Source organism: Saccostrea echinata, unplaced genomic scaffold, assembly GCF_033153115.1.
Source record: "Saccostrea echinata isolate AGI-Se365-2 ecotype Australia unplaced genomic scaffold, CSIRO_AGI_Sech_v1 ptg000010l, whole genome shotgun sequence".
NCBI classification, from domain to species: Eukaryota; Metazoa; Mollusca; class Bivalvia; order Ostreida; family Ostreidae; genus Saccostrea; species Saccostrea echinata.
The window spans coordinates 14035681-14179859 of NW_026889759.1; the positions used below are offsets into that span (position 1 = coordinate 14035681).

Consider the following 144179-nt stretch of genomic DNA (forward strand, 5'->3'; position numbering starts at 1 on the left):
AAGGTGACTCGAACCCAGATTTAAAAAGAAAAAAAATGGAAAAAGGGGGGGTCCATACCCCAAGTGCCTGTGGTACTAACGTACAATAGCTGCGAAGGTTTGCATGAGTTACCTATGCAATTGAGTTGGAAAATCCTTTTGCAAGCTTCTTGGAGGGTGATATTCTAAATACACTGATTGAAAATTATATAACCAGGAAAGAAAAGCCAGAATACTATTAAAACTTGTAAACTGGGCATTTATATGAAAAAGAAGTTCGCGTATGAAAATATTGTCGCTATGCATTACCATTATGCATCCACCATCAACGCTTTATTCAATATCAGACTATATAATAAAACCATTGTGGACTTTTTCGGTAGGTGAAATTGTACTTTCATGTAAATAATTATACAATGTATGCAATCAAGTTTATTAGTCTAACAATCTGATTTGCAATTAGCATTAAATTTTAAAATTAAAATTATAAAAGTGAGATGTGCTGCAATATGAACATACATTGTATTTGGAAACAATAGAAAAAGGTAGAAATACAAATATTTTTCTTTTTTAAAAGTAACTTACCTACTTTGTATATTCCCATGCTTTTATAAAATAACGAAAAAAGCATAAAAACACAACACAGAGCTTTATCCATGTCTTCAGATGATTCAATGTCAAATCAAAGGTATTGAATACCGCTACTCACTAGGGACGCCCATTAGATAAAATACGTCAATATCATCAAATTCTACCTATATCATCATCGTTAAAATGCCAAAAATTGTAATTTTTAAAAAACAAAACCTCTATAAGTCATAATTAAAGAAACAATAGACTACGAGGGCTGTTCGGAAATTATTGAGACATTGCGTATATTCTTCTTTCTAAAGAACGTTTTTCGATGAAAATTTGCATATACGTTTGACAAACACTACGAATTAATAAAAGCAAGAAATATTTTTAAAATATTTTATTTCTTCTTTTCAATGGTATATAAATGTGTCAATGGCAGGGGTACCCGGCGCAGTCACGAAATCAGATATTGAAAATTTGTAACACCAACGTTAAAACTCCCAGTGGATCCATAGTGAGAGCGAAAATAATTCAAATTATGTATATAATTTTTCGATTTAATTTTGACTTCATCTTGTGCAAGTTTGCTAGAATTTCGATCAGAAAAACGGAGATCATTAAAAAATTTAAGCGCGGTATAGCAATCTGATACTGATAACGACGACAAAACGGATTTTGACGTCAAGGCGGAGCAGCGAGCATACCTAAAATTTTGTGTAGCGGTATTGAGAACTCTTGTCCAGACTAAACGACCTGCTAAAACAAAAACAATGCAATAAAAAATGTCTAAGGGTTTATTTTTTCATTGGTATATTTTTTCTCACAGATAATTCAACCAGAGTAGAAACAAATGCTCCGGACGACCATCAATTATTACGGACTAAATAACGTTGACCCGCGTTGCACAACTCGATACTGCATGATACCAAGTCAACCTGTATATGACACTTCGTGTATATTTTACACTGGGGTAACAACAGCACACGTTTTATTTTAATTTTTTTTTGTGAAGAATTGTTTAAGAATTGTAAGAGACAGTTTGAATTTTGGAATGTTATATGTAATGACAGAGAAAGTAGATTGAACGATTCCCGATCATTTCACAATGAGAAAATATCGGCTAACCAGGCGATAAAATGACGTAGCGATGCTGCTCCAGGTCAATAGACACAGCTTGTTTATAATTTCACCGGAACCTATTTAATTATCCTATAAATTAGAAATTTTGCACAATTGTTTTATTTGTTCTTTTTTTTTTATGAAATGTTGACGAGCTTTCATGAATTTATCTCTGTCCTTTGTGGAGTAAAAGTAATTGTCTCAATAATTTTCGAACAGCCCTCGTATTTTTTTATGTAACAACGTTTTGTTCTTTTTTTAAACTGCGAAGATGCTGCAAATAGCTACACCTTTTGACGATTTCATGAAATTTGCAATGAATAATTTATCTAAACTGCCTTTAAAAAATATTTAGAGGATATAGATTTCTCTATTTTCGAGGTAAATTGAAAACATTTAGAAATTGCTAAAGGGAAAAGAAAAAAATTCAAATGAATAGAATGTCAAACATTATTAAAAAGTAATGAAATACTAATCGATCATAAAATACATATTGTCATGTACATTGAAAAAGAATATATAAATATGTATATGTGCATCTTTACATTTCATGATAATTAAATGTCATATTACATTTCAGTCTTAATGTAATTGGTTCAGTGTTCATCCGTGCCTCAGCCATGCCATTTTATACTACTTTCAATCAATAAAACGATTTGAGATAATAAAATATTTATGATCTCCTTAGAGAACAGTTGATAAGATTGATGCGTACATTGGCTACAGAACAAAACAAAAATATATAATAAATAAATAACAATCTTTTTCCCGAGGTGTCCGTGTTTCTCGAAGATACGAGTATGATTTTTGTTTAAATAAAACGTTTAGAATTTATTTATTTATTTAATATTTATTTATTTGCTCTTATTGAGCATCGACTAAAGAGTCGATGGCGCGATGACACAATATGGGGACAATGCGGGGACAACCAAAAGCGGCGGATGGTTAAACAAAGGACTACCCTCCCATGGTAAACATGTTTAAAATATTTTTTTCCCTAGTTGTCGAAGTGACGTTTTTTCTGGCTTTTTCTATAAAAGCTAGCGAATAATCAAAATAGATCATATAGAGTTCCATAAATAATACAAGACTTAAATTAGCCTGATTCCGGCCTACCCATAATGCTACGTGCGTAGCATTATGGGTAGGCCGGAACCAGGCTAGACTTAAATGAAACATATTTATCTCCATGATCGATACATTTCAAACAATTATTCATGATTTATAATGTGATATACAAATGTAGCTGCACAATATCATTCAAAGTTTGATAAAACTCGGAGTTACAATGCATGCTGAACAAATATTTTCGATGCAAGTCAAACAGAAAGCTTATCCAACACAAGAACAATTTTCCAAATCTCATGAAGTTTTATTAACAATCAACCATAACAAGTGCTATTTCCTTGACATCTTGCGGTGACTGCACTTTGTTCCGCGTGTGTTTTCTGCCTTGAATCAGCAGAAGTTCTATGAGACAGCATGTGACTGAAATCAAAATAAATCCACTATACACTATAAATATTCCGCTTGTACTTTCAAACGTCAGTTCTGTGGCAGGAGAGGAGATATCACATTTATACTTTGGCCACCACTTGGACCTGTATTTATCCACTATTCCACCTTCAACCATTTTAAGCATGCTGCAAGGAAAGAAAGGATTTTTATTAACCATTTACTATATAAATGATTCTATTCTTCAAATTTTGATAAAAAATTGTGAAGAAGATTTTTAAAATTTAGAATTACATGTGTGTGAATTGTGTAAATTTGTCATTTTTTCTGAAGATTTAGTTTTACTGTCGAGATATTGTGCTGTGTCTATCTTTCTCTAAATCCTCTCCATTTGTTTTACTCTCATACTGTGTCAGAGGTCATCAATTACAAACACTGCATGCTTGTATAAGCAATTTGGATTTTTGACAATAAGAGCTAAAAAGTTTAATTTAGGATTCTTTAATATGTCCTTCCTGATATACTTTATTTTGACAAATAAAATATACAACATGACTATCTTTTGTCTGGGTACTTACCGACTCATACACTTGCTGCAAGGGCAGTGCAGGCCTACTGTCTGGAGGTTGAATGTTTTAACCGGGTTGTATCTCTACAGAACTAATTTCAGAGGTACTTACCTCACCAGGGTAATCTCTTCTACTAAGTGCGTCAGCTACCCAATTGCTTAAGATAGTCATGCTGTATATTTTATTTGTCAAAATAAAGTAAATCAGGAAGGACAAATATCAAAACCAAAAATATCGAATGGTCCTAGGTTTAGTCTTTTTTGTGGCAAGATTTATTGCAATCAGACTGAAACTTTTTATGGAGTAGTCTTTTGAAAGAATTTCATAGAAATCTCTATATTTATAGTAACCATGGCAAGATCATTCATCAAAATCAAAAACCGATGCAAAGACTTATGTATCACAGTGTAGTCTACTCGTGTGCCAAGTTATATTGAAATTAGACCAAAACTGTAAGAGGAGTAGAATTTTGAAGGTATTTCACAGAAATTTCTATTTTTAGTAACCATAACATATTATTCGAAATCAAAAACCGATACAAAGAATTATTTATTTGAGTTTGAAATTTCCTTGTGACAGTGTGCTAAGTAATATTGAAATCAGACCAAAACTGTAGGAAGAGTAGCATTTTGAAGGTATTTCACAAAAGTTTCTATTTTTAGTAACCCTGGCAACAACGCTCATCAAAATCAAAATCCGATGCTACAAATTATGTATCTTGGTGTAATTTTCTTGTGTGCGAATTTATATTGAATACAGACTTAAACAATAGGAGGAGTAGCATTTTGAAAGTACTGTATTTCATAGAAACCTCTACTTTTAGTAGCCATGGCAACACCGTTTATCAAAATAAAAAAACGATGCACAGAATTATGTTTTTAGTATAGTCTACTTGTATGTCAAGTTATATTGAAATCAGACCAAAATTGTAGAAAGAGTAGTATTTTGTAAAATTGTTAACAGACAGACGGACGGAGGATAGTCACCTTACTTTCAAGTAAGTTCTTGTGGTCTCTGACCAGTAGAGCTTAAAATGGAGACTTTGACTAACCAAATGACCTTAAGTCTTGGTCAAGATACATTAACTGTTACTATTAGTAAAACGCATCAAATATGAGCCTTACTTAATTATCAAATATAAACCTTCCATGTTTCTCCATTAAAATGTAACGAACAGGAAGAATTTGACGCTACCAATTTTTGTAACCCTGAACTTACTTTTCCCAAAAATCCTTTGTCTGGGTCATGACACATTTTCTCATCATAACATATTTTTATGCCGAGTCTGAAGACTCATGCTCACTTCTTTAATAAAAGTCATGAAGAAAGTTAATGTTGCTAACAAACAAGAACAAGATAAACAAATAAACAAAAAAACAAAAAACAAAAAAGCAGTAGACAAACCAAAAACAAAAGAACCCAAAACAAAACATAAATATGCTCTCCAACCTTCGCTAACTTGACAAAAAAAAGTTTGTGGTATACTGTCAAAAACATACTGATTATTAAAAGCTTCCTTGAATTCTGCATCCTTCCTGATAACGAACGATAACTCTGCTTTATGGAATGTCTCTTTGGCCACTTCTAGATGTTTACAATCTAACATGGCTTTATACTTGACTTCGGACTCGTCTGTTAGATAAGCATATTTTCCTTTGAGTATCATCTTGTACCCCTCTTCTGATTCTGTTATTTTCGGCATATCAGCCATCATATCCCATATTTTCTTGTACAGTCCTCCTTCAGCATTCTTAACCATAAAATACAAAGCAATGAATTCAATAACAACAAATGTTACCAACTGCATGTAATGTTATTTATTGTATGATTGAAAAAATACTACGTTATATTGACCTGCACATGATCTCAAAGGTCAATATAAGGAATTATTTATTCTACATTGGACCAAAAATAGATAGGGAAATTCCAAATTGATGAAAATAGTTTTGGAAAGTTATTTCACTTGCACCTGACATCCACTCATATGAACATGACATTAAGGCACAAAGATTCTTGGGTGAGAATCGGGGTGGGGGTGAGGGTTGCAGAAGGCCTGCCTCTCTCTCCACCTTTTGAGAATGTTAAGTTTTAAATTAAATTTTAAGGCTAAAAAATTTCAATGAAAGCCCCCCTTCCCTCAAAAAGTTTATGGACCTTTACAGCCCACCAAATAAAATTTTGATTTGGGAGAATTCTTTTCCTTTTTTATGTGTGTGTGTGTGGGGGGGGGGGGGGGGGAGTCAAAGATTTGTTTTCAGGTAAGTTGTCAATTTCTTTTTCCTTTTAATGCCCCCTTTTTCAATATCAATCCTATATATGTGATTGGCATTTATTTTTTCTACATTGCACCTAAACTAGAATTAAAAATTCCAATATAATGCACCTGCTTTTTTTAAGCCTGTTTCTCTCATTATGTTCGGCTAGTACTTCAGTAGATGTGAACAAGTAAGATGGCACGGATTGCTAAATGATGTGTGTCATTTAATAATTGAATCATATAATAAAACAATTATTGCTGTTTTTCGGTCAATATGATGATTTAGCCACCTTCGAAGTACAATATTCACGTCGCCCTTCGGGCTCGGTGAACATTGTACTCCTCAGGTGTCTAAATCATCGCATTTCCCTAAAAAAAATCAGCAATAATTGTATAATATGACATCCCAATGCAACGCCAATGTTCACATTCAGATTAACAGTTAAAGTACATGTACATTTACATTTAAAATAATTGTTAAACATTAACATTGAAATAATAAACAAATGACGAAAAGAAAGAATGCAGATACTTACAAAAACCTAGAGAATATCATTATTTCTAAATATCGAAAATAAATGAATTGAAAAAAAAAACATAGCTTTGTGTTCATTATGAATTAGGGAAAAAAAATCAGAATATAGTTAGGGCTGGGACCATACAACTTTTTCTATATCGATACGTATACGTATATTTGAGCCACGATACGATATGTATCATGATATGTTTAATTGGTTATAAAAAATTTTTTTGTATTGAAATGAAAAAAAAAATCTTCACAAATAAGAATAATTTATTCAAGTTGTATATCTGTTGTAAAACAAAATTAATTTACACAAGTGGTGTTATTTATTATGTATTTCATATTTATATTTATAGTTAGCATATTTATTCCATATATTAAACCCAAAATGTTAAGTAAACAAAGAAAAACATAAGTAAGATTTTTTTGGCGATATTTCGATATTTCTTCATACGTATCGATATGCGTTTCGTCCTCACACAGAATCGATATTATCGATGTCTCAATATATATTGTCCCAGCCCTAAATAAAGTGGATTTGTAGTATTGAATTACATGTACTAGTCATAAAGTACCTGAAATAATGCATAAAGATTTGTCCCGTCTTTGACTAACGGCTTGTACACTGTTTGTGATGAGAGTTGTTCTAAGTTTTTTACTGGTGCCTTGGCCAGGGATACTGTGAGGAAAGCGGCCAGGTTAGCTGTGTATAGAGACATCACTATAATTGTAAATATCCACCAGATTCCAAGAACAATTCTACCGGAGGCAGACTTTGGCGTGTTTTCTTCACCTGAAGAAAAGACATCCGTTACAAATACACACTATAAGCATTTTTGTGTAGAAAAAACTGCATGTTACCTGCTCACTGTAAATAACTACCTTGATGAAGAAACGTGGAAAATGCCAACCAGAAGCTTCTCAGAACACTCTCCTTTATCTCATCGAATGGACTAAGCTTTGCAATGAGAGACAGTACAACCCCAGCTACAAGTACTGCCACTCCAGAAGCAAGCCAAGAATAAGATCCAAGAGGACTAAACACTCGGAACATTTTTCCTGCTTCATCATCAACTTTTCTCATTATTATTCCGATTCCCTCCTCCTGGTAAGGATAGAGGAAGTCAACGACGGCTTTTCTTTCAACTGTTATTGTGATTCCACCCACTGCTATGTCAGCTTCCTGATATAACAATCATGAATATATATATATACATAGAGAGAGAGAGAGAGAGAGAGAGAGAGAGTAAGCATATTCAGATAAAATTGCGCAATTCTTATATAATGATGACATGAATCCATGATAACTTACGCCCCTCATGACCATTCCAACCATTCCTGTAGCATTCTTACCATCTTCTGTTGGGTTACCATAAAGACCATCCACGGAGTCTAGAAACTGGTACCTAACAAGTAAAATAGTCGTTTCTTTAAAAAAAGACAAGAATTTCTTTCTTTTTTTTAAATAAACTAAGTCTGGAGAATTTTAGCGAAAATAAAACATTTGATACAAACAGTGGATACCACTTCATACCGAAAATTGAATTCTTTTGAAAACTCGTCCAGAAGGTCGTAGGTGAACCCATAGAAGTGAAAACTTCCATTGCCTTCCTCTACTCTCATTTGAAATGGTTCACCCTGCAATAATAATTTGATTAAATTTACTGGTGCATATTGACAACTTTAAATGGACAACCTACAAAACCATCATATCAACAACAAATGCGCATTCTTACCACTACAGAGACAACCCTTAGCGTCCGGTTATCAAAGCCTTTAAACACGTTTCTGTACAGACTTTTGTCAGAGACAAGCAAACCGTTGCCTGGAGTATATACACCAACTTCTTGCAATGGCGTTCTTGAGTTTCTGACTGTACTGTAGACACGGAGTTCGGAAGTTCCACGAAAGTGGCCATCCTTTGACAATGACGAATTAACAGAGTCTACCTTTGTTCAAATAGAAAAACTGTTTATTTTTCATTGAACAGCTTCAAAATAATGAGCAATTAATCCGTCAAATTATAATTTAAAATCTCTTACTGAATTCAGGTACTGCAACAGGGCGCTGGCCAGTGATGCTGACTCGTTTGAATGGCAGGTTTCTTTGGTCAAATTTAACCCACGATGAAAAATTAATAGAGCCTCATAAAGTAAGTTATCTATTATCTGCTAAAAAGATATGAAAAAGAAAAATTAATTCCATTACATATTTCGATATGTTCTGTATTATTAGAAAAGATAATCTTGTAAAACATGTCGCACATATATGAATCATTCGTTTCTGAAAATTAATAAAACTGAAGAGTATGGTTTCTTTAATAATTATCTTCTAGCACATTACCGTTCGATTGTGTTTACGATGAGTGGTCACCACTAGGACATAACCATTATGTACCGGTTTGTACAGAGCACGGTCCCACAGATCATGAAGATCCAGGTTCAAAACCCAGAAATAGCTGTTATTGAACATCCCCAATGTCATCGCCTGAATACGACGCCAATTGTTATAGAGATACATGGATTATTTAAAAAAAAAAAGATTTCTGATCTATGAATACAAGTAGAATTTGAGAATATTAAGACACAGTGACTCATTTCTATAGCATTTAGAGATGCCAATATTTGTAAATCATATTTTTTTTATGAGATTCATTTCATTGTACAAATAAGCGGTCGATGTGCGATGCATAGAAATCCCTTACATAAGTGGTAGATAAACTTAATGAGAAACCCATCAACTGAAACGTACATCTGAATTATTAAACTAAGTTCGATTAATCTAATTGTCTGAAACAAATTTACTTTAATTGTCAGAAATAAGTCCGGTGTAGCGACGAGAAGTGACCCCCGTAAAATATTGACCATGGGGTCAAATTTCTACGTAGAAAAATGATCCTGGGTCAATATTCCACGACAAGTAGGGTCATTTTTCGACCGAAGAAAACCCTTCCAGGCCGGTAATTCTACGACTCCTCTCACGTTGAAAAATGACCCCCATAGAAATCTGACCCCCCTACTTTTTCACAATATTATATAACAAAAGTTACAAAACCTGTAAAAAAAAAAACATTTAGAAATGAGATATGATACGCATTAATTTTTCCCCAAGAAAATTTCAGCATACAAGTGGACGGGTGAGAAAAGAAAAAATATTTTGTTTTCTGGAGGTAAAAAAAATTGAGTCGGGCCATTTTAGCCAGTCCGTCGGGAGAAGGTTAACAAACATTTTTTTTTAAAGATGGTCTTGGCTTGTCTCCAAATCATGCACTGCCATTTTAGAATTTCTAACATGTTTTCTACCTCCTTCCTCAGTCCTTTTCATAATTCAAGGAGGAATGCCACACCAAAATTTTATTTAATAGATCTTTAAGACATCCCTTTTAAACTATGGTTGCAGCACTGAAAGACTGATATTAGCTCTTAATTATTTAATACGATTTTTGGGGTATTTTTCTGAGAAAATGAAAAAAAATGTTTCATTTGCAAAGATGCTTATTAAAAAAAATCAAATTTGTTGTAAATCGGAAAACTCTTTCACTCATGTACACAACCTTTCTTAGACCCCAATTAGAATAGGCTTCCTTGGATGTAATGTAGGCGATAGCAAAAAAATTAGCACTTAACTCTATTAGCTTCTAAAGATGCACTATACTTTGAAACTGGATGGGAACTATACATGAAAGAAGAAAAAATACTAGATTAACTACAATAACCAAGTTCCTGAATATCTAACTGATAAAATCCCAAATTTGCGTTGTAATTCATCATGTTACATTAAGAGAAATTCATATAACTATAACATACCTAAATGCAGATTGCAAACATGTATTTTCACCCCCCCCCCCCCTTGTTATTGACGAATTGAACTCATTACCTCTTATTGCAAGAAATTTTTCCTCATTATGTATCTTTAAAAGTCAATTTCTTACAATAAACCTATGCCACTCTCTTATTTCAGGTACGGGATTCGACGCTTAAATATATTACATACAAGGCTTCGACACAACTGTGTGTTTAATAGCGATCTTTTTCGATGTAATGTAATTTTGAGTCCCCTATGTTCTTGTGGAAGAGTGGAGGATACTCATCATTATTTCTTTTCATGCAAAAAATATACAGAGGCCAGAAAAGAATTTTTTGACTCATTTCTGCGAATGGGAAAATTACATACTGTTGATACTCACACTTTACTGTGGGGAGATGAAACATTAAACGATGTTGAAAATGAATACCTATTTTCCTTTGTACAAACATTTATTAAAAAGTCAGGTTGTTTTGGTTGATACAATTATTACTTTTTACGAATTCTATACAGCTTGTGTATCATACAAGAAATATACTAAATTGAATATTGTTCCACTGATTATTATGCTTTTCTGTATTTATTTATTTTAAGCTGAAACCCATAGATGTAAATATTTTTGGTATAATTTATATGTAGGGAAAGGGCGTATTATTTTTTTTTTTTAGAACTTTTGCCCAATCCCATTTGTAAAGTTAACAGACAATAAAATACGTTCAATTCAAAGATGTTTTATGTTTTAAAATTTACTATTAATAAATGCATAATATAAATGTGTAAAGAGAGGTTGGACAGACATTTTAATTTTTTAAATTGAAAATTATTTATGAATATAAAACACAAAATTTGTAAATATTTTTGTTCCTATGGATAAAATCTTCATAAAACTAGTCACAACTAGGGAGAGTATGTTAGTCAATCATATTTTAAAAAGAAATTGAAATGAAATAGCTAAAAGGGAAAATAATTATTTTAATATAGCTGTATTTGGATCAATCCCGATCAAAATGAAACTGATCCCGATCAAAATTAACACAAAATAAATAAAATAATAATTATCGTCCTCTTTATGTATTTACCTCTAAGAAATCTATTTGATCGTCAAGTTCAACTACCTTTTAATCCATATTACATCCAAACAAACTAGTATTCTTGTGAAAATGTTATCTATTTCCAATTATTACAAAATTCCGATTGGGATCAGTTTAAATTTCGATCGGGATTGGCCAAAATTAAAAAAAAAATTTCGAAAATTTGGCATTTTCATTTTAATTTCTTTTTAAAATATGATTGTCTAGCATATTTATTGTATTGTATCAGTGACTTTTGAATATATTATCCATAGGTTTCGAAAATATTCGCAAATACGGTGTTTTATTTTCATAAATAATTTTTTAGTAAAAAAAATTAAAATGTCCAGCTTGCTTTTGTTTATATATTTTATTAGATATTCATTTTCTGTATTTATTAATAGCAAATTTTTAACTCTAAAACATCTTATTTGCAAATAAAATCTTTCTTTTTTTCATTTTCTATGAAAAATTGGGGAAGAAATCACATAAAATAATTGAGAGCTAATATCGGCATTTTAATGCTGAAACCATAGTTTAAAGGGGAACTTCATGACAGACGTCTTAAAGATCTATGAAAAAAATGTGGCATTCATTCTTAAATTCTTCCTTCAGACTTAGATTAAATGCTTACTTCAAGTATTTTACAATTTATAAACTTTATCTCTATAATGTTATGTTCAGTACATGTAGATTGAGGATGGTTCCTATGCGCGACAGAGGCAACTTCGTTACATTTTTTAAGCCTACAATTTGCTTGACTTTCTTTTTTTTCTTTTTTGATTGAATCAGAATAGCTCTATTACTTAAGTGAATGATTTTAATTTCCCCAGAAGTTTTCACGGCTAGGACCTGTAATAAGGTGAACATTTACTCAAATTACGTTGATAGCCCAACGGTTAATCATTTAACACTGTCCATTCAAAACCGTTTAGTATTATACATGTAGAAATCTATGGTTAGCAGAGTAGAACCATGCAACAAGTAAAGATTATACATAGTTTTATTAAGAGTGCGTATTTGAACAAACACCAAACGAACGTTTATATGCAATAAGAAAATATGAAATTCCGGGTAATCGGTAGAACAACGAGTGAGTCATGATGCAAGTGCATTTTGGTTAACATTGAAAGCAACGACACGATGTCTGAACAAGATAAAAATTATGAAAATATAATAAACTGAAAGCTTACAAGGGAAAAGGATAGTGAATGTCAAACCCTTATTACATACTAGATCAAATAAAGGATATTTATAAACCTCCTCTCTGCATGCGGATAATTTAGGGCATTAGGCGCACATCTATTTTTCATAACGGTACAAAAAATAATATCCAACTTAGAATTCAAGCTGACATATGTTCCTTGCATGTTAGTAAGCATATAAATATTGTTTTCCAAGCATGTAAAATTAAATGCACAAACATATAACGCAATGAACAAATTGTGAACAGGGAAGAAGTATATTTATCGCCCTTATAATTTTAAATTACATTCATTTTTTTGCAAAAATAAATAAATTTGCCAATGCCAATTTAAAGTAAAAAGATCAAGAATAAACATTTTATAATTTCTTTTCTACTAACAGTAAGAATTTTGTCTTTATTCTGGAATAAGTTTTTTTCCATTAATTTTATTGTAAATAACTTAGAAACATCTATGTATTATGCATATATATTAGTTTTTTCCACAAGACCTAATATTAAATGAGTTAGACGGTCTAAACAAAAATAAAGAGAGAGGGAGATAGTGGGGAGAGAAAGATTGGAGAGAGTGTTGGGGGTAAGGCGAGGGAGAGTGAAGGTAGAGTGGGGTAAGAGAATAGGGGTACAGAGAGTGGAGATAGAGAGAGTGGGAGACGGGAGAGAAAGTGTGGAGGAGAGAGAGTTAACGGGAGAGAAAGTGTGGGGGAGGGAGAGTGTGGCGCAGACAGTGGGGGAAGAGTCGGGTGAGAGTGGGGGAGAGAGAGAGTGGGGATAGAAAGGGGGAGAGAAAGAGAGTAGAGAGAGAAAGTGGGGAGAGAGAGAAGGTAGGTAAAGAGAGAGGGTGGAGAGAGTGGGAGGCGAATGATAGAATAAATGAAATATCAGGAAAAATATCATTCAAACAGTTCAAATGTACTGGTATCTTTTTTTAATTATATCCCACGAACCACGGTATTCCATGGATGATTTCCCTATAGAGATTGTCCAATATCCGTGAAATAAAATGTGTAAGTCTTTAATAATAGACTAAATATGCTTACACAATATCCTTATTTACATTTTCTTCTAATAAAAAAGTTAAATGAATGTTAATCATCAAGCATATGATAATTTTTTTTTTCAGTTTTATGAATTCAGTTGAGTAAATGTGGAACTGTCAGTGTGGGACTGAGGAACACCTGATCAGGGTTATCCCCCCCCCCCCGATTTTAGTCTCCTTGGGAGTCTTAATCACTGTAAAATATATCATAACTAAATGTTATTATTATATACTAATGGGCTGTTTTGCCCAAAGTAATACTCTGAATAAACTATTATATTACTATACTCATCCACGCTATACTCGTGGACAAATGATAATATTCCAACACGTCAAATTAATCCAAATACATACAATCAAAAATTTTATAATGATTACTAGAACTGAAAGGTCATCAGGTTGTCAGTGTGTTTAAAAATCCATCAATATAACAATATACGGTTACATTATTTCCAATGAATCTAATTCTGAAGCAATTTGAAAATGTAAGAACAGTCGGGACTTGAACCCGTTAGGTCTATCTCTAATTCCAGGGATGTCATTATTGTTTTTTCTGTAAAAAGACTAAAAATGTATTAATTAACGGTTCATTTAGTACAGGTCGTGTTTATTATCATTATTATTTTTTGCTCCCAATGCTACCCAGAGGAATGCACTTGTAGTACTTTCATATTGCTCATAAAGGAGTTTGGGGGGATGGATGATGTAATCTCAGGTGCATTGATATCAAAATACAAATCATTATATTTATAATCAGGACTACTAGTATTCTATATCTGTGTGAGAAAACATAACAAATGAATGCATTTTTCTATGAAATGGTTAAAAAAAAAAATATTTTTTTCATCCTCATGTTTCTTGGGAACTGGACATAACAATTTTCCATGTAATAATGTATTTCACAGAAAATGGCTCCATCAGCCACGTTCCCTAAATCACTTGATTTAGTGTTTGGGCGGTGTGATACGAGGTTTACGATTTTTAAATTATCAATTAGCTGCAAATCCGTCATCATCAGGAGACTATTTGCACGTCTGATGTATAGACAATTTAATTAAAGAGGATTTGCCAGTGTTTTATTAATTTCCGCTTTATTTTCCGAAGTTTTGTTACAAAAACAAGGTGGAACTCTTTTTTAGTATCATTTCACTATCAGAGCTGTGTCTCTTTTTTTAATTATCAAGGGCATTTTGTATATTTTGATAAATTTAATTTTCACAATAACCTCTCTATGTGAGATTCAATTTAATGATGTTTGTCTAAATTATGACATGTTTCGCCCTTAATGAATCCTTTGAAAACTGAAGAATTTTTTACTGGATCGTGTTGGCAGATTTAATGTAGGTTTTAAAGCCAAGGATTCCATTTATGTCGAATCTGTTTGTACCGTGGTATCCAGGAAATGCATAATTTGCCTAGAATTTCGTCATGTGAATTTCAGTAATGGGTCATGAGCATTGCAGTTGGCTATAGCAAAAAGAGCATGGATCTCATTTTTATTTCCATGAAAAATCATCAAGGGCATTTTGTATATTTTGATAAATTTAATTTTCACAATAACCTCTCTATGTGAGATTCAATTTAATGTTGTTTGTCTAAATTATGACATGTTTCGCCCTTAATGAATCCTTTGAAAACTGAAGAATTTTTTACTGGATCGTGTTGGCAGATTTAATGTAGGTTTTAAAGCCAAGGATTCCATTTATGTCGAATCTGTTTGTACCGTGGTATCCAGGAAATGCATAATTTGCCTAGAATTTCGTCATGTGAATTTCAGTAATGGGTCATGAGCATTGCAGTTGGCTATAGCAAAAAGAGCATGGATCTCATTTTTATTTCCATGAAAAATCATAAAGCCTTCGTCAGTAATAGCGACCGTAAAGGTTATTTTTGTTTTTCCTGAAAATTTGTCTAAAATACGCGAACTGTAAGATCACTTATTTTCGTGGTCAACATTTCGTGGTTTGTGGAAAAAATACTGCTCCAAAGGGATTCATTTTCGTGGTTGGTAAACTCACATGATACTGTACTCAAAGTAGAGTTTAAAATTTCCCTATATGATCAATAAAGTCCTGCTCTAGCACCAGAACCCATGACTCAGAGGGCATGAATTTTTCAATTTCCACCATTTTCAAGATGGCTGCTGCTAAAACAAAATGGCGACATTTCTATACTGCTTGGACTCATGTACGATCAATTTACTGTAATATTTATAATATTTTGGCCGTTTTTGATATATTTTGGTTATAACCAAGCTTTTTTACAAGATATTTTGAACATCATATTTCAAAATAAAAGCCTAATGACGTTTTATAATTTAACGCAATTTAATTCTGCAATATTTCGTTTGTAAATTGTATATCAATCAAGAGTAATTTGCGTGCACTACGATGGCTGGAAGAATTTCCAAAACGACACTTTAAAACCTTAAAGGATGACATGAATACAAAGATATCCCTAGACAGCAATAACAGGGAGAAGGCAATGGGAAGGCATGGTGCATCTGCATTATGCATCTGAAGACGTGAATGCATAAGGCGTACTTCTTGCTGAATTTCGTGAAATAAATGCACTTGTTATCGTAGGCTTCATATTCCCACATATGAATATCTATTAATAAAGAAAATGGGAGTCGCCAGAAGGATTTATATTTTTAAAAAAAACTAGACCGATCTAGCCATGATTATTAAAAATAAAAAAGACCTCAGTTATGTAATAGTTAAACAAGAGCAGACATAAACTCATCTACTACTTGGCAAATTGAAAATAAGACTAGCAAACACGGAAAGAAAGGCCATAAGCGCATTGAGTAGAACCATAGAAGAATTCTAAATCCAACTAAAGAATCAAATCAAAGTCTAGATACCACAGAAGATATCGATAAATGAATGGGATACAGACAAAGACAATTCAAAAACAAAACTGTAGAGATCCTAGCAAAAAGGATGTCAAATAAAATGAAGAATTGGTGTCACTTAAAAATGGCAGGAAGCTATGGAAAAAGGATGCAACAAGAAGTCTGTGAACCAATGCTCACTAGTTATACTCCCGTTTTGATATGAATATAATAAAGTTATGCTCTTATGTAAATATATACAAGTTCAGTTAAAGAAATATTGTACTTCATATGATTTTCATTTTATTTAAGGTTCATCTTTTTATCACATTAAAGTTTACCCAGAAAGCCAATGTCCAAAGTAAAAAAAAACCATAAGAACCAAAGCATCTTGTTAGAAATGTATTGTATTCGTTTTTACATCATCATATGATATGTACTAACAATAGAAATCCATTTCACATTGTTCAAAAGGTTCTAGCACACACTTTTGGAACGGACAGACGCACGGACAAACAGGAAGCTGGCATCGAATTCGTACGAAAATGAATCCACCACATTGCCTGCTTATATAAAGAGTGTTAAAATTTCAGGTACATGTACCTGCGAAGAGTAGTTGCTGAGAAAAATCCGACGGAAATTTTATACGGACAGACAGACAGAGACACATAAGTATAACACATTCTATCCCCTCTTCTTCAGAGCAGGGGTATAAAAACATACATGTAATTGATTCCTTAATAAGCGGAAGAAAGAACTGATTTTCCAACTACATATACCAAAGAAGGGAGATCTAATCTCTTTAAAAAAAAAAAGAAAAAAAAAAGAAAGAAAGGAGAGAGAGATCTTGTGTAGCAAGCAAGATTCTAAACAGTGTTATTTGGAATAGAATTAAAGACACAATAGAAAGAATTAAAAGACAAGCGAACCAGATTTAGATTGATCAGAATCTGTACAGACCAAAAAGCTGCACTAAGCATTCCTAGTGTATGTAGAATGGCAATAATCACTATGCATCAAGTTCATCAATTTTGAAAAAAAAAGTGTTTGATATCATCAATAGAAAGAGTTTTATAGAAACTACTAAGACATTATGGAATTCCAGTTAAGATCGACATGAGAGGTCAAAATAAATCCTTAAAAGAATCTGACTTATAAACTCATTTATTGTATAATGACCAACAAACTCATAAACTCATTTATTGTACAATGGCCAACAATATTTCCTATTCAGGTATTAGATAACGAACCTACATGCCAAATTTGGAGCTTGTTTCACCGAGTGAAATATTTTTTTCAACTATCCGCTCCACTATAAAGTACCCTTGCTCAATACAACGACCATTCCGAATTTTTTCTATTCATGTGGAGACGTACATACCTCAGAGACGATCTCTAACGCCGTATGTTTGTCTGTGGTTACGTATATGACCTCCTTTAACCAACGTTGACCAGTGACAAGAGAAAGATTTATTTCAATTCCATCACGCAAGAAAACAGCTTTACTTGAAATATTGTGCACACTAAAGCGATTGACGAAGTCTTGAATGCAAACTTCACCTTTAATTGAAAAAAAGACATGACAATTGACTTCAGAAAATATGTATTACCTTGGTAATTAATTATGAAAGATGAGATAAGACTTACCAGTGAAGTCGTAAATGATATTAACTCGCCGCCACCTCATGTACAGTGCTATGTCGGTAAATAACGAATTTTGAATATGACAATTTGGAATTGCGGATAACAGGATACCCTCATTGATCTTTGGACAATGACCTTGGACAACATTAATCAGGGGGGTGTTTAGAACGTTTGCTACTTCTCTCACCACTGGAGTCAGGGAGTAGGAGGTAAAGGCTATCAGTCCAAGGATATCTTCTGCTGATATATTGTAAACTTTGAAAATAAAAAAAAGGTCATGTGCTTAAACTACAAAGTTTTATATAATTTTATTGTGTATCATCGAAGAATTTGGGACTAAGAACGCATTTCAGCACTAATATGGTATATGTAGAGAAATTTGGATCACGAAGGGATGCAAAAAGTTCCTTTCCAGCTGTTTCAGATTTATACTTTTACTGGTTCGAAAAGTAATTTTGAATTGATCAAAATCTGGAGACATGACAGCTGCACAAATATTTACAGTTCTTACAAATAGAAAGATATCCTCAGAACTTACCGCGGGCGACACGAGAAAAATCTATAAACTTCGAATTGTTACTATTCATCGCGCCAAAATTATAATTAACGTAAACAAAAACAAACTTATTTTAATACCACGCTCATTATAAGGCAATTCTGCCAACGACAAAAGATGGCATTATAGAAAGGTTGCACATAATACATATACATTGTGTCGCATTATAAGAAATAGGCGTAACGATTTACAAATACTAGTATCTACAGAAACAAGCAAATTCAAAGAATTGTGGTCCCCCGCATCTGGTGTCTTAGTGGTTGTGACGCAATTATTTATGGCATATTGTAAATGTCGTGTTTCGTCTATCATACAAAAAAATTACAGTAAATTTTTGAATTAATAAAATTTACGGCCAACATTTTGTTATTAAAACTATATCAAACTTCAACATCAAGGTCATGAGGTCAAATATCATAATAGAGTCTAAGAGGTTTTGTCACAAATAAAGCTTTTGAAAGCCGTGTCTCTTCTAGAGCAAAAGTTATTGCCAAAGTTAAAATTTTAAACAAGCAAATTGCAAGAATTGTGGTCGCCCGCTTCCGGTGTCTTGGTGGTTGGGGTGCCATTATTTATGGCATATTGTAATTGTCTTGTATGTGCGTCCTGTCTTGCCTGTGCATCATACAAAAAAGACATAAATTATTGAATTAATAATAGTTGTGGCTAATATAATAGCTTCTCAAAAGTACATCAAACTTCAAGATCAAGGTCATGAGGTCAAATATCATAATACAAGAATGGTCTTGTCACAAGAAATGCACATGTGAAAAATTATCGAAAACCAAAGTATACAATCAAAAGTTAGCAACACTGATAAAATGTTCGAAAATTAGGTCAAACCTGAAGGTTGAGGTCACGGGGTCCAAATATCATAGCACATTCTGAAACATTTTGACATAGGTAATGCAATTGTCAAATATGAACTCTTACCCGTTTGTCCCACAATGACAGGGTCTGAGCCATTCAAGTTATAACGTGTGTACTCTAGATCACAGGTTCCAGGTAAGTCATAACTGTCTGTTATGCTAAAGTTTGTCCAATCATCGGTTTGAAAAAGCACACCTATTAAAACATATTAGAAAAATATGAAATAAAAACAAATTATTTCCCCTCTTTCGCGAAAGCGAGGGGACATTAAATCTCTTTTGTATGTCAGTCTGTCACAAAAACTTTGGTCATAACTTTTGAATGAAAAAAGAAAGGGCTTTCATAATTTACATGTATATGAATTGTGACAAGACCTTTCCAAATATACTTTGACTTTTGACCTCGTGACCTTGACCTTTAAATTTGACCTAACTTTCAAAAATTTTAACACTGTTGATCACTTTTAGCGATAGAAGATGGGCGTTCATATTTGACAAGTGCATTACCTGTGACAAGACCTTTCCAAATGAACCATGATTTTTGACCCTGTAACCTTGACCTTGAAGTTTGACCATTTTTTTTAAAAAAATCAATATTGTTGTTCACTTTTGAAGGAGAGGAGCATTACTTGTGACAATACATTCTCAAATGTACTGTAATTTTTAGGCCCATGACCTTGACCTTAAAAATTGAAATAATTTTCAAAGAAATTAAAATTACTGATGATTTTCAAATGAGAAATGATAGGGCATTTATATTTGACATGTGCATTTATTTACCTGTGACAAGACCTTTCCAATTATGTACTATGGTTTTTAATTTCATGATTATGAAGTTCAAAAATTTTGACATCTATGATAACTTTTGAATGGGAGAAGATTATCTTTTATATTTGACTTGTGCATACCTGTTTCAGGACTTTCTAAATTTACTCTGGTTTTGACCTCGTGATCTTAACCCTAAATTTTGACCTACATTTTTTTTTATTGTTTACATTGGTAATAACTTTTGAAAGAAGAAAGAGGGCTTTCATGTTTTACATGTACATTACCTATGACAACACCTGAAGAAAAAACTATCATTTGTGACTTCATGACCTTGACTTAGAAGATTGACCTTCATGTACATATAAAAATTCTTAACTTTGGCCATTACTTTTGCTCCAGAAAAAAGAAAGAAAAAGCATAATTGTCAAAATTATATAAAAATCAGCAGTTGATTAATTGAAGAAGCTCACAAAAATGAAACTGAATTCACAGTTTTGTGAATATAGTTCAATATACCCATGTTATTTCTTCAAAGTTCATTATTGTAGTTGTTCATATTGTTTAGGGAAAATTATCAAATATTTCTTTCAGGAAATATGAATAAAAGCACCTATTATGCAATTTCTAAAATTTTGAAAATTGATGAACAAGTACATTTTATAATAATAATTAAAAAAAAAAATAGGTATCCAGGCATTTGGGGAAAAAAAAGCATGTTTTTTGTACTTATGCAGTATTCTAATTCTTCTGTTAACTTTGGTTGTTTAATTACAAGATATCACAGATCACTTCCAATTTCACTTCATGGTAATAAACGATGGTATCTGAGGCAACATTTAAGGAAATTCGATTTCGTTAAAACTGTTTTTCCCTACTTTTATTGGTGCAAATACCTCCCTTTTTTACGAGACCGTTTCTAGGACTTAAAAGAACTTGCATCATAGATGTATGAAATGAAAATTTTTGCTAGAAAAAAAAAAATTTTACCAATTGAAATAATAATTTAAAAAGTTATTGTTCCTGGCTAAGGAGCAGATATCCTTGAGGTTTTTAAATTATTTTTATAATGAACACACTATATATATCTAAACTGCTAGAAGAACAGTTTATGAATAGAAAACTAACTTCCAGAGTTTATAAAATACAGGATCCCGTCCACAAACACCTGCGAGTTTACAATGAAATAAACTTAGCTCTGTTTTAATGAAAGTATAGCACAAAACATAAATGAACGATCCTTTTTCCAAACTTACCAATTTTCCAGCTTGCCCGGCATATTCCTGCTAAAGCACACAATATTAAAAATGTCCCCTTCAACATGTTGAACGACCATTGTTTTCTGTTGAAGTTTACTAACTCAAAGTAGCTCTCTTATTAAATTTCATTACACGAATGTCGAAAATGAAAACTTTAGCCATAAATACATGTTTATCCCTATGCTGGTTCACCTGTTCATTTTTCAATATCTGTTGCAATCAGTGAGATTTGTTGAATGGACGATCAATAACTAGATTTTATCACATGGTTGACTTTCTAACAATGTCTGCGAATCATTCTGGATGTAAACCTCTGGGGATTAAGCTGTTTTGTAACATGCGAAACACGTACTCTCGGGATATCATCGTGCCAATAGTGTACAGTTTATTTTGAATTTCAAAAGTTAGTTTTTGCTAATTTAACCCGAACTTTCCACAGAAAGTTCGAGTATATTGTTGTTATCCACGCAGGCTCGTCCGCCTGTCGCTCTATCCTCTTCCTTATTCAGTAGCCAAATCATCTCTAAGAGTATGACTGATGGTGTCCTGTAGATGTGCAATAAAGTTTCGGAATTTTCATTTTCATTCTAAGATCCAATTGGGTGTCGAAATTTTTTTTTCTTTTACATTTTATCCAGTAGCCAAATCATCTTTCGGTATAGGATTAGTGATGTCTTGTTGAGAAATTTTGATAAGATATCGGAATTTTCATCCGAGTGTAATGCCGTGTACAGCCAATTGGTTACCGAAAATCATTTTTCTAAAAGAACTCATTTTACATTTTACACAGTAGTCAAAACATTTTTTGGAATATGATTGGCAGGTTTCTGTACTTGTGCGATTAAGTTTCGTAATATTGATTTTTTTTATCATGGAGGTCAATTGTAAGTCGAAAAACAACGGTTTTTCTACAAAACGTAGTTCGCAGAATTTCTCTTACATTTTACGCAGTAGCCTTTCATAATTTGGAACATGATTGTTGGTGTCCTTAGAGGTGAAATGGATTTTTCGGAATTTGTATTACAACCCAGGGGGCCAATTGGGGGTCGAAAATAACGTTTTTCTACAAAAAAGATGTGTTTGTGAAACACTGATGCCTCCGTATGGCTGCTCATGGCGAAGGTTAAAGTTTCTCAAATGCAATTCAAACTCCAAAGTCAAGGTCAAAAGATCAAATATGTTGGTACCCAAAGAAAGATATTGTCACAATGAACACCTGTGAATATGAAAGCCCTAACACCACCAACCGTTCAAAAGTTATGGCCAATGTTAAGGGTTTTCAAAAGAAGGTCAAACTCAGAGGTCATGGTTAAAGGGTCAAAATTGCTGGTACCCAAGGGAAGGTCTTGTCACAAAGAATACATCTGTGAAATATGAAAGCCGTAGCAGCAATTGTTCAAAAGTTATGGCCAAGGTCAAAGTTTTTCATAAGTAAGTCAAACTCCAAGGTCAAGGTCAAAAGGTTAGAATTGTTGAAACCCAAGGGAAGGTCTTGTCACAAGGAATACACATGTGAAATATGAAAGCCCTAGAACTAACCGTTCAAGGTTTAATTCAAGGAAAAAATATTTTAATGCCTTTCTCTCTAAACTTTTTATCTTTTCTTTCATACCGCTAACAATGTGACAGATAAGAAAATAAATATGACTGATCCTTTGCCTCATTACCTGTAATGGTGTTGATGCATACATTTAAAAAAAATGCAATATACTAAGAGAAATAATTCACTTAACGAAATGAGTATATAAAAATGCTTAACGAGGTTCGCTCCTGAACTTTTGAGCAAATTTTTATCTTAACCTATACATGTATTTCAAAAATTCTGCATAATGTTTTAATTCTTACAATAAATTTGGATTCTACAATGCCAATTTAACTATATTCAGTAAAAACTCCATGATTAAATTCCATACAAAAAGCATTAAGTGAAGAACTATATTTTGTGGCGGAAGGTTTTTTAGAAGAAAAAGATCATTTTTTCTCTTTCGAAGTATTTAAAGTATGCTAAGTTTGGATTCCTATTTTTACATGCAGTCTGCACACATAGTTATTTTGTGCAGTGGACTGTTTTAAATTGGTCCTAAATTATCTATTAAATAAACTGTCATGAATTCTATCATCAAATATGATAAATATAGCAAATATATTGTGAACATGAAGAAAAAATAGCCCTAATTTAAGCTTAAAATTAGTACTGTTTTAGTAATATCTAAAAATTAACATCACAGACCCCCACTTTTGATTTTCTTTTCTGAATATATAAAATACTTTTAACCATTCTTCTTAAATTCAGTAAAATGTCATTACTTTCAAATGATTTTTTTGCTTGTTAAATTTTTAATGCAATGTTTGAGTGCAAAAAGGTCAAATAATTGAACATGCGGAGTAATTTGAAAATTTCTTCGTTGTCACAAATTTTAATGTGTCTATTTAAGATGAAATAAGACTATTTTTGTCCCCATTATTTATTTGAACAAAAATTATTGGAGTAGAAACTTTAAAAATTGATTTATGTGTAAGACGTATTTACATGTACAGTGCAAAAAGGTCAAACTAAATGCTCTGTAGCGCCAAAAGAAGCGCATTGACCCCCATTTTTTTGTTTTGATTTTTAATAAAGCTATGTGTATAAGTTCTAGAAATATACTTGATAAAAAATTCTCATTTCTTTTGATGGCAGGATCCAACCTCCTTAAAACTTAGGGCGGAAACCTGTCCCTTGAAATACATTATCTGAAATATCTCGACGAAGTTACCATGTTCTTACAGTCTGAATAATCTTTTCGTTATCGGTGTTATGCTTGAAAATGTCTTTTTATTAGTTTATTTATATTTGCGCGCCACCGCATCGTCGCAAATCCACGGCCAAAATGTGCGATCCTCTCCCATTCTGGAGGAGATAGCTAAATGCGGACTCCGGACCGTGGCTTGAGACGATGGCGCCACCGCAGCTCCTCACTCACCACAACATTAAGAAAGATAACTCTAATGGTTGTTGACCTTTAACATGGAGAGCTTAACGCCCACGGATAACATTCCCTTACAGAAAATATTAGAGGCCAAAGAAAAAATTAGGGGGTCAGTCATACGATCACCGCTCATTCCTCTCAATAAAAATGTGCCTGGCAGAAAGGTAGAGTAAATTTATAATTATACGAGGGAAAAACTTATTGCAGCCCGGAGGACCGGGCTGCTCTATACATATAAGTTTAAGTGTTGGTATATGGGGATTGAGGTGGGAGAAGTTATTCAGAATTAAAGGTTTTCTAAACATTAAAAAGATTGTTAATCAGAATGTTCTTTCCCTTTATAAATTACGAGATACACAATATATTTACTTCCATAAAGAGAATCTGTAAAAATATATATGTTTTTCATATTTAATATATAAAGTTGCTTATCATTTACTATCGAAAAAACGACAGGTCCCTTTTTTTTAGAACATCGAATTTCACTTATCGCATAAAAAAGTACTTTACACAGCTCGTGTTTTATATTCTTAAGGTGAAAGACATTTTTGAAAATAGGTAATGCATGTGTCTGGTTTCAATTTATATTTTATGCAGCCAACATTTACTTGGGGAATTGATAAAGTTTAAAAGGATATCGTTTTTGTTCGATTTTCATCCGACTATAAGTTTTCAAAATAGTCTCGACTATCGTCTCCATCATTTAGACGCATGCCTTTTTCACACATATCGAACCGGTTTGATGATCAAGACTCATTTCCATTGTTTACTTTATTTATTTCCCGGGCGACAATTGATGGTTACATCAATGTTTTCTTGTTTATACTCTGTTACTTGTCAGAACGCACGAAAGTGAATTTCGAACTAACGGAAGAAGTGTAAATTTCGAACTAAGACGGACTCGTTTTTATTTTTTTCTGATCTTTTAAATGTTTTAAGAGAGAGAGAGAGAGAGACAGTACACAAAGCTTAAAATCAAAACATAGTGAATATGATAGAAAAATTGAGGACAGCATTTAAAGGATAGGCTGAATAAAAACTAACACTACATGTATACTTAATGTCATTCAATACATATTCCTCCGTGCTTACAAGATTAATTATTATTAATCACAAGTGTAGCCGTGCATTATTATTATTCTTAACAATATTTTATAAACAACTTCATGTTTTAATTAACTCTAAGCGACCGTAACAAGCAACAGCAGGAGGGGGGAGGGGAGGGGGCACCCCCTTTTTCTGAATATAGTTTTTTGCTGTAGTTTTAATCTGTAAATTTTCATTTAGATGCAGGTTGACCCACCGCTTTTTGTTGCTATAAGCTCAAGCACTGTCGAGATCCATCATTGAATAATAAAAACCAAAAAGTTTGAGAAATGTCCAACTTCACCCTTAGTTTTAGGGGTACTAGTAGGTCTGTTATCAGGTAACCGTAAGCCTTATGGTTACTTGCATTGTTGATGCATCTAGGGATGCACACAAAAACCTGAATCGGATGTGGATTTGATCTAAATTTTCTGAATACTACTAATTGAACAGATTAAGGATTTTTGAACAAGCCCATTTCCAAGTAACGGGAATGCCCTATGATGACCAAACTTTCATGATTGATGTATCTAAGGATGGGCACTGTTGGATATGTTTTGGATGCTGGATATCTGACCAAAACGGATAATTGAAAAAATCAAGTTTTTAGAGCAGCTCCATTCTAAAGGAATTATAAGCCTAACTGGACCTTTATTTTCTTAAATCATTGTTATAACCTATTTCTGTTTACAAAAACTAATAGTACAAATAAAAATTTCAATCAATCAGATATCGAAAGAAACGGTCAAACGTATCTGACATTGGACAGGCTTTGACGCCGTGTCGGTCCGATATAGATGACTGGATAGTTAAAACTCTCACAGAAGATCCATTCCCAAATAACCCCCACCGAGACCAAACTTGCATGGATGTTGGCATGTTGCATGTAGGGATGCACATTACCAAAACATTCATTTGGCGTGAGGATTTGTCATACCTATAGATAATATTCATTGAGGTCAGCCTCTTAACTTTCGATAACCTATGTTTTACTTACACAATTTTTTTTATCTCCCATGTTGAACAGATATACATTAAACTGGAAAACTTACAACCTATTGGATCCTTCAAAATCAGAGGTGCTGGAAACGCCCTAGCCAATTTATCTGAGGATGAACTGAAGGACGGCGTTTATACTGCAAGTGCTGGGAACTTTGCCCAAGGTCTTGCTTGGAATGCCAGGGAAAGAGGAGTACCTTGTAACGTCATAGTTCCCGATCACGCACCTGTGACGAAATTACAGGCAATTGAACGACTTGGAGGAACTATCTTAAAAGTGCCTTTTGACAAATGGTGGGAAATCATCGAAACTCACCACTACAAGGGAGTAAAAGGGAAATTCGTCCACCCTGTCTGCGATCCTGCAGTCATCGCAGGTAAGTATTTTACTCCTTTGTATATAAAAAAATATAATTATATCTTTCGTAATATCGTAATATTTTTGACAGGTAATGGGACCATAGGACTAGAAATTGTGGAGGATTTGCCGGAAGTCGACGTAGTCATTTGTCCCTATGGTGGAGGCGGTCTCATATCGGGGGTGGCATCTGCCGTCAAATCCCAAAGACCCAACGCACAAGTATTTGCATGCGAAGTTGACACAGCGTCCCCGCTGAAACTATCATTTGATATGGGGAAACCTTCAACTTGTGATTACAAAGCTAGTTTTGTAGATGGTATGGGTGGTAAATCGGTGCTAGAAGCAATGTGGCCACTCGTAAGCCATCTTGTGGATGATTCTTTGGTTGTGACACTACAGGAAGTTGCAAACGCTTTGAAGTTGCTTGTTGAAATGAATCATGTTGTCGCAGAAGGTGCTGGTGCTGCAACTGTGGCCGCAGCACTGTCTGAAAAGTTCGCCGCCAGACTTCGTGGAAACATAGTGTGCGTCATATCAGGCGGAAATATTGATACCAATAAATTAATGCAGGCATTGGACGGCAACATTCCACAATAATAAAGTAAAATGAGTTCCAATGGTCTTTTTTATGCCCCGCAATGAATAGTGTTTGTTATGTCCGTCTTTCATCCTTAATTCTGTCTGTCCGTCTGTTTTGTTCAATTTCAAAAAAGCTATTAAGATAATTTATCAAACTTTATATGCTGATACATATTGGTGAGAGCTATTCAAATGCATCATTTTTCACCCCCCCCCCTTTGACCTTGACCTCATTTCTTAGGAAATTTGCCTTTAGCTTACATTTAAGGAGGCAAATCAAGATATTTTATCAAAATTCATATGCCAGTACATTTTGGTAAATGCTACTAAACTGCATCAATGTATTCACTATTTGAAAAGAATTGACTTTTAGCAGAGAACAATTTCCCGGAAAAAGTCACTTTTAAAAATCAATGTTCATTAGTTGTTAACTAACGTATAAATGTTTATTTTTTCAAATTTGTATTTTGAACCTAAATTTTATTATTTACAACTTAAAAATTAACCTCCAAAGTTGGCCAAAACAGCATTTTGTCCGTTAATTAAAGCACAGATTTTTGCATGAATTGCCTAGAAGTCCTTCAGGGCAGGCCCGTCCCTAAATAAAAAAAATGATATTTTGATAGGTTGTGATGAAAGGAATAATTTAAGAAAGGACTTTTAGGGGCACCTCTGTCCTAGGGTTGAAATTCACCAAAAACCACAAAAAATAAGGAAACCTGTTTTTAAAAACCTAATTCGCATTTATACGTTCTATTTTCATAGCCAGAAATAGCTAGATCGTTAAAACAGCTGGGTATATACACCGAAGATACTTTTTGTCGTGGTTCGAATCCACCTAGTGCCACACTTTTATACTTTTAAATTCTTGTCTTTTCATAGTCTATTTTTTTATTGGGTCTTGTGTATTTTCTTTCAATTATCTATCTTTTATGCTGATTCATTCTTGATATAAAAGGCGCTAAAAAGAAAGCAAATCGTAAATTCCACTGTAACTAAAACACAGTCAAGCGGAACTATACACTTTCTTCAAGGGCTTTTTTTTTTATAATTTGTATACATTAATTGCATGTTTTATTATATCAAAGGAGATGTGTTGTAAAATAAACACACATCAAGAACAAGAGGCCCATGGGCCAGATCGCTCACCTGAGCATATTGGCTAGGCAAAAACACAAATCAGTTCAGTATTGAAAAGACTACAGGGGTGGGGGTGGGGGGCTTGAATTTTAAACAACCTGATGATGCTTCCATGTCAATATGACAAATGGCTTTGTTGTACTTGAGTTGATTTTAAAAAAAATTCCCCATATATTCCTTTGTAAAAATTTGATCCCCCATTGTGGCTCCTCCCTATCCCAGGGGTCATCATTTGAACAAACTCGAATCTACACTACCTGAGGATGCTTCCATATCAATATGACTAAACATAGCTTTTCTGTTCTTGAGAAGAAATATTTTTTCTATATGTTCTTATGTAAAACTTTCGATCCCCCAGTGGGCCCCATCCTACCCTCGGGGGTCATCATTTGAACAAAATTGAATTTACACTACCTGAGGATGCTTTCATATCAAAATGACTAAACATAATTTTCAGTTCTTGAGAAGAAGATATTTTCCTATATGTTACTATGTAAAATTTTCGACCCCCATTGTGGCCTGACCCTATCCCCGGGGGTCATCATTTTAACAAACTTGAATCTACACTACCTGAGGATGCTTCCATGTCAAAATGACTAATCAGCTTTGCAGTTCTTCAGTAGAAAATGTTTTCCTATATATTTCTATGTAAAACTTTGATCCTCTATTTTGGCCCCGCCCTACCCCCGGGGATCATGATTTGAAGAAAATAGAATCTACACTACCTGAGGATGCTTCCATATCAATATGACTCATCATGGCTTTGCTGTTCTTGAGAAGAAGATTTTTAAAGATTTTTCCTATATATTTCTATATAAAACTTTGATCCTCCATTGTGGCCCCGCCCTACCCCCGGGGGTCATGATTTGAAAAAACTTGAATCTACACTACCTGAGGATGCTTTCGTATAAATATGACTCATCATGGCTTTGTTGTTCTTGAGAAGAAGATTTTTTAAAGATTTTTCCTATATATGTCTATGTAAAACTTTGATCCTCCATTGTGGCCCCGCCCTACCCCCGGGGGTCATGATTTGAACAACTTGAATCTACACTACCTGAGGATGCTTCCATATAAATATGACTCATCATGGCTTTGCTGTTCTTGAGAAGATTTTTAAAGATTTTTCCTATATATTTCTATGTAAAACTTTGATCCTCTATTGTGGCCCCGCCCTACCCCCGGGGGTCATGATTTGAACAAACTTGAATCTACACTACCTGAGGATGCTTCCATATAAATATGACTCATCATGGTTTTGCTGTTCTTGAGAAGAAGATTTTTAAAGGTTTTTCCTATGTATTTATATGTAAAACTTTGATCCTCCATTGTGGCCTCACCCTACCCCCGGGTGTCATGATTTTAACGAACTTGAATCTACACTACCTGAGGATGCTTCCACATGAGTTTCATCTTTCCTGGCCCTGTGGTTCTTGAGAAGAAGATTTTTAAAAGATGCTATTAATTTTTCATTAATTCTTTATTATCTCCCCTTGAAAGAGGGCGTGGCCCTTCGTTTGCACAAACTTGAATCCCCTTTACCCAAGGATACTTTGTGTCAAGTTTGGTTGAAATTGGCCCAGTGGTTCTTGAGAAGAAGTAGAAAATGTTAAAAGTTTACAGACAGACGGACAGACGGACGCCGGACAAAAAAGTGCCTTTGGCTCAGGTGAGCTAAAAAATAAGAATACAGACATTAACATTATTTACAATGAAAAGTAAGGGAAAAATCAAATCGAATAACATTTTGAGATAACAAACTCAAAATGTGTTGACGATTTAATCATGCTTCATAATAAATGTCTATGGAAAGGTTCCGCTTTTCTCTACATACTGTAATAAAATGAAAACGAATTATTACATGTATATAGCCCAAAGTCGTTGACCGTAACGAAATTGACAAGCTTTTTGTAATGATTAAAACCAATCCCGGTCCTATAGGTCCAAGTTCCATTTATAATGAAGTGATCCTTTTTTTTCTTTCACCTTCACTTCATTCTCTTAAATTTGCGTTGAACTCAGTTTTAAAGAAAATGTTCATGATATTTTTTATCAAACTTTATATGCTGATACATATCAGTGAGAGATATTCAACTGTATCAAAATTTTGAAAGTGACCTTGTCTTTGACCTTTATCTTGCTATGTGTTAGCTCAATTTTAAAGAAATTATTCAAGATATTTTTTTCAAACTTTATATGCTGATAACATTGGTGAGAACTATTCCGCTGCTTCAAAATGTTATGACCTTGACCATCTCTATGACCTTGACTTCCTATTCTTAATTATGTGTTTACTCAATTTCAAAGAAACTATTCAAACTTTTTTATCTAGAGACATTTAATGATACATATTGGTGAGAACTATTCAACTGTGTCCAAAATGTATGACCTTGACCTTACTTTTCTTTATTTTGCATTTACATGTAGCTCAGTTTCAAAGAAAGACGTTAAACAACATACAAACAAACAAACAAATTATCTACCACATGCACTGATATATATTAATGACAACTTATCAATTGTGTCCAATCCTTTTTACCTCGTGATCGGAAGGTCGTGTGTTCGAATCACGGCCGCGACTGACCTAAGTCGATAAAAAACGGGAAGCAACTGCTCCTTTGCCAAGCGCTCGGCACTTTGAAGTGAAAGTTGCGGGTCTTTCGGATGAGACCTTAAAAACCGAGGCCCCGTGTCACGGTAGGCGTTGGCACGATAAAGAACCCTCATTGCTCAATGGCCTGAGTGCCGAGTAAGGTTTAAATTTCAATTTGAAACCCTTCACCGGTATATTATGACATCTCTATATGAGTGAAAAATTCTCGAACGGGACGTAAAACAACAATCAATCAATCTTTTTTACCTTGTCCTTCTGTTTGATCATTGACTTTACTATTTGCTGTGTTCAAAACTTAGTTTCAACGAAAATATTCAATATATTTTCATTGAACTTGATTCATTAATACAAACTGGTGAGAGCTATTCATATGGGTCATAATTTTCTTACCTTAACTTTCCCTGTGACCTTGACCTCACTATTCCTCACTTACCGTAATCATGACCAATGAAGCAAGGTACATTTCTTTTCATATTGCTTTACTTGCATGGGGCATTCAATTCAAATGGACACTTTCTAATTTTTATGCCCCCGTAATCGAAGATTCGGGGTATATAGTTTTTGCCCTGTCCGTCTGTCTTTCTGTTTTTCCGCAAAAACTTTAACCTTGCACATAACTTTTAATTGATGGAGCTATGGCTTTCGTATTTCACATGTGTATTCCTTGTGACAACAACTTTCTTTGGGTACCAATAAATTTGACCTTGACCTTGGAGTTTGACCCACTTTTACAAAAATTTACCCATCTTTAACCTTGGCCATAACTTTTGAACAGTTGATGCTAAGGCTTTCATATTTCACATGTGTATTCATCGTGACAAGACCTTTCCATGGGGTTAAATATTTTTGACCTGAGAGTTTGACCCACTTTTGAAAAAACTTTAACCTTTGCCATATCTTTTGAAGAGTTAGCACTACGTTTCCTAATTTCACAGGTGTACTCCTTGTGGCAAGTCCTTCTTTTGGATACCAAATATTTTGACCTTTGGACCTTGGAGTTTGACCTGCAATTTGAAAAACTTTAAATTTCGCCATAACTTTTGAACAGTTTGTGCAAAGGTCGTCTCTTGCGTACCACTATAATTTTGACTGTTTGACCTTGACCCTGGAGCTTGACCCACTTTTAGAAAATATTAACCTTGGCCATAACTTTTGAATGGTTGGTGCTTGGGCTTTCATATTTATCAGGTATATCCATTGACACAAGTACTTTCTTTGTGTAACAACATTCTTGATCTCTTGACCTTGGGAGTTTGACTTGCATTTTAGAAACTTTAACCTTCCCATAAGCTGCCATACGGGGGCATCAGTGTTTCACAAACACATCTTATTTTTTTTTTCTAAAAAGCATTTATTCAATAACTGCTACATGTAGTAAAATAACATATATTTGGCACTAATAGAGATTCTGGCATTGAGCAAAATACAATATGACAAAGTTAATTAAATTAAATTAAATAAAGAAATAATTTACTCTTCTTCTAATCAAAAAACAGTTATACATATATTATACAAATATAGCCCTTTCATGAGGTCAATCCATAGATATATCAACTTTACAGAAGTGCAAGGTCAATATGCTTTTCTGTGAAGTCGATATATCTCTGAATTGACCTCATGAAAGGGCTACATTTGATATATTATTTTCCACAAAGTTTCATTTGTTGAATGATTTTTTAAAGGAAGATTGTCAAATTGTAAAGAAAAAAAATATTATTAGAAAGTACCGGTCAATCTAAGTATTCACTGATTAACCACATTAACTGGAAAAGAATTTTGATTGGTTTGAATGACATACTACAGCAACTCACAATCATTTTTACAAGTAACAAAATTTTCCTAATCTATTATTAGAAAGTACAGGTCTATCCAAGTTTTTTATGTTTATATTTAGAAAGACCCGGTCTATCGCATTTCTATACTTTGACATTTGATATCAAACAAAGCAATGATAAAACTCAAAAATAAAATAGAATTAAAAGGTACATCAAAATAATCACTTGTCAATATAACTTTATGCCTTCTTCTTTAAATATGAAACAGAATAACTTTAATTTCTGCAGTAGCATAATCTATGATAGCATCACATCAGAAAATGTCAACAGAAATTGAAATATCATAACAAAGATTCGCATTGTAATGTATGAAATTTAGCACCTTCTACATTGTTATCTGTTGTGTGCAATTATAAACTGCACTTCTTCATCAAGGTTTACTAGAAATACTAGAAATTTATAAAAATTCAGTTATAAACTGTCCTGACAGTTTACAACTACTTCTTAGCAGAAACAGATCTATAATTCCTCCTGGTTATAGGAAGCAATGAACTTTATGTCGGCAGCACTATACATCAGTCGACAGAAGACAACCCATTCTTCTCATCTCCACTGTATATCATTTTACGATATTCTAAACTACTTGTGATTTAATCGTTGTGTATTCAAGTGTTGTGAACAACATGCTTGAAATATTTCCGGTCACTTGAGATCTCTGCTTCTGACTCTAGCTGTGCTAATTCCTGCATACAGAGAGAATGCCTGCGACGTATCTCCAACATAATATCATCATGCTCTTGGTAGAACTGGCGGAGCCCAAACTATCCAATGAAAACAATGGTTATATAATTATAAATTATATCTGTAATTAATTTTATTCATAAATTTTAAGTCAACATATACAGTCATGTTTTTTTTTCTTTAGGGTGTTAATTTCAGCATTTTTTTTACATGCTTAAACCAGTTTCAAATTCTTTGAAGAAATATAAATCACACCCCCTCTTTTTTTTTTGCTAGTACACTAGTATAATAAGATTCATTTCCTGTTAAATTGCATTATTTATCATGTATGATAATAATTTTATCATTGAATTTGTTTAATATATGTATTATTTTAATTTCATTTCTGATTCATGGAATATTTATAATATTAGCTTAAGAGAATGTCTTCTTTTTTAACTTTATATGCAGCAGTTATTACTTGTTAAATAAATATTTAATAAAAGAAATGCTACTTGCGTGTTTTTTAAAAATTGCTATGTTCTTTAACTTACTGTGTCTACTGGCACAGGAGAATTGAGAAGCCTAAAATTAGATAAAGAGAAATGAGTTATATCTTTCAATACTATGTTTGTCAGGAAAAACTCTCAATGAACATTTAATAAGCAAAGCATTTAAGTTAAGTTTATTGCTATTGAAAAAAAATGGAAAGATTCTCCTATACAAACCTTTCAGGGACCATTGCCATGGTATCTCTATAGGTCTGCCAGAACTTCTCAATCTCTGCTTGATATCTGACCATCATACAATCACTATCAAAGTTCCCAATACCTAGTAAGTGGAAAATTCAATTCAAAGAAAATGAAGCTGATTATATGGAATCTTCGAAACTTGAGAAGATACAGTTCACTTAGGAAGTGTAGCAAATGAATGAATGGTTATGTAAAATGCACCTTTCATTAAGTTTTCAAGATCTTCAATTTCTTTCCTTATAACTGCTGCTGTTCTAGTTTCAAACATTCTGTAAATAAGTTATATTATATTACTTTTTACTACATTGTGTTGCAATAGAAGTACAAAAAGACTAAAGCCCGTGAGGTAAAAATTTTCATTACATTCTAATGCCTTTATCATAATACAGAATAGCAAATCATTTAATATTTCAGCATTATATGATTTGCAGTCGGACCCAAAATAAAAATAAATAAATAAATAAAAATAAAAATAAGGTAGAAGTTAACTTAATTTTAACTTATGAATATTCCAATATTTATAGCAATTATTACCCATAATCATAACCATTTGATGTTGTTTCTGGTTTGGTGTGACTGCATGTCCATTCATCGACAAAATGTTTCTTTTTCTGAAAGGAGTATCAATATTAACCAATGTCTTCTGAGAAAGAGAGAGAGTGTGTAAAGTATGGGAGAAGAGTGTCAAAAAAATTGTGCACTAGATAGGAAACATACCCATGCTGGATGACTGTACTTTTTGTGAACCTGAAATTTAAACATGATATTTATGACAACAATTTAAAGAAAAGATGAAAGAATTTTATTTCATTAATTTAGCAGAAGAGGCTCAAGAGGAACTGTTTCAATATATCTTACAATGGGTGGTTTAACTTTTTCCTTGTATGGCAGATCTTCTTCAGCTGACATAGGAGCTGGGACAACAGGTAAATCCTTATAACTGTCAACACTTAGAGATGGAATAAACACCAAACATTTAGATGGATCAATTCCAAGTTCCTCCTTGGTGTAGCACTCGGACTTCCATGGCATTATGGCATCTAGCGTTTCTGGTGCACACCTGCACAAATCAAATAATGGTGACCTTTGAAAACCTTATGCAAGGGCAGATCTAGGATTTTTTTTTCAAGGTTGGCATCCATACCCACTCAAAAAAGAAAAGAAACTCTTACTCATAATTTTTTAATAAGCCACAAAAAAGGACTGTCCAAACACAAAAAAACCCCTATTTGTTTGGTGGGTGGGGTTGGGATGGAAGGCACTCTTTTGGACAAGTTATTCCCCTTGGGGGGTGTTCCAAGTTAGGTAATTTTTGAGTTACTTTACTATATAAATATAATAACTATGAAAATCTTGAAGGGGGGGGGGGACAGTAACCCCTATCCACTGGATTCACTATTGCAATGATTTTAAGAAAGAGACAATGTTTTTACCTATTTTTCTTTCCACCCTTGTGAACTGTGTTTGAAAAACTGTCATCAGCTAATTTGTAACATGTTCCCTGTTCAGAGCTATTTATCATATGAGTTTCTTCACCAAAGATCTGCTGATGTGTGGCTAAATTATAAACCACTGGTGATATATTTTCTGTTTTCACACGAGAACATTTTGCAGATGATGGTCTAATCTTTTCTTTCTCCTCTGTTGTAGTGGCTTTCTCTGCAATGGTCACATATTCTCTCAAATCAATCAAATTTCCTTCATTTTTAAATGAAAATGGTCTATCACTTTTGTGTACATATTTGGAAGTCTTTTTTTCCTGGAAATTATAAGATGGAAAAGGGGCATTATCTCCAACATCTATAACAGGAACTGGTTTTCCGCCATGTGGAACTAATTGTTTATCATGCTCCTCATAATGATGATTCAGTTTTTTGTTCTGTGTCTTACTCAGATGACTAGAATTTTCACAAAATTCACTGATACAGAAATTACTGTCAAGTTTCCAGTTTCCTTCTATTCTACTTTTCGCACTCTGTGCTCTGTTTGATTTTTTCGCTGAAGTTGGGGGACGATGAGAAATTAATTTTAATTCCTGGTCCTCAGTTTTCCTCTCTTGAACTGGGTGTTTTGAACTCTTTTGAAAAAGTTTGTTGGTCTGAGTATTTGGAAATAATTTACTCCGATTATGGAATTCTTTTACTGATGATTGTTGGGTTTTCATTCGATTTACTGTAATAATAAAACATAAGAAATTGTCATTGTTGGGTATCACATAATCAGAATTACGTTTCAGATAAGTTTTAAATAAACACTGATATTATGTTGATGATGACTGCACTGCACATTCTGTATCACACATTAAGCATTGTAATTTACAGATATATGTTAGTTAATGTCTCGTTGTACATATGTATAGTTAGGGTACTTGTTTCAAATTTAAGAAAGATTTTGTCATTAATCATATCCTATCAAACATAACATACTGACTTGTGATTTTAGTTCTTAATACTTTTTCTAATGTAATACTTTTTACCAGAGTCAAGTCATGTGAGTTTTTTAGGTTTCTTATATGACTCAGTCAGAACATTAAAAAAAAAAGTAAAATCTCACATATTTAATGGTATTAACTGGACCTGTCATTTCCAGATTAGTAAGGGATAGGTTATATAATTGAACCATGATAAAATGAAAAAAAAAAATCACAAAATCTCACAATTAACAGGATTCTCTATTTCCAGATTAGGAATGGGCATGTCGAATGTTTTAGTGGAAGCCATATTGTTTACATTGACCACCATTTAAAAAGGAATATGAAGTTTTTTCTTGATAGCAGTGGGGTTGTGGATATAAAGCTAGAAACTTCCACTTTTACAGAAAACAGTACTATCTCGATAGGGTAAAGATAAAAACATGAAGACCATTACGACAATACAATACATTTGGGTTGGAGAGTATTTATCTTAATCATTTAGACGTTTTACTAGAACGGGAAATGTATTCCTCTGTGAACACGTATTCAACATTGATCAAAATTAGTGGACAAGCAAGAATTTGCAAGTCAGCTGTTGCAGACGAATGTTGGCTGTAGATTTTAATTAAAGGATGTCAAAGTCTAAACTGATTGTAAGCTTCACCGATAATTTAGAGGTTTTTCTGTTGTATTCCATGAAATGTATCAGAAAATTCAGGTTAAATTGATTTCAAATTCTACCTCAAAATGCTGCCGGTTTGTTCACCTCAAAAATATACATGAACAATCAGAAAGGTTTAGTAAGGTTTATATTTATCTCATTTAATATACACCTAGTTGTAGACATGGTTTACCAGGTTTGTGTAATTTTTCTTGTGTTATTCCATAAACATACTAACTTTTCTCTACATAGTTGTAACTGTAAAGTATGAAAAAATAAGCAGTTTAGTTCTTTAAAGTTCCCTTTTCTATAGGATGTGTCATGATACAATTTGTTCCGCTTTCAATCTATATTATGCATTCAGGGGCTGACAAATATATTTTTGAGCATTTGCCTTAGGGAAACAACTAAAAAAATTCATTTGCTGTTCTTGTAATTTTACTTGTCATACCTAAATATACTTAGATGTGTAAACTAATAAACAAGATTAAGTAATTAATTTGGGTTTTTATTTCACCTCATGCCCTTATTCATGGTAGTACAAAAGCATATGTGCCAAACTTGTTTAACAAACAAATAATGATTTACAATGATGGCACATCCAGTGTAAAACATATTGCTGTTAACCTTCTCTGTATTTGGGAACTCCCTGAAAAATATACAGTGTGTAATATTTTTCTTGCTATAGTATTTAACTTGGGATCAAGTATCTTACCAATTCAAGTAGTTTTTTTTATGTTGAGCTTTTATTATGTACCTTAATTAACAAAGGTTTTGCATTTTCTCGTTTACTAATATATTGTGTTCATCTAACTCTCTGTAATTGAAGATTGTCAGGATACAGTCAGCAGAACATGGGACAAAGAGAATTGAAGCCAAGCCTTCAGAAATAGTGGCAGATTTCTTGAACAAGGTAGGTTTACAGATTTTGAATACTATCATCATACTTCATCAAAAGAGAAAATGAGTAAAATTTCTTATGCATAATTAAATAATCAAAGGAAATATATTCATGTACTGTATGGGGGAAATAACTCGAAGTGTAAATATTCACTACATTCACAGTCCATTTTTAATCTGAGAATATTAAAGTTATAAAATATTAAGCTTTGTTTTTAAAAAAAAAAAAAAAAAATTGAGTCGGCTACCAGCAGATAATATTACAGTCAAAGACATTCAGTACTTACAAGTGATACTTGTCCTTTATTTAATTTCCATGTTTTCCTTAAATGAAATTAGCATAGACTGACCTACGTTTATAGAAGAACAGTGACTTTATTTGTTTGATCAGTGAAAATGCAAGGGTTGTCACAGAGTCTCCGAAAACCAAATATTTCTATCAGTCATTCAGACTGTTGACTAAATGTGTTCTACCAGTCCAAAGCAAATTCCATCAGTCCAAATAAATTCTAGTATAATTCATGATGTAATTCAGAAGTTGTTTCACCTGAAAGTATACATCAATTCATAGGGGCTTGCTCCTGGCATGTAATTATTATTTATTTTAAAAAATCATATACATAATAATAAAACATCACGTGTTGTTTTAATATTACATATTTCATTTTTCTATTGGTTTTGCCAGTAGGACCGATGGTTTTCGGAAACTCTGTTGTCTGTTTTTATTATATACTCTATAAATAGTCCCTATATAATCTACACAAAAGCAAACAGTTCATAATAATACCTATTCACTGGAAGCCTGGGGTTGGATGGGGCCACAATAGATCAATTGTATAGGAAAAATTTTGAAAAATCTTCTAAAGCCATGATTAGTCAAAGAAATGTGGAAGCATCCTCGGTAAGTGTAGATTCAAATTTGTTCAAATCATTACAATATAATATTGCAAATAACTTATTTTATATGAATACAAACCGCTACCATGTCAGAAGTGAGATAAATGTGAAAATTACAACCCATGGAATTAGTCCCCCATACAGTATATTCATGTAGAGCTTTGAAATGAGAGTTATTGATTTTCATAACAGGTACAGGAGGAGTTTGGATTAGGTGATACTGGATGGGGTGTCTACAAGACGCGTGATAAGAAAGAATGGATTAGAACATCAAGGGCAAAAACTCTTGATACTTACAAAATTAAGTATGTATGCATATATTTCATAGTTTATTAGGGCCCAATGAAATGTTTAGAGCTATAAAATATTCCATGTTTTATATTAATTCCTTCAAGAGACACTCTGTTTTAAGTATATAGAAATTAAAAGATGCAATTTGAAATTAAAAAAAAATAAATCTGATTCAAAAGAAAATCATTAAACTGAGGATACATGGCATGGATGATATGCAGTAATCAAAAGCCTCCAATGTAATAAAAAAATGTAATATTTATATTTGTGCAAATGTGACCCATAGTAAATGAAACTTCTTTTTTTTTTTACAGACATGGAGACATGTTGTTTTTGCTCTCCTCAGACCGTAAACCGAGTAATGCCAGCTTAAACAGTATGAGTAGTGGGTCTGGGGCCTCAAACATCACAGGAGTTATGGGTTCTGTTAGTATATCTGGCTCCTCAGCATCCTCAGGCACCTCACAAACCGTAGTTGAAGATGAAGTAGATCAGCTTCTATACAAAGAAGATGGCAAAATTTACAGGAAGAGGAATGAACAGCTGTAAGAGAAACTTGTATTCATATTGTTTGAATGTACATCTCTATCAGTTCATGTTAATCTAAATGAGTGAATGCTTGCATTATGCTTTATTGTTGTGTTTTTGTTTTTTCAGATGTCGTCATGGACCTCAAGGAAAATGCCTGCACTGTGTTCCTTTAGAGGTCAGTTTAATTTCCTTGTAACATATTATCAAAATGAAAGATTGCAATTTGGTAAATGTGATTTTGTCAAAATATTCTGGGGGATGGTGGTGGTCCTTTAAGTTCTGTCAACACAGTCAGAGCATAGTGAAGAGCATGCTCTGAATAACATCAGTTTTTAAACTGAAGCAATCTACTAACAAATAAGTTGATGTTGCACAAATTTCAACAATCCCATCTAAATTAATCTTTCGCTAATTATAATGACCTTGTTCGTAATTTAAACAACCTATCACTGGGTCTTGTTTCATACCATTTGCTTGGTCATTGCTTTTGTACTAAATTTTACTAGTACTACAGAGTACTTTATCTACCTGATCAATACATAAGGCTCATGACAAGTGTGACTGGTTGGCAAGGGAGGTTTACTCCCCCTAGGCATCTGATCCCATCTCTGGTGTTTCCAGGGGTCCGTGTTTTTGCCCTGTTCATGATTTGTTTTGTGTACTGGATTTTTGAAATTGATCACTGTTCGTTATCTTCACCTTTTACGTGTACATCTAGAATGATGTTCTGCCATGTCCTTTTTTTAGCCCTATGACGAAGAATTCCTTAACAGCTGTGACCCTCCAATAAAATTTTTATCCTTTCATTCATACATCAGAAAATTGACAAGTGGTGTTGATAAGTAAGTACAGTAAATTTATCTGCCACTAACATATTTATGCAATAACATCAAACCATTTCAAATATAAAATATAAAAGATCTGTGAAAATTTACATGTAGATAAAAATATATAAAGTAATAGAAAAGTATATTCATTGATTTCAGAGGAAAGTTTGTGTCGTTGGAGAATCTGAGTTGTAAGATTAAGCCTGGTTGCAAAGAACATCCACCCTGGCCAGGAGGTATATGTACCAAGTGTCAACCTAATGCAGTAACACTTAACAGACAGGTCAGTGTACTGTGAAATCATATATTTTCGTGGGGTCAAATTTTCGAGGTTTGAAGAAAAATATTGGTTCGAGGGGATTTGATTTCGTGGTTGGGGAAGTGGTAAGAAGTTATGTACCGGTATATGAAATTTTACATTTGGTGGAGGACATGAATTCGTGGGTCTCTTCATACCTCGAAAACAACAAAAATTAAACCCCCGTGAAAATTAATGATTTTACTGAATATATTATATGCGTGTCTGTGTAGGTTTGGGATATCAAATCAAATTCAATTTGCAATTGTTATAATGCACTATAAGTATTAAAACATTGAAATTTTATTTGTAGTTATTATGTTATATAAAGTGTATTGAATGAAATTTTAATTGAACAATACATCTGGATTTAAGTTGAAATCTTAATAGTATTAACTTTAGTTTGAGCATTAAAATTCTTCAAAAATATGTAAAATATTCTTTCAGAGGTACAGACATGTAGATTATGTAATGTTTGAGAACGCCTCAATAGTTGACCGATTTTTAAACTATTGGAGAAGAACAGGAAGTCAGCGACTAGGAATTATGTATGGACGATATGAACCTCATAAAGATACTCCTCTGGGTATCAAAGCTACAGTATCTGCTATCTATGAACCCCCACAGGTAAACAAAGTTAATCCTGGAGAAAAACCATTTAGTGCGGAACAGAATTGTATTGTTTTCAGAGGGTTACCAAAGAAGTACTGTTCCTAAGTGATGTACAGTAAAATCATAGATTATTGTTTTTATTTTTTTAAAGAAATACTTTTAAAAAGTTCAAAAGTTAAATATTGCCTCAAATATGTTGAGTGAGTGTTTATATGCATTTGCATTTCATATCTGTCATTTACATTCTTAACCTAAATATACATGTAATTGGAAATCTAAAGTAAATTGGTATGAGTTAACTGTCTTCTATTTTGGACATTTGTATGTAGTTTTTTTTTTCATTTTTGTAGAAAAGTAGCAAAAATATGTTAGAGCTGTTGGAGGATCCTGTAGAAGAGCAGGTTAACAGAGTAGCTGATGCTCTCGGTATTCGTCCAGTGGGCTGGATATTTACAGATCTACTCGCTGAGGATCTAAACAAAGGCACTGTCAAACATTTCAGAGGAAACATTGTAAGTTTTATTTACATGATCATTATGGTGTATACTTTTGAAAAAGTTAACTATTAAAATTTAGATGATCTCTTGTCTAGTAAATTGTAATGGTGATTACAAGATGTACATGTATACAGTACCATATTACAGGTTATTTTAGCAACTGGTGAATTAAGCAATTTCATCCTAAAAACAGACATTTATTATTTTAGTGATTTGGGGAATAACATTATTCATTTTCTATGAAAATATTTCTGATTTAATAATTAGCAACATTTATTATTAGCTTTGTCAAGACCATCACTGATAATGCCAGAATTAGATGGTTGCTAAAAATCCCCATTTTAATTAATGTATTTTACCAAAAAGTTATATAATGGATGATGGTATAGTTTAATTAAGATATTGTATAAAGATACATGTACCGGTATATGATATGTAAACATGACAGAAATGTACACTGTAAAATATTGAAGCCATACATCTGAAAGAATGAAAAAAATTTGGACATTGAGTGTCATTATATGTTTATTGCAGTCCGGAGGACAGGGCTGCTCTATACATATAAGTTTAAGTGTTGGTATATGGGGATTGAGGTGGGAGAAGTTATTCAGAATTAAAGGTTTTCTAAACATTAAAAAGATTGTTAATCAGAATGTTCTTTCCCTTTATAAATTATGAGATACACAATATATTTACTTCCATAAAGTGAATCTGTAAAAATATATATGTTTTTCATATTTATTATATAAAGTTGCTTATCATTTACTATCGAAAAAACGACGGGTCCCTTTTTTTAGAACATCGAATTTTACTTATCGCATAAAAACGTACTTTACATAGTTGTGTTTTATATTCTTAAAGTGATAGACATTTTTGAAAATAGGTGATGCATGTGTCTGGTTTCAATTTATATTTTATGCAGCCAACATTTACTTGAGGAATTGATAAAGTTTAAAAGGATATCGTTTTTGTTCGATTTTCATCCGACTATAGGTTTTCAAAATATTCTTGACTATCGTCTCCATCATTTAGACGCATGCCTTTTTTACACATATCGAAGCGGTTTGATGATCAAGACTCATTTCCATTGTTTACTTTATTTATTTCCCGGGTGACAATTGATGGTTACATCAATGTTTTCTTCTTGTTGCTTGGTATGTGTAGTTGTAATTTTAATACAGAAGGCAGTGCTCTAATTCAGTAGATACAGTATATTTGTCAGTTGATCTTGAGTAGTTTGTGACTTATCAAAGAAGCCCTGTTTAGAATGGGAATTCATGAAAATAAAATTACTGTGGAATTCAGGAAGCAGAAAACAGATGAATGAGGTAGATGATGAATTATTATGAAAATGCAGGAAACCATGTAGTAAAAAGAAATAAAGGTGGATCTGTTATCTGTTTATTAGGTACAGAATGCTTTTTTAGCTCACCTGGATGAAGTTGAGATGAGCTTGTGCTATACTCTAGTAACTGCATTGGCATCCTGGTGTAAGTTTTTAGCCCAAGTCCATTTCCAAGTAACTACATGTACAAGTACATGTAACAACAAACTCAACCTGGATCAAACTTGCACACTACCAGACTTGTTTCAGATGCTGGATCTAATCAATATTCTCTGAATGAGTAACCATGTTAGGGTTTTTAGCTCACCTCAACAATTTGGGGGGAGCTTATGTACCCTTGGCTTTCCAGGTTAAAGTTTTTAGAACAATTTTCTTTCTAAGTAATTCTGTGCCCTATATTGATCCTAGTTGCAGTGATAATGCATCTAGTATGTTTCATTGTACCGTTCAGGTTTCGTGTTCATGTTGGATCTGACATACATTTTGCAGATGAGTGACAAGGTCAAAGTTTTTGGAGCAAATTCAAGTAATTATAAGCCTTATGGTGACTAAACTTACATCTTGGGATGCACACTACCAATTTTTCTTCGGATGCTGGATCTGACCTATATTTTCTAGATGAGTGACCAGGTTAAAGTTTTTGGAGTAGGTTAATTCTTACTCCTACAAGGAAGAGTCTCGGTTATTGTCCCTATGCTCTTTTTATACCTTGCCAAGTCAAAAGTATCTCACCATGGACTGTGAAAGCCCTGCAAGCTGGAGTAGTTCATTCTTAGGTAACAGTATGCCCTATGGTGAATAACCTTGCATTTATGATTCATCTAGGATCACACTACGAAACTTGCTTCGGTTGCTGGATCTGACCTATATTTTCCAGATGTGTGGTCAGGTCAAGAAATTGGAGCTGGTTCATTCCAAAGTAACTTAAAGCCCTATCTGGACCAAAGTTGCATGGATGATTCATATAGAAATATGACTTGCTTTGGATTCTGGATATTACCTACATTTTCTGGATGTATTATGATTGAAGTTCATTCCCAGGCTGGTATAAGCCCTGTGCTGACCAAATTGCATTGATGATGCATCTAGGAATGCTCTTTCCCTTTTTCTTAAATAACATTTGTCAAGGAGAACTTTGTAATCTTTGATTACTTGTGTTTTTAGGCAGAGATTCTAACCGAACAGATGTGTGGTTCATATTGTAGAATTCCTTTTTTCTGAGTGCCCAAGAATGCATCATGGCTGCTGATTTTCAAAATAAGTATACCAATCCGTGTAAACTCTCACCTGATGGACACTTTGGATCCAAGTTTGTAACAGTTGTAGTCACAGGTATGTATACAAATCACTGAGACAATATAAAGTAAGCCACTTGGAACTGTATACATTTTGTCATAGCTTGGTATGATTACAAAACAATGGACCTTTATAAAATCATGGCATCAAGATTTTAACTGTTTATGCAATATATGGGGGAGGAGAAGAAATTGAATATAGAGCATTTTATTTTTTTTTCACTGAAAGCACATTTCAATAATTTTTTGTATCACATTACCAAGTATGATTTTTTCTTCATAAATAATATAATATCAATTACTTTATCACAATTTGGATTTTTAATGAATTTTAGTGATTTACAAGGTCATCAAAGTTCATTGTCACTGTATCTTAATGCCTTTTATTTGATTTCTTGATTCATTTTTGATGGGAAAAATATCTAATTTACAAATATCATTTGAGTATGACAAAAAGTGCCATATATGGATATTAATTTTGAGGTCCTAGGTAAAGTGAAGATTAACCCCAGTATGCTTTAAATTTAAGCTAGAGACAGAATTCTTTAAAATTGTTTCTTATTGGAGCTCTGTTATGCAGATCCTTATAGTGTTCAGTCTGTCTATCTGTTTTGTTCAGAATATGTTTTCTATCCCTTTAATTCAATCTGGTTCAGACTTCACCCTTGGAGTGCTCGTGGGTAAAGAATGTGCAGTGACTTTGAACCAAGTTTGTTGGTCAGAGGTTAAGATCTTCGCAATTTTTTGTTGTGAGCTTATTCTCTCTCCTCTTTGTCTACTACAATTTATACTTCAATATTTACATTTCCAATGTCTTTGTCCGAGATAAAATTTCAAATAGTAAAAATACTTTATTTCTACATAAATCTACTGGTTCATCGAAAGGCATGGTGAAAAAAAATCACGTGCGGGGCGGGACAAATAGAGACAGAAGCGGGGCTTGTAGCACGTGAATTTGCAGAATCAAGAGCATGTAAATATAAGGAATAACTGTCAGATTTTTTGGTTTCATGACGATGATCAATCGATTGGCTTGTGTGATAATTTTATGCATAAACGCCTTCGGCGTTTCTGCAAATTATCACGCAAGCCAATCGATTGATCACATCATGAAACCAAAAAATTAGACAGTTATTCCTAAAATCAATGCATGCCAGTGAGTAAGGTGTGTGCATTAAGTTTCTAAGGCAAAGGTTAAGGTCAAAGTAGACCTCTAGGTAAAAAGGTCAGAATTCATGATCAAAGCAAAGCTTTGTGTAAAATCTTTGTCTCTGTCCTTAGACCACTGTGGATCATATTTCACCCGAAGAGTTCCCTTGGGTGAAGAGTATGCAGTGTTTGAACCAAGTGAAGGTCAAGACTTTTAGGTCACCTGAGTCACTCAGGTGATTTATTGCTATTTATTTTTGTCTGTTGTCTTGCATCTTCCGTCATGTGTTGTGCGTCTTGCATTAACATTTTCAACTTCTTCTCTGGAACCGCTGAACCAATTTCAACCAAATTTAGCATAGAACATGTATGAGAGAAAAAGGAACAAAAATTGTGAATTTCAAGGTCCCTGCCCCCCTTGAGGGATGGGGCTAAAAGCATCAAAATTAATTCAGTCTTTAAAAATCTACTTCTTTACTCCTGAACATCAGGCAGTTGAACTGTTGCCATGATTATAATAAGCATTGAAGCCTCTACCAAAATTATGAAATTCATGGCCCCAGGGTCAGGGGTTCTGGAGTTAGGGCAGTGCTCTGATGATCATATAGTGAAAATGCATAATTTTTTTTTTAATCTTCTTCTCTCCCACCCCCCCCCCCCATGTATATACAGCAGATAAACTACATGTAAGTGCATGGTTATGATGAGCAATAGTTGTGAAATTTGTGGCCCCAGCATTAGGGGTTGGGGGTTGGGAGGGGTGGTATTGATTATATAGTGAAAATTCTTTAAAAAATGTATTCTCTGGTGTTCTGGTGTTAGGGTAGGGCTCTATGGATTATATAGTGAAAATGCATTTATTCTTTGAAAATCTACTTCTCTTTTTTGGTATTATATTGTTTGTTTGTTGTTTAATGTCCCTCTTGAAAATTTTTCACTCATATGGAGACGTCATCACTTGTCGGTGGAGAGCTGCAAATTTTGACCTATACTCGGCACTTAGGGCCATTGAGCAGTGAGGGATCTTTTTCGTGCCAGCACTTACTGCAACACAGGACCCTGGTTTATACGGTCTCATCCGAAGGACCGGTCTCCACATCCCACAGTGGGATTCGAACCCGCGATGTAAGGATCAACTCCTTACTCTGTGACTCTAGAGCAGAAGCTCTAACCAATGCGCCACACGGGCGACAAATATTAAGCAGATGAACTAAGTGCATGGCTATGATGAACAAGGATGTTTCTTCCAAATGGTGAATTTCTTGGCCCCTGGTTAAGGGCTTCTGGAGTTAGGGCAGACTCTTTATATCAGATGGTGAAATGCATAAATTCTTTATATATCTTCTTTGCCCCTTGGTATTAAGCAGACAAACCAGTTGCATGGTAAGGATGAGCAAGGATGCCTCTTCCAAATTATGAAATTCATAGCCCCTGCATTAGGTGTTTTTTGTGTTAGGGTGGGAATATGTTGAATATACATAGTGAAAATGCACTATTTCTTTGAAAATCTTCTTCTCTGCCCCTGGGTATTTAGCAAACATACTAAATGCATGGATATGATGTGCAAGGTCGCTTCTTCCAAAATTATGAGTTTCTCGGCCCCTGTGTCTGGGGCTCAGGCTCCGGGGCCATAAAACTTTTGATCTCAGTCTCACTTTTCTACTATTAATTCCTTTGATAAAAGTGAGACTGAGATCAAAAGTAAGCTAGTCTAAGTTTTATGGCCCCGGAGTGTAAGGGCGAGGTCAATAGCCAATTGCCTGTTAGCCTTTTTCATGTGTCAGCTCTTTTACACTGTAAAATCTAGAACCAGTCTATGTCAATTAATCTTTCTACAGGGTACGGTATTGCCAAAAAAAAAAAGGTTGCAGTGACCACATTTTGGAATTTATGACTGTACATAGTCAAATTGTGTTTGGATTATATGTTACACAGCTTGAGATGTAGAATCATCAAATGTCAGTTAATGCTTCTTTAGAGAAGATGTGTTGCATCCCAAGAGTATTTAACTATGACCTCATTTTGAAATTAAGTAAAAATGTGTATGAATCATATCTTATGTTGTGTGGGATTTAGAATCATCAGCACTTAAGTTTGTATGGCATTATAAATATATCACGAAAAGAAAAAAATGAATATTAAAACTATGCTTCTAGGTGATTCCTCCAACCAGATCCATTTTGAGGGCTATCAGGTGTCAAACCAGTGTATGGCTTTGGTGAATGATGACTGTCTAATACCAACTAAGGATGCCCCAGAGCTGGGGTATATCAAAGAATCTACAGAAAAACAATATGTTCCAGATGTATTTTACAAGGTTTGCTCTCATTTTGTATTACTTCATTTTTAAAGAAAGATACCTGGGTATATGGAATAATGCTGGTGTTATAAAGGGTTTAAAGCATGTCCTCTATGAAACATGTCAGTCCTATGCCAGATAAAGTGAACAAAGCTTCTGGAATTTATAGAAATAGTAAAACAAAATTAATTTGCAAAGAATTAAATGCTCCATATGACTAGGTCAAGGACACTTATGGTAATGAGGTCACACAGTTGGCTAGACCATTGCCAGTGGAATACCTTCTGGTGGACATGCCAGCAGCTTTTCCACTTTCTGCTCAGTACACATTTAAAGCTCACCTGCACACAGAAGCCAAGATGTTTGCTGTGGAAAATAGACAGACAATTGGAGAAACACAGGTATTTATTCTCTGTTTCTAAATGTATTGTTTAAATTGTTTTTCCCCTGTAAATTTGAATAGGCATTTTTCATCATGCAGTAGAAAATATCATTCTTTAAAGAAAACATGGTATTAATACTTGAATCAGAGAAGTGGATAAGTTTGATCTTAGTTTTCAACCCATGTAAGCAAATTTTCTTTACTGTAAATGAGGATATTTATGTATGTTGTTAATTAGGAGAATTAGTGCCTGAATTGTGTATTTATTTTGTTAAAACTGAATAAAACATGCATAAAGGCATTGGTACATGGGGGAAATTTACACTATCTTTCTTATCAAATATTTAATGTAAATTACCCTAATATGTAAATTTTCACATTTATATATTTATATTTAATATATTCAGTTAACATCCAATTTTATAGTTTAAATACATTTGGGAAGCAGCAATACTGAAGCAAATTAACAAAGTGATTTGTTTTTTAAGGACTATACCTCCCTCTCTACCTATCTACAACAGTTTCCTCCAGACCGGTTCTTAGAAGCAGTGTCAGACTTCCATCTTCTTATTTTCCTTGCTACATCAGAGATGATTCCACTGAAGGTAAGTGTGATCTAATATTATGATTTAGATATTAAAGTTACAAGGAAAAAGGGAGCAAGAAGAATACAGACTGAAATTGAGGTTACCTAGGTTGTGAAGATTCCAGATTGTACAAGTCATAGCCTAGAAGCTTGAGGCATCAAAGGAGTCTAAATTTTTGTATTGCTTGGAATGTATAGACTTTTCCATATTTGTTAATTTATGCTTAATAAGAATGAAATCAAACTTTCCTGTAGGACACTTCAGCAGTGTTATTAGAGGCAGTGAAAGCAAATGATCTAGACAAAGCATTTCAATTCAAGAAGAGTCAAGAGTGGGCAACTGTGGAAGAAATCATGGCTGCTCATGGTAGGCTGGGTTTATTTTCCATATCAGAATGCATTCATTGTGTTTCATATATAATGTTTATGTTCTAGTTGATTAATACTTCTTTTGAAGTGCAAGTAAATTATACAATATGCTTAAAACTGTAAAACTGTCTTAGGAACAAATACATGTATGTCTTTAAAATATCATGTATTAAATAGTTAACAATGAAGTATAAAATTGCCATAATTTAAACCATATTGTAAATATATATGTTACAATATTCTGTATCTCATTCACATGTGCTTTATATATTTAGAATCCTCACCCAGGGTACACAGAGAGACCTCATATGTGGGTCCAGGAGCCTCTCCACTGCCCCCAATAGGATCTGGACCAGGGGCTGGATTATGGACCTGTGCCCATTGTACCTACCTTAATACACCAGAGAAAAATGCATGTGACATGTGCTCATTACCCAAGTGATTCAATAAGTGTCTCTTGTTTAGTATTGTATGGCAACAGTTTGAAGATGCAAGTCCTGCTAAATGCAAATCATTTCTAATAAAAATGGACAGTTTTCAATGTATTTATGTAAATCTGTTAATAAGATTTATTTTCTATTTGTATTTATTCTCAGGTAAGAAAACACATTTACAAACAAGGAAAATACATGATGTGTATTTATTAGTGGACATGTATTTATTTTTGCACATCTATTTTTGTAGGCTTAAAATTAAGACAAAAGACAAAAGGCTTCAATTCTAGTGCTTATACTTTTATTGCTTTTTCTTTTTATTTGATATGGAATAATATGTCAATAATATTAAAAAAATAGTCTATCTCCAGTGCATTTTTCATAATATTGATTTCTACAAAATAAATAAATTCTTATTCCAGGATATATGTATCATGAAAATAATAAAAATAGCAATTCCTGTGTTCTCAAAAACTATTAGCAGTCATTGAGGCAATCCAGTTCTACATTGAATAAATAAATGACATTTGGAAATTATTCATTGTTTAAATTAATTGATATTATGAGAAAGAAAACATTCTTTGTACATAAATGTAAATTATTGCTGTCTTGAAAGTGAAAGTAGTAGATTTGCATGTTATGAAAATGAACATCAAGTTGGTGCATTTTGTTAAACATTGATAGATGATTCAGAGTGGATATGAAGATGAAGTCAATAAATATTTCAATGGTTATAAATCTTTGCTTTTTTATTAGGTTTCACTTTTAAACATCCTTGGTTTATACTTGGTATTGATACCCACATCATGGAATACAATCCTGTAGAGAAGGAAAGATAATAATTTTATTGAAGACATTTTTTTTTCTTCAGTTTTGTCAAACCTATAAGTGTTCTTGAACTCTATGTAAAATTTGGTTTGATATCGTTTCTGCCCTATGTGAAGCACACTATTTCTGATCATTCTTATTAACCAATGTGAATATTTTTTTTATTTGCTAATTTGAGCGATTTTTGAATAATGCCCTGATATTTATATTTTGTAACTTGCATAATGTATCACGTATTTTATTCTGGAATTCTTTGTAGAGTCATACTTTATGGAAAATCATAAAAATGCGTGACTTTAATATTTTTTTTAATATACTGGGGTATTAATGCCATATTTCATACATGTCATAAAATAAGAATTACCGCTTACTGTCTATTCTTTTAATTGTTAAATATCTGGTTGGTTTCTTTGTGTGGGAGTTTTATCCCTGTCCAACTGCAAAACTCTCGGAATTTTTTATGCAGACCGGAAACTCTCCGGTCTCTTTCGTAGGGCTACAGTTCAGCAGATAAACCCTGCTTCCTTGAATGCTTTGTTTCCATCTTTTTACAAAGAACATTTATGTATGTACATAAGTGTTTACACGCAGCCAAAAAAGACGCATTTTATTTATTGTGTTCCCTTCTTCGAAATTTTGACCTTTAGAACGGGGTCTTTATTCATCTCAGTCTTTTACATGGTATACTGCTCTAAAACTTTAAAACCCAACAAATGATTTTTCTTTACATTTGTACTTTTTAATGGTTATTTAGCTGCAGTTTCAATTTTTTTATCGAAATATCGTCTAACTTGGAATTTCACTGTTATAAATCCATGCAGTCTTCTGTTGTACTTCTAGGAGAGGATTCTGACACAGGATCATAACACACCTTGGGAGAACACATACGAAAAGTTTAAAACCAAGTTTCCAGAGTTTCATCTTCGCTAGCCAAGGGTTTCTGATACGCTACTCTCCTCATAAACTTATGAGGAGAGTAGCGTATCAGAAACCCTTGGCTAGCGAAGATGCCAGAGTTTTAAGTCATATATACTTTCTTATAGCGTACTTGTATGGCCTTTGAGATGCATGTATCGCATTGTGTCAAGATTATGACATATTAAGTCATGAGCAATAATATATTAATTAAGGGTTTGGAACCCATGGTCCGGACACGTTTTTCCAACTTGCAAAACTTACTTCACAAATGATTACATATTCAAGATCACTCGGAATCTTCTTCCCAGGTCAAGGGATTCTGATCCGCTGCAAATAACGGATCAGAAACCTTTGACTTGGTAAGATACTCAGATTTTGCTATGGATTCGTACTAAGCTAACATAATATAATCATATTATTCTTGATCTTTCCAAGATTACATGGTTACTATATGGGATTTGATTTGTGTGTGTCGAGGTCGTTCTATTCCTATTTTCCAATATTTCAAGTTACTGGCCTCATATTTAAAGACAAGTCAACCGATTTCGAATAGCGGACAATTTCAAGTCTATCCAAGTCAATAATCCCTTCATTTCATGAATTATTGCTTATTTAGAATGCTGAATGATACAGGCTACATCTGATATATAATCACTCTGTTTCCCATCAAGCACAAATGCATGCTTGGAATGGACAATAATTAAATCATCTTAAGTTTAAAGGAGTTTTTCACTTAAAAAAAGCTCCGGCCTACTGCTTTGTTCTTCTGTAAAACCTATGCAGTCGAAGGCTGTTGAACCTAACACACTAAAATGTTTGCCAAATATTTTCTGGCGTAAAACAAAATTAATTGTTTTGGTAGCCACTGGGTCATGGAAACCTAAATCAAACAGCAGAGAATATTGATTTTGTAACATACTATTATCTTTCTGATCAAACTCCCCCAACACTTTCAGACTGAGGTTTTTTGTACAAAATTTTCCCAATTTAAATTTGTTTCTTAAGCCACTATGCAATATCTACCGTAATTCCTAGATATCACGAACTACAAAATCCCAACAATGTAACAGAATATAGAGCACTGATCCAAAGTCATTCTACTGTCAATTTCAGGATGCCATGTATTTTTACTTTCAAATTTTATGAATCTATATATGCAATTAAAGAAAAGCCTTTTCAAAAAAAAAGTTTTCTTTCTTTATTTTGAAATACAAAAGTTCTTTTTAAAACAACAACAAATTATGCATATTAACATGATGCGGACGACATTTTTCGTTTTGCGTCATCATTTACCGTGCTTTTACCATTACGGGTGACTTGTGTGCGACTCCTCTCAAGCCACCTGCCATTTGAAGTCGGGTCAGGAGTATTAGCGCATGTGTATGTGTACAACTGGTAACCGTTTCCACGAGATCTTCTCTTAACTACTTTATGTCGACCTCTGGAGTATCGTCCAACACAAGGACAAATCTGGAACAGTAAAGTCCTGAGGTCGTACTGTAAAGAAACGTAAATAAAAGTTAAAAGTAAAACCCCAGATTGGTTCATTAATAAAGTCATTGTGTATATAAAAAATAAAATCTTAACAAGTACTTTTTTGGCAGTTGAAATATTTTGCCTAAATTGTTATGTGCTATGTTAACAATTACTTTTTTCTTAAATCTGCCATTTGTTGTGTTTATAGTGCTTATATGGAAAGCAAAATGTCTCAAAGATAAGACATCTTAGTTTATAATTTCTTTGTAGTTCTCTAGTTCTTAAGCTCAATTTATGCAGTATTGACATATAAAGCCGTAAATAGTTGTGTGTGACTTTTTTATGGCATCTTATAACATTGCCTTTATATAGCATATGTTACATTGATCAAAAGGAACGTCATCTGTGTAAATTTTCTATTCTGCTAGACAGCCCCAAAGCTTCGTTTCTTTAAATACTTACTCTGAAGTTTTCATTCATAAAACTGTAAATGAGTGGATTCACAAAGGAATTAGACATAGCAAGCCAGTGAGCAACGAAGTAAATGTAGCCGAGGACTTTAATGAGATTGTCGTCTGCTTGTTTGTCCATGTTTGTCACCTCCATCACCAGGATAAAAGTATGAAGCGGAAGCCAGCACAGACCGAAGAACGTTACTATAGTGACCAGCATTTTTACTACCTGTAAAATAGGGAGAGAAGGTAAAACGTCGGTAACTTAAGGACGCTCATCATTCATACAACTATAAACATGGAGAAAATCAAAGTACTGATATAGTGCTGAAAAACGGAGTCAAATTAATTTAAAAGTACATGTACTTTACAACTCTTGTAGATTTCCAACTACCGACATGTAATATACTTGTGCAATATGAAAGCCCTACCTTTTCTCATTCCATTTTTATAACCAAGTTAAAGTAATGTTCAAATTTTTGAAAAGTAGGTCAAACTTCAAGGTCACGGGGTAAAAATCATAGCATATTTGGAAAGGTCTCGTCACAGATAACGTACACGTCAAACATAAAAGTCGTATCTCTTCTTAATCAATAGTTATGACCAATTTAAAATAATGTTAAATTTTTTGAAAAGTAGGTCAAACTGCAAGGTCTAGGTCACGGGGTCAAAAATCATAGTATATTTAGAAAGGTCTTGTCACAGGTATTGCACATGTGAAATCTGAAAGCCGTATCTCTTTTCAATCCAAAGGTATTTAGAGTTTTTGTGACAGACTGACAGACAGACTCACAGCCGAATGAGATTTAATGTCCAAAAGCGGGGTACAAAAAGTTTACAGAGTGAATTTGCTTTACAATACAATTTTTTCTTTGGTTGAAAGTAGTAAGCTATTTGTTATCTGTGATATTCTTGTTAAAGACAAAAGCAATATCGAGCTCCTGACGAATTGGTCTCCGCTGAGTAATAAACTGTACACCAGAATATAACCTTGTCAATCATAGCTTTATTCCGTAAAAGTGCATGATATATTTGTCAAAAATAAATCAATGTATTCATTTGAAACTTGAGAATATTTGTTTATCCACATTCGATTGTTCTGAAACAAAGTATTTGTACTTGTGTCTTCAATATCAGAATCTACTCTTACCGATATGTCGTCTTCTGATCAAGTATTTATTACATTTGCAAATCCAAACTTCTTAATTGAACCCTCTCTACATTTTAATTTGTTCAGTATATTCCTTTCCAGTTTTGTAAATACCCGAATTAAAGTTACCTATAAACTTGTACTTCACTCATGATTTGCTGATAAAAAATATTTATTTTTTTTATAACCTAAAAAAATAGATTTAGACATAATTACTACTGATTCAGCAATGTAAAATATCTTGTGCGAGAGAGAGAGAGAGAGAGAGAGAGAGAGAGAGAATTGATTGAATATTCTATTGCACACTCAGATGGAATATGAGCAATAAATTGTAGAATTGTGTGCTTAACAAGGCATTCATTCACATATCACGGGCGATATAAACGAATTAAAGGGAGGTAATTCAATCATTGGGGTTTATCAAATATTAAATGGTCGCCTTATCCTTCGCATAAATGCTTTGGAAAGTGTGTACAGGAATATGACTTACAACTGTTCCCATCCCTCTCGACAATGCCTTTTTGGCTTATCGACACTAACTTTCGGGGTTTTTGTGGGTTTTTTTTTTTTTTGGGGGGGGGGGGTTAGAGTCGGTTACATAAAAAAAATGAATATAGATGTGAACCATTTGCATATCCAGTTATATGTATAGATCTTTTTCATAAGTCAGTAAAACTACATTCACAACATGCTGTTTCGAAAGATGAAAAAATAAAAATGTCAGTGACCTTCGGTTATGAAATACATGTAATCGGACGTGCATTCTTATGCTTCACGCGTAATAGGCATCTGTTCAATAATTACAAGTTAGTTTTATCTTTAGTTTATTGGATGGTTCGGTAAATATATGCCAAATGCCCTTATATTCTGCATTCCAACTAAATTTCCTATGCATTTTTACTCGTCATAAATTTACATTTGAAGAATGAAAATGACTTTTTCAAACTGGCTGACAATAGAACTTCAAAGGGGAGCAAGCTTTTAACAACATAAACTGGTGCCAGATTGCATGAAACGATATCACCATCTATTTCACTGACAGACTTTTCTCTGCAAACTCTCTGTAGTCAATTTACTTTGATTATTACATATGTATAAAATCCGCTTTCTTTACAAAAATATAAAACGAATCTTAAATGTGAACGTAAGTAGGTAAACAGTTCAAACTAGTTCTTTTTAAGCATTCTGTAATATTCTGCAGCATACGTATACTTAAACGCAGCCACTAAAGTTTGCATGATGGAATATCAATTTCAATATCTGCTTTTGCAATTAACAGACGCAATAAAAAGAAAATCAAAAGAAAAATGGGTTGATAACTACTAGAAGCTTAGATACATGTGTGTGTACATGTACATGTTTTGATTAAAGTTGCTTTCTCGTTACAAATTAATTGCAAAGATAGATTTCAGAACACGAGATACCACCACCCCACCCATCGAAAATACAAGATAGTAGAATGTGGCTATTCATCGATCTATATCTTTCCCTTGTAGATTCAGGTTGTTGATTGCAGTCAAACAAGTTAATATATATAAATACAAAATCTTTAAATCGGCGTAAAATTCATACTACATGTACTAGAATTCTATAAACTTGAATTTAAATCTTATTAAGATTAAGTTTCGTCGCTCTCAAATGCAAGCATGTAAATAATCATGGTCGTTTCAGACATAATATATGATAGAAGAATGTTCTTAATCGCAAGACATCTCAGGAAAATTAAAAGAAATTGACCAAATTTTCTAAGAAGGAGGTTTACGGAAATCAAAGACGATGAATTATCGAATGCGAATTCATCATATACAGTGTATTATACACTATTTCGCTCATTAAAATGAAAATCTTTATGAAATAACTTCCTGATAGAAACATTTTAACTTAATGTATCATTCAAATTGAAAAAAAAATGAAATGCTGTGCAGATGCATATAGATACATGTATATAAGAAAATGATTCTGAAAACATATAAATCGCGGATTTGTAAAGTGCAAAACAAATACATATGGCATTTATGTATACATACATATGGGAGTCACTTGGGATTGTGGTTAAGGGAACATTCACTGAAAATTTCAAATCTCTGTCTCATGACCTAAAGACAGATCTGTAAAATCCATTTTAATGGATGGGGATGCATTTCTATTGAAATAATTCAATGTTGAAATTTTCTCACAAACGACAAAAAGGAGAGGGAATGAGATGAGAGACAAACACATAGATGCAAAAAAAATTACAATCGTAGCTTAACTTTTTGCTGGGACAAAAGAAAGGATGTTCTTTAATTGTCACCACAAAATTCCTCAACTAATTCAGAATTATATTTCATATACCTAGAATATTTGCTTCTTAAAATAAATAAAAACAGGTATATTTTAGAAACCATTTTGATTCAGTTTCAATATCTGCAAATTTGTTAACTTTCTATTTTAGATATTAGCACTTTCAGATAAAGGATAGTTGATTGAAAGTATTACTATGGTCATTATACACCTTACATGATGAAATAAATCTGGTTTTCATAGCATAAAACCTTCCTTTTCTCTAAACATAATTTCTAGATCAATTTTGACTCGAAGTCAAGGTCAGAATACCCCCCCCCCCCCCCTCCAACGAACAATTAGAAGAGACACCTTTAAATAGTGAAGCCCATTCTAAAGGGTCGAGGTTAAAAATGCAAGATAATTCAGATAGGCACATTTCAGGGCCCTGTACAGTCTGTCATACAGTTTTCTAGCTCCACCAGGGAAATACATGTACATGTATATCGATCGCATGTATTTGTAAATTATGTCTCCTATATAGCTAATGACTAGCTAAGTGATTATGTAATATTGATATACTATTATAATTGGTTATAAAAATAACGTACTTTATCTTTGAATATATAAACTATTCAAAAAATGCTGTTTATATTTGGATATAAATCCTGTTGGTTAACCAGCCTATTTTAATTATAAGATGACGATATTTTCGTGAAATAATTTATTGAGATGAAACAGACCGGAGATTCGACACGTATCGATAGTTAATTAAAAGTAGTATCAGATGTAAGCACGTCCCTATTTATGGAACGGTCATTTTCTCTCTGTCAGTGAATGGATTCTTCCATGGATCATTTCACGGGAAAAAATCAGGATCTCTCTCCACATGCAATTATCAGAAATTATATCAGTGCAAAATTATTCCAATTTAAAGTCTTCTCTGTTCTCTTCTCGCGTCTTGAGTAAAATCAGAAGAATCTTCAGAAACCTTTCAACACGTAAAAAAATATATCAGGTTATATATTCTTCAGCCTTATCATTTGTCGTACGTTAGAGATCTCATTTTTACAAGCGACGTTTTCTCGTTTTAGATTAAAGAGAAGAGGCAATTATAAACGAAAGGATCAAACTCATCAAACAAGTGGTCATAAGCCGCAACGCTAACATGGGGCAGATTATTCTAGATAGCGTTATGATCAACTAACACATATGTCATGGTTACAGCAATTTTAATTAATACATATACATACCTATATATACCTAATTGTCAATGACTTAACAGATTTAAGTCTGTACTGTAAGAAAATTTACATGTTAGCTGCATGTAAAATTTCTTCAAAATAACTCCCTAGGTGGAACGAATGCTTCACCTAGGAATGCATGTACAATGTACATGTATATACATGTATAGCAAACATATCTCGAGAGCAATAGAATGACAGTTAGGCAATACAAGGATATTTCAAGATTAGTTAGCGGAAACGATTAAAATGCAACAATGATTGCAAGAATTTACTTAAAAAAATGGTAAATTCTTAAGAATTTCTGATTAATCTAATCTAGCCTTGCCGAGTAAATCGCAAAAATAACACTTAACGAAACAGAAAGTAAACATCCTGCACTTCAGCACCAGCCCTAATGAGGAAAAAACACCCCTTTAAGTTTCAAAATTAACACATCATTAGGTTTAATTTAAACATGGCACAAAAGCGCGAGTTTTAATTAACCGTTAAAAGTTTTGGTTAAAAAACTTACGAATGTAAATGAAACATGAAGGCCTTGAGATATTTGTGATCCGTCTAGTTTGTTATTAACCAAACAGTACATACACTGTCGTTACGAAATGCTGATGATGAATTCTGCTACGGCGACTGAATACTCTGCTGCTAGTTGAAGAACTAGTACTTGGGTCTGGATTTCTCTTCACAGTAAAATCTCTGACAGAAAAGTAAAATATCCAAACTCATATCCAATTGGAGGGGGGGGGGGTCTAACTTTTTTGACAAGAAAAAATTGTCAGGGCAAGATTTGACTATATTACAAAAAATGGGGGGGGGGGGCATCGTTCATTCAATGAACATTTTCATATTAAATAAACAGTAATTAACAGTAAAACATTACGTTTGGAAAAAAGTAACTATCCCTCCACCCTCCCCGGGATACTACATGCCTGATTTAGCTACAACAAATCGTTGTCGTAAGAGTTTTGTGTTTTAGTATAAACAAAATGTATATAAAAAGTAATGAAATCGGATAAATCAGCCGGAAATAGCATTTTTTTAAAAAAAAAATCCAAACAACCAAGAGAGATGGACAGACGGAGGACACAATGCATAGGTTCATTTTGTTGTAGAGCTAGAAATGCAGGCAGATGTCTGGACGTATTTGAAATAATGGTGCTCGCCTTCTATCTCCATTGAAAATATGTTCCTATAAATCACGTCAAAATTAACCTGAATCTACATTTGAAGAGTTAAGTGAACGCCTCTGATTATATTTAATACTCTCAATGGGACATTAAGAAGTTGGAATTTAGAGAGAGAGAGAGAGAGAGAGAGAGAGAGAGAGAGAGAGAAGTTTTGACCTACGTTTCTTTTCTATTAGTGTACAACTTAAGACTCCCAAGATCAAATCTAAATTTATGTTAATCACCAATAAATGCCGGGATAAGTAAGTTAATCGATCTTAATTCAATCTAAATAAATTGAGATGCTTGAAATGAATTTGCAGCGTACTTTAAGACTTCTTGGAAGCCGGGTTGAACGGCAAAAACTATCATAGAATAAAAACAACGAGTTGAATTCTTTGAATGAAACTAAGAAAACTACTTTTATATCAGTATATTTTTAAAAAGGTATTACCTACATGGATAAAACAATTGAGATGTACATGTATGTATATTATAAATATTATGGGGGAAATCATGGAAAAAATGAAAAAATATATTTCTGTTAAACATATGCGTATTCGTACAAAAACATGATAACATTATGTAAAGGCATTTTCTGAACTTCAACTTTTCAGTAAACAATGATTTGAAGAAACGTAAAAAGCTTCTGGGAGAGATTTTTTTTATCAGTTGGTCAATTGAGGGCAAACAATTTTGTCATTGTTACCCTTTGGAAATAATTTTCTATTGAAAGAGTTTAAACTAAAAAAAAAAAAAAAGAATCAGAATGATGTACAATTCCCACACATATGCGAGTTTTGGTTGGAATTTAAAGGGGCCTGGGCACAGTTGCAAGGTTTACTTTTTAAATTTCTCTGTTTATTCAAAAATAAAACCAGTTAAATGAATTGAATTCACACTGAACTTACATGAAGTCTAAGAATTCAATGTCAACGACATTTTTTTTAAGATCAAGTCAAATATCTGTTTTTGTAAACAGAGCACGAGCTTCCGCGGGTTTGTTCCACAGGCACTTGGGGTATGGACCCCCCCTTTTTCCATTTTTTTTCTTTTTAAATCTGGGTTCGAGTCACCTTTTTCCTATTTTTGTATTCTAATATGCACTATATGTTATCAATAATGTAACTCTTTTGTTTCTATAAGCTGTTTTTAAATATATCGTTTTCGACTGATACATAAAAAGAGAGAAGGCTTGCAACTCTTTTCTCGTCGTCTGCCTCACCTCGCTTAAACTTCGCCTCAGAATTTATCTAAAGCATAAGAACACATGGAATATGCATACGTCAATAAATTTGTTACACTTTCTTCTTCCTCTTCATATTTCCATTTGATTTTTATGTGCCCCCGATTTTTAAATATTTCGATTAAATCACCCGCATTTAGGGTAAAATTTGTTGATGTGCACCAGCTGGGACGGAAGTGCAATAACGGTAACTCTAACTTTACAAATGTTCTGCATTTAAAAAAAAAAAAATCCAGGCTTTTTAATAATTATATTGTGAAATTTTGTTGTCTAGGTCGTATGTTAAAAATGTTAATCTTCATCCATAAGAATCTGCTAGTTACAGTTATCTTGTTATACACAGAACTTACCGTTACATGTAATATGAAGAGAAAATTCGGGATTTTTCCCTCTCGCATTTTATGTTCCGAATGACATTACACTTAATGATGACGTCCGAAAATACCGGACACTTCCGTCCCAGCTGGTGCACATCAACAAATTTTACCCTAAATGAGGGTGATTTAATCGAAATATTTACAAATCGGGGGCACATAAAAATCAAATGGAAATATGAAAAGGAAGAGGAAAGTGTAACAAATTTATTGACGTATGCATATTCCATGTGTTCTTATGCTTTAGATAAATAATCAGGCGAAGTTTAAGCGAGGTGAGGCAGACGACGAGGAAAGAGTTGCAAGCCTTCTCTCTCTTTATGTATCAGTCGAAAACGATATATTTAAAAACAGCTTACAGAAACAAAAGAGTTACATTATTGATAACATAAAGTGCATATTAGAATACAAAAATAGGAAAAAGGTGACTCGAACCCAGATTTAAAAAGAAAAAAAAAATGGAAAAAAGGGGGGGGGGTCCATACCCCAAGTGCCTGTGGTTTGTTCGATTTGTTAAACTTTGCGCACATCACTTGAGCACGGACTGACAATACAGGTGATTTATTTTTGCTTTCTCGCATTTCTAGATTATACTTTTAATATTTTCATTGATAGACAACAAAGTTTCTACTTTTCTGAAGTGTTACACTGTAGGGATAAAGATTACATACGTATAGGTGTCAATCAAACGCGTCCCGAAATTCGTACTTTTAATAATTTCCAGATAAAAGAAGTTTCTTGACACGCTTTTATTATATTTATTATATTATATTTTATTAAATTTATGTGTGAAATGCTAAAGCAACATATAAGTGATGATATTATACAAATAATTGAGAAAATATTAACTTTAAATCTGTGTCCCAGCCCCTTTAAGATCTTATAAAAATTAAAGTGCTCTGACTCTTATCTAGCATTGGTTAGGAATTCTCAGATTCTGCATGAAAATCGTTTGCGTAGAGCGTTTGCGGTGACTTTTACAAATCAGTCCTTATGCAAGGAGTTGCAACCTTGTTTTTTTTCGTTCGTAACAGCCACACAAAATAGGGTCCACTACGTTATCTGTCTACAAAGGGTTTTCATCACAGTTTCACTCGACAATTAAATCTAATTTACCACTGTTTACGCAACATGCAATATCAGATTAAAATTGAGATTGCTTTTGCCGAGACTATAATTATGTCAATCGATGGCAAATAAAATGTTTTCAAAGGTTAATATGGCTTTATTTTACCTGTAGGAAGAACAGTAGGCAGACTTCACTATCGATAGAGAATCGCCGTATTAACAATGTCTCAATTTTATCGCTTGCATCTATGACGTCATATCGTTGAAATGCAAATCCTTCTGAATTAATGTATTTCCTACCGAATCTAGATTTAAGCTACCAACAATAGATTAAAAAACTTTATATTGCTTCAAATGACAAACACCTCTTTTTAATCATATAACCACTCCACATCTAATTTTACTAACTATTCCTTTATAAAGAAGCATTTTGATTGTACTTTTCGTGTATCTGAATTGATTTTTTTTTTTTCACATTTTTAAAATCATTTAAGCTTTTATTTCTAATTTATTTGATTTTTTTAGAAATACTTTACCATAATAAAGTCCTTGAACTCGATCATCAACTTTTTTCAACAGAAAAACTACTCATTCAAACTTTTCATTTGGTAATGCCAGGTTGAATTATACCGGAATCCAAACTGTACAAAAGAGTTTGCAGATTTTTTGTTTCCAGGGGAATTACATTGCTTTTGACATCTTCTCTGTATTATTGAAGTCAATATAATTACATTTTTTTCATAAAAGAAAATAAATGTGAAGAAAGAAATTTGTTACCGAGGTATTTCAGCATATCATCTCGATCTTATCCGCCTCGAGCTCGCATTCAGTATAAACTTTGTATTACAACAATTCTTATGTTTAATTTACAGCTATCATTTTTTGGTTATTAAGCGCAGTGATTAGTTACACTTTTACCGCAAACAAATTTGTTTCTTAATTTACGATGCTTTAATCTTGACATTGTCTACTGGACATATGTTTGTCAGACTATGATGTTGTACTTTGAGTTGTAGAGCATTACCTCTTTGTCAAACCCTACACGGTCACCTTCACTTAGTTACAAGAAACTCGTCAGAGGCCACAAGTAAAATAATAATTTGATGTGCAAGTTAAATATACAAGAAATGAAATTGCCTTCAACGGAAGCCTATTTAGTATGGAAGGGAATTACCGCCAAAAGTCTATTTATCTTGCTTTTATTCTTATTCTACCTACTTCTTTATTCTTTGTTATTATTGTAACTATATGTCACTTTATTATTTTCATATTCGTCTTTATTACATTTCACTTTGAACTTTTTTTCATTCCACTAATGGAATGGAATGGTGTTTAGAAACAAACTTGCATTTTCATCATCTTTATTACAGGTATGCTGTACATTAGATATACCATATACTTAATTTGTAAACAAGATCAAAGTAGACAAGATTTGCTAAGAAATGCTAGCATACGGGGTGCATACATGTACGTCACATATTCATTTAAATTAGTCTAGAAAAGCATTTCTGTTACAAAATTTAGAGATTCGGTAAGCGAACTCTCACAGTATTTATAGGATAGTTGTGTCTTTCTGGTATATTTTCTATTTATCAATAAAAATCTGCGTAATACAATTTTTTCTTATTAAGAAGAAAACATTTCAAAAACATTTACATTAATGTTCTTTACTCTTGGTTTTTTTTTTTGAATATATTTTTTCACGTCCATTTGAGTATAACTGTAAAACTAAAATTTGTAATTTACATTTGTAAATATGCATAATCTTAAAAGACAATCATTTTTTTTACACTAAATAAAGATCAGTCAATAATAAGACTAAAGGGAATTTTAAAATTTATTCCAGAAAAATTCCTGAAAAAATACATGTAGGCCTAATTTATCGGTATTTTTTGCAAGGAATTTATGATTGTATTACTAGGGTACTGCCTATTGTTATCTCAATTGTTTTTTATCCGTAGTATCGGAGTACATCTACCCAACATGAAAGAGTTAATTATTCAAGATTGACGTCACAACTAGTGATGTGATCGTTGAAATGTCAAAGTCTGCCCGCCCCATGGTGCCAACCCCGACGCCCAAGTCACGTGTAAACCGACGACAATAAAATCGTTGTATGACAGAGAGGATAATGATAGTCTATGCAATCTAAAAAAAAAACCCAACATATTCCTCGAGGGTTACGTTAGAGAAGAATACGATTTTTGAAGAAGAATAAATCTTTTCCGTTCAGACTACAGCAAATTGCTCATTATATAGAATCAAGTCAATCATCTCTCTCTTTTTTTCATGCCGTAGTTCCTAACATTCGACCTAGCTTTTGCATTTTTTTTTTAGCCATTATCATAAAGTACATGTATCAATTCACCCTAGAGGTAGATTATATTTGAACTTTATTTTTATTCTTTACTTAATTTCATTGATATATCTTTGCATCTATTTAGTTCAATGAATTTGGACAACACTTTTAGGCTCAAAGAGGCAAACACCATCGATAAAGAAAATTCTAATGAAAGAAAACGGAAAAGGGTCACTGACGACTAAAAAAAATCTTTGATAAATAACTAAATATTCTATACACATGTATTTCGTTGTTGTGTTCCATAATATTAGCAAACTGACAGAAGTAAGTATTAAATTACATTGGTCGTGTCCTGTCTATAAAGCGACCTTTACAAAAACGGGAGAAAAAAATAATTCACATGTCTTGTGTATCCAACTAGTGTATTTCAGTTAATTTAATTTCTATATTTGCAAATGGCATATGATGGGAAACTGACGACTAGATTAACAGAAATGCAGATAAAATCCCAAGTGAAATTCACAAGACACTGTGGGCATGTTGATTTCACTAGTCATTCATCATCACTGGAAAATCTACATAAGCTCAATCAATTAGTTAACTGTAAAGCTTTGTTGAAGCGACAGAGAGACAGACAGGCAAACAAACATGATTAATTACAATCCTTAAATCCTCTCCTATCACATGGATGTGTTCAATATATAACTTTTGGTATATACAAAACTTAACAGAAATACTGAATAATCAGAACTTCTAGAAATGATTGGAAATGACCGTAATAACCCACTAATGGAATGCATTCTATCCAATTTCTATTCCCAAATGGATTATTTTTAGCTTCTTCCTAGTGAGGAACACTTATGGAACAGAATAGGACTAAAGCATTGTCAGATGACCTTAATATATACTTTTTTCATTGGACATTTCTTTTTGAAAATTATTATTAAAAAAGTAGATTGCTTTGTTTAAAGTAAATGTTAAAACATCAGCTTTTATTTAAATAGCTTACATCGATTGATTTCAATCAATGGTTTATTCTAAAAAATCTAACTGTGAACGATATAATCAAATACCAAGAAACTTTGTGTTTCTTGAATTATATTTGATGGTTATCTTAAATTTGCCTCAACGCTTAATATTTCGAGGATTAGGGACATTTTCATGTATAAACATCAAACATATACAACCTTCAAATAGGTTAAGAAAAGTCAATTCCTCATAGATGCAGTACGTAAGTTTTCAATTGACAATAGTGCTCGTCTTTTAGAAAAAGGTCACAACCAAAATTTATTTTGCAGTCTTATTTCAATCTTAACGATGGTTTGAACATAAATGTATAAATGAAAATAAATTAAATCAAGCATATAATTTTACACTCCCCCCAAGTCAGAGGGTTCTAGAACCAGTCCATATTATTTGTGATATCTAGCTGGAAGTTCTTTTGTAAATCTTAGCCCTCTATTTCAAACTCGATGTTTTTTTGAAAACTACCACGAAGCGCTCTTGTCAGATTAATTTGAATTTCTTCTGAATCGTTAAATAACCTGTACCCCTGTCACACTAGAACAGTCACAAGATGCCATTTTGGAACTCGTGAGTCCCCTCGTAGCACTTAAGTATCTTTTGGAAATGCCAGGTTTGCTTTACTAACTTTATCAACATTTGCCGGTTGTTTGGTTGGTTGCTGTTTGTCTCCTCGAATGTTGGAACGCAACCATTTGCCGGTGGAAACCTACACTCGACACTTAGGGTAAGTCAATTTCGTGGCAGTATGTACTGCGACACGGGACCTTGATTTATACATTCCTCATCTTTAGGATCTGTTTTCACGTCCCGCAGTAAGATTACAACCCGTGACTCAAGAACTAGAAGCTTTAACCACTACGCACGCGGACAACTATACACTGTTACTTATTAGGTTTGTTACCGACTTTCTATAGGAATTTATTTTTCCTCGGATTGGAATGTCGCATTTTTATTGGTTTAAACGTGACACGTGGCTGCCAGCTATATTTCTATGCCCGGCAGGTGAGAATTAATATCTGGCAATATGGCCGACGTGTTGGGTTAACATTTCGATATTAAAAATAATTTATTACGGAAACCACTTTCGAAATGTTAACCCAACGCAAATACACTCGTAATCCAATCCGAAATTCCTCCAGATATTATTCCTTTGAAATCTGAGGGTTTTCAAAATTGTATATATTTTTTAATTTATTTTTTGGGCACGCCCATCACTATGTTTCTCCTTTTAAAGACTATACTAACATAAGATACATCAAAACCAATGTTCAAGAAAGAATAAGATAAGAATAGGAACCTTTTTGGTAAACTTTATGCACTTGGTTTTCCGCATTTTTATTCTAAACGCTTGCAGATATTGAGCTGATTTTTGGTATGTGAGTGTATCTTGATGAGTTACAGATCAAGTTTGCATTTCGTTCCGCTTCATTGATTTTTGACGGAATTATGGCATTTTCAATTTTTAACGGGAACCAGATTACGCTTGCCGGTAGGGGACTAATATTGCTAGAATGCTTGTTTTAAAAAAATCTGAAATCTACAATCCATCAAAAAGCAGGTTAGTGTTAGAAAAATTTAACCTTTCCTCACCAAACTTTCTGTCAGATTTTTCAGTGACCCCTTGCAGTTTTTACAGCTTTTCTTAATCACGTCCTCTTAAAATAGGTATAGCATTTTTAGTACCCAGTCTATGGAAATTGATTCTGAAGTTTAAAAAACTGAAAAGCTTGGTTGATGTTGAAAAGTCTTTTCTGTATCAATTTTGTAAATAAATGAATGAATAAATAAATGAAATAACCACTTTATATACTCAATATTCTAGTTGAATGGGCAGACATAAAACATTCAGGTTAACCAAATAAAAATATGTTTTGAACAAATAATATCCTTTAAACAAAAATAATTTTAACGATTGGATCTTGTATATTATATGTAGAGCGAGCTGTCCGTTATAAGCGCCCATTGTTTTTTTCAGAGTGATATGTACTATTTGATGTACTATTTAATATGAACATAATTTACATGAAAAGCCTATTTAAAAAAGATGATGAACATCAAATATTTAAAAGTTTTGCCATTTAAGCAAACGACCGATTTGGTATCTACTATTTGGCCCCAAGAATATAAATATCCGATATTTCGATATCAGCGGATCCCTAATTTTTAAGAAAATAATAATATTAAAAAAAAATAACGTTCGTAAGAGTTATCTTTGGAATCGGTTATGAATAATGTAAATGTAAAATTTGCGTTTTATTTATTGGTGAACCTAAGATTAATTGCATTAATATATCTTGGAGCAAGAAATGGGTGACTTATTGACAAGTATGATAAAGGTCAATCATTGTTAGGGGCCCAGTGATACCAAGATATCTGATATTTATGTTCTTGGAACCAAGCAATAGAGACCTAATATCTACAAAATTGGTGTTGTAATCTAATACAACAATGGTATAAAATGCATTAGAAATATAATTGCCATGTTTAGTGGATCTTATCTTGGATGAACGATGTCTTTTATTGTTAAAGCATCTTCACGTGATTTGGAATACATGGTTACAAAGTGAAGAAGTTTCACACGTCGAAACCGCTCGTCCTTTAAATTGTCAACTATTTTAGTTTCCTGTGCACATTTGTTTCTAAAGAACGACACTACTACCTTCAAGCTATATGTTTGGGCACATAAATTTTTGTAATGACTTAATTTTCTGTGCTTATTTCCTCATCAGTTGTATTTCGTTGAATTTCAGTTTGTTTTCTAAGAACGAAATGAGGAAATTATCCTCCAAACACGTCAGAAATCGTCGTGGCATTTTCTTCAAAATGACAACACATTATTTTCAAGAAGTTTTAATCAACCTTTGCAATTTCTAAGACGATCTCTTGAACTACTTGGATGATGATTAAATGCAAAACATAATTGTTCCTAGAGAATGTGATGTACATAACTTTGAAGTTAATGAAAAAGCAATTCGCTGCTGTATAGTAAGAATATAGAGCAAAGGAGAAGTAGTGCAGAATCAAACATTTGCCATTCTTCTATTAATTTATCGTATGGTTTGTTAGGATGTACATTATTTCAACTACTTGTGTTCTTGACAGTTAAACCTAGTGACATTTCATTAACCTTTCCAGAAGGGTGAACGCATGTTTGACGTAAGCGGAAGAATTTGTACGCACTGGCAAATCATTAACTGATATTAATCTGTCTTTAAATCTGTCAAGGATTAAGAACATCGTTCAATGCTGGAACTTCGGCATTTTATTCATTTCTACTTTTCAGATATCATGTGTAAAATCGGGCTAACCCGTTGTTTTATCATATTTCGGGAATGTTGTTAATTATTACTAGTATGTTAGATCTAGAAGGGGGGTCCGAACCCATCCCTCTGGGATTTTCAGAATAATTAAATTTCTATGTGAAGAAACTAAAAAATGACCCCCCCCCCCCCGAAATACAGACCCCCGTAAAATAGTTAGGAGAATCATTTATACGAAGGAAATTGACTTTGGAAAGTGACGTCGTAACACTACTCCCCCCCCCCCCCCCCCCCCCCCCCGGCAACGAAATTGATTTTTTAAGGTTTAGTCAAGACGTCTAGGGTTTTTTCTGTTCTCAAAAAATCTTCGAGTCTTTGTTTTCCGGTTTTTGTTTGAGTAAATTTGCGACCCCACCCTCCAGGGAAAAAATTCTGGATCCTGTATCAGCGCGCATGTCAGGTTAAATAACAAGTGAGCTAATCTTAATGATTGTCTCGTTATATATAATACACAAGCATACAGACCGAGGCGGCCGTCAGAGACGACATGCCTATGGAACAAGACTATTCATATCACAATATGTTATGCAAGTAAAAGTAAATTAGTATCACCTGTATATATGGACCTTGGAGGATGTAATGTGAGTGTTAACAATAACATATCTCATTATTCATTTGCAAAATATTTTCAATATAAACTGTACATGGTTATTCACCAGACAAATTCCATACGTACCTTTTTTACAATGTGCAAATTACCAGTACTATGTGATTAAAACAACTTAAAATTTTCATAGAGGTAACACAGTCTCCAAAATACTTGTATATCACACAGGCACTCTGTATATAGTACCCCTATATTATAAAATCAACTGTTGATTTCGTACAGTGTAGTTTAGGGATATTACTGAGTTGGACGGGGAGCGCCAAATTAGGGTAGCACAAGAGATAAGTTATTTTTTCCTTTAATTTTTTTCCAAAGTAAAACAAGAACTTGAACCTAATATATTGCAATATCGATGATTTTTGTAGAGATATTAAAATCTTATTATCGTGCATTTATTTCTAAGATTAAACCATTATATAAATACTGCATGTAGTTGAAGGTAACATTGAAAATTTTCACCCCAAGAAAACCATTGTCAACCGAGGCCCAGCCAATAGTTTTCGATAGGTGAAAATTTCAATACTATCATATTATACTGAATGTTTTTTACAAACAAATAAAGATGAAGCTCGCGCGCATAAATTCCGCACAGTCATTTTTTTCTTTGGAATATCACCCGTCGTCAAGCAATGTTGACTGCTGCTATGTTCTATCGCTCTGAAGGACCTGGTTTCATCATTCAGAGGGAAACAGTGTTTTTAAACAAATGTTTCTCGAAGAATCAAATTCAAGTAATTTACATGAAAGTATATTTTCAAATATCGCCCTTCAACTAAGAACGAACTAAAGCTATTTGATTTAACAACGAAGAACAGTAACGTTAGAACAGTAGCGTTAGTTTTTATTTTATTTTTTTTTTTAAGTTATTTTGGCATTTTTTTGTGACATTAAATACCCTCGAGTCACAGAATGAATCTCGCGAAATATTTTTTGTTATGCACACTAACAACCAGTGTTTCAACAAAATCCCTTTTGAATAAGCAAAGGAAAGACAGAGCCGTGTATTATCATATTTAAGTGATAATTTACAAGGGCAGATCCAGAATTTTTTCCAGGGGTAAGGGTCCATACCCACAAAAAAGTTTTTGGAACAAACAAACTAAACCAACCAACCAAAATGCCCAAACACGAAATATCTATTTTTCGTAAAGGGGAAGGGGGGGGGGGGCACAGTCTTATCTCGTGGACAAGCCGCCTCTCATTCATGTAATTTACTCTTCTTATCAACTTATATTTATGAGGGGTCCATGTTTTTGAGGGAGGGTTTTCACAAGTAATTCTTATTTACTTAACTTACTATAAATTTAAAGAAACAAAAATAGTTATGGGGTGGTCTAGACCCGACTGATCCACATCCTCCGCTGGATCCGCCTTTAATCTAAAAACGAAAACTTGATAGCAAAATAATTCAATAGTGCATTAAACGATCATTGTCTTTAAAATCTTCATTTGAAGACTGTACGAGGACTGTTCGGAAATTATTGAGACATTTCCTTTAACTCTATAAAAGAAAGAGATCAATACATGAAAATTCGCCAAGATTTTATCAAGAACAAATAAAACGAAAGTGCAAAATTTCTAGACAACAGCATTGTTAGAAAAGTCCTGGGGAGGTCATTAATTTACATATATCTACTGAGGTGGAGCACGCCTCGGAGATTTTTAGGACGTCATTTTGACGTTATATTGCGTTAATGTTTCATTAATTCAATCGAGAACAAAATTAAATATTAAATGAAAGAGAATTACAAAACGTAAATTTTACACACACCCAATGCATAAAAACATTATTAATAGCCACACTTTGAAAGATCACAAGAGCTTAGCAGAAAAAAAGATCTTGATCAAATTTTGTTCAAATTTTAATGATTCCTAAAGCGTTTGAATAAAAATATGGTGAAATTTACAATTCACTTACCTTCTTTTTAGACTTAATTTGGTATGAATCCCTTTGGGCGTCTGCATTTCCAGGGGTTTTACGTTTCCAAAGAATACAACCAACAATGGAATAGGTAATGGTCAAAATTAAAAGTGGGATCACGTAAGTCAACATTAGCACGAGAACAGAATAGGCGATCCGTAATCCGTCGTCCGGCCATTCTTCATCACATCTTATACTTCCGTTTTTGTTAGTTGTTTCACACACTTTTAACTGGACAGCACTCAAGGACACAGCGTATATCCATATGCACAAAATAATAATTTTGTATCGGGATGTTGCATTGTGGGATTTCAAAGGGGAGACAATTGCATGAAAACGGTCGATGCCAACTACCATATTGGTTGAGACACTAGCGGAAACGGAGACAGTTTGCAAAAACACAACTATAGGGCACATAGGGACCGAAAACACCCAAGTACCCAAAAGCTCGTGGGTGAAAGTAAATGGGATACAAAAGATAGCCATAATTAAGTCCGAAAACGCTAAATTCAATAAGAAAGGTCGTATATCTGTTTTTGACCGTTTACCTTTGGTAAAAACAATAATTGTTGTTATATTACCGATAATAGCCAATAACGTCGTCATAGAATAGAGAATGATAAATACAATCCCTACTTCCAAGGGCCATGCAAATGGATGGTAGGGGTTGACGGGACTAAGAAAACGATTTTCAGAAAGATACTCAGAGTTTGTTAAGTTTCGTCCACTAGAGTTGCCGGCTGCTCTCAAAACCGAAGATGTCGTCCAAAGATATAGGGAATCGTTGGCAGGCATAACTTTGTCCCTTGATAACATTTTCCCGACAGAATCAGCGCTCATGGTCAAGTTACTAAGTTCAAATAGGTAACTCCATGGTTACTTGTTGAGGTCCAGTTAACAACTGCAATACGTATCGGTCTCTGGCAACCATTCCTCTTACTGATATATAGTCTGTTATCTGTAATAACAAAATAACATAACGCATAAATTGGGGAAAAAATTTGCCGAAACTTGTTTTGAAAAACTATCTTGATTACTATTGTCAAAACTATCAAATGTCTGCTTTTAAAATCACTATTAATTATTCAGTTCTTCTCAGGCAACCAGTATCTTTAAATTCTGCAATTGAGTCAGCAAAGAAAAAATCCAAATGATACAATTGATCGTTTCCAAGTCAAATACAATGCAAATGAATATAAATTAGCGAACAACTGATCATTAAACCAAATATTTGATTTTTTCCCCATTGCTACTCAGTATTAAGTATTACAGTCTGCTTAGAGGAGAGGTAATTGGGCAAACAGCGAACTCACTAACATTACTCTTGTATCCCTTCCTAATTTGATATGTATTACCATTTTATTATTTGCATACTTTAAAAATAAATTTAAATCAAAATTCGATATTCCATGTATAATTTTTAATTAAGTAGTCTGATTCTTTAAATTATTTAAATGGGATATTCGTAAAAAATACCTTATTTCTCGGGTGCTGAAAAATGAAGCGAGCACTTTGCAGTGACTTCCTCCCCAGATCATAGAAACTAGAACTCCAAACGATTCATGTTCTACCATTAGATACAAGAAAAGTTGACTTACAGAAGCGCGGAACTCCTGGAATCAATGTCAGTGAGCACGCGTTCGCTACATAGAGAAAGAGCCAAGCTAAAAGTAGAGTTATCCGGTAAAATGCTTTTGACAGCGATGTACCGTTATATACATATGTCTAACGTAGATTCCGTCCGTCAAGTCTGGTATACAATATTTATGACTAGTTCTTATATACGAAATAAAACATAAAGCATTTCATTTAAATATAAAATGCCATTTTTCTACCTCAAGCAGAGGTATTACATTGAATTGTGTGCCTTACATTTTACTGTAAAGTGCAAATACGTTGGAGGGATATTATGAAGTTTCTGCATTGTGTAAGGTTACAGTGTAAAGCAGTGTCTTCTAATTGCATAATAATGATTTTTTTTCTAGAATATTACTGAAATTATTTTCTTCTAGAATTTTTACCCTTCTTTTGAACTGGGGCGTCTTACGGTAATGGTTTCATCAATTTCTGGCACAAGAAGTGTCAGCAGAAATCTATAGCACAGAGTTACAAGAAGAGAGTAGTTCTACTTTTCATAAACAAGATCAAAAGATTAAATAATAAAAACAGATTTTTTTAAAGATGTAAAATTAATCATAAGAAAGAAATTAAAATACAATGAATTTTCTGCTCCTTTTTGTGTTTCATGATCATATACTTCGTCATGTTTAAGAAACATGACATATAGCGGTGTTGATTAGAGTTGTCAAAAGTTAGTTATTTCTCTAATCTGCTAATACCAAAATTTGCTTTTTCATGTATTGAAAGGGTTTTTACCGGTAGGTTGAGATTATTTGTTATCTCCATATGTTAGAGCCTCTATTTTGTTGTTACAAACACGAGTATGATCTTGAACAAAACCTGGCTGCCAGGCCTCAGTCATTCAGCTTAAGACATTTATTACGTCACGAGATGGAGTTCAATTGTGGGATCTTCTCCAAGGACAGAACAAAAACCCTCTGAGCATCTGTGGAGGAAATTATCTTTTTTGTGTTGATTAGGTAATTAGTTAATTACAGGTGGATGATCACTTGTTCGAAGATGTTGAAATACGGAAAATTCGTTAGGTAAATGACCTATGAAATAGATATTGAAGAAATGTTCATTATTCCTTTAATACATGTAATTTACATTCATTTCGTTTCGTTTCAATAGAAATCCAGAGAAAGACTGAAAATAGGACTTGGAACAAACTTTGCTGTTGTTACCGATCAATTGAATTTTAGATTAGTTCAATGCAATTTAATCACTCTACTTTTTATTTCAGTATATCAATACCTGTTAACACACATTGTGTTAACTAACTTGGACTATTTGAAGGTTCTTAAAATGGTTGGTGCTATTCTTGGTGAGTTTTGCCGCTATTATCGCGGTGTCTCTTATCGCATATAAGTTGTCACTGATTTTTCGTTTGAAATGCTAAATTCGATCAACTCCGTCATGACCACGAAGATTATAGGATTATCATTATTTATTTAATCATCTAACCCTAATCAACTCGTTTTGGTGTGCGTGTGTTCTTTAATTATCGATATTAGATACATTAGCTGGTTTTTGAGACATTTCACCGAATACTATTTACATGATTATCTAGCTCAGGGTGTTTATTTATCAAAACGATATAAAATACTTGTTGAAAAAATACATTGGAAAATTTTTATATGCTTAAGCTTAGTGTCATTTATAACTGTCGTATTCTAACACACAATATCACGCTCTCGTTTTTACTTAATGCACTTTCACAGCTACACTCTTGTTGAAATTAAATAGATACATGTATGTCATTTTCTCCCAAAATACTGCGAGCGGTGTAAATGATAAAAAAGCCCCTCATCAAAATAACACGAGTCAAACAGCAACATAACCAAGATGTCAGTATTAACATGAATTCCATGTTAAATGGACAAATGCACAAAATTTTGTCCTGTCTGCATATTATTGAGATAAACAAGAAGTGAATTTCTGCAAAATTGTCTAAAACGAAGCACTGCAAGTGATGCAAACGAAAAGAGAATGTTCCTCATCGAAATAACGAACATTAAAAAAAACATCTAACCTAAAGAAGACGTTAGTTTTTGGTAGAATGGACAAATGCACTTAATTTTATCCTGATTTTAACACTCACCGCTTTTTCCACAATGAAATTCCAGTAAGTTTGCTGGTCAAGTTTACTCACTGCAGAGGAAAGGATAAAGGATTTAATCTGAATATTCATGACTTTTCCCACTGAAATTCCACCTTTTTCAAAACTTCTAATGATTGTAATACAGGTAGGAAGTAAAAGGACCTGTTAGTGAAATCTGCTTTGGGAATATCCTAAGGGTGTTTTCTGGATTGTCAAATCTGCTGTCCCATACATTTATCATTACGTCTCTAGCTACAGTAATTCCATGTTTTATTAAGTGAAGGAACATTACAGGTATTATCTCACAGCAATTTCAGTATATTTCTCTTTTCTGGGCCAAATAAATCTAAATGAAAACCCTGCCCAGCTCCTGCAATTTGTCACCGATTGTGTTATATTTTTCAGAGTCTTTTCAACCAAAGTGAAAAAAACACACTTGTCAATTAGGAGACGTTACTGAAGTCAAAATGTCTTGGGAATATGTTTCATTCTCGTTTTACTGCATTTTTTTCCCTCAAAGGTCTTTATTGCATTTCAATTAAACAAAAAACAAAACCAAAACCAAAAAAAAAAAAAAAAAAAAAAAACCCAGATATTTGATAACTTGACTAATTACTAAAAGTGTGAAGAAAGTGAAGTTTAATGAATATGACCTTGATATATATATATATATATATATATATATATATATATATATATATATATATATATATATATATATATATATATATATTCGCTAAATTCTGACTAACATGCTATTGATTAAACATTCTTGACCAAGAAATCAAAATCTTTAGAATGTATACAAAATAACAACACCTACCTCGTCCATATCTTACAAAGTAACAAACATTTAGCTCTTTAAAGTAGGAGTTCGTTGCAAAGAATGGAATGTAGAAAGGGCAGAATATCTTTATAATAATTACAAGCCTCTTTCTGCTTTTCCTCTCAAGTTCTCATTAAAGCCACGTGCTCAAGAATAAAATGAGAATAAAGAAATATGCGGCTTTCCCCCTATCCACCAGCTGGGCAAGGCGGTCATTTGCCCTTGTAGCATACCTGTTTCCTAATTATGGCTCTTATTATCACTCAATATAACTTTGGTTTTGATTTATGCTTAGTGACATTAAAATCGATGCGAATGATAATCATTTTAAAATTGTTTCGGTATCGTAATGAATGAAAAAGAATGAAAAGGAAATGACACCAGTCAAAGTTTTTATAATTATCGAATATGTTTGCTTTATGAGAGACTTTTTAAAAAGGAGATTTTCTTTAAATAAACTTTTATTTCCAATTATAAATGAATTATTGAAAATGAAAATATATGTCCGTCGCACTTTTGATTTAAATCGTTCACAAGTATGAAATCATTTACCTGAATTTTCCCTTTTGTTTTTGTTTATGCAATTAAATTTAAGGTACCAGATTCTTTTTTTTTTTTTTCAAAAAAATTGTTACATTGTGAATTCCATTTCATAAGGACTTGTATAGAAGAAAATTATTTGTCATTTCAACTGGTTCTTAGTAATGATAGTAGTTTGTTTGTACAGTGGAAAGAATAAAAATGTAAATACTTACTATATAATATATTTTCAAATGTTTGCTTGATTATATTGTTTTGTCTTGACAATGAATATACATTTTTTTTTATTATCTTAACAAATTTGTAACTTTTTTCCACAAATTTTCGGTCTACAAATTAAGCTTTACATATGTAATTTAAGAAATTAAAGAGTTGAACCCTTGGCTTTCAATAATTGTACAGACTCGCGCCATCTAGCGTAAATTCAGATAATGACTTTTTTGTGCGCCATCTAGGATCAATTCAGTTATTGACTCTTTGTTTTGCATCGGTGATCGTTATTTTTTACGGAGTCTCTCGATTTTGCAATTGAGTCTGTTGGTTTTATTTTAAGCTGCTTGTATTGCCTGTTAATATGTTTTTTTTTTGTTTTGTTTTTGTTTTGTTTTGTTTTTTTTTGGACAAATTAATTGTTCTTTTTGCATAAACTCTTTTTTTTTTACCCATAATGCCGTCCATAAATGAACCTCCTTGTTAATTTAACAGTCATGGTATCTTATTTTTGCAAAAGTAGATATCTTACAATTTGGTACACTGCTTTTTACATTTTCCTTTAATAGAAATAATTATAGAATTTCAATAATTAGCTAAATGTTTAACTAATGGTACAAGACATACCATGAATGTATCCAGTGGTACTCACATTCTGAGTAATAAGTACTCGAAAGTAAACAAGTAGGCTGAACATTTTTATGAAAAATCTCACCTGATGAAAAATGTTTAAAGTTCAAATTAATTTTAGTTAATTAATCTCCTTATCGAGGAACAAAGGTAGATGAAAGTAAAGATTTCGACCTTGAAATAACACTACATGCTGAAATATTATCTATAGTTTACCACATAATAATTGTGAACTTGATTTTTCATGCTTTTCAGTAGTTCTGTAAATAATGAAATAACTGTCTTTTGCTTTGAACATTATAAACAATGTACTTTAATTATTTTAGATTAGAACTTTATAAATCAGCAAAGCGAGTGCATCCAAATTACCCCCCCCCCCCCCCCATGAAATAAATAAATGAAAAATTTTACTGAATTGAAGATGATTTTCATCTTAAATATACTCCACAAAAGATATCGTCACATTCTATCAATATGCATCAGAAATAACATTAGGTCCAACCCAAAACGGGGAACGGAGAGGAAAGAAACCAATGTTAGCGAAAATGTTCCGTTGAAGAGAAAAACCAGTATTCCTTTGAATGGAAGTTATCGGGATGTGTAATACTGTGGCCTTCGTAATGGCACAGGATTAGGTCAATCACCTAATAAACGAATTAACTAGTGTATGAGTTAAACATATCGGTATTTCACTTAAAAATCTACAAATAATACAAATCTGTAAACAGGGCAACAGATACGGACCCCCGGAAATTTCAGAGGTGGGATCAGGAACCTAGGAGGAGTAAACGTCCCTTGTCGACCGGTCACACCCGCCGTTAGCCCTATGTATTGATCAGCTGGACGGAATTTTAGTACAAAAATAAAGGCCTAACAATCGATATGAAACACGTCAGCCAAAATACGACCCAATGATAGGTTATACAATTACATAGAATGAAGAACTCCAGCATTTTTTAAATATCAACCACAGATACTTGTTTGTAGAATCAGCGTGATTTTTTTAACAAAGTAATTTTGTTGATGACCAATCACAAGATATGAACATATCCGAGTTCGATTTATATTGAAGAAGCAGTTGTCTGTGATATTAAAACTCTTAGTTTATCGTGAGGAATGGTTGTATAAAGTGTAAAAAAAAAAAAAAAACCGTAAGTTTTTATGCTACTGTACTGACTTTTGAAAAAAAAAGATAATTTAAATTTTCTAAAAATTCTTTGGAGTTTTTGAGAATCCACATCTGATTTACACCACTTCTAGAATATGCTGTAGCAGAGTAGGTCTGAAGTTTCTTCCTTACAGCATATATATTTTTTGAGGAGTAAAGACAGGGGCTTGGTAAAGCATTTGCTGGACCTGGCAATGTATCGTTGTTTGTAAGGATTTTTATGAAGGTTAGGAATCCAGTACAAGTAGGATAGATGGAACTCACCTACTTTGACTGGAAAGTTTAGATTATTAAAAACTAAAATTTGATTTTTCATCCTTCGAAAATGAATTGTAGTATAAGTTGGATTCCCAGACAGATTCAAAAGTCAAAACACCAAGTTCTTCTTAGATACAGTCATAATAATGAGCATGAGAAATAAAGACGATATTGTTACAAGCCTTGTCTCCTGGGACTATAACATACATGTATATTGTTCATGTAGTCTTTCCAATTCTTGTATTACCTCCGATTTAGTGAAGGATAGTATAAGGTGCGCATATTGCTTTTTAACTTTCTAACACGATTCTTTAATATATTTCTAAAAGCTCCCGTTCCGACAAAGTATTTAGTTCTTCCTCTTCAAATTTATCCCAACGTCTAGCATAATATTCGACAGAATTCATATTAGAAATGAAGTTCTGTTGCCAATTAAAAGATCAGGGCACAGTATATCTAGGACCTTTAAAGATGATTGCTTGTAGGTCGTTATTTTCAACTACATGTATATAGTACTGTAACAACATATTTGAGAAGTGGTGTTAATCAAATGTGGATACTTAAAAACTCCAATGAACATTTAGAAAATTTGAAATCACGAAATTTTACCAAAATCAGTAGCATCAAAATGTGTGACTTTTCAACACTTCATACAACCATTCCGCACGATAAATAAAGTTCAGGCTTTTTGATATCATAGACAGCTGCTTTTCTAATAAAAAAAAAAGTAACTCGTAAATTTACATATCTTGTCATTGGTCATCAACAAAATTATTTTAAAAAAACATTCTGATTGTACACAAGTACTCCGAAGTTAATATTGATACAAAGATGCTTGAGTTTCTGATTGACAGTATCTGTAAATGTATGTTTTGGACATCAAGTCTTCCTGTTGGAATTCCCATGGGTAATAATTGCACCCAGTTATTAACAGACCTATTTTGTATTCATATGAAGTTTTTGATGGAGCAGAATTTAATCAAATCTTCTGCATGAAAAGAATAAATCTCTTGCTGTGGCCTTCAATTCGACATTTAGAAATACCGGCGATGTTTTATCAATTAACAATATTTATTTTCATTCCTACATGTACGTTGATTTAAAATATCCATTTGAACTGGAAATGAAAGACAACATGAGTTTGACACCTCTGTTACAGATTTGGATATCTAGAAAAGGCCCATAATGACAAACTAACAACAAAACTTTATGATATTCGTGATGAGTTCGACTTTTCTATCGTCAATTTTCTTTATATATGTTGCAATACACAATTATCACCTGCATAGTTGATTCAATACGCAAAAATGTTTTATATTTGAGAATTTCTAAAACGAGGCAGGCTATTGACATATTAGTTGATGATACAATGATATCAACAGTCTCGTACGCGTTGAAGTCAACTATTCGCAAATTCTATGGTATGTACAATGAACTTGTTAGCTAACACAACTACCGTTCGAATTTTTCATACAAACTGTTAGGCCATTATTTTCACACTGAATTATGCCTGATCATGACAAGGAGCACACGGCGGATGTGACAGTCAACAGGGGATGTACTCCTCCATGGCACCTGATCCCACCTCTGTTGTTTTAAGAGATCCGTGTTTACTCTGCCCCCGATTTGTTTTGTTCCAATGGACCTTTGAGTTTGATTACTGTTCGTCATCTTTCATTTGTATGGATTAAAGAGACATATTGACTGCATATAATGTTTAATGCCTTCTAGGACCTATAAGTATCTGCTTGGTAAATGAAGAAAGTAAAAACCGTTATAACTTACGTAACAGTTTCCGGTACACCCTTTAAGCTAATATAACATGTACAAGACTGTATATGTATGAATTTAGTATAAAATGCTGCCTTTTTCACATAAGAAAATTCATAACAAAACACCGATTGCGTTCAATATTTTTTTTTCTTTACAAGATCTACTCGCATTACTTTGATTTCATTTCGTCAGTTGATTTACATCTTCCTCTTGTGCATGCAAGGGTCAATGTCTTGCTTTCATAAAAATCCTTTTCGTTCTTGAGCAAAACAAAATCTATTTTATGACCACAAACTTGATCGGATAAACTCCTTGAGTCAAATGTAAGCTCTAAATGATTACCAAGAATTTTATACCATAATCCTGACCTTTGATCTATAACATCTCATTTTACAATATAAAGGCCGAAGGGCTCATATTCCTCGTGCGCCAGATTTGCCTACAAGTTATATCCAGGAGTATTCAGATGTTTAATATGAATTAAGTTTTCTCTTTAATATTATCCTTAAAACTCTATTCTTTTCTCAAGTAGAATAAATTCAAGATGTTAGATATTTAAAATTTCTTTTCATATTAATAATAAAACTCTAATTGGAAGACAAAAGAAGACATACACACATCCCTCACCAAATTCAGAAACAAAAATTCTTATATTAAAGCAAAATCACCAAGATAAAACAATTCAGAATTTTTATTTTTCATATAATCAGCATCAGAATGGTAACACTTAGATTCATTTTAACAGTAAATGTCATATTTGATAATGTCGCAAAGTTATCACGACTAATAATGCATATACAGCAAGCATGTCGAACTCACAGGAAACAACATACAAAAAACATGTTAAAGAACAAGAGAGGATAATAACCGGATATCCAATGAAAATTTTTAAATATTGAGATCACGTGAATATCCTCCATTAATCTCAACGCAAGGAGTAGAGATGATGCATTATCAATTACAAATATGATTGGGGAAGCATCATGTTAAACCTACATAAAAAGTCACTATGCAGTTGGAAGTTACTTAGACAAAAGACTTTCAAAATTACTTTTCAAAAAAAGTAAGAATATGCAGACACAATTGGACAAGTTGGGTAAAATGAGCTTATCCAGTTACTGTATCAATGATAGTACATGTATTCATCATATATTTTCACTCTTTTGAATTACATGCACTACATGTAAGTATTACCCTCATATGAATATTTTTTTTTCATTTTAAACCAATACACCTAGAAAAGATTATAAAGATATCAAAAAATATGTTTTTTAGAGAGACAGAGAAAATTCAAGAACTAATGAGAAAAACTTTCTGTACATTTGACTACAGAATAAAGTTACAGGTCCCAAGAGATGTGGACTGAACTAGCTGTAATGGACGCTCGGTAGACATCCAATCCTTGTCCATCAACTACTTGTGCAAATCAATGAATGTTGTAAAGGGGCAAAAAGTTTCTTTGTCAAAGATAGATATTTATTTTCTTTCTTGGTCGGAATGCATCAGTGTGTCATTTTATATATCTTGGTATTGGTATTCTAGTTTGAATCAGAATAAGAATTAAGTTCTCAAATGTGTTTAAAATATGTTCATGTTAATGAAAAAGGACAAAGGTCCAATTTAAAAAAAATACATAGTAGTTTATAAAAAGGGGGCAAATGATGTTAAAGAACCGATTTAGCTATAATTTTATTTTGATAGAGCTCTGTTTATGGACAAGATTTTTTAGCATGCGATCAGCAGCGGATAACGATAATATCACGAAAAACAAAGCAATATAATATTACATCCTTTAAACCACTCATATGTACATCAACTGCCGGTTAATGAACCTTCTCTGATTTACAAGCTTCTCTTATCAAACCCAGATGACTCAAAACATGTGATACTTGTATCTATCCAATATTAGAAAAATTTCCGGGAAAACTGAACATGTTCAGTGCGGGTAGATCCTCAGAATACCACTACGCCACAGCTTGGAACGGTTGCTTTAAGGCAACATCTTCGTCTTCACTTTCCAATGAATTTGAGAAAACAGCCGTTCGGCACTCTAACAATAAAGCTATATTTTCTCCGTCATTTTGAACACCACTCTCAGGACTAGATTCACACTGTTGCACGGTACACCTTTCTAGTGTCATATCATTCCGGGATGCCGGTGTTAAGTACGGATTTCCGGATCCGGTATCGTCTTTACCAGATATATTAAATGCTTTTCTTTCCGTGGAATTTTTACCATCTCGTCTGTTTTCTAAGATATATGTTTTAGATTTAAATGAAGATAAATTCTAACTTTTCTTTAATTGACAGAATGACATGGAAATAAAGAATAAAGTAATTACCATTTGAATCTGGACATCTATCAAAAAGATCTGTATCAACATTTTCGAATCCTCCAGTAAGCTCTAAGTATTCCTTCAATTGAAATAAAACGGGGCAGCTCATTAAGTAAATCTCATGCAGACTAGCTTTTTTTAAAATGATTTTTTCTTTTTTTTCCTTTCTTTCTTTCTTTTTTTTTTTTAAAATAAAGTAAAAAATCTTACAGTTCTTTGTTGGAGCATTCCGTCAAAAATGGCAGTTAAATTGGAAAACACAGGTCGCTCAGTTGGGTCTGCTTTCCAACATTTCTGCATTACTGCATACCTAAAATATTTGATTAAAGAATTATTTTCTTTTGATTAAGAATAAATTGCTTTAAAATCACAAACTAGAGTTAGTGAGAGAAGTTAGAATAGTTAGTCAATATGCGACATTGTTACATGTAAACTTTCAATAAAATAATAAAATACACCATTAAACATAGGAATTACGGGAAGTCGGTATCCCTTCTACAAAGATATACCCAAACATTCAAGCAACATAACATGTGTTTTTACTTGAAATCAAGCTCACAGAAAGCGAATTCAAGTTTTATAACAGGACCATGCAATATTAATGCATCCATTTCTGAATCAAATTTAAGATTTAGTACAAGAAGTCGGAATATCTAAGAATATGATTTTTTTTTTGTGTTGGCCCAGGGGTACATGTAATTTTAGAACAAACTATGCTTGCTAAGAGGGGCACATGTACTTTGTTAATAAAAAACTTTGTTCGATGAGACTTTTAAGTCTTTGATTTATAAATATTCAAATTTAGTCAATTTTAACAAAAGATACAGTACCTTTCTCTTTATCGTTTAGCCTCACTCATGTATACATATCTTTGCACTACAAGTACTAGTCATACAATATATAAATTCCTCATGCAAATACTTGGGAGAAATGAGTAAAATTTTTGTTACTGAAATATATTTTTAGATCGAAAAAATGCTTTAAAAATATTTCTATCTCCAAAAAATTGGTTGATAATGTCAGATAAGTGCACTCTTGATCTATTTAGACAGTATTGAGGGCGATAATGATCTGGCTAAAAAGAAAGCTAATAGGGACAGGATCTCTAACAAATGCTCATTGTTCTTCAGATAATGGGTCATACACTTATCTTTAACAATCGTTAGCCTAATATCTCAAAAGGACTCCATTAAGCAAGAAGGAATATATTCCTGATATTTGTATATGTCACTTGATTTCACAATAATATTTATATAGGGAGTTAATAATCAAATTTGTTTCTGTTTTGACAACGATTATATTTTTGCGGTGCTAGAAAAAAAATATAAGCAATTAATTTCTTAAAAATGCAATTTAAACGTGGAACAAACCATAGTAATAAACGAGAAAGGACACTTCAGGTTAATTTCTGCGCAAATTAGAGCTTAAATATAAGCGTAAGCATCACGGAAACATTTGCAGTCATTATATAATGCATAGACTTAAATTTAAACGTGTGTAAGAGATATACCTGTAATATGACACCAAGAATTCTGTCCTCATAATAGTTTTTGGACATAAAATTAATTTTAAAAGAGTATTTTGGTTGCATTTTTACGTAATATTTATAGTTGTGATAAAATCAAAAATAGGCACATAATGCATCATTTTATCAATTGTTGTATTTCTGTTTGGTCGCTCCATTTACAAGTACTTAACAGGTGAAACTAACGTCTTTACAACTCACAGTTCATCAGAGCATCCCTCCGGCCGATCCATCCTATAGCCTGCTATCAGTAGGTTATACAGTCTCTCTGGTGGAACACCGGGATAAGGTGGGGCCCCTGAAAACGGCAGGTTTTTCTCTGATACTTTCGCATAACTATATACCATTTTACATACGTTATAAATACATGTTTTATGTTTATAGCTTATTCAACCGCAATATAAATACCTAATGTGACAATTTCCCACAACACTATGCCAAATGACCATCTGAAAATAGAATATATTGGATTCTCATTCATTAAAAGCTAAGGCCATTCCAAGTTTTTTCTCCGTTTAGCGTCCACCCATCTTTTAAAAACCCACCTACCTATTCGCAAAAAACACACAAACCAAAAAATAAAACACGGACTTCACAGTAATAAAGATGACATCATTCAAAGAATTTGATTTCATGAATCTATTTTTCTCATAGAAATATCTTTTGTTTTGTAAAATCAAGGTATTAAATGCTTGAAATATACATAATATGACATACTAGAGAGAAATATTTAAAGAACTTGACAAATTTCCGAGATTTTGACCAAAATAATCAATTTTAGGACTCCTGATTTTGTATGTTTTTTCTTAAATGGGGTGCCTAAAACCAAGGTGCACGCGGACGCTAAACATAGAAAAAACTTGGAATGGCCTAATATATACAAACACAGAAATAGGTTTTTCTACAGAGTCACAATAGCTGACATTTCTGCTACAGCTAGGAGCAAAACATATCAATTCCTTCAATATCAAGTTGACCGTTAAAAGGAATATAAGTAAGGGAGAAAAAATCCTCAATATTTTAACTTTCATTTTTTTCAAAGTGAAATATACTCTACAGAAATCAAATATATATTGGATTACTTACACGTCGCTCTGTGTGGTATATATTTGGGCATACAAAGATTCAGGGGCCAGCCATTTAACAGGTATCCTTCCCTGTATGACAGATATAAGAGTTATCATTCTTGTAACTGCTTCCTTCTCCGAACTATTGATTTAAAACACCAAGTGTGCAAAGGCACTTATAAAGACAACACTGGCGATCGAAATGACTTTATCCATTAACTGATATTTTTTCATTAATGGTTGTAATACTAGGTTATTCATCAATTTCTGCATATCTTTAATTTTATCAACTACTTCGAGAAGGCCCCTAGCTGTCTATTAAATTTTTTTTGTGCACTCCTGGAAGGTTAATATCCAAAGTTAATAAGATACCATAGACATTAATGTTGTGAATTTGCAAGTACAGATCAACAACAAGACTTTTACTGGCTTTTGGTAGAGCATTTAGTTATTTACCGAACAAAGTATTTCTAATTTTAGAGGCTTCATGTACTAATTGCTAGTAAAAAAGCTACGTACATGTTACTAAGATACGTACACATTGCAATCCCAATTTGTTTTGAATTATGTGTGTGGAGGTAAATTTTTAAATACACAATAATTATCTTCCATATTGTAAATTTTGTATTTCCTTCCATACAGTAAATTAAAATTTACAGCAGGATACTTCATTTTTCCAATTTTCCAAGAAAGATTGTGACTTGGTATACCAGGTCAGCCTTTGGATTTTATGAAGGTTTTAGTTCAGTTTCTAAGAGATGGATACTCTACAATGTAATGCATGCATAAACTGTATTTAATTGTAGTTTCTCGTCTGATGTTTTGTTTTGTTTTGTTTTTTTTGGCGGGGGGTGGGGGTGGATTAGGTTGGGTTGTATGGTTGTTTTGCTATGTTGTTCTAATTGTTTGATTTGTTTTTTGCAGAGAATACCAGTGACTTTAAGGTTAATATTAAGCAAATGAAATATTTTTCATGTTCTTATAATTTGAATTAAAAAAAATTGAATTTAAAAATTTATTCTTGTCGTAATATGACTACATGTATCAAAAAACTGAAAAAGAAAGAAGGTAACTATTAGTATAAATTTTAGCAGAATGAATTTTCTAGGTTTGCAAAAAAATCTATTTTATCTTACTCACTTTACTTCTTTTGAGATAGGTATCGGCTTCATACACATCTCTAGTAAGACCAAAATCAGAGATTTTCAATACTTTCCCGGTACCAACCAAGACGTTCCTTGCAGCTAAATCCCGATGTACAAGCTTCAATGAGAAAAATGTAAGGTTCATAAAAAACACATGGATAAAAGTAAGAAATATTAAGAATTTAAGAAACAATCAAGGAAGTCATGAACTAGGTATGCTTATCCTGAGGGGTAAATTTTCTTCAGATTGGTCTTTGATAAGAATTTTATTTATATTTTATGCGTTTGTGCCTGTGTTTTTCCGTATTACCTAATTCAACAAAATGAAAGTGACAACTATCGTCTGCTACCTTGATCTCACTGAGATATTGCATTCCTTTTGAGATCTGCCAAGCAAACGACAAAAGATCTCTGATATTCAATAATTCCGGCTCTGTGGAATCCCCGCTCTCTGACTGGAACCGGAAGTATCGTCTGCTCCTATGATTTATGTAACCGTTCTCCTCCAACCTTGAGTTCCTGAGATACTGAAGAAGTGAACCGTGTTCACAGTACTCGACTATCACGTAGAATGGACCTGTTGTATAAAATGAGTAAAGTGAACCTTAATTTGCTTCCTCTATTCACTATGCCATAATTTGTAATGGGTGTGTATATAGTATATCAAAGACCTAACAGTGAAATATTACAACCGAATAAGTAGTTTTAAATGTTATGTTTTGGATTTCAGGATGAAAAACTTTAAATGTGCTTTGAAATTTTAGAAAACGTAAAATATTAATTTCTTTATCTAAGAATCTATGATATCAGATTCATAATAATTACTGTGATTGTAACAAATCAGCAACTTATTTTGAGCATCTGAAAAATCTTTTCAGGTCCTTCTAATTGAGATGAAGAGAGAAATAACTCGAATTGAGTACCGTTTCTGGTGCAGGCGCCCAGTAGTTTTATGACATTAGGGTGGTCGATGTCCTTCAAAAGATTGTATTCTGACAATAAATCCTGTAGCTCACCATTGGAATCGCAATCTGGATGAAAGTTTTTAGTCATGAAACGTCACGATGGCAAATAGAGGGAAAACAAATTAAAGCTTCTTCTTTCACTCCAAGAAATAAATTAAAAACAACAAAATATTTTAAAATATGATATCAGATTATTCGTCTTTTCTTAATGATTGACATAGTAAACTTAACCAAATAAAACCTTTAATATGTTGTTAATGGACTGCTGTATTTCTCAGCGTTATTGTCTGGTCCTTACTTTTCAGCATCTTGACAGCTACACATTTATAGTCTTCACGACCATCCATTCCATAAGCTTTAGCCTTGACAACACGTCCAAACTCTCCTTCCCCCACGGTCTCGTCTAGTATTAATTTATCACGAGGAAATTCCCATTTATGATCTTCACCAGCCTGAAGATACAGTAAAGAACATTATGTCGCTCCTGTGAGTAACATTTAATAAATAAGTCCAAGAATGAGACGATCTGGATAATGTTAACTATTGCAATGCGAGGCAAGTAGTTCATTTGTATGCTCAGTTGACGGTTTTTCAATGCCTCAAGAGTAAGATCTTAACTGTTGTGGTGGAGAATTTCCTCCTAGGTATTCAATAATTCCCTTTTTCTTTATAACAAAACTGGTATTCTATATTCCCTCAAGATAGTTTCTCAGCATTTTGTGAAAGATCATTTCGAAGTTTTGTTTGCTAGCAATTTGTACCGCATAACAAGTTTTCCCTGATACAAACAATTTATCGTATTAATTTTATAAACCAATGCAAAAACATGAAAATGTTTTTAAAAAATTCAAAGTAGCATTATTTTATATACCTGGAATTGAATAGATATTAGATCTATTTGTCATGTTATCAATAAGAATTTGTGGTCATTTTTAATGTTTAAAATTACTCTTGTTCTTGAAACTGACTTTAAAAAGATTTCCTTTTCAGTATTAGATTAATATTGAAATCTATGTAAAACAATAATTAAAAAAAAAAAAAACGTCGGCTTTTCACTGCACCGAAGGAATAGTAAATTCGATGCACTAAAAGCAAACTTATTTACAAACTTAACAACTATGCAATAAGAAATGAGATAGAACACATGTTCTCAACGATAAATTTCTCCTCGCATTGAATGTGTTGGCACAGCTTCATCTGGAACTTGCTGCAGAGTAAACTTCATTTGAAGAAAGTCTAGAGTTATCTTGCTCCAGTGTATCTTATGGCTGATCAAGACAATATGGATTTCTACATTTTGGAAAGATAACCATTTACAAGCAAACCAGAGACCAAGACCACTGTTTTGTTTTAAACCAACTGAAAGATCAACAGAAATCAGTAGTCATCTACGACAAGGAAAACCAATGGTGCCCTCGACTATCACAAGCCGAAACATTATTAAAGAGGCAACTTTGCAGGGAATGCAACTAAGTGAAAGTTAAGTATTAGCAGTAGTAGAGCTGCTTGTCTAGTACAATCATGAAACCATCTGAGACTTTTCAAAGCTGAGTGGGCATGCTACGAGACTCTTATGACACAGAAAGATTGGCAAACAAGGTAAGCATTGCAGATCATAATCCCACTGAACAAATTTTGGATTTGAGTATAAAGAACGCCACATCTATTCCTTTGCGAAGTAATATCCAAGAAAAATAAAGCTCTGTGCAAAAAGTGTGGCAAGTAATCAAGGAATTATCCAAAGTTTGAATAATTTGGCATTGCTTAGTAGTTGCAAGGAGGTGGTCATACTTTCAACAAATGATCATGTGATAATTGGTTAGGAGGTATGAGAGTCTTTCCTTTAAAAGCATGCGAGATATTTTAACTGCAATTTATGTTACTTCTGAATAATACATGATCTTTGAATAAAGGCCTATGAAAACTTTTCATTTTTTAACTTTAAGAAATATCTAATGAACAGATTTAAGTATTGAATGTACTATTTCTGTAAACATTCTAAATTTCTTTTTTATGAACCTCTACTTAGCATGCAGTTAACGACTTGACAAAGATTTTTTTTTCCAATGTGCATAATCATCAAGGTTTATCTGGTTTATCTAACTTATTATCAATATTTATTTAAAATAAGAATTAATGACAAAATAAATTGATTTATTCAGCATAAATCGGTTGTAAACGTGAAAGACTTTTAGTCGTCTTTGAGAACCTTTAATCCTGCTGGAAGGTTGAGGAGACACATACTATGCACTGCTTCTAAATAATCACAGTTTTCCGTTATGCAACGAATAATTTCAAAAGGTACTTGGGTCTGACAAACTAAAAATGGATATATCTAATCGATTTATGGCTCCTCGTACCTAATCTCTGTATTTTAATTTGTCACAGCGAAGTTATTGTAGAGGTTAATCAATGATTATTAATATTTTGTTATAGAAAATTCTATTCTAACACTCTTCAGATACTTATTTTGAGTCCTTGTTTGAAATCTGAGGCAAAACTATTCATTTTTTGCGATAATATCCGAAGGAGAAAATCGTTCCCGTAACACAAGTGCCTTTTACTTCTCAAAAGTAAAGTATTCCTTAACAACTTTTAAATATAGAAGTATTGACAAGTTTTGATTAATGTACCAGGACTTTGGGGACACGAAGGTCATGTTCTTTGTGTTTTCAAGATTAAATGGGAAATACAATAATAATTATATATGTGGCGAAACTGGCTTGCTTTATTATGTACCCACATTTTATATGTCTAATGTTGTAGAACTTGAATCTCTGCTTTGTACTTAAACTTCAAAGCAATGTAACCTTCAAACTCGTCCTACGTGAAAGTGAGCAGGTACAAAGATGATTCTTTATAATTAATATTTGATTTCACTTCGTTGATAGAAAATGATCAGTTTCTAGATCTAAATGATATCAACATACATGACACGTACTCCCCATCCCCCTTTGCTATCCATATGACATGACACTTTTCTTTTTTTTTTATATTCAAATAAAAAAATACTGAGCTGGTAAACATTTATACGATACCGTCACAAAACAAACATTTTTTTGACGGAATGTTTATTTTATTTCCCCATATCGGCGATATTTTTCAAAAGTAAGGTCGTCTTAAATACTAATTAATCAATGGAAACATTGTTTCAAAAATAAGATTTTATAGATTTAATTTTGTGTCGTTAATATTTTTGATCAATGAAATAGAAACCCCACAAAATTATCACGATCTTTACCAAATCCCACAATAATCACATAAAGTCGTATGTTTGTCAGCCAATGTTGTAGAAATTAAGTTTCGAGGCATATTCATCGTTAATCGAGCGTTAACCAAACTATTGATTCACTAATAACTAATCTTGCTACATTGACGCGGCTTTTATCATAAAAGATATAAATTTCCATACCTAAGCTTTTTTTATTTACAAATGTGCAAATATGAAATAAAAAAATCGGTCAAATGACTACCCAAGGCACAACACATACCGTGCTATAATCTGGTGATCGTTTTGGGGACCATTGCGGAGATGTATGGGGAATCCGATAATCCTCGTGATATTCTGAAGGGACACCGGAAATTGATACAGTACTGCCCACGTGTTTCAAAGGTTGACCCTTTTGACAATGAATCCGCCTCAGCCGCCATGTTAGAACTATGACGCAGACGATGGCGCCCACACAACCTGTGACGGCCGCTATGGTGGTGCGGCAGTGCCAGTCACACCCTATACCCGAGTCCCTCCGTGACTGTGCTGTGGAAGATGAGACTACAAAAAATGCTATCTTTTATAGCTCACCTGAGCCGAAGGCTCAGGTGAGCTTTTCTGATCAAAGAGTGCCCGGCGTCCGTCTGTCGTCTGTAAACTTTTCACATTTTCGACTTCTTTTCAAGAGCCACTGGGCCAATTTCAACCAAACTTGCCTAAACCATCTTTGGGTGACGAAAATTTATGTTTTTTCACAGGAAGTGCCATGCCCTCTTTCAAGGGGAGATAATTAAGAGTTCGTGAAAATTTGGTGGCATCTTTTAAAAATCTTCTCAAGAACCACTAAGCAAGAATTAAAATTCTTCTGTTTAAGAACAGCAAAGCCATGATTAGTAATAATAATATGGAAGCATCCTGAGTTAGTGCAAATTTAAGTTTGTCCCCACCCCCCTATTCAATACCGAACTCCTAGCCAGTGTGCTCAGGTGAACAATATGGCCCTTGGGCCTCTTCTTTTATATTGGGAGACGCACATTCACTGAAAGTGAATGACCGAACTTGACACTGGAATTATTTTTTGATATTATATGGAATAATTAGGTTTACTGTTATTCTTATTGTTTGACTGATACCTTTTGGTGTAAAAGGATAGTCTGAGAATTCTTGTCGCCATGTTGTAGTTTCAATGTTATTTTTTCTAACTGGTCGTTTCTCCTCGACTTTTAACGTTATATGGGAAGTTGGAATGAACTTCTGAAATGAGGATGGTCTAAAACATGAGCACTCTCCGGCGTAGTTACACCAACAAGGACTGGTTCCGGAGTCAATGCCCCGAGGGGGAGAGTAGTCCGTGTTAAGAGCCCCCTCTCCTCGTATCGTCGATGCTGTAATAGGTTGAATTTGAAATCTTAGAATTTTTTGTTCTCTGTTTTCATATTTGGAATTACTTCATTGATAAAACATAATAATATATTACCTATCAATGAGTTACTTTGTTTCTTTTTAGTATCCCCATTTGTCGCCCCCCCCCCCCTAAAATGACCCCCCCCCCTTGAAAAGCACTAAAAGTAATGTCATAAAATTTATTAAAAGTTTCTAACTAACTAGGTGTGGAAAAAAATTCTGAATATCCAGAGCTGTTAAACATTTAGATGTAATTAATCTTACTAGTACAGTCTTGTGGACAAATGAGAATATCTAGAGCTTCTCTATCATCACACATATGGTCTGTACACGTTTGTAGATCCGATACACAAGTAGAAAACTTCCGAGAATAACTTCTCTCGTCTCCAGATCGCCAGCGACATCTTCCATCCACAGAACCAAGGCCGCAACCCGAGTTACACGACATCTCATCCATGTAACTTGCACATGTTACATCTGGAATGATACAGTTTTACATTTAACCAGAAGTCTCTAACGAGACTGAAGCTCTACTGATGTGTACTCGGTAGACCTTAGTATAGTGTTCGTTTACCAAGTCTTAATGACATTGGAACAAAACTGTAGAGGAGTTGCGTTTTGAAAGAATTTCATAGAAATTTCTAATTTTAGTAACCATAGTAACATCGTTGTCAAAAAATAAAAATTAATGTATCTTATCTGTTATGCGATATCTTAACCGCGGTATCTTGGTACAGTGTACTTGTGTACCAAGTCCTATTGAAATTGGACCAAAACTGTATGAAGAGTATCGTTTTAAAAGAAAGTTCTATTTTTAGTAACCATGGGAACACCAATTGTCGAAATAAAAAATATCGATAATCAGAATTACGTTTCTGAATAGTGTACTTGTGTATCAAGTCTTATTGAAATTGGACCAAAACTGTAAGTATAGCGTTTTGAATGAATTTCACAGAAATTTCTTTTTTTAGTTACCATGGCAACATCGTTTGCCGAAATCAAAATCTGATATATAAAAAAATGTTTCTTAGTATGTACCTGTGTATATCAACTTATTTAAGTTAGACCAAAACTGTAGAAGGAGTAACGTTTTGAAAAACATTGATTACGGGCTGACAGACGGACGGGCGAAGACACTTTACTATCTTATAAACACTTTCGGTCTTTGACCAGTAGAGCTTATAAAATTGTGAAATCCAACTCTCTTAATCATAAAGCTAAGATTGAATGCCAAATTTAGATTAGATATACTAAACTGAGCAAATTCATTAGCAACATGCGTTCAGTATTCTGAAATTGGCAACAAAAGATTTATATATCCTAATTTGATACATATTTTTATTCTATTACAAAGTTGTCGAATTGGAAATGAATAAAAATCCTAGAAAGGAATATCATTTAAAATTGCAAATAAATGTCGAATGTTCATTGAAAACATCAACAGAAACACTTACTACATAAATTGTCGTCTACATGATGGAGGGGGCCTTCTATATTCACCACTAGCGTGATAGTATGTGCATGATTAATCGTCAAGTTTACTTGGGAGTTTAATTTACGTAATAACGTAACGTCATCTACATAAACTATCCCGGAAGAAAACGTGACGTGAAAAGCACGACTAGAATCTCGAGATAAAGCAAAAGCGTCCTTCTCATCATTCGGGAAATCATATACCTGCAAATATAGCAAAATTATAAATGTAATTATAGCAGCTACATGTTCAAGTGTTACTTTTAATGTGTTTTATAACCTACACGTGTATAGGTCCCATCCTATCCCGAAGGCCATGATTTGAACAATTTACAATCTACACTATCTCAGGAAGCATTCACGTGCATGTTCACCTTTTCTGATCCAGCGGTTCTAGAGAACAAGATTTTTAAAGATTTTTCCCATATATCTCAATGAAAGACTTTGATTTCCTATCGTGATCCCACCCTAACATGGGGACATAATTTGATTCATTTACAATCTACATTACCTCAGGAAGCTTCCAAATAAGTTTCATCTTTTTTGTCCAGAGGTTATTGAGAAAATCTTTCCAATACGTATATTTCAAGGTAAAACTTTGATTCCCCAATGTGGCCCCACCCTACCCCAAAGGCCATAATTTGTACAATGCAACCTACACTAGCTCAGGAAGCTTTCACATAAGCTTCATCATTTCTGGTCCAGTGGTTCTTGAGAAGATTTTTAAAGATTTTTCCTATACACTTAAATTTTAAATTTGATTCCCTATTCTGGTCCCACTCTACCCCCCAGGGGTGGGGAGGGGGCATGCCTTGAACAATTTATAATCTACATTACCTCAAAAAGCTTTCATATAAGTTTCATCTTTTCTAGCCCAGTGGTTTTTGAGAAGATTTTTTAACGAACCCATACCACCCAATTTTGCTTATCTTGATTGCCTTATCTTTGGATGGGGGAGGGGAAATGATGCTCAGATGAGCTAAAAAAAATAATAAAAGGAAGAAAGAGTTTTTAGGTACTTGTTTTGCGTCAGCCAAATTAAAAAAAAGTCCAACAGTAACAAAAAGAATCAAACTAAAATGAATAAAGAGGTTTTATGGTTCAGAAATACGATGATATACCCAAACACACATGTATTCAGCGCTCTATAACCGAAAATAAAATTAATTTTTAAAGAAAGAGTTTACACAGTTTTGTCCATTTCCCAATCCTTATTGAATTTATACAATAAAATCTGTTCAATTAAAACTCTCGAGGTATATTATTCATATTTAAACGAACGATTTGACTATCTTTTTAACAATAACAATTTGTGTTCAAAACAATTTTTGAAAAAAGTAAAATATCTTGTTAAATATTACTTGATGAAAATTATATTTGCTTTTCTAAATTTCTTTGGGGCTTCATAAAGCTTTTTGCACAATGGAGCAGAACAGAAATTATAACTCTGGTTCATTGATAAAAGACACGAATTTGCCAAGAAATACATGTAGCCCCAAAGTATTTGTTTCTATTAAACATACCTCTATCACAATTATTTCAAGTTTTATACATGGCTAGTATAAGTACTTGGTCTGTATTGGAATTACCTTTGCATATCTAGAGGCCATTCTCGAAATCCTGGTGTAAAAGATGACGGTCGACTCCTTCATTGTTTTTCGAGATTTCTCCGATGGAATAATAATGGTGAGAATTGCCTAAAAATAAAATAATGTTTCTTTTATTCATTCTACGATTAACTTGTTAAATTATGTAAATTAGCTAGTCTAAGGTGACATAAGATTTTAACTTGTGCTGATGTTATCAAAATACTCTGTTCCATCAACTTCTCAATTTTTTTTTCAAATATAATAATCACTTGAAATTTCATTCTCAGCATTAGTACTGATTAACAAGAGTTTTCGGCTGAAGAAATTTTGATCTACATCTTTAAACGTGTTTCAAGTTAATTGAATATCAAGATATGATAATCTTTCCAATAAAGAAAGTTAAACGTATCTCCTTATTCAAGTAAATATCTTTCCAACAGAAAGATAACCTTTTTCCTATAAATATATGCCCCCTTTTCAAAACTAGATTTTTTTTCCACAAGGAAAATCCTTTGAGGGAAATGTTTTCACCAAATTACATTAAAAGAGATACTTTTCAGTAATAAACAGATATGTCCATATGTATTTTACCAAATTATATTTCTAGAGCAAACAAGATGTGTTTGTGAAACACTGATGCCCCCGTATGGCAGCTTATGGTGAAGGTTAAAGTTTCTCAAATGCAAGTCAAACTCCAGGTCAAGAGATCAAAAATGTTGGTACCCAAAGAAAGGTCTTGTCTCAAAGAAATACACTTGTGAAATATGAAAGCCCTAGCACCAACTGTTGAAAAGTTATGGCGAAGGTTAGTTTTTTTAAAAGTAAGTAAAACGTCAAAGTCAAGGTCAAATGGTGCCCAAGGGAAGGTCTTGTCACAAGTGATACACATTTTCATGAAATGTGAAAGCCCTAGAACCAAACGTTCAAATGTTATGGCCAAGGTTAAAGTTTTTCCAAAGTAGGTCTAACTCCAAGGTCAAAGGGTCAAAGTTGTTGGTATCCAAAGGAAGGTCTTGTCACAAGGAATGCACATGTGAAGTATGAAAGCCCTAGCACCAACTGTTTAAAAGTTATGGTCAAGATTAAGGGTTTTTTTTTCAAAAGTAGGTCAATTTCAAGAGTCAAGGTCATAGGGTCAAAGATGTTAGTATCCAAGGAAGGTCTTGTCACAAGGAATATACATGTGAATTATGAAAACCCTAGCTCTAACTTTTAAAAAGTTATGGCCAAGGTTAAAGTTTTTTTTTCAAAATAAAAGTAGGTCAAACTCTAAGGTTAAGGTCAAAAGGTCAAAGTTGTTGGTATCCAAGCAAAGGTCTTTTCAAAAGGCATACACATGTGAAGTACGAAAGCCGTAGCTCTAACTGTTCAAAAGTTAAGGCCAAGGTTACAGTTTATTTAGAAGTAGATCAAACTCCAAGGTCAAGGTTAAAGGGTCAAAGTTGTTGGTATTCAAAGAAAGGTCTTATCACAATAAATAAACATGTACAGTTTGAAAGCCCAAGCACCAATTGTTCAAAAGTTATGGCTAAGGTTAAAGTCTCATAAAACTTTGCAAAAGTGGGTGAAACTCCAAGGTCAAGGTCAAAAGATCAAATATGATGTGGTAGTTAAGAAAGGTATTATCACAAGGAATACACAAGTGAAATATGAAAGCCATGGCTCCAACCAATCAAAAGTTATGGGCAAGGTTAAAATTTTTCAAAATTAAAGTAGGTGAAACTCCAAGGTCAAAAAGTCAAAGTTGTTGGTATCCAAAGGAATATCTTGTCACTAGAAATACACATGTGAAGTATGAAAGCAATGGCACCAACTGGTCAAAAGTTATGGCCAAGGTTAAAGTTTTTCAAAAGTAGGTCAAACTCCAAGGTCAATGGGTCAAAGGTGTTGATATCCAAAGAAAGATCTTTTCACAAGGATTACACATGTGAAGTTTGAAAGCACAAGCACCAACTGTTCAAATGTTATGGCCAAGGTTAAAGTCTCATAAAATTTTGCAAAAGTGGGTCAAACTCCAGTCAAGGTCAAATATAATGGTACCCAAAGAAAGGTCTTGTCACAAGAAATACACATGTGAAATATGAAAGCCATAGCTCCAGCCAATCAAAAGTTATGGGCAAGGTTAAAGTTTTTGCGGACAAACAGACAGACAGACAGCTGACAGACAGACAGACAACTAGACAGACGGACGGACAGGGCAAAAACTATATGTCCCGAATCTTCGATTACGGGGGCATAAAAAGTAATCTTTTCTTTAAGAAATTCTCTTTGCAAAAGAGACATCTTTTTTGAGTCTATGAGAGATATTTCCTTTGTGGTAGATATCTCTCACTTTGATAGTGTGGGATATCTCTTTTCACATTAAAGATGTTTCTACATAGAAAGAAAATTTATCTTGTTAAGAAAAGGATATCTCTTTCAGTAACACAGATATCTCCTTTAATAAAAAAAATATATTTCATTTGTATTGAGAAATCTCATGATTATAGACATATCTCTTTATCATAAAGTAAGAACTATCACAGAGAGATATAATGTTATCATGGAGGGATTTCTTCGTAAAAAAGATATGATAATTTCTTTAAAATGGTGAAAGGGGCTTGTAATGTATAAATGAGAGGGTCGCTTAAGTTTCTTAGATATTAGATATTAGATACTTAGAGTGTGTGAAGTCCTTGTTTCTCAGCATAATTTCATATTTTTCATCTTTTGTGTCTTATAACACTGAAGAAATAAACATTTTAATGGGCTTAAAAATATTAAGCAATCTTTGGATATAAGAGACACCCAGTTACAAAATGAATTGACATGATTGGTGGAGCAGAGATTTATATTGACCTAGTTTCTTCCAGTGTAGAACAGTTTCTGTGTTAGAGCTACTTTTTCTGGCATGCAAAATGTTAAATCTCTAATAAGATCTCTAATACCAGGTAAGTCTGATTGCTTATCATATACTAGTAAAGTATGCAGCAATATCATGTATGGAAAAATCCATCTCTCTACAGAAAAAAAAACTGAAACACTCTTGCCATAAAGGTTGCAATTCTAGAGAGAGGTCAACAAATTCTGAGAGAGAAAAGGAGCTAATGTCGATCACATACTTTCTCCATGAACCAAGAAATGAATAAAGGAGAAAAAAAGAGCTATGTTAACAAAAACCCTGTCAGAGCATTCAGTACTCCTTGTTCCTTCAGAACCTACGTTAGAAAATACATGTATAGCTCATGTTGTTGGAACTCTTATTCTGTTTTGATGAGTGATAGTTATAATGAGCGACTGGAGACATCTTTTAATGAGACTTCTCCGTGAATTAGCTGCGAATATGTAACTCGTTGGTCCGAAAAATTGGGTTGAACGATCAGAGAACTTGCCGTGACACACCTTGAAAAAAGTGTATATTTATTGCGCACGAAAAAACTGCGCTGTTGAACTCCAATTTATTACTAACCATGTGTTCCTAACATACTAGTATTCTTTTACTACTATTTCCACAACAAAACTTCATATACAAGCCTTTTGCGAAGCTCGTAAGACCTGATTGTCTGGCAGTATTAATAGTTGAAAATTTTGTTGGTCTCAATTTCAAGCCCAGGAGAGCTATTAACAATGGTTTAAGGGAATGTTTTGGAAGTAGTAAAAGAATATGTTAGGATCACACGGTTGGTAATGTTTTGAGATAACACTTAAACATACTGAGAAATAAACCGAGAAACAGCACACTTTTGTCCGCAATAAATACTAGTACCGGGTATACACTTTTTTCAATGGGTGGCACTCTAGCTTTCTGGTCGTTACATCCCAACATTTTTTTTTCAGACCAACAAGCTACAGATCTGCAGCTATCCATGAACTGGGAATCAGAACTTTAGAGTTCAATCGTTCAGCTGCGCGACTAGTCGGGTCTTACAAAAAATGTGTTGGGTATAGTGACTTTTCCACGCCAGATTTCTTTGCACAACCAAATCATAGGTCTAGACATCCCTAATCACGATCAATCCATCAATTACTATCAAAATCAGCTTCCATCTTCCAATTATTCTCTGTTAATATTAGTTCTGTAAAACTCTCTCTCTCAGTAGACTAATTTTAAAGTTTTATTCGTTCAGACAAAACCAGAGAAAAAAAAAAACAAGTAAAATGTATTCAGAAATGGGAACTCCGTAGTAATGGAAGATAGAATATAAAAAGTGCTGCTAAAATATAACCAAAATTTATTTTTCACACTTTAGTCCGTCATTTCCACCTTACATGCAAGTTATTGAAATCTCAAAATGCAGAGGCATATGGTAACTAACTGGACACGAGAGTCGTGTTTTGTGGGAACAATCCATTTGGAGCCTTCCTTTCTGTTTTCCGCCCATCCGTTGTCACCGATGATATATTCCAGACTTACACAAGTCAGCCATTAAACTCGTGTTATCTGCTTCTCTCGAATCCATTATTTGTCACGCAATGCAATAAATTTCAAGAGTTCCTCAGTTTGTATCGAGTATCGTTTGACAATCTGCTCAGATACCAATATTTTCTTTAACTTGAATATTATTAGTTATTAGTGTAAAGATCTAAACCATTATGAAGTTATATACACTGTATTTAAAATTCTCTTATCGTCCAGGTGATTAAGTTGTCGGGATATTGATTTTCTAATTTAATTTCATTAACTGACAACTTACCCCGTTGTTGTTAGAGTCTGGCAAGTTTATCATGGCAGGATCGCTCACTTGAACTTTACAAAAATGGTCAGTGCCTGCGTTGAAATTTTCTGGGCGTGTGATGTTCACCTCTAGTAAAATACAAAATATATTTCAGAACAATTGTTCCTTGTTTCTTTGGAACTAACTTGTAGCATAGCTTTAATTTTTTTTCCTGTAAAGCAATATCAGCAGCAACATTGGAGTCGGAAATTTTTGTGTCAATATTGTAATTAACTATTTCAATGACAGAAAAGAAGAACGTTTATAAACTTCTATTGTTAATATTTGTGATGGAAGAACTATTTATAAGCTTCGATTGAAGCAAAATTTCATTATTGTCATCCTGTACAATACTGATTTCTTAAATAATACTATACATTCCATTGTACAGAAATATTTCTTCTGAAAAAAAAAAAAAAACACTTTATTTTAGTCTAATTGATCATAAAGGTTTAAATTACATACAGATTTATCATAACAGCACATTTTAACAGCAAAATAAATTTTTTAAAAAAATGCAGCTCAAATTGCTTTAACAGATTGATAAACAAATGATATCACAATTTTCAACCAAAAACAATCCGAAAAAAATTTTTAAAAAAGGAGGCTGTAAGAAGATTTTTTTTTTATGTAGAAATAGCAAACCCCAATCTTAGTTGGTTTATAAATAACAATAGAAATTTAAACCATGACAAATCTATATAAATATAGGAATTTCAATTTCAATTTCAAGAGGAATAAAAAGAGAAATAAAGCTACAGTTCTTATCAAAAAAAAAAAAAAAAAAAATGTTATTGATTATCTTTCTGCACTAGAAACATAAGAAACTTCAAACCAAAAAAATATTAAAATCTAACTCGATATTTTTTTCTATTAGGAATAAGGTTTTTGTACTTCTAATGATAATGGTCTATGAACTTGTACATAACGTTATACATAAACATCAGTCGGATATATAACAGAAACAAGAAAGGATTCAACACATATTCAGTTTTTATAGTCTATCTCCTTGCAAACGGGAATCATTTTTTGCTATTAAACCCGATTATTTGAAATTTAAATCATGTCAGGGCCGTTCTTGTTACAGGTACATAATCTTGCAAGAATGCAAAGGAAATGGCGCCGTGTGCATTATGGCATATATAAAAAGAATATGAATAAAAAAATATAGTATTTCTATGTTCTCATTTGATCAACTATAGCAGGGTTCACCAAGTGATTTTCCAATAAGTTTCAGAGACATACAAAAGGTTTGTTGACCCCGAAATTTCCAAAGATGAAAATTGTCAACGCATCACCTTTAGTGTTTGAAACTCTGGGGGTATAAAATATCCCCTCACGTCGTTTTGTTTGCAGCCAGGGATTACTCAACGTTGTGGACAACAGAATTTATAGAAATGTTCTTTTTGATGATTTAAGTTCGAAAATTAAGTTATATATATGGGTAACTAGCGAAGAGGCAACATTAGTTATTCCACAATTTACATGAATATACATATTTCAAATTGAGCATAGAATGCCTTGGAGAGAGTGGTGGACCTTTTATGTAGCATTACATACAAAAATAATTAAAAAAAAATAATTAATACCAGTCTAAATCTGAAAAAAAAATAATAAAACATAAATTCTGTTTGAAAAGCAGTTTTGGGAAGAAAAAAATGTTGTGTTTAAAAAATTAAATTTCCGGCCCAAAATAAGGCTCTCCTACGGAAATGAAAATTCCTAAACCTTACTGCACATCTCCAGGACATCTACCAATCATATTTAGAAAGATGATTTGGCTACTGGAGTTCTGGGAACATGAATTGTGTAGAAAACATTTTTTCGGCCCATAATTGGCTTACAGGTTAATGGTTTAAAGAACTACGCACGCTAACTCTCGATTCCCGCCTACATTTTACACCCATTTAATTCAATACTAATGGAAATTTAGCCATAAAATCTTTGTTGAATGCAAAGAAGAGTTCAATGGTAATTGGTAGATAATTTTAATACCAGTGTTTAAAGTTAATTACTCTTAATTCCAACTTTTTTATAACGGGGGTAGACAATGTTTTCCATTAAAAGCGGGCTTTAAACCATCACCAGATTTTAAAATATTCTTGGATATAGATAAATGTTCCTTAAATCTTTTCTTATGTTTAATACATATAAAATTAAAACATATATGATTAATAAAATACTGTTTTAGTTGTAAACCATTTTGAAATTGGTGGGAAAAAATGCGCATTTTTGCCGTTTTTTGTCTGTAAACATATGCCCCCCATAACCCCCCCCCCCCCCCCCGTGAAACAAAATCTTTGGTATGAATTAGTTGAATAACAATTCTTTATACCCGTAAAAAGGAAATATTTTTCGTTTTTCATTGATTTCTATAGTGAAAATCACAAGTTTTACCAAAATAATAGTGTTATCTCTTTTTGAGTTATGTTTTGTGAAAATCCATATAAATATCTACCTGTATATGAATATGAAAAATTATTCAAATATGTTAACTTTTGAAAATTGACTTGGAGGTAGGCGGCAGAACAATACTATCGTTCGCAGTTCTTCCGAAACCTCTCATTGCATATTTGCAGGACACCACCAATCGTATTCAAACAATGATTTGTCCACTGTGAAAAATGTACATGGTTTTTGTAGTAAAAGTCGTTTATCGACCCCAATTGCTCTTAGGATGAAAATAAACATTCTGAAACCTTAATACACAACTACAGGACACCGCAACCATACATGTATTCCAAAAGCTGCGTTAAATGTAAGAACAGTTTTGGGATCATATTATTTGTAGAAAAAGGTCGTCTTTCGACCCCCAATTGGCCCCCAGGGTAAAAATGAATATTCTGAATCTTATTACACATATTCCATTTATTTGGTTAGTTATTCATAACTTCATAATATGGTATGAGAGAGCAAACTTAAAGAAAACCAAAGACGAAGGACACATATTGCATCTTTATATTTGCATAAAGAGTAGTAAAAATTAAGTATGATTTCGTGATTTTTTTTAATTTTCAATTTGTAAAAAATGTTTTAAAGATTTTTCTGATACTCTTTCACATTGATTTTCTTCATAACTTTTTTATAACTTTATTTCTTAAATGTTGTTTTTAATTGGCGTGTGTCAATTAGATTGCACAGATAGAGACGAGATTGAAAGTCGTTGGTTGTTCTTCAGATTGTTTCCTTTAACTCTACGATTAGCATCGTTGCCAGTTTAGAAGAGAAATAGATCACATGTAATTACTTTCAGTGTGACAATTTTAGAACATTGTTTGCTTGATGAAGAGGTAAAAAAGAGATTTTCAGAGTATACGACCTTCGAGCATATCCAGAAACTTCTTAGAAGCAAGCAAAGCATGTGCAGTTGGGGTTATCTTTTGCTTGATTATTAATTCAATATTACATAACTATCATGTTTGACATTGAACAAAGCGAATGAATGAAGGAAATCCACATGACAGGAAGCAAAGCCCGTGTCAATGTACAAGGGGTTCACCGGAAGTGTGCTTAACAATAGTACACAATACAACACGGAAATGTTAAGGTATCGCATTAACAACACGCCAGTAATATGCATATCGTAACACTTTAATAAAAGAGAACGTGTTTTGAAAATGTGTGAAGTAGATTGATTGCGATTAAATTGAATATCAAGGTCTAATGTCTGTTTCAGATGACATTATCGAGTGGCTTCAATGTGTTTTATTTGTTGATCACGTATAAAATACCCTTAAATACCCCTGGTTAGGAGACACTACTTACTTAATCTACAGACGGTATGTGCGCAGTTGCAAACGCTGTCGTCTGGTTGGCGTTTAACCTCAAAACATTGAACCGGAAGTGGATGGCAGTATTCCTGGCCTACCAAGACACTGATATCATGTTTTGAAAAATCCTTAGTGTCTTTATCTACGACCACCTCCACGACGTCTTTCTATGAAGAAAAGTAGAGAAGATATTTCTTAATAGTTTATTAATTTTACATTTACTAATTTCAGTAGAAGGTAGGCAAAATATGTAATTTATAGGCATTTTAATTTGATTATTGACGTCTTACACGTGCGCCATTTTCTTAATTTGATACAACTTATAGATAAAAAGATTCTCTTTTATTTATTCATTCATTTGTGTGTGTCTTTGAAAATTGCTTGGTGAAAATGCCAAAAACAGAAAGCTTATCTCAATTAGATGTACTATATGTCATGTGTGTCTATTGGAGTATATCAATTTCAGAAATTTCAACTCCTTTCTGCTTTTGAAATAAAACAAATAGTGAAATACGATAACTAAAACTTTTAGACCTACAAGATAATTAAAATTGGTTTTGTAAGATTTGCTGGTTCATTTATTTTAATGCAAATCAGTCGACCAACGAACATTTCATAAAATTTAAAAAAAAAAAAAAAAAAAAAAAAAAAAAAAAAAAAAAACCTAAATACTTTTTAAATTTAATTTTGCAAAATAGAACTATGACGATAAGAAAATAAATTACTAATGCATGGTTTACATTTTACCATAATTCATCAATATCTTGGTTCATGGCCTTGATAAGTACAGACTTTATGAATAACTAAAATATTGTTTAACATATCACCAGTTCATATGAGTATTTTGGTCTCGAATAAATCTAATACTATCGTGTTTTGAAAACCAATTTTATTTTTTTTAAGCCCAAGGCAGCAATTGTAGTATACAGTGTACATATATATTTAAGTTTTTATTTAATGTTATCCGATCAATTCCAAGGTCCATTTCTTAATAATGAGTGCAGGCATTTAAGCTAAGTGTTTGTAATTTAATCTTAAAATTAATTAAAGTTTTAATTAGAAACAAGATGTGTTTGTGAAACACTGATGCCCCCGTATGGCAACTTATAGCGAAGGTTAAACTTTCTCAAATGCAAATCAAATATGTTGGTACCCAATGTAAGTTCTTGTCCCGAGGAATATACCTGTGAAATATGAAAGCCCTAGCAGCAACCATTTAAAAGATATGTAAAAGGTAAAAATTTTTCAAAGGTATGTCAAACATAAAGGTCAAGGTCAAATGGTCAAAATTAATGGTGCCCAAGAAAAGGCCTTCTCACAAGAAATACACATGTGAAATATGAAAGCCCTAGCACCAACCGTTCAAAAGTTATGCCCAAGGTTAAAGTTTTTCAAATGTAGGTAAAACTCCAAGGTCAAGGTCAAAAGATCAAAGTTGTTGGCTTCCAAAGGAAGGTCTTGTCACAAGGATTACATATGTGAAGTATGAAAGCCCTAGCACCAACCGTTCAAAAGTTATGGCCAAGGTTAAAGTTTTTCAAATGTAGGTCAAACTCCTAGGTCAAGGTCAAAGGGTCAAAGTAGTTGGTATCCAAAGGAAGGACTTGTCACAAGGATTACACATGTGAAGTATCAAAGTCCTAGCATCAACTGTTCAAAAGTTATGGCCAAGGTTAAAGTTGGGTAAAATTTTGTAAAACTGGGTCAAACTCCAATGTCAAGGCCAAATATGATGGTACCCAAAGAAAGGTCTTGTCACAAGGAATACACGTGTGAAATATGAAAGCCATAGCTCCAACCAATCAAAAGTAATGGGCAATGTTAAAGTTTTTGCGGACCAAAAGATAGACAGACAGACAGACAGACAGGGCAAAAATTATATACCCCCGAATCTTCGATACGGGGGCATAAAAATGATAAAATAAGTAGAAAATGGTTATTTTTTTATGCTCATTTATCATCTGAACAGTTTGACGCAATATAGAATCTACCAAATTTCAAAACGATAAGATAAATATTTAAGAACTGACAACCCAAGGACAGGTGGCCTGCGACAACACCCGAGTTTTAGATGAAATGGTCACTATGTCAACAATCCTGACATTTTTAATGACTTTGTGATGTAGTGAGAGAGAGAGAGAGAGAGAAACGGACTTTGGAAAAGGGGTCAGGTTCAATGTATTAAGGTCCACAGTCCTTCATGACTCACATAAATTTTTGGTTTAACGTTATGACCTAGCAAAAGAAATCTAATCGATTGTAATAAAATACACAAAATTTCAACATACTAGTACTTAACAGGGCAAAAAACTGACAACAGAATGACATAAGAAGTGAGCTCTAAGTGTTGTTCTGCTTCGCAGGCGACACAAAAATAAACAATTATTATATGTCTAAATGTTAAACTTATTACATCACTTCCGGCGTTTATTTCCTTCGTCATGGTGTCATGAAACATTGGTGGGTTGTCGTTCACATCTGACACATGCAGACGAATCCTACCAAGAATAACAAAGTTTAGATTTCTTTGAACGAAATTAATGTCACACTTTACATCTTCGACTGAGATCAGGTTGGAATCGTGTTCTCTGTCCAACTCGCGAGTCAAACGCATCTCTGAGGAGACTTCGTCAACGGTTAATACATCTGAATCTGTTTTAAAAAATAAAAGATTAAACATTAACTTAATCATAGGTGTATATAAATCTCAAATCTATGCAAAGAAGATTGAATTGATATAATTGAAGCTTAGATGCATCATAGAAGCACAGGGAGAATACCGGGGAAAATAAATGGCTGTTACTATTCATTTTTACTTTCGCACTTGATTGTCACATCAAAATACTCATGAGGAATCTTAATTACATTTACTAATCAATATCTCAAGCGCCGGTTTATTTATTTCATTCAAAGTCACTTGAAGTACACGCTTTATCACAGCCACTTGATTAAATCAGTCGCCTCACCTAAATTGGAAACCTACCAACATAGTACGTTCTTTGTAATACAATTCCAGATATATTTTTAAGACAGTTCGATAGATGTCCCACAATGTTGTTTTTGTTTTTCTCTTCAATATATAAATCGATGGTCTCTGATTGAAAACAAAGTTTTTTGGCAGTTCTCTGTAGTTGAGTTCTGTCTGCAGATAATAGGTTTTGGAAATCACAGATTCCGTCATCAGCTACGTTGACGTTGACGTCGGCGCGTTCCAGACTGGATCCCAAGCCACATTCTGCACGTACAGTAAAACGGAAGTCACCCCTTCCTATCAATGAATGGGTAGAAAATATATAAAGGTTAAGATACTGACATTAAGTAGTCTTTTTGAAAATTATGAAACAAGCGTGAAGACCTTGTTATAAGGCATTACTTTTATTTTCTTCCAATATATAAATAAAAATGTGAAACAAACATACACAGAATATATAATTTTTGTCATAAAAGGACAGATTTGCAGATTAGATTAGTTGGGGAAAATGTGCAACGTAAATTTCATATTTCCTTTTTTCTTTTTTATATAAGAATTTATGAGTTAAAAAAAGTAGTTAACATTTTCTGACATTAATTTTAATGTGATACAGTATGTAAGTTACTCTTTTATTTTTTACTTCGAAGGAGAAAAAGTATTTGATAAACATTTCTTTTTTAGCCAAATTCTTATACTTCTGACTATTGGAAAATTCTTAAGATCGGATCTAATGGGAAAAGGGTAAAAAAAAAACTCAATGAAAATGCAGTTTGGCAATGTCATCAACTCTAGTTTTACGTGCATGGAGCCAAAACAAAGTACAATATACATGTAACTGTGTAACCATGGCACAGCGGTATTTAGAGAATTTAAAACCTGTTTCAAGTTAAACAAAAGCAAGTAGTTCAGCATTTTCGCCCATTCGTTAGTACTGTGTGATGATTCAATCGTGCTCTTAAGAATAAAAATTCTCATGAAATCTTTTTCCCCCAAACATGCTCGTGTAATACTCTAGGTACTTTAAGACATATTTTATTTTATCAAATAAGATCTGCTACATGACTATTTTGGGACTCACTTATATATATAATTCATTTTCATTAATGTTATTTTTCTATCAAAGTTCATTTGTATTTTTGTAGAAGTCGTTTATACACCATAACTGTCAGTCTTACGAAGAACAAGAAATTAGATAATCTCGATATCGACCATCGGCTTTTGTTACAACCCCACCTTAATTCAACATTGTGACTTATATCATCATTAAAAGCAGCCATATTCAATATCATTGGCATAGGTAATAATGCCAGCTATTTGATGCCCACAGGGAAATTACTTAGCCAGTGGTCCATTCGGCGTAATTCGTCACACTGGACAAAGTTCTAGAAATTCTGTATCATGTACTTTGTCTACCATTGGTTGTCAATGTGCCAAGTAGCTGCGTAAAAAGTATATAGAATCTTATACTCGAGCATTAAAAATTCATGACTTGAAGTGAAATGGATGATTTTTTTTCACATTTCCTACAGGGGTTTTGTAACAATCGTTATATCAGCAAATAGTTCAATTCCGTACTATCATCTTTATCAATTTTCATTGAAAATTTCCTTTACAATTAGAACTGTCAGATTTATAATTAATTCTGTACCTTCACTGAGAGCTTAAATGATTTACTAGTAATTGTATTTTTATCAACTGAATATTAAGAACTGGAAACTTTGGTAATTATAATAGTTAAACATAGTACATGTACCAGTATTTATATTAATAAAAGAACATCAAGGATAGGAAACTTAAGTAATAGTTAAACATAGTACATGCACCAGTATTTACATTAAGAATTGGACACTTTAGGAATAGTTTTGAACACATGTTTTCTCCTACTTTCCAATATTTGTAAATTGGCAATTATGCTCTGCTTTCTTTCAGGCTTATCAACAAACAGTGAAATTTAGGGATTTCATAATGTCTTTCAATTTAATACTCATGATATCAACAATTAAATCACAATACGACACAATGTATGTTAAAAAGTCATGGTTTACTTATTGCTTTTTATTTATCCATAAAATCTATACCTTTGCTTGAGGATCTGGTTCGAATCCAACCTGTGTTATCTATTCGTACTATGTTAGACACGTCACTCACGCCATAAATGCTGTATCGCAGGTAACCATGTTTACAGTCTGGGGATGACGTAACGTTTGGCCGGGCTATAACCTGTCCAACGACAAAATTTGCTGGACTAAACGTGTAGGACTGCTGGGGAAAATACACAGCACTGATACCTGTAAAATATATAGTAAAATGTTTTGATGAAGCAATCAACATAAGAATAAACAAAAGTGAGCTCAGCAGGAACAAGTTGACATCATAAAATAAGATGTACATGCACATGTATGTCGATTTATAATTAATTAAACACGACGGCATATTTCATGGAGTGCGTTGGGAGGGTTGATCCAAAAGGCCACCGCTGATATAAAAACTTTAATAATCGAATGTTATCAACAAAATTTTACATACTAATACCCTTTTTATTTCGATTTTGGCTAAAAATTTCATTTAGTTATATAAAATACTTTTTAAAGATAAACACAATGTTAGGTTTTGTTTCTCGCCGCACGGCACGGATGATGACGTCGTTTTGACGTTACTTTTCGGCACTCATCTTCTGTTCACCCGCAAATCTTTAATCTTCTCACATGCTTCTTCTAAATAATCTATACTGCCATTTTGCTATAAAACATCTTGATTTGAGTTGTAGAATAAAAAGTATTTGAATTTGTCCAAATGTTATTTCTTGATACATTCCTTTTGCGTAGATCTTATGTATTGTTAGATTCATACTACGGATTGAAGAGTAAGCGACGATAAAGTTTGACTGATCGTCCACTCATTTTTTTCTTCCTCAGTTGAAATTTGAAAAGTTTGATAACCTGACTTAACGCCAGACGACGTCAAATTTAGTACTAATAAGGAAATTCATTAACATTATAGAAATACAAAAGTTGCATGAAATACCAATGTTAATGGATGTACAGATTTTAGGAAGAAGAAAGTGCGTGCATGGGGATGAGTCTTTTAGTTACTTCCTCTTAAATCTGACGCTAAGTTAGATCTACATGTAAACAAAGCGAATTCAGTGTGGATAATTCAGATATTTTTTTTATGAAAAATTTAAAACTAGACCTACATAACACAAGTTGGGAGTGTACATGAAATAAAACGTATGAGAGATTTAATAGATTTATGGATGAAATGAAAATGAATGCCAAAAAGAAACTTCATAGCGACTTCTTGCCGTGCGGCGATACATGAGTCCTAAAATTTCCTTTATTTTAATATTTTAAAAATGAAATTTTAAGGCAAAAGTTAAAATAAATGGTGGTATTAGTATATACAATTTTGTTGATAACTTTCGATTATGAAAGGTTTTATAGGAGTTGTAACATTAGTTCTGGATCAACCCTCGTACCCATCCAGGCATGAAGCGTTGTAGTTCATGTACAGATGAGTGCCAAAAGTGAAGATAATTTTATTTTTTCTCTATATATTTCATTGAAAACAAGATTTTGTAAAATCACTGGAATAACAACATTTATTGACAGATTTTGTCACAATTTTTTTTTGATGATCCAAGAAATTGTTATGTTTGATAAAAACAATACTTTTTATCTGATTAGCATTGATATTTTAAAAATATTGTAATTAAAGTGTGACATGGAAATTTAAGTCATATACGCACAATAAATTATATAGTCAACATTGAATTTTAGAACTGACGTAAATGATGAACTATCTTAATCTAAAAGTTAAATATGTAATGATCTTTTAGAAAAAGATTACTACACATTTTCTGGTTTAAGTACTGAAATACATAATGAAATTGGACAAAAATTGACCATTTGCCAGCGATTTAACGATATGTGGTTTTCAATAAAATAAATAGAAAAGAAATAAAATTATCTCAACTTTTGGCACAGATCTGTACCTCACGAATTCTCAAAAATTAAATTCTTATAATATTTTACATTATTTTTCTGATGACTCCCCACAAATTTATGTCATTTTTGCAACAAACAGTTTGCACTATAGTTTTGACGTCAAGTACGGTATTATGGAGATATTATGCTTATCCAGGGTAGTTCATGAGAAATTCAACAGTTTTCTAATTTGCAGAGAATCTTAAGGAAAATATTTGGAAATGTAAATATAATTTAATGGCAGGTATTACATTCCGCGGAATTCCATGCATATAATGTCTAGTCATCCAAGTAGGTGAGCTGCCAAAAATATTGCCATAAGTTTGTTATCCTCACTTCTAAAGTAAGTAGCAGAATAATTTTTTTCTTAAATATGTGATTTTTACAACTGCTTGTACTGACGGAGAAAAGAGAAGAAAATTGTCATAGGCTAATATAACCACAATGTGTATATACAGAAAGACAGACAGACAAACTTGATCAGAAAAACTTCTAGAGGCTTTGCCTTAGGAGAGCTTAAAAGCAGTCTTCGAATTTTATATATCTTAAAATATTTTATTTGTCGCATAAAGCAATCGAAAAATCGTTGAAAAAGATGCCTTCAAAGCAGCTGAAAACGTGATTCAATTGAAATTCATTCATGGTAGAGTGATAACATTTTTAAATTTTTTTGTAAAAGTACTTGCAACTGTTCATCAACTCTAAGTTTCTCTCTGTCTCTCTCTTAACGATCTTTACTAATGAACTGTAATGCTCTTTTATTGAAGAAATTATCAATAAAATAGGAAATTAATTTGGGTTTCAGGTATGTTGATATATTTTGTAAATTAGCGCCATCCCTTTGTATCTCTATCTAATTATAAATCAAAGTCATTTACATTTACTGCACTGTTTGACAAAGATCAGGAAATGTGAACTCTATTTCTTGCTTTTTTACCTTAATTTCTAAATCAGATAAAACAAACAGCTGATTAAAGAAAAAGACATCATCATGCATCAAGGACATCCAACAAAGCACACGTTTTTTTTTTTTTGATTTTTTTATTCATTGATAGTGAAGGATTATGGCTTGTGAAAAATACTGCCAGACGAAAAACACTTTTTTCTGTCTTTAGTTTTTAAGAGTTTGTGTCATCGTTAAATAATATTTATCAGGATTTAATTCAAGCAGAATTTACTAAATAATTAGTTTAATATTCTTTTCATTGCAGTTTGCTATATAACGAACAAAAAACCTCATTCAACAAGCTTCTTATATTTTCCATTTATGTGCTTAGCTGGAAATTACATCATTTCTCACACCCGGCCCAAAGGACCTATATAAGTCACTTTTATATAATTTGCACATACGACGTTGATTTTATTAATTAGAAATTTTTGGTACAGTTCCGACAGTTTTAAAGGCATCAGATATTTCATCAGAAGATTGCCTTGAAAATTTTCAAATCAAATACAAAAATGTGAGAAGATTGCGTCATCTTCTGATTTTGTCATGTTATGAAATCTACAAAATCCTTTTTTGTGGAAGAAGTCTATTCTTCTGTTTTTAATTAAGGTAGAAATCATTTCTATCTTTGTCACAAAAGTGGCAAATTCTGTCCTTTGCTTTGCAACGTCCAGTTTCGATTCGAAGCGGCAAAAAAAAAAAAAAAAAAAAAAAAAAAAAAAGGAAAGAAAACAAAACATTGACATCATTAATGGACAGACTTAGTAAGTCCATATTCATGTACTGCTCCAGCCCAAACTTGTTCTTGATAAGACGGTAAGGTTGGAGTTTTGAAACAATTTGTAAAAATGCAAGTCTAGAAGCCAATGTGTTTTAACTTTCTGACAGAAAATTTTGAGTTGAATATTGACTGATTTGTATAGATAGGCAGGATCCAGAATCGCAACAGGTTAATCGGGTATCATTGAAAGAACGGCATCAATAACTGCATTTTCTTTGGATTGCAAGCAATGGTGTGAAACGGTGTACTAGTACCCAAAAAATGTACCTTAGACCCGAGAATGCCTCATCTCTCCATTATTGAAAATTTGTAGTCTCCCAAAGTCCATTGCACAAGTAGAGAATACGAACAACATAGTTAAGGTATACTGGTAACGGTATATGCTATGCAATTAAGGTAACCAGATGGTTCTCCACGTCGACCGTCATAAGCAAACATATGCAAAGGTAAAAGTCTCTAAATTTCTATTCTGTGATTTCTTAATTCCAAAAATATTTCTTGAACACGATTTTTTTTTATTCTTGAAATTAAAAAAAAAGAGAACAAACATATACATTCTAAATAAAATGATTAGATGTACCTTTTCTCCTAAAATTTCTATTGTACATAAAGTGGAGCAACTTTTCTTCTGTATGTATCAAGATAAAAGTAGATGAATGTTATCAAAGGAAAGGTAACAGGGTATAAATAGAATTAGACTAAACCGTATGCGTAAACACACATGCAATATCCGTATATAAACGGTTAATACTGATAAAATAATTAGGCGTAGCTTTTCCAGCTCTCAGATTCTACTAATTCAGGGAGATAAAAATTTTCATCTACCTTTTTTTACTACATGTTTGTATATCTTTAAAGTCTAAATAAGCTGAGTTTACGTCGGTCCCTTTTATGTTATTAAGGTAGATCTAACGCCTTTACATATTCCATTCAGTCTCTTTACTCCCCACGCTTTAGTATATCAAACTTTTTCTGATATTCGATATAAAGGAAATAATCGGTATACAAATGACAAGAATACATTGAAAGGTATCAAGGTATTTGAAATTTTGAACCTGTATCCTGACCTTACCGAAAAACGAGAATCTTATTAACAAGGAAACACAGAAGTAGTCCTAATCAGATCCGAGGACTTAGTCTAAAGTTTAATACATTTTTGAAAGTACGAGGGTTGTTCGAAAAGTTCGTGGACGATGTCAATCTTTGTTATACTACTTCAAAGAAATTTAAAATAAGCACATTATCATGTGTAAAAATATTTGTTTTGTTGATCTGTGAAATTTCATTCCATTCGATTTGATAGAAATTAATTTACTTCATTTTAAAATCAACATGTTTTGTAACCACGGCGCACACTTAAGGTCAAGATCTAGTAAATGACTTTAGACTGTCTTTTTGTTGCTAGATCCATTATGACGTCATAATTGTTTTAAGCTTAATTTTTCCCGTACTTTACGGCTATAAAAGAATTGTGTAGCAAATGAAGGATTTTCAATGTATTCAATTTGAAATCATGTCAAAAGTAACCCCGATATCTATATTCAATTTAATATCATTTTAAAATAGAGGTTAAGAAGAAATGAAAAACCGTTTTCTGAGAAACTGTAGGCAATATTGATACATTTCTTTTATCTGAGATGGAAAAAACTCCTAAATTTATACCTGACTTTCTTCTTTTTTCATTAAAAATTACAGTTTAAAATATGTTTTTTCGTCTAGTTTATCAAAAAATTATGTCCGGAAACACCCTATTTTTGCAAGCCATATTTGTAAAGGATCATTAAAAGAACTCATTTCTCAAATTTGAAAAATTTGTAGGCATCTTTCATTTACTAGATCTTGACCTTAAAAGCAATGTAACGTCAAAAACATAGCGTCAAGAGTTTCTTAAAAATTCTATCCCTATACATTCACACAGTATAGTCCAATACCCACGCATTAAAAACCTTTTTCAATCACTTGACATTTATTTTTCTAACAATTGTTCTCATTTTGTAATTTCCTTTGTTAATGTTTAATTTCTTTTACCACTTAACTGTGCTTTCACAAGATCAGCAACTCTGAAGCGCCTACGTCTTTCCATGACGTCCCAACTTTTAAAAGTTTTCGTTCAAATTTTTACAGTTAAACCGTTTCTTCACAGATTGTCCTCGTCCGGTACAGAGTCTCTGTCACTCAAATACCGCCTCTACCATTTACACACACATGCACTACTCGCTTGTGGCGTATTTTCCGATTCCTCCAACATTTTACCGTTTATTCAGGATTTTCCCCGAGTATAACACAAAACTGCATCGTTATCTGCTGCTCCCTGACGTTCTACAACGTCATCGTTTTTGTCGTTTTCAATGAGGACTACCTATCTTCTTAAATTGATTTCTTTTTACCGAAGCAAAATATTAAGCCATAATTTGGAATACGAATCGATGTAACAGTTCTCAATTTAACCGTCTAGGATTTTTTCGTTTTTGCTCCATTTTACAGAGAAGATGACTACAGACATTATTTAGTGTATTGTTTGTAAATTACTAAAGTATGACCTGCGCCGCGATCCGATTTTTGCAGTTTTTAATTATGGATAAGTTTTAAATAAATCATGATATTTTTGAAAAATTTTAATACAAATCATTTAAATTCATTGTTAAAATATTTCTACCAAATTTGGATAACATATGACGTTAAATAAAAAAGATATGACAGAAGTCCATGAACTTTCCGAACAACCCTCGTATGATTGTGTGTTGTATTTTATTTGGAAAAGTGTAGATAAATTAATCTTCTTAAGATTTTTTATGCTTTGATAATGGATTCCTGCAAGTGATTTTAACACTTCAATACTTCGTATGATCTAGTCATAATTTAACAAACTTGCATGTATAATATTTGAAAGTATCTTCACCCTTTTCCCACAAATTGTTACCTTTTTTTCTTGCAGAAAAGTATTTATAATTTTGGTTCTCTTCTGATTGGTGATATTTTCATTCTGTTCTACGTAGGAGTGCTTCCTTTAAAGTTATTTTTGTGCCTGTGGCTTCTGACAAAAAAAAATCCAAGACCAACCCTTTAAGTCCTCTACTTTAAACATACGTGATTTCAAACTTGATTCGTCAGTTCTTGTCTACTAAATTCTTGTCTACTATAAATGGAATGCAATCTAACAACTCGAAATATTATGAAAGAAATGTGTAAGGTTTATCCGATTGTATTTCAGTTAATCCTATTTTGCGACTTGCCTTTCAAAAAATTAATAACAGATCTTAATACCATAAATTTAAATAAAAAGTCGTGTGCACGCATTATCATATTCATTAAATCAGCGCTAATACTTCTATTTTCAAAAAGTAATTGCAATTATTGTAAAAAGAACTACAGATCAATGTAAAATTTGGACTCTGTGCTCCACACCTTTGGCTCCTTTGGAAAACGTTAATCGTTCCTTTATTGTTGGAAGCCCATATCACAACTTAAGAAATAGGACTTTATTGTTCAGTAATTGAAAAATCGAAGAAATTTATTGCTTTTTTAACCGAGCTTTCTTCGTAAAAGAATAGAAAAGAACATGATGGGTTTTTTCCCCAATATCAGTCCGATTTATAACGCTCAGATAACATTTTTCCCTTTAGAAATCTTACATTGATAAAGTGAGATTATCTGGAATTTTCTATGTTTTTTATGCTTGTTAATTTCGATTTTCAGTCTAAGATATTGCAGGAATATAATTTACAATCTCCACCTCTTCTAATGCGTTTATCATCATCCTGCGAGGAAACGTACATGTAATTTGGGTTGTTAATTTCATACTGTAATTTGCTCTTTTGCACATTTCCTGCCATTTGTTATTCATTTTGTCTCTTTATTTCCATGGTTACATGAGGTGAGATGATGTTTATAGATGATCAGTTAATTTCTGACAGGAAGTTTGATAACTCGTCATTAGCTTATTACAAAGACAAGGTTTTGAATTCAAGAAAGCACACTCCCTCGTTCTATTCATTCGTACTGGTATTTTAAAACGAAAGAAAAATATTTCATTTTTGTGTAAATTACTGTCGAATTTCTATCTTTCTTTTCTTGTATTTTTTCCTAGCATAATTTTAACACTTGTAAATTAGGAAATGTCGGTTTAAAATGTTAAGGAAATATTTTTTTTCCCCTGAATATTTTAATTTTATGACTGATAATCCATTTCTCAATCAGAAATATTTTTATATGAAGCACTGCTCCTAAGACTTTTTTTAAAAAATGAATTTATCACATTTCTGACTGAAGGGGTCTTAATTAGATGCATAATATTTGTTAATTTTTAAAATCAAGATTAGGTACTAGTTTTACGTAGTATAAATTCAAATTATTGATTTCTCCACACGAACAGTTCCATTACATTTTTTGACGATAGCAAAGTTGGACTTATTTTAACATTTCCAAGTCGTTTTATTTACTCAGAATGGTTACAAAAGAAACAAATAAGTATGACATGATTTTTCAGTGCACAGAAATACAATCTTTGGCCAATGCTGTCAAGGAAAACTAGTCATTTTTTCAAGAGATCAGCCGAATGTGAACTCCTCCAAATCCATTCCGAACGTGCATTGCATTGACGACAGGCAACGGGGAATCCCTTTCCGAAGTGGTGGCTATTTTCGGAAACCCCCGTACACTCTGAATTTGGTATAGTGTCAATACGAATTGGAGAAAGAAAAGAAAGTTTGAAAAAAAAATACTTCCCTGATTGAACCTACATTAGTTTGAAGGCCAAATATTTATCATAGTCCGTATCACAGAACCAGGGATATCACTTTAGATTCGATCAATGGATCATTCTTTTCTCCAACTTTCTTCTATAGGAAACCGTCGATTTCAACTAGTATATTGACAGGCATCACATTAAAAGTCTACGGGGATTAAACATTCCGAAAATGACCGCCACCTTGGAAAGGTATCCATCATTATTCGTGGTTTTTCTTGCTTGCCGTCTATAACGTAATGACGGAATGAACGTCACATTCGGATAATCACTGGTAGTAACGACAATTCTATCTCGCGCTTGTCAGTTATCGGCAATGGCTGAATTTTACATTATGAATTTCTGTAGTCATACGTGTTTGTTTCAAGTTGTATGTATCCAAAGTGGCTAAAACTGGTTTGGAAATGTTTAATGATATATTCTTTGAAAACAAGTTTAAAAAATTATAATTGATATCGTTTAAATTGTGGTGGAAGCGCTCGTGTGGGACAAACTATATGTACGAGGGTTGATCCAAAAGCAATGTGACAACTCCTATAAAATCTTTTATAATCGAATATAATCAACACAATTTTAGTGACTAATAACCCTATTTATTTTGATTTTTACCTTTAAATTTCATTTAGCTATTTAAATCACTTTTTAAAATATTAAGATAATCAAGGCCTCAGGTTTTGTCTATTGCTGCACAGCAAGAATATTGCCGACGTCCTTATGACGTTACTTTTCGGCACCCATTTTCAGTTTACCCGCAAATCTTTTTATCGTCACACTGTCACATGCTTACTTTTTTTTAAAAATAATTTTTACTGCCATTTTGCTATAAATCGTCTTGTTTGGGTTGTATTTTCAAACTTACTTGAAATTTGAAGTGCATATGAAATAAAACGTATAAGTGAGGTATTTAAAAGGTATCTGTATGAACTGAAAATGAGTGCCAAAGAGAAACGTCATAACGACGTCGATTTATTCTTGCCGTACGGCGATAGACGAGATCTAACGTTGTACATGTATTTATTTTAATATTTTAAAAAGTATTGCACATTTCTGAATGAAATTTTGAGGCAAAAGTCAAAGTAGATGGAGGTATTTATATAACAAATTTTTGACAAGTTTCTATTATTAAAGATTACGTAGGAGTTGTAACATTACTTTTGGATGAACCCTCGTACAATATGATGACGTAGTTGTCGTGCGGCAATTTTTGACCGGTTGTTCATGAATATCAAAAAATGATTTTTCGATAATTTGGTACTGGTAAACTAAGACATGTAGACTTCTGCGAGAAGCGCTGACTTTTACAATCGACGGATTACTTTTACAAAAGGACACTATATGGAAGCTCTTTTGTGATATAAATGCTTAGCTGAACAGTTAATTAAAAGGTCTGAATAGGTCGTTTCAAAGCACATATTACGTTGTATAGGAAGGGAACTGCAACCACCCTATCCTCAGTCCCCTCCTTCTCCATCTTGACTAGCTCCTACCAAGTTTTCCTTTCGGCATGTTTTTTCTTCCGTATTTGATTCCTTCAAAAATGAGATTGAAAGGAGAAACTATCCCTCACAAATAACGTATTTTGTTGCTATTCTGCCTCAAATCACCTCTTGCGTTGGTTGTATACCGGTGAATCATGTTAAAGAGGGCCTCTAACATCATACCTAAAACCACTATTAATATTTTCTTATTTATCATCAATTCTGTACCTACGCACAAAACCAGGTTAAAATGTCAAAGTAAGCCGTCGACTGTAAAGCAAAAGTCAGTGCTTCTCGCAAAAGCCCAGTACTAGCATACTTTCTTCAAGTAATACCTCCGTTTGAATTTCTGTTTACTTTCTCATTATCAAAAAGAAAGAGGAAAAGTTTTGAGTAAAAAGTCAACTAGACTTGTCAAAGAAGAAGTTCCTAAATAGCATGCGACCACTATACTGATTTTATCATGGTCATATTAGAAAGAAGCGTTTTTCTTTCTTGAAGGTTACTGTAAATCGATGACTCATTGTATCCGTATCTCTAAATTTTTAAGTTGAATTTAGAAATCATCACCGAATATACAACTACCAAGATCGTATGTGGTGACCTCCGTCTCGTACTAACTTCTCGACTTGCGCACACGTGACAAAACTTTGTGTGCTGATCGGCCACTTGCTTTCTTTAAATTCATTGCTCCCAGTATTATAAAAAATAAAATATATTTGTTTTTATACACTTTGTTACATGTATATATGGAATCGTTTTTCTCTTCATTTGTGCGTAATATCTTTATTCAGAAGCAAAAAGATTCATAGACTTCAAAGCCCTTTAATTCATGCGTGTTCAGGAATTTTTCAATGTTAATAGCTCACTGGAAATGACAATTTTCATTTGAAACATTTATATCTAAGAAACTAGTGTCTACGGTTAATGAAAATCATTCGTTTGATTTATTTTTTGTTCAGTCAGTTTGTGGTAGTCGGGACTTGTTTGTGGGATCTCGTTTGACTTTTTTCTTTTCAATAACTGTTTAGATCCAACAATTTTCCCCTCTTATCAAAAGGACTTCTTTTTTGTAGGTTTGATAATTTTTCCATATAAGTGGCATTAAACAATAGCATGGGATCGGCGCTGATATCTTCGATCACAAGAGACCGATAACCATATGCCGCAAAACATCAAGAAGTAAAAATGTCCTGCGATTATGATATTCCTCAGAAGATTTCCAATGAATGTAATATACGCGTCCAAAGGGCACATATAAACTTACAGCCTTATTGCAGGTGCATTAATTCTTAAGGTGCAATTGCTGAAAATATAAGCGGTATCACTATGAAAGTCGCACAGATTCACTTTGCACTTCTGGTTTTCCGGTACGACACCGTCCTTTCTATTCCTAGGTTAGAAGACGACAATTATTACCGCTAGCTTTTAATTCTTTGAAGTGAGTATGTTTGGACATCATTACTGATGACACTTGATCATAGTTAGATCTGGAATGGTTGTTCTATCAAATAAAAGAAAGGTTGGCCAAAGTACAAATTCATAGAGATCAATGGTTTTAAGTGCATTAAAGGTTTGCACAATGTTGCTTGAATAATCATTAGATAGAAAACATATTCGTTTACAGATGGTGGGTAATTCAATTCAATTCAAAATTCAGAAGCACACGAGTCATCTTTTGCTTACAAGGCTGTACAAGAAAGGATGCATTGTATTTTAATAGGTTTTTACTGAAAATCCAAAAATCATATTGTTGATGATTTTCTTGTACATGTATCAATTTTTACAGAAATTCATTGCATTTCTCATATAAAGTACAATTTACTGGGGAAATCAAAAGAGACGCACTGCAATATTACTTCTTACGAATCCTTTGAACCCATGTATATTGATATAAACATGGGATACAATTACATAATTGTACTGGAGGGGGATATTTTGTGTTGCATATACCCACAGATGAGAGGGTGAATAAACACAGAATTTAAGATTTTTTTCTCAGCAACCCATAAACAACACTCACTGAATCTTCGGTGAAATAGTATCATACGAGTAATCTTTTTTAAACAGAAGTATTATTTTCTTGAGAACATATTTTTTTTTTATAAACAGGTTGATTAAAAAAAATGCTAGAAACGTTAAAACAGTTTCGAATTACAATTTCTGAATCTCTGTGATACCTTATATATCAGTAATGCCAAGACCTACAAATCTTACTCACAAAAGAGTTAATATTTAAATTTCATGCACTTGTTCCTAAATTACTGAGTAATCAAAATTATTCTCGGTTAAGTGTTAACCTATCATTGTGCTCCTAGATTTCATTTTAGATGTTGCATGGAGACAAGTTGTCAGATCTCACAAAGGGGGCGCCTGTCATCTGGAAGTAAGCAATAGCCGGTGCCCGGGGACAGACAAGGTTTGAACTAGATAGGTAATAAAAATAAACAAAAATAAGAAGCAGTACTTTTTCCTTTTAGTTTTGCATGAAAAAGGTGAATATAATGATTACATATATTGCATTTTTTTCCATCCATCAGCAGATACTTTGCATAGCAAATTTCGTTTACTAGACTTTTTTTCTTTATTATAACATGTCAGATTCCTTTAGACTTTCACAATAGATTTGTTTGCAACGTCATCTCCGATTTTTTTAAATAGATGTTCATTGTTTTGAAAATATTTATAAAATGTTGTTAACAGATATGAATTCCGCTGTTACAATGCGGCCCTGTGTTGCACACACATGTCAAGGAGGTTTAAATAATGTTGACTATAATGTAGACCGGTATTTATGAAAATATCGGTTTTTAAAGATGTCAAGGACTAGAGAGACTGAGGGTTAAATAATGTAGATTAGAATGTGTTTATGCTACGGTGACGGAAAATATGGTAAAAATACACAATATTATCAAGACACAATTAATTACAAGAAAGAAAAACACATGGTTCTTCTTAGTCTTTATTTAAGTTTTATGCATTTAACATTTGCTTGAATATCAACAAAATCTTCGTAGGACCTCCATTCTGCAACGAAGTTCCAACACGTATGGAGCGTAGGTTCAGAGTAATTCAGTGAAGCAGTCCGATGTTCGAGATTAAGTAATTAACACTTGTGAAACATATTTGAGCACAATTTGAAAGTTTGCACTGTTTCTACGTCTTAATTTGATTAATTGCTTAATTTCTTCTATCTGTGCTAATATTTTAAGCAAATATGCAGCGAATGTGCGACTATGACGTCAGTATCTACAGAACTGTAATTGTCATTGCATGTTGGCCTTCTATTTTTGCATTGGAAATTGTTCAGATTCCATAATCGCAGTCTCAACTGAATAAAACGAATGGCTTTATTGACCCACCCTATTGACTCGACAGTATCTTGACTATTTGCTACCTGGTCAATGTAACATATTTTTCGCTTTCTGATAATGGTGTCGATGATTGTTATTAGTGATGACGCAAAATACCCAGTTCCTTGTTAGCTACAAGAGTGTGATTACAAATATGATTTTTTAGAGTCGTCTGTATTTCTTGAAGGGGAAAATGACTTGATATAATTTTGTATTCTAAGGTACCCTCTGGTATTTTTTAACCTAGGGGTGATAACCTAACGGTGACTGCCTATCGTTTATTTCCCCCCATGTACCAGTGCTTCTCTCTTCGAGTTACACCGATCAAATGGCAGAATCGACAGCATTGTCACGTTGTATGTAATTGGAAGATATCAAAATACATTTATGAAAGCTATCGTAATTGACAAGCACATGCTCCGCAATAGAATATTTTGGCATATTGATTGTATTAATGGCTCATCGTGTTTTACATTGAAACTCTATAGGACAGTTCTCTACCCGCATGAAGTAATCAAACTAGCGATATTTCAAACAGAGTTATAGGGGTGACACATCCAATAATGGAAACGCCATTCCCTTTGTATTTAAAAAACTATGAATTATAAACATGTTCATTGTTAATCTGAGTATGTAGAAAACTTTTTTTTCCACTAATGACTTCATTAATAAATAAAATGAATAACATGTACTTACCTTGTAGACAAAACAGAGATATCCATACTAGAATGGAAAATAAACCGTTAAAAACCATTTGGCTTGTAATATACCTCTCAGCGAATTATGCCTTCGTTAAATAATTTCCACATCCTTATTTGCTAAAAGACACTAGAGTTTTAGAAGTTTTCTTGATCTTTTTAATTCATGTCCTTCTGTGGCAATTAAAACTTTGCCAGTTTTTAAAATTCCACTTCTAGAAGACAGTTTTTATAACCAACAAAAAAATCTTGAATATCTCGAAAATGGAATTTTTGCGATATGTTCTCATTACAATCAATTTTTGTCATATATTCGAGTTCACATAGCGAACATAAAAAGGCATACACATCCAAACAAGAAATAAAAGCAAGTCCCCAAAGAGTTTTCGTGAAGAGGTTCTTTAACCTTCAACTGTAATACAGCAAGTCTATAAATGGTTAATTCTCTTCGAGTCCTGAAGAAGCTCCTTACTATAAAACCTAAACTGCACCGACTCTCAAAAAGGTAGTATTTTCCCGAAAAGAGGGAATAGCGATACTGAAAGAGAAATTGTACACTGAAGTTTGAGACTGAGCAGTGCGTCGAATTATTCTGGAGACTTTCGATCCAAAACTTAATCAATGCATCTTCCAAGTGTAAAAGAAAAAAAAATTAAAAAGCTAATTGTGAACAAATAAAGCAGGTACTCGTAGAGGAACACAACTTGATACACAGTCTTAAATTCCTGTTCATAAACACAAAAATCGAACTAATAGTCCTGCTGTGTTTTAATTCCACCCACTATTGCAAATGAATTACTATCGCCCGTTTTTATCGGAAAATATTAACGTTGGGACCACTCCGCTCTTGCAGTGAACTACGGGTTTTCAGCTAATTTCTAATATAGAGGTATTTTAGTTTGATTACAGTATAGGGAGAATGGGAGTATTGGATTTGTAGCAGAGGCGGGTCAAAGCAACAAGACAAAGTGGCAATTGTTACAGAGTCTCGTCATCAAGAAGAAGAATTGAGTTTTATTTTGTTTCAGGTAGAAGATATACGAAGAAGGGGGGTCGGGTAATTGATCCCTTAATTAAGAGATACGTTTTGACAGATATCGGTTGCTTGGTTAAGGACACCACCGAAAAATGCGTCATGTACCTATTGTATTGAACGGACATAGTAGATTTACAACCTCACTCCAAAATAGCTATATCATTCTCCCCCCGTGTAAACACGTGGCTTTGTTTTACGCCAGTCGCAAGGCCGGTCATTTATTTAATGCTACGTAATGATAGGGTTAAATACCTGTTAAAAGCCTTTTTTCCTGATTTTTATCATCAGTTAAAATTAAATGATTGTACTATTGCAGCCTGTGCGTGGGGGAGCACGTTGGAAAGTTCAGAGTTGAGGGCAGATACTTTAACGGTGTACAAGTTTTCGCCGTGTTGGGCCACAGATAAAGTTGGCGATTATTTCAAGATTACTTTGCAGTTTACTTATTTTCCCCTGCGAAATAAAGAAAGAATGTTAAGGGCCAAATGATTATATTCAGTGGTCATGCCCCCCCCCCCCCCTTGTAGGTCGCACAGGTCAAACATAATTTTCTTTTTTAGGGAAAGGGGGGTAGAGGTTTTTAGATTTAAATAATAACGCCCTATATAGCTAAATTGAAAATAAATCGCTAATATTTGTTGTGAACGAACTCAATAAATATTTGTAATAGCAAGCTGGAAGGGATGAAAGGTGATGTATAAAATTTTGCAAATTTTTGACAGGAAAAAGTTGATTTAAAAAACTTGGATTTTTTTCCAGATTTGCATAGGCATCTAAATTTAAAATGAATTACATCTCAGAAAGTCAGATTCTAATGATCTCATTCCTTGAATTCAGTCTGATATGTCATAATTTCCTTTGGGCTGATATAGAGGAAAAGCCCCTAAAAGCTGTTTTTTTGAAAATAAATAGGTTAAACTAGGATTTAATGTCACTATGAAACGAGAAAACTTGAATTATTTAAATGTGTCAGTAAAAGATTGCCTACATTTGATGACGAAAAGCGGGCCTTTTGGCTTAGGGTTAATTAGAATGTTTACAAGTCAAGGTAATTTGCGCAATTCGATTCTACCTATTTTCCGATATGCACTTGCTGATTCTAATAGGCATCTTAATTCTTTGAAAAGAAATATTTAAACCAAATATTTAAATTCATTGAGACCTTTTCATGGTATCGACACTGAATAAATGCAAAAATCAATTCAAACCTAGTCGGTTATTTAAACTGACTTGGTGACATATGGTCGGCAATTGTTCCAAAGGAAGTTGTTTTCCCGTCACAATTATAAGTGTTATGCAAACAATCTTTCAGGTAGAAATGAAGACGGAACAGAAATTCAAAGACCAAGATCCCCGTCGTCAATATATTTTAAACATTTCTTGTCCGACTTAAGGAATTTTTTTTACCGATTTGTCAAGATACGCGCATGCTTGTATGTTACCGCAGACTAGGTAAATCACATAGCCATTGATTTCTGTAGAGAAATTGATGGGGCCAGAAATTCTTACACGATTTATAACTGTTGCCAGATGGTTATCACAGATAATCTTTTACAGCCATAATTTCTGACACTAAATCTATTTTTATTTACGCTGGTCAACTGGGTTCAATTTTGATTGCTAGTCGGCCAATTATATTCCTGCTCACTGAGAACCAAAAGTGTCTAAAATTCTGCAGAATTTATGTTGGTGCATTAATTTTAGTCGCCACATTTTCAGTTATTCTAGACACTTATATCCACCTGAGAATTAATTAAGAACTATTTAACACCAAAGGGAGGTACATTTAGAAAAGCCATGTCTTGGCCCAAAAAAAAAGTGAACTGAGCGATTCTTTACCCTTGTGTAGATGAGCTGCTAGTAAAAATGTAAACTTTTCTTGTTAACTGTGCAGTGTCACTTTCATATCTAAATATAGGTAAAAAAAATTAATATGTATTTTAAATAACATTATATCCAATTAGTAAGCATGACCCTTAAGTTATATATTTTAATTAGGATACAGATCGCGAGTATAGGAAGAGATTTCAGTTGTTCTGGAAGATATACACTTGTCGGTAGATAAGGATAAAGTAATTATCAGTTTTCAGTTGAGCTATAGGATATAGTTGGCAAATTAGCCAGTTGATAATAGTTACAGTAAGCATTGGATAATTCAAATATAGTAAGGTATTGTCTGAATCAAACTTATATTTACTCAGCTCACGAACTCGCTTCTATGGGTTTGTGAAACTAGTACTGGCGGCGATGAGAAGTCTAATTTTAATCAGATTGATTGTAAGGGTGCAGGGGCCAGCTGCATATATAACCAATTATCTTAATAAGCCTATATCCTGTTGTTAAAAGCAGCAAAACAAATTAAATGCAAAGAAAAAAAAGTATGGTTTTTTTTTTTTTTTTTTTTTTTTTTTTTTTTTTTTTTTTTTTTTGAAAATCGGAAAAGATATTTATGAAAATAATCCATTTCAATTATTTATTTTTATAACTGTCTCAAAAATTATTTGTACACATGTAATAAGATTTCAGGATTTTCATATAGATTTTTATTTATGTTGACAAATGTAATTTTGTGCTTGTTATTTGCGTCACAATTTAGTAGAACATATTCTCCAATGCATATAAAATGCCTGTCTTCAAGAGTTAAACGCAAAAAAGCGATATTCTTGAGAATACCAATTGAAACGCTAACACCAATACAGACAGCTCAGGAAGCTATATTAAATTGGATGTTTTATTTTCTTGAAATCGAGTAAAGACATTAATCGAAATGAAAAAGAAATTAAAGTATAATTCATTCTGAATATTTTTTTAGCATTCTGATGGGAGTGCTCTCTGAAGATTATTATTTCCGAATATGATGAAAACATCCTCTTCCCTTCTACATCTTTCAAATAGATTTAATTCGAGCCCAGTACAGGCTTGCGTTAAAAATATGTAACTCAAATACGAAAAGCTTTTATTTAAAGTGTAATGATACTATATTAGGAGTGGACTCTAATTTTACTGCATGTTTTTATGCCCCAATTTATCTAAGATTCGGGGGTACATAGTTTTTGCCCTGTCCGTACGTCTGTCTGTCAAGCTGTTTGTCTGTCTGCAAAAACTTTAACATTGCCCATAACTTTTGTTTGGTTAGAGCTAAATTCATATTTCAAATGTGTATTCCTTGTGACAAGACCTTCGTTTGGGTACCAACATATTTGACCTCTTGACCTTGGAGTTTGACCCACTTTTGCAAAAAAATACCCAACTTTAACCCTGCCCATAACTTTTGAACAGTTGGCGCTAGGGCTCTCATATTTCACATGTGTATTCATTGTGAAAAGACCTTTCCATTGGTGTAAATATCTTTGACCTTGACCTTAGAGTTTGACCAACTTTTAAAAAACTTTAACCTTGGCCGTAACATTTGAACAGTTAGTACTAGGCCTTTCAAATTTCACAGGTACATGTATATTCCTTGTGACAAGACCTTACTTTGGATACCAACAATTTGACCGTTTGGCTTGACCTTGGAGTAATAACTTTAACCTCTGCCATAACTTTTAAACAGCTGTGCTAGGGCATTTATATTTTGCATGTGTGTTTCTCATGACAAGGTCTACACCTGAACACCATAAATTTTGACCCTTGATCTTGGAGTTTGACCCACTTTTAGAAAATATTAATTTTGACCATAACTTTTGAATAGTTGGTGCTTTGGCTTTCATATATACCAGGTATATCCATTGATACAGGTCCTTTCTTTGGGTAACAACATTTTTAATCATTGACCTTGACCTTGGAGTTTTGCATTTACGAAACTTTAACCTTCGTCATAAGTATCCATACGGGGGCATCAGTGTTTCACAAACACATTTTGTTTTTTATGGTTTTGTTTGTTTGCCTCTTATATGGATTTGATTGATATCTTTGTTTAAATTGTTTGTTGTTTTATTTTTTTTCCGGATGTGGGTTGTGTTTGTTTTGCTTTTGTTTGATTGATTGATTTTGTTTTGTTTGCTTTTTGCTGTTTTTTTTTTTTCCTTATACGACATCCCAAATGAAGTCGGGAAGACATATTGTTATTGTTTCACCTATAATGTTATCTGCGAATATTCTTGTAGATGGTTTGGATAATCTTGATGAAACTCACAGAAATTATAATCAACATACACGAAGAAAAATAGTTTTTTTCCGAAATTCTTATGTTTCAGTGTTTCCACAGCAACAAAAATTGGAATCATTTGGACTAAGGTGGCCGCTCGTTTGGAGTTTGGACTAAGGTTTACGGTTGTTCCCTTGAAAAGAAGGAAAGGAGTTTTGAAAAGAAATCTTTTTCTTCGTGGAAAGGTTTTTCAAACTGCGTAAAATTGATGTGTTAGTGTCTCCCCAAGTTTCAAAGGTTTAAAAGAGGGTGTTGCAGAAACCAGCGATTATTCCCTACATCAAGAAGGACGTTTAAATACCCACAGCGCATAAAGAGTTATCTCTAAATATAGATACAGCTACGTAGATGGATTTATTTATACGGCGGGTATGTCCAGCTCGTTAAAGCAAAAACACATCACATTTTACGTTTATTTCATGCATAGTATTTCATAACATAGCAACGACCTGTAGATGGACCTTTTTTTAAAAAAAAAAAATAAATCTTTACATGTATTATTGTTGTAATATTGTATGAGAAAGCCTAGACAATAAAAAGCAACAATGGCCAATGCAGCTTGCACAGCATTTTGAAAGATGAATTGCAGACATCATGCGTGAATATTTTTCAAAAAAAAAAAATTGTGTGCCATAATCACGTTGTTGATGCTACACCCAAGACATTCAATTGAATCATTTCAATTTAGTTGTTTCAAGTCAGATCTGGGCCACTACTTAATTAACAGAACAAAAATGAACCGAAATAAGTTGGTAAACATTAAATTATTTAAAACAGTACTTTATTTTCCATTACATCACTATTCAACAAAGTGATACCATTATGTCTTATTAGTTTAAGATCACAGTATCGAGGAAAACAATTTAAATGAAATATTACTCTTAAAATGCGATTTTTAACTTCTTATTGAAATTCTCTCTCTCTCTCTCTCTCTCTCTCTCTCTCTCTCTCTCTCTCTCTCAAAAGAGATATTCCATTGCACTTCCATTACGTATGAAAAAATAATATGTATATACCAGCCACTCAGATTCGAACCCATTATCAGGTAAAAGGAAATCTAGGAGTCCACCTGCTTAACCACTAGAACAATTCCGACACTATGATAAAACGTGTTATTTTATGTACACTGTTGCATTTCGGATGGGATAATAATTTTTTTTATTAAATTTTTATGTTTTTCAAAAATATGACTCGTTGAAACAAAATTCGGAAATGGCAGTTTTGAAGAAAATTCCTGCCTCTTTATGCGTATATCAAATTCATTCTGTTTCAAGGGGGCGATTTTTCAGAACAATGGAAATTCCCTATTGAAAAAAACCCACAAATTTAAACATATTTTGGTGTGTGACTATTTTACACTTCATTTAATGACAAATAGGAAGTCGATTTGAAGTTTCTAAATATCAACATTGTGCTGTATATACCGCTGTATCTGAAAAAAATGAACATCGTCTTCTGTTGTTAAAAGATTATTTATATTATCTGCTACACCTTTAGGGAAAATAACAAAAGAACTGCAACACTCTCTTTCCCAAATGGCTGATATTGTTATGGAAACAAAACTAGGTAAATTCCTAAAAATTTGAAATTTGCAAAATTGAAAAAAAAATGTATTTACAACTCTACTTTCATTTCTAATATTGCATCAATGTAATTAGTTCGGGATGACAACAATATCAAAGCTTATATTTTGATTTTTTCTTATTTGCTGTTGTTACTTCGGTGATCGACAGGTATGAAAAACTTAAAGGTTTTATTGATCGATCTAAAAAAAAAAATCAATTACCAATAGGGCATAAAACAAGGATTCCTGGAAATTCCAGAATCCCCTGATCTCCTCTTGACCGGTGTCGCATAATTTACGTTCCGGATACTTCGCGTTCCGGCCGGAACCTTAAAATCATAATATTGGTTCCGGATTTTACTGTAAGTTTGGTTCCGGTGTCGCATAATATTTGGTCCGCCTCGTTTAAAGGTCCGGGGGGACCTAATACGATAACATATAAGGTCCGCCTTTTATAAGAAAAGGTCCGGCCCGTATAAGAAAAGGTCCGCCTAAGTTTAAAGGTCCGGGTGGTGCAAAATGTTTTAATCTTGACTTAAACACATAAAATTAAAGAGAGTTTGTTTACATCATATGAAGAAAGATTAAGGATTTACCCTAGCTGTTGTGTTTATTTTTTGTACAATATATATCTCTTAGGGCAGGAATTGCTACTCCATGTTTAGTGTGCTTTTAGCAATACCGTTTAGGGCAATGATTTAAAAAAAAATGTCGCAGTGTTTGTTTTTACCCAGCATTTGCTTTGTGTAAATTAGGACGATTAAAGGTGTGAAATCTGCCGGTGTGTATAGGCAATAAAACAATGGGGGTGTGAAGTATTCGTATACCTGACAGGTACCCGCAGGTAGAGCCCGCGGCAGATAGCAATGACAATGTAATGGTCATGTGTTTGCTTTAAATCAATAGATATGAATTCTCTATTTTAATAAATTATGCTGAAGAACAAATTATAATACTATTATGATATTCATGCGTACACATCAAAATTGTGATATAATTATATGATTATATATAGTCTATTTTTATTACAATATTTAAAGAAATTTCTTATTCCAAGTGTAGAGTTTAATACTAAGACCGATAAAAAATAAAAGTATGTATATGCTTCCCTTTAGTTTTAACAATTAACTTGTTTTCAGTTTATAATAATATTTTGCCCTTTATTTATGGATAGGGTAATATATAGCCTAATGTTGTATTCGATCTGTATTTACTGCAGAAACAAAATACATGTAATGTTAAAGCTTAAAACAGGTAATTCAATATTGAAAACATATACATCAGATTTAAAGTATAATCATGGTTTGGATTTAATTCTTTCTTATAAAAACATCACTCTTTCTCGTTATAATGAACTATATATGAAATAATATTTCATTTTTGTATTTTTTTTTTTTTTTTTTTTTTTTTTTTTGCCAAAAGAAAAAGAAATTACACATTTTACTGTGACTATAATAGACAGACTGTGGGATAATCTAGCAGGCTGTATTGCATGACCGATTAAAATTTGAAATCATTATTGTAAAATATTTTCTTTTATTACCGACATGAAGCATTTTGAGCAAAGTTGAATGTCCAGTTCTATATACAAGTCATTTATGTATCTCACGTCTGTATGAACGGGGGAAGGGGAGGGAACATCAGTTGATCCTCTTCCTTTTTTTTTGCGTATCAAGGAATTTCTATTTTCTACATTAATTTGTGCTATAACCCCCCCCCCCCCAAATGCACCCAGAAATATACTGACTGATTGTTTCTGGGGACGTTGTCAAGCGTGCATCATATTTCCTATTTCAAGCTTCATGATATGTACATTTTCGTGATGTCGACTAGAAGCGTTTCAGTCTAATTTTAAATCAAAAATATATTTCTTTTATAAAACGCTGATTATTTATGATTATTTATTTTATTCATTTATGGAAAGTGGCAACTCACGGTTATCCGGAGAAAAAAGGTAATTTATGGGGTTTTCCATCATGAGAGTCCAAGCTGCAGACAGCTCAGTATTACGTTACGCTACAACTCCATACCAAGTAGTCCCGGAGAATTGACACTGTATGGAGTATGACTGAGAGTCATACTCCATACTCTCCGGGAACTACTTTCCCTACGAATAATGATATGGAGTAATACTGAGCTGTCTGGAGCTTGATTGAGAGTGATCTCCCGTGTAGAATTTTCTACGCGGTGAAAACCAATAAAGTGTATTGTTTAGTACCACTACACCTGCTCAAGAGTTTTTGAAAAATTCTTTACGAAAGCTAGGAACTTTGCCAATCTCCTTAAATTATCCTTTTCGAAGTCCTCAGTCATTCTCCGTGGTAACCATGGAGGAAATAATACAATCGGTCTCATGTAGTCATGACAGAATTTTTGAAGTTCGATTTTCATAAATGCTATACATTGCACATATGTTGTTTCGGATATTACCTAACAATTTTGAATAATGATTATACAGGCGCGGATCAAGAATTTTTCCAGGGGGGGGGGGCATCCCAGTAAAAAAAATTACTAACCCAAAAATTTCTTGACAAGGAAGAAAAAAAACGTAAAATCCAATTCCATTTCCAAAACGTGAAAAACACCTATTTCGTGGTGGTGATGGTAGGATCCACGTTTTCTAAGGGGGCCCAAAGTCATTTTTTATTTACTTCAGTATATACTTTTAATAACTCTGCAAATTCCAGATAGGGGGAGGGGGGGGGGGTCCCCCGACTCCCCCCCCCAGATCTGCGCATGTTATATGAATAATTTCGGTAGTGGCTGGAGAAATTTTCGGTAATACATTGCATCTCAGGTGAGGAAGAGGGGGAGGGGTGGCAATAACACCTTCTTTATATTTCCATCTGCTCCTTGCGTATCAAGTACGTAGAAAATAAACACCATCTGGTGTATTACAGATTTCTTTTTACTTGTCACACAAGGCATTTACCACATACATTATGTACGTAGTGTTGATGAACCCCTTTCTTATTTTTAAGGTGATTATTTTCCCAATTCATTGTATGAATACAGAAACAAATACTCCCTCTTTTTCATGCTATATGAATCAAAGTCTATAGATACGGATACAGTACAACTAATGATCATTCTAACATAACATTTTTGTGATATACATGGATAATAAATCTGAACATATCTTTTGATTGTATGTGGTGAATATATTCTAGGTAAATATACATTGTACTACCATTATACATTCAGATTCGTCACTGCCTTTTATAAAAGAATCGTCCTACGATTTTCCAAGACCTTGACATAAAATAAGAGGCACATGGGCCACAACGCTCACCTGAGTCAATAAGGCCCTGCTGTTTTTCATCAGCAAATTTATTCTAACATATCTTCCAGTGTAAAACATTAATCACTATTATGACCCCACCCTACCCCAGGTGTCATGATTTTTATAGATATAGCGCTAGCCCCACCCTACCCCTCGGGGTCATGATTTAAACAAACTTGAATTTACACTACCTCAAGATACTTCTATATCAATGTGACTAAATATGGCTTTGTTGTTCCTGAAAAAAAGGTTTTAGAATTTTTTTTCCTATACATTCACATGCTAAACCCTGATAGTGCATTGTGGCCCATCCTACCCCTAGGGGGTCATGGTTTGATTGATTGATTAATTAGGGTTTAACGCCGAGTCGGCTATATTTCAGCCATATTCTGGCGGAAAATTAATTTTATATGACCTGTTATCATGGTTTAAACAAATTTGAATCCACAATACCTGAGGATGTTTCCATATCAATCTGACTAAAGATGGCTTTGCTGTTCTTGTGGAGAAGATTTTTCGATATATATATCCTATGTAAAACTTTGATCCCCCATTGTGACCCCACCCTACCCCGGGGGTCATGATTTGAACAAACGTACATCTACACTAACTGATGATGCTTCCATATTAATATGACTAATCATGACATTGTTGTTCTTAAGAAGAAGATTTTTGAAGACTTTTTCCTAGATATTCCTATGTAAAACCTTAATCCCCCGTTTTGATCTATCTATTACAAAGAGAAAATTATAGACAGGGTTTTTTTCTGTAGCATGAAAAATAGCTAGAGAAAGGGGCAGGGCGGACCTTAAAACGCGGTATAATAAAAGCCCCGCCTTCTGTATTTCAGATATCTTACTATTACAGGGCGAAAACTTTGAACAGGTTTATTTTCGTAGCATAAAAACTAGATAAAGAGGCAGGGCGGACCTTAAAACGCAGTAAAATAAAAGGTCCGCCCTCTGTTTTTCAGATATTTTACCATTAGAAAGCAAACATTTTGGACAGGGTTTATTTCCCTAACATAAAAACTAGTCAAAATGACAGGGCGGACCTTAAAACGCAGTATAATAAAAGGTCCGCCCTCTGTTTTTCAGATATCGTACTGTTAGAAGGCGAAAAATTTTGAACAGGGTTTATTTTCGTAGCATACAAACTAGAGAAAAAGACAGGGCGGACCTTAAAACGCAGTATAATAAAAGGTCCGCCCTCTATATTTCAGATATCTTACTATTACAAGGCGAAAATTTTGAACGGGGTTTATTTTCGTAGCATAAAAATTAGAGAAAGATGCAGGGCGGACCTTAAAACGCAGTATATTTAAAGGTCCGACCTCTATAATTTAGATGTCTTACTGTTAGAAAGCAAACATTTTGGACAGGGTTTATTTCCGTAACATAAAAACTAGTCAAAATGACAGGGCGGACCTTAAAACGCGGTATAATAAAAGGTCCGCCCTCTGTTTTTCAGATATGGTACTGTTACAAGGCCAAAAATTTTGAACAGGGTTTATTTTCGTAGCATACAAACTAGAGAAAGAGACAGGGCGGACCTTAAAACGCAGTATAATAAAAGGTCCGCCCTCTATATTTCAGATATCTTACTATTACAAGGCAAAAATTTTGAACAGGGTTTATTTTCGTAGCATACAAACTAGAGAAAGAGACAGGGCGGACCTTAAAACGCAGTATAATAAAAGGTCCGCCCTCTATATTTCAGATATCTTACTATTACAAGGCGAAAATTTTGAACAGGGTTTATTTTCGTAGCATACAAACTAGAGAAAGAGACAGGGCGGACCTTAAAACGCAGTATAATAAAAGGTCCGCCCTCTATATTTCAGATATCTTACTATTACAAGGCGAAAATTTTGAAATTAGAGAAAGAGACAGGGCGGACCTTAAAACGCAGTATATTTAAAGGTCCGCCCTCTATATTTCAGATATCTTACTATTACAAGGCGAAAATTTTGAACAGGGTTTATTTTCGTAGCATACAAACCAGAGAAAGAGACAGGGCGGACCTTAAAACGCAGTATATTTAAAGGTTCGCCCTCTATATTTCAGATATCTTACTATTACAAGGCGAAAATTTTGAACAGGGTTTATTTTCGTAGCATAAAAATTAGAGAAAGAGACAGGGCGGACCTTAAAACGCAATATAATAAAAGGTCCGCCCTCTATATTTCAGATATCTTACTATTACAAGGCGAAAATTTTGAACAGGGTTTATTTTCGTAGCATAAAAATCAGAGAAAGAGACAGGGCGGACCTTAAAACGCAATATAATAAAAGGTCCGCCCTCTATATTTCAGATATCTTACTATTACAAGGCGAAAATTTTGAACAGGGTTTATTTTCGTAGCATAAAAACTAGAGAAAGAGGCAGGGCGGACCTTAAAACGCAGTATAATAAAAGGTCCGCCCTCTATATTTCAGATATCTTACTATTACAAGGCGAATATTTTGAACAAAGTTTATTAAAAGTTATCGTAGCGTAAAAAAAAAACTCGTTAATGGCAGGGCGGACCTTAAAAAGCAGTATAATAAAAGTCCGCCCTCAGTTTTCTTTTTTCCCACATACATGTATCTCACTTACAAAGCAAAGATTATGGAAATGCTGTAAGTACCTATTGTTTTTTTTTTTTCTTTGTTGGTTCGTGTGTTTTTCCAGGGTAAAAAGATAATAAGGTTTTTAATTTTAGGATGGACGCTTAATTAACTTAGAAAACTCTTGAAATGGCCTAATTGTGCATAAGAATTGCATGTATACTATATGTAGTAGTGTTCTTTTTTCATTTAATATGCTGACAAAAGGACAAAACTTTAATGTCAATTAATTATCCACTCTATGTACGTTTGCAGGAGATGTGTCTACTGTATTGTATATCTATATGCAACCATAAACATCTTTCTGAAGGGACCAAGGATATATATTATTATTTAATTAGTAATGTTGATGACGTGCAACAAGAGAACTATAACACCCCCCCCCCCCCCATCACACACACATAAATAAAAAAGAAATAGCCGCTTAAAGTCGTAGAAAATCTTATTTAAACCAAAATCAAAATAAATATAAAAAAAAATATTAACAAAAGAACACGACTTGGTGGTGTTTTATGAATTTTTATATCAGTCACGATCTCAACAGACACTTTCCTTTTTATTTTAGGGGGAAATACATGTCAAGTTGCTCTGTAAAACTCCTCTGTAAATAGTATGGGTGGATAAGATTCTCCCTAGTAAGAAGGTGGAAAAGGAGAAAATTCTGTACTGAAGCGTACTGAGTATTTCCTATGGTGGATAACAAAGCCGGGGTTGTTTCTTCCAAGCTCGCTGCATGTCGTTTCCGAAATTTTGCATTGCATTTCCGACATTTTTTGTTTTCATTTTACAATACAATCAACACTAAGTCTAGTAAAAATACAAAGTTTAGTAATAAAATGCAATAATTTCAATAATAAAACATGCAATTTTTGATCACCAAATTTTAATGCCCACTGAATTATATGTGTTTGAAAGCACCGAAAAACAGAATCTCCTCAACTTTGATTACTTTATTCCCTCAAACATAGTTTCTGTATGTCTTAAATTCTATCTAAACCTTTCTGATCTCAAATTCAGTCTGATTATCTTGATTTGAAAAGATGAACAAAAATTCACAACTTACACTTACATGTGTCCGAGGATAAAATCGTCATAAGATTCTTTTAAATATAAGCAGAACTTATCATTTGGAAATCAATGAATTATTCTTGATTTATTCTTTAATTTTTTTATAAGGGAAATTTCAATTTTGTTTTTATTGCCGGAAAAGTACTTTATGATGATAAATGTCAGAGATGAAAATTTTAAAACGTCAGAAATGAAAACTACAAAATGTAGGGAATGAAATAAACAATATTTAAAAAAAAAATTCCGGAAATAAAATCCTATGCTAGGCTCATTTTCCAAAAGGGGAGGGGTCTTTAAACCCAAGCTCGTTTTTCCGGGAAAAAATATTAATGCGGGAGGAAAGTCTACAACATCAGTACTTTTTAAACTATTTGACATGTATCAGCATAATTTTGCTATACCCCACCCACCAAAAATACAAAACACCATTTATAATCTTTTCCTTTTTGGGGGGAGGGGGTGTTTTATTGCTTAAAATGTTCAACTCGATTGACTTTGGTTTGATTTTGCCAGTTAATGCACATCTTCCTTAACCAGTGTTAACCCCGGGGTAATATCAAGTAGAATGAAATAATCGTTAGTCTTTAACTGGATAAGAAACGATGGTTATAAAGACACGGGGGATATGCGACTTCAAGTTTCGTCAGGTGAGACAATAGGCCTACCCCCCAAAGCATAGACATGTTGTTTTAACAACAACGGGATAGGCTAGTACACCGTAACACAAGTCCCTGTCAAAGTGACCCTCCAATTATTTTATAGTTAGGTACAATGTGAATCGTAAGAATTATGCATAAATATTATTAATCATGATATAATGAAATATCTTTCGAAAGATATGAAAAAATTCTTTTTGGGAAGTGGAAGTCGAACGTTGTTAGGAAAGAGACTGTAATGAAATGATCATTGTTGGACTTACGAACACCTTATACTGAACAATGTGCCAGTGAAGGTATGCGTATTATATATATGTATTTTTTTAAATTTTGCAATGATAATATTGATATCACTTAAACTATAAAAGACACATGTCGTACATGATTTTTCCATAAGGTAACTCGATCAACAGATCTTTGCATCTTTATATTTTTTGTTTTGTGCACTACCTGGGAGGTATGTACTACGATAAGGAGCTAACAGTTAATCAGTGCTAACATCAAATTTTGAATAATTTTTTGATAGATAATTTGAGGTTTTGTACTGAGATATATCCTAGTATTAGAAATATTATTAATTAAAATAGGCTAACGAAATCCAGCAACTAGCGAGATATCGCAAGACTTGATCCTTTTAGTATATATACAATGTATATACATGTACGTCCCTGGAACTCCATTTTGCTGAGAGGGACACTTTTATAACAACTATACCTTAAATAACTTAAAAAGATTAATAAAGCAAATTAATTTCGAATCAATAAAGGAGAAAAATCTGCATATTAAACCGAAGGCGGACCTTTTATTATAGAGGCAGGCCGGACCTTATATGTTATCGTATTAGGTCCCCCCGGACCTTTAAACGAGGCGGACCAAATATTATGCGACACCGGCCATGGCTGCAATCTTCGAATCGCGGTATCTCTCAATTATTATCTGCCACATGTGCCAGTTTTCATTCAACACTGAACCATAGAAGTAGTTTTTACCTTGAGGATTAAGCATGGCGTAGCGGTATGCCATTTTCATGTGGCGCAATGTTCTTTTTATAAGGCGTCATGCCCTTTTTGTACAGCCATTTTTAAAAATAAATGAACAACTGATGAATAAATAGCCCAAGTAAAGATCGTAAAATATGCTTTCTGATACATATACACCGAATAAAATTTGGTCGCATGAAAGGCTTTGTTTATCTAATGCATACAAATTAAGTCCCTTTGTTTATTTAGTGCATGTCAGGTGTGAATTTCTCGATAAATAAACGCAGACCCGGGTAAAGAGGATAGAAGATAAACTAGACTGAGATTACAAAAGCCTAAAAAGAAGCACAATGTCAAAGATAAATTTGATCAGTAGATTTTAATTTTATAATCTGATAAAGTAAAGAATTAAATACAAAATGGTATAATTGTATACGACTGAGAGATGCATTCTCTGTTTAAATGATATTACAAGTGTTGCAAATTCCACAATGTTGAGCCTCGAATACATGGCTTCCATTCCTCATAGATATTATCACTTGGCATGAAAATATGATTTATATTCCATTAGAAATAAACAAACATAAAAAATATAATTCACTGATGAAGATAGTTATATAGTTTTTGTGATAAATTAACAATGGATATTTCATGAATATGTGGTTTATTCTGCAATGAAACAAACATGAAAACATACCGATATGGTTTATTCCCTTAGAATAAACAAACACAAGTAATTAATGAAAATTATGTTGTTGCTGTTTTTAAAGACCGTAGGAAGAAAAAAAAAACAAGGTTGAAATATGAAAAGTAAAGACCAGCAATGTTGATTGTGAAAAAAGCAGTGCGGTAAACTGAATTAGCTCTTGACAAATATTTTAGTTAAATCGAGGTTTAAGAAAATTTTAAATGATTTTTTTTTATGTTTTAAAGGCCTTGAAATGCACTTTTTGGTAACTTCGATGCAAGTCCTACCCACGGAGAGTATTTTCAAACATATTTGTTACATGTACTAGGTTGTTTCTTTTCCACTTTATTACGCATACGAAGGAAAATTAATTAATTTAATACGAATAAAAATTAGATAACGTTTCGGGTTACAATTGCTGTGTATTTTCAAACATCTTTTGTTACTAGGCTGTTTCTTTTTCACTTTATTACAAAGATAAAGTAGCCCGGAACTAAAATTATGGTCATAATTAACGTTCCGGGTTACAATTGCTGAGAGTATTTTCAAATATTTTTGTTACTAGATTGTTTCTTTTCCACTTTATTACAAAGATAAAGTAGCCCGGAACTAAAATTATGGTCATAATTAACGTTCCGGGTAACAATTGCTGAGAGTATTTTCAGATATTTTTGTTACTAGGTTGTTTCTTTTCCACTTTATTACGAAGATAAAGTAGCCCGGAACCAAAATTATGGTCATAATTAACGTTCCGGGTTACAATTGCTGAGAGTATTTTCAAATATTTTTGTTACTAGGTTGTTTCTTTTCCACTTTATTACGAAGATAAAGTAGCCCGGAACCATAAATAATGTTCCCGGTTACAATTTCTGATATTATACTTTCATGTAAATTAGTTGAAATTGATTCGTCTAGAAACATTTGTTAAAAAAACACGATTACCCGCTGAAGGTGTATTTCTTGTGAAGTGACAAGACTTTCTCTAGAATACCAACAATTTTGACCTTCACCTTGGGGTTGAACTATTGAAAAAAATTAACTTTAACCTTGGCCATAACTTTTGACATTTGATGCTAGGGCTTTTATATTTCACATGTATATTTCATGTGACGGGTCCTTTCCCTGGGTATCATTGATTTTGATCTGTATCTGTACCCGGCCTTTGAGTTTGACCCACTTTTTTTAAAAACTCTAACCTTAGCCATATATGACTTTTGAACGGTTGGTTTTGGGGCTTTCATATTTCACAGGTATTTTCATTGATACAAGTCCTTTTTTGGAAACCAACATTTTGATCTCTTGACCTTGACCTTAGAGTTTAACTTGCACTTTAGAAACTTTACTCTTCACAAAAGACTGCCGTACGGGAGCATCGGTGTTTCACAAACGCATTTTGTTTTTTATTACTTCTCACTTTACCTAATGTGTTTACGTTAAAGCGTTTGAACTTTTTTTTAACTATTAATCTAAAACAATTCCAGTATTTAATGTGAGCATGTAACCCTGTCTTTGACACATAATCTTTCAATTTTAAGTCTTTTAAAAAGTTTATTATTATTTATTAATTGCTTTAGACATATATCTTATCGCATTTCAACAATAACAAACAATACCAAATACATGTAATACATTATGGCATTGTATGGTAGTTTTTATAGATTACACAATCGTCATATACATTGTATCATGATTTCATGGAGAATTACCATATCATATACGAAAAAACTTTCTCTCAACTTAAAAGCATAATGGATATATGTCCCAAAGTTACAGAGATCATGGACGTTGTGAGCACTTAATAATTGTACAAATTTGTATTAAACGACTTCTGTCAGTAATACTTCTTGACATATTTTTAAAGAAGCTTTTCAAAATGCAGGTCGTCAACCCCCCCCCCCCCTCCTTTTGAAATATTTCTAGATCCACCATGTTCACTTAAACACATTCTACACATTTCACTCTCCCTAAGTTTTATTATGTCGTCCTGTCTCATAATCAAGATTATAAGATGAAAGCCTAATTCGACTCACTTGAAATGTAGCTATGCAGTTTTAAACTGACGAAAACTACGCGCCACATTTTTCGTTTCACGGGGGGAGGGGGATATTTTCCATTTTCCACTGCATCCTATAGCGGAAAACATGTTTTAACAGAATTACAGAGTAGTCTCTTTTTTTCCAAATAATTATTGTTTTGAAACTTCGTTTATTTATATATATCATTCAGATATGCCTTTTGAAAATTGAGGTAGGTGACAAAACAGTTCTGAATACATGGTATATAAATCTCGGCGTTTGACATTTTAGCGGGGGAAAATGGACGTTTTATAGTGAAAAATGTGACATTTAAGCGGAAATTAAAATACATATGGACATTCAACAAATTGTTAAGTAAAATATAATTATATCTATGCCTCTTCCGTTAGCCAGTCGGGCTAAGTTTTCTGCCCCCTGCGGGGGGAGGGGGTAGGATTTTGCGCAGACTTAACAATACTATTCATTTCTCAGGATTGTAAAATACAAATCTGTATCTGTATTACATTTCCTCTTCAGGGTTATTATTACCAATGCTGATACCTGCACTTACCTGTATAAATAAAAATGAGTTGAGTTTTATTCAATAGTTTTTGCTGTGTCGTCGAAACCTTTGCTAGAGTCGGGAACTTAGAAATTTTAAAGTTCGTCATATTTTGCTGGCATTACATTGATTGTTTAAAAAAATAAATTTTAACCGAGAAAAAAAAATCCACAATTTTTTTTTATTGAATTATAACAGGAATTTGTTTTTCTTCACATTAAATGCTTTATAATTTTTCCGCTGAAATTAATGTCTATTCACACTTTTGCAGGTCCTTCGCCCACACATCTCCTATTATGTTCATTCATGTATTGTGATTTAATTATATACTTGGCTTTACAAAAACGCAATGGGTGTTTGAAAAAATATATATAAAGATATTAAAATATTATCCAATAATTTTTTTAATCGTAAATATAATTCATCTATTAGCATTACCAACTGATCAGGCTGCCCTTTGCCGAAAACTCATTTAAAATTTCGGAAATGACACAGCGATTCGCATGACCTCATATTGTATGGATGGAAGGGTGTCATAAAACAACATGATTGGGTAGGTCAATGTAAACAAGTTTCACACCTTCGCGTTCTTTTGTTTACAAAGAAACAACATAATTACATATAATTCCATGGAATGGATTATAGTATTGGTACATGTACATGTATTAAGACCCTATATTGGGCCTTCTTCTAAAGCGATATACGTTTAAAATCCTGCTGCATCGTACAACCCGTTAAAAGAAAGAAAAAAAACCCAAATTATTTGTAAATATTAATTATATATAAAGTTTTTAAAAGGGTGCTTGGATGCCCGGAACGTTTATTATGGCCGGAACCAAACTTACGCGGGCCGGAACGTTTATTATAGCCCGGAACCAATATTATAGGTATTTAGCGTTCCGGCCGGAACGCTAAGTTACCCGGAACGTAAATTATGCGACACCGGTCACACCCGCCGTGAGCCACACGTATTGATCAGGTAGACCCAACACCCCTTAGTCAAATCCAGTATAAAAACAAAGGCCTAACAATTGGTATCAAACATATCAGCCAAAATACGACCCGATGATAGATTATATTTGCTAAAAAGGTTATTATAACGACCATAGAATTTACGAAATGCGACTGTAAACAGGGTTGTTGAAATCCCTGTAACATCAACTTATCTATCATTAGCCTGCCTCGGTTTAAAAATTGATCGTTTTCGGAGCATGCACTTGAGTATCGAATAAGTTGAGAAACGTAAACACCATAAGCAGGTGATAGCGGGATATTACTACGTAAAAAGGAAAGTTGACGATGGAAAAACTTAAGTTATACAATTTACTTGTTAGTTGGTCCTTATCGTCTATAGTCAGTAAAACATCCAAATATGAAACAGATGTGGAAGACTCTGTGGTGTCTTTTATTTCAAGATCACTAGGATATATCGAGTCGACATATGAATGGAAGTAACTATTGTTCATTGATAATAGGTCGTCGATATATCTATATGTCGAGTTGAAGGCCACAGCAAGTGTTTTCTTCTCATGTAGAAGTTTTTGAATAAATTCTGCTTCATAGGAATATAAAAACAGATCGGCTAATAAAGGAGCACAATTTGTGTCCATTGAAAATTCCAACAGTTTTTTGGAAAACCTGGTCTACGAAGACTAAATAAATGTTGTCAATGAGGAACTAGAGTTTCCTTCTAATATGAACTTCAGAGTACATGTACTTGTGTGTAGAATCATGGTGATTTTTTAACAATGCAATTTTGTTGATGATCAATCACAAGATACGAAAATTACAGACTTTCGTGTTTATTGAAGAAGCGTGATGTCAAAAAGCCTATCAGTCATAAATAATTCCATAAAAGGAATCCGAAAACCTTAAAAATTGATCTACATGTATTATGAGATATATTACAGTACTTTTTCCCGCAACTAACTTGAGAATTTTAAAATTCACATTTGTAAAATTTCATGTATATATTACTTATATGCATATTTGTAATCATTGGACAGAAAAAAAGACACATATTTGTTCTTACAGGTGCATAAAAGTATTTAAACTATCGAAGTTTTCATTGATACAGTCGTAATTACGTATTGTCTTCCATTTTAAGCTTCTAGAGCACTATAGAAAAAAAAAAACCAAGTGCTACCAAGTAGTAACCACGAATGGCATAAACTTCACTTATGATATAAATTATAAATCAATATTAATAAAGGATAAATCTGCCCACTGTGATAAAAATGATACAAATATTTCATTAAGGGAAAAAGATGTAAAGTCATTCACTATTGCTACTTCATATCTCGAATAGATTTTATATCATAAGTAGTTGCCTTCTGTGAACTTAACTCAAATGCAGACGACGTCTTTCGAAGAGACCTGAAATTGAAGAGTATGCAATGATTTCAAGGTTAACAAAAATGCAAGTATTTTTAATGTAAATGATGAATTTATTTTCATTATTCACCTCAGATAATCATTTGTTGGGTGTAAATTCATTGCAGTATGAATGGCCTCTCAATTCATTCGTTCAATTTCTCTCTGAGTTTATCAAAGACTATTTAGACAAATATAGCTGAATTAGTCATAACATTTTAATACGAAATGAATAAAAAGCCACCTTAAGAGCATTTTCTAGTTTTTT

General features: G+C 33.1%; 6 protein-coding genes across 7 annotated transcripts; 2 read left to right on the forward strand and 4 right to left on the reverse strand.

Annotated features, from left to right (window-relative positions):
• Nucleotides 1-2926: 2926 nt before the first annotated feature.
• Nucleotides 2927-21628, reverse strand: LOC133184566 (glutamate receptor ionotropic, kainate 3-like). The gene is made up of 13 exons (XM_061319655.1): nt 21522-21628; nt 19565-19696; nt 18079-18330; nt 17813-17991; nt 8822-8965; nt 8521-8649; nt 8215-8427; nt 8013-8116; nt 7791-7884; nt 7361-7661; nt 7054-7271; nt 5198-5448; nt 2927-3317 (listed from the first exon to the last, which is right to left on the reverse strand). The coding sequence occupies exons 1-13, from the start codon at nt 21586-21588 to the stop codon at nt 3050-3052; spliced, it is 2352 nt and encodes a 783-aa protein (XP_061175639.1). The 5' UTR covers nt 21589-21628; the 3' UTR covers nt 2927-3049.
• Nucleotides 21629-24531: 2903 nt separating this feature from the next.
• On the forward strand, nt 24532-27536 carry LOC133184755 (L-threonine ammonia-lyase-like). The gene is made up of 3 exons (XM_061319827.1): nt 24532-24657; nt 26607-26955; nt 27028-27536. Exons 1-3 carry the CDS (start codon nt 24532-24534, stop codon nt 27534-27536), a joined length of 984 nt encoding a protein of 327 aa, XP_061175811.1.
• Nucleotides 27537-33275: 5739 nt separating this feature from the next.
• Nucleotides 33276-37252, reverse strand: LOC133184460 (uncharacterized). Its single transcript, XM_061319549.1, has 9 exons — nt 37176-37252; nt 35953-36691; nt 35378-35579; nt 35237-35266; nt 35054-35130; nt 34721-34788; nt 34496-34598; nt 34322-34352; nt 33276-33868 (listed from the first exon to the last, which is right to left on the reverse strand). The coding sequence occupies exons 1-9, from the start codon at nt 37237-37239 to the stop codon at nt 33713-33715; spliced, it is 1470 nt and encodes a 489-aa protein (XP_061175533.1). The 5' UTR covers nt 37240-37252; the 3' UTR covers nt 33276-33712.
• A 230-nt stretch (nt 37253-37482) lies between these two features.
• LOC133184459 (nuclear protein localization protein 4 homolog) lies at nt 37483-51043 on the forward strand. The gene is made up of 15 exons (XM_061319547.1): nt 37483-37585; nt 38423-38506; nt 39583-39695; nt 39996-40226; nt 40339-40387; nt 40960-41054; nt 41199-41322; nt 41785-41964; nt 42300-42461; nt 44997-45123; nt 48392-48552; nt 48756-48935; nt 49405-49521; nt 49758-49869; nt 50147-51043. The coding sequence occupies exons 1-15, from the start codon at nt 37565-37567 to the stop codon at nt 50311-50313; spliced, it is 1923 nt and encodes a 640-aa protein (XP_061175531.1). The 5' UTR covers nt 37483-37564; the 3' UTR covers nt 50314-51043.
• A 2191-nt stretch (nt 51044-53234) lies between these two features.
• On the reverse strand, nt 53235-75406 carry LOC133184461 (neuropeptide Y receptor type 5-like). 2 transcript variants are annotated; one of them, XM_061319551.1, is made up of 4 exons: nt 75390-75406; nt 71663-72623; nt 53990-54208; nt 53235-53548 (listed from the first exon to the last, which is right to left on the reverse strand). In XM_061319551.1, the coding sequence occupies exons 2-4, from the start codon at nt 72503-72505 to the stop codon at nt 53300-53302; spliced, it is 1311 nt and encodes a 436-aa protein (XP_061175535.1). In that variant the 5' UTR covers nt 72506-72623; nt 75390-75406; the 3' UTR covers nt 53235-53299. The 2 variants fall into 2 exon arrangements, with proteins under 2 accessions (XP_061175535.1, XP_061175534.1); XM_061319550.1 differs by lacking the exon at nt 75390-75406 and adding an exon at nt 73142-73301.
• A 6061-nt stretch (nt 75407-81467) lies between these two features.
• On the reverse strand, nt 81468-116490 carry LOC133184567 (proto-oncogene tyrosine-protein kinase receptor Ret-like). Its single transcript, XM_061319656.1, has 21 exons — nt 116382-116490; nt 109023-109232; nt 106957-107241; nt 106387-106625; nt 103969-104140; nt 100183-100292; nt 95510-95617; nt 93902-94124; nt 92712-92924; nt 92177-92428; nt 91324-91604; nt 88131-88284; nt 87791-87898; nt 87218-87444; nt 86863-86985; nt 85742-85812; nt 85064-85104; nt 84857-84953; nt 83341-83440; nt 83137-83209; nt 81468-83045 (listed from the first exon to the last, which is right to left on the reverse strand). The coding sequence occupies exons 1-21, from the start codon at nt 116488-116490 to the stop codon at nt 82759-82761; spliced, it is 3483 nt and encodes a 1160-aa protein (XP_061175640.1). The 3' UTR covers nt 81468-82758.
• Nucleotides 116491-144179: the final 27689 nt, after the last annotated feature.

Excerpts from the sequence above, each read along its gene's own strand:
- LOC133184566 (XM_061319655.1), bottom strand. The coding sequence starts at position 21,588 with ATGTTGAAGGGGACATTTTTAATATTGTGTGCTTTAGCAGGAATATGC. Across the intron at positions 17,992-18,078 it reads TATCATTTACGACTTCACTG|GTGAAGTTTGCATTCAAGAC; the intron begins GTAAGTCTTATC and ends TTTCAATTAAAG. Across the intron at positions 8,428-8,520 it reads TGTTGCAGTACCTGAATTCA|GTAGACTCTGTTAATTCGTC; the intron begins GTAAGAGATTTT and ends ATTTGAACAAAG.
- LOC133184755 (XM_061319827.1), top strand. The coding sequence starts at position 24,532 with ATGGAGAGCTTAACGCCCACGGATAACATTCCCTTACAGAAAATATTA. Across the intron at positions 24,658-26,606 it reads AAAATGTGCCTGGCAGAAAG|ATATACATTAAACTGGAAAA; the intron begins GTAGAGTAAATT and ends CATGTTGAACAG. Across the intron at positions 26,956-27,027 it reads CGATCCTGCAGTCATCGCAG|GTAATGGGACCATAGGACTA; the intron begins GTAAGTATTTTA and ends TATTTTTGACAG.
- LOC133184460 (XM_061319549.1), bottom strand. The coding sequence starts at position 37,239 with ATGGCTTCCACTAAAACATTCGACATGCCCATTCCTAATCTGGAAATA. Across the intron at positions 35,131-35,236 it reads AGTACAGTCATCCAGCATGG|AAAAAGAAACATTTTGTCGA; the intron begins GTATGTTTCCTA and ends TACTCCTTTCAG. Across the intron at positions 34,789-35,053 it reads TCAAATGGTTATGATTATGG|AATGTTTGAAACTAGAACAG; the intron begins GTAATAATTGCT and ends ACTTATTTACAG.
- LOC133184459 (XM_061319547.1), top strand. The coding sequence starts at position 37,565 with ATGTCAAAGTCTAAACTGATT. Across the intron at positions 37,586-38,422 it reads TGTCAAAGTCTAAACTGATT|ATTGTCAGGATACAGTCAGC; the intron begins GTAAGCTTCACC and ends CTGTAATTGAAG. Across the intron at positions 40,388-40,959 it reads TGCACTGTGTTCCTTTAGAG|CCCTATGACGAAGAATTCCT; the intron begins GTCAGTTTAATT and ends TCCTTTTTTTAG.
- LOC133184461 (XM_061319551.1), bottom strand. The coding sequence starts at position 72,505 with ATGAGCGCTGATTCTGTCGGGAAAATGTTATCAAGGGACAAAGTTATG. Across the intron at positions 54,209-71,662 it reads AAATTAAGTCTAAAAAGAAG|GTAGTAAAAATGCTGGTCAC; the intron begins GTAAGTGAATTG and ends CCTATTTTACAG. Across the intron at positions 53,549-53,989 it reads TTATGAATGAAAACTTCAGA|TACGACCTCAGGACTTTACT; the intron begins GTAAGTATTTAA and ends GTTTCTTTACAG.
- LOC133184567 (XM_061319656.1), bottom strand. The coding sequence starts at position 116,490 with ATGGCAGGAAATGTGCAAAAGAGCAAATTACAGTATGAAATTAACAAC. Across the intron at positions 107,242-109,022 it reads AACCAGATCCTCAAGCAAAG|GAAGGGGTGACTTCCGTTTT; the intron begins GTATAGATTTTA and ends ATTCATTGATAG. Across the intron at positions 83,441-84,856 it reads GAGGGATGCTCTGATGAACT|GTATGCAGTAATGCAGAAAT; the intron begins GTGAGTTGTAAA and ends CAAATATTTTAG.